General features: G+C 43.2%; 3 protein-coding genes and 1 non-coding gene across 6 annotated transcripts in view; 3 read left to right on the top strand and 1 right to left on the bottom strand.

Annotated features, from left to right (window-relative positions):
- LOC143037531 (fucose-1-phosphate guanylyltransferase-like) overlaps nt 1-13,873 on the top strand; it is a 26,390-nt gene extending 12,517 nt beyond the window's left edge. For both annotated transcript variants that reach the window (XM_076205912.1, XM_076205911.1), the window contains exons 5-8: nt 897-965; nt 7,881-8,027; nt 8,285-8,485; nt 10,319-13,873. In XM_076205912.1, the coding sequence (XP_076062027.1) occupies nt 897-965; nt 7,881-8,027; nt 8,285-8,485; nt 10,319-11,313 (1,412 nt within the window). In that variant the 3' untranslated portion in view covers nt 11,314-13,873. The remainder of the gene's footprint in view (nt 1-896; nt 966-7,880; nt 8,028-8,284; nt 8,486-10,318) is intronic.
- A 7,140-nt stretch (nt 13,874-21,013) lies between these two features.
- LOC143037529 (uncharacterized) lies at nt 21,014-57,930 on the top strand. Of its 2 annotated transcripts, XM_076205908.1 has the most exons (18): nt 21,015-21,480; nt 23,511-24,691; nt 24,914-25,723; nt 28,126-28,243; nt 30,075-30,226; nt 30,766-30,857; nt 31,596-31,796; nt 37,659-37,785; nt 39,796-39,930; nt 40,255-40,374; nt 40,503-41,972; nt 43,872-44,012; nt 46,481-46,629; nt 47,056-47,292; nt 47,540-47,654; nt 48,524-48,664; nt 49,639-49,836; nt 55,287-57,930. In XM_076205908.1, exons 2-18 carry the CDS (start codon nt 23,627-23,629, stop codon nt 55,686-55,688), a joined length of 5,673 nt encoding a protein of 1,890 aa, XP_076062023.1. In that variant the 5' UTR covers nt 21,015-21,480; nt 23,511-23,626; the 3' UTR covers nt 55,689-57,930. The 2 variants fall into 2 exon arrangements, with proteins under 2 accessions (XP_076062024.1, XP_076062023.1); XM_076205909.1 differs by lacking the exon at nt 49,639-49,836 and having other exon boundaries at nt 21,014-21,480.
- Nucleotides 38,007-38,110, top strand: LOC143037636 (U6 spliceosomal RNA). Its single transcript, XR_012967497.1, has one exon. It is a non-coding gene; the product is annotated as a U6 spliceosomal RNA (small nuclear RNA).
- A 2,640-nt stretch (nt 57,931-60,570) lies between the features above and the next one.
- On the bottom strand, nt 60,571-84,345 carry LOC143037530 (venom protease-like). The gene is made up of 9 exons (XM_076205910.1): nt 84,198-84,345; nt 70,902-71,081; nt 68,714-68,878; nt 67,466-67,554; nt 65,533-65,639; nt 64,465-64,630; nt 64,114-64,207; nt 61,449-61,621; nt 60,571-61,018 (listed from the first exon to the last, which is right to left on the bottom strand). Exons 1-9 carry the CDS (start codon nt 84,277-84,279, stop codon nt 60,854-60,856), a joined length of 1,221 nt encoding a protein of 406 aa, XP_076062025.1. The 5' UTR covers nt 84,280-84,345; the 3' UTR covers nt 60,571-60,853.
- Nucleotides 84,346-141,773: the final 57,428 nt, after the last annotated feature.

Below are 141,773 nucleotides of genomic sequence, written 5' to 3'. Positions count from 1 at the left end.
ATCATCTGCGTTACTTGAGCTGTGCAGAAAGTCCATCGGCTGGCTAGGCCTGTCGTGGCATATCGCTGTCGTTAGTTGCCCAGCGAGCAGTACGTGGAAGTGACAGTCGGATTTTACCCCCCATATATATATATATATATATATATATATATATATATATATATATATATATATATATATATATATATATATATATATATATATATATTTATGGCTGCTGCCATATAATGAAGTGGTGAGGGTAGATCTCCTCTGGCTGTTCAGCCCTGCTGTGGAAGGGCTGTGTCTCACTGCAGTGCCTCTGACCCAAGTGGTGTGACAAGGGACAGGGATGACCCTTCATCTACAAGGTGATAAAATGGGAGGGTCGGCAATATTCATTGGTTGAACTGAGCATCTGTTAGGTAATTAGATAACATCAGTTATGCTGCTATTACCACTGCTAAAATATTGCCTGTAGACAAAGCCTTTGATACATAGAGGAGACTTTTTAGTATTTTCTGAAATTAGTAAGTGTTGGGTAATATGAAATAACATTTTTTTTGTATGGTGATCCAAATTGGAAAATATGGTGGCTGACACCAAGCCAGTTTTGGGTTGGTATTGTTTTAGTGTTGGGTAATGACCTGACATAGGTAGGCTTGTGTCTTGGGAGGGCTTCTGGATTTATGTGTGGGAGTACCAGATTTGATTGATGTTTAACCACTTACCTAATCCTATATAGAGTCCAAGGAACTGCACAGCTAAATTAAATGGTGTAGTTAGATTTAGAAAACAATTATCTCACCTGGCAAAGGGCTAGAATATTATGATGGAATGGTGGAATTTCTAAGTTTCATTAATCACCAGTGTTTCACCATAATTCAAACAACATTTTATCTTCATTATTTTTTCAGGTGGCAGCAGTAAGAGACTTCCAAGCTACTCGGTTGTAGGGAAAATTTTCTCTCCAGTGCCTGCCAAAGGTATGTATTAAACATAGATCAGGAAATGATTTTGGCTTTGCTTACATATACCAAGGGCTCCCCTTACAAGGGAGGTAGCCAAAGTCAAAAGGCATAGATCTACTCCCACCTATTTCATCCTCACACACTCCACTCCCATTCACCACCCCTCCCTCCCTCTTTTCTTGGCTTCTCCTGGATGATGGGTCATCCCTGCATCTCACCCACTGCTCTGGGTCAGAAGCATTGCAGCAAGACACAGCACATCCACAGTAAGGCAGTTTCATTTAATTGATGACCTACCCCCTCTCCATCTCCTTGTGTAGAAAAAGAGAAGATGGGGGAGAAATCCCTTTGGACTGTGTCAAAATATCATTCACATATAGTGCAAGAAAGAAATGGATGGGCTGATTGTGCCTTTCTAGACTTGCAAAAAGCTTTTGACAAAGTACCACACAGAAAATTACTAAAAAAAACTGGAACACATAGGAGGAATACAAGGGAACCTACTAAAATGGATGGAGGACTTCCTGACTGGTAGAAAGATGAGAGTAGTGCTCAGAGAAAAATATTCATATTGGAAAGAGGTGATCAGTGGAGTACCGCAAGGATCTGTATTGGCATCAGTAATACATACATATCATACATATACCAAAGGCTTTTTCCCCCTTACACAGGGGGTAGCCAAAAAGAAAAAGGCATAGAAATCACTCCCACCCATTTCATTTCCCATATATTCCACTCCCCTCCACCCTCCTCCCTCCCTCCTATCTTGGCACCTCCTGGATGACGGGTCATCCCTGCATCCTGTCCATTGCCCTGGGTCAGAAGCAGTGTCGCAAGACACAGCACATCCACAGCAAGGCCGCTTCATAAATTCGGTGACCCCCCCTCTCCGTCCCCTCATGCAGAAAAGGAGAAGACGGGGAGAAATCCCTTCGGGCTGCGTCAAATTTTTTCTCATACATACTTCCTCACCCCCCATCCCCCACCCACTCCCCCTCATGCATCACAGCCTCATCTATACACAACCCTTCTCCATTCACCCCTTTCTTCTGTCCTCTCCCGTCCTTCCTCCACAGACATTCCTCTCTTTTGTAAAGCCCCTTTCACCCCATCCATCCATCTCATCCTAGGACGCCCCCTCATATTCCTTCCTTCCACCTCTGCCTTCCATACTTCTTTCACTAATCTTTCTTCACTCATTCTTTCCATGTGTCCAAACCATCCTAATACTCTTTCATCAACCCTATCTCCCAACTCCTTTTCCACCCCTTTTCTCCTCCTCACCTCCTCATTTCTCACTCTATCTAGCCTAGTAACCCCTATCATACTTCTCAGACATTTCATCTCAAACACATTCAAACTCCTTCTCTCTTCCTCTCTCATGTTCCATGTTTCTGCCCCATACATTGCTGTTGGCACAATCACTCCTTCATATAACCTCCTCTTAGCATCCATCCCCAGATGTCTATTTCTCATTACACTTTTTAATCCACCAAGGCATTTACTCGCTTCTCTCAATCTACATTCTACCTCCACCCCCACTCCTCCCTTTCCTGTCACATTCGCACCCAAGTATCTAAAACTATCCACTTCCTCCAGTTTCTCACCCTTAATGCTCACTTCCAGCCTACTGTCACTCTCTCCCCTTGTACATCTCATCACCTTACTTTTGCCCACATTTATCTTCAGCTTCCTTCTTTCACACACCTTCTCAAACTCTGTCACTAACTTCCTCAATCTCTCCTCTGATCCTGCTACAAGCGCAGTGTCGTCAGCAAACAACAGCTGGCTCACCTCCCACTTTTCTCCATTTTCTTTAATCATCTCCAACCCCTGACCCACTACCCTTGCATTTACCTCTCACACCACCCCATCCATGTAAAGATTGAACAGCCAGGGCGACATAACACACCCCTGACGAAGTCCCACCTTTACCTCAAACCATTCACTCTCTCCATTTCTAATCCTAATGCAAGCTCTACTACTCTCATAAAAACTCTTGACTGCTCTTAACAGCTTTCCTCTTATCCCATATATCTGCAGTACCTCCCACAGTGCCTTCCTGTCTACCCTGTTGTAAGCCTTTTCCAGATCCATAAATGCCCAAAAAACATCCTTACCTTTTCCTATAGCTTTCTCACATATCTGCCATACCACAAAAATCTGATCTACACATCCCCTACCTGTCCTAAAACCACACTGTTCCTCACCAATTACTCCCTCTGTTCCTCTCCTAATCCTCTCAATCAAGACCCTCCCATAAGCCTTCCCAACTACACTCAACAAGCTGATCCCTCTGTAACTACTACATTCACACTTGTCCCCCTTTCCTTTGTAAAGCGGAACTATACAGGCACTCCTCCAGTCCTCCGGCACTCTACCCTCTCTTACCAATAATGTTTGCTATTTATGTGACTGACATGGACGAGGGTGTGAAATGTTACATGAGCTTCTTTGCAGACGATGCCAAACTGTTAAGGAAAGTAGAAACTGATAAGGACTGTGAAGCACTGCAGGAAGACCTGAATAAGCTATGGAACTGGAGTCAGAAATGGAAAGTGGACTTTAATACAAAGAAGTGTAGCATATTGGAGTTTGGAAAAAGCAAAAACAGAATATCAGGAAAATATACAATTGGAACCAAGGAGGTAAAGAAGGTAGGATCTGAAAAAGATTTGGGGGTAATTATCACAAACGACTTGTCCTATGATAAACAGATTAACAAAATTGTTGGGGAGGCTTACAACTTGCTAAGATCAATAAAAGTGGCATTTGCATACTTGGACGAAGACATGATAAAAAAAATATTGGTTACATTGATAAGGCCTAGACTAGAGTATGTGGTGACATTGTGGTCACCCAGTACCAAAAAGAATATAAAGAAAATAGAAAGAATCCAGAGAGCAGCAACAAAAATGGCACCTGCACTTGCAAACCTATCATATGAGGAGAGATTGGCTAAACTGGAGTTACCAATGCTTGAGCAAAGAAGAGAGAGAGGTGACCTATTGACCATCTACAGAATCATGAAAGACACAGAGATACTCGATAGAGAGGACTTACTAAACTGGGACGAGGGAAACACAAGAGGACATGAAAAGAAAATAAAAAAACATAGCTACAGAAGAGAAATGAAGAAAAACAGTTTTCCACATAGATTAGTGGACACTTGGAACAATATGGACAATGAAATAGTATGCACAAAAACCATTAATGAGTTTAAAAGCAAACTAGACACTGCAAGATACAAAGGTGGGACATCAAGAGCATAGCTCCCCTTCCTGCAAAATACAACTAGGTAAATACATACTCCCTAACCCCCCACATCCCCCACCCACTCCCTCCCATACATCACAGCACCATCCATACACAACCATTCTCCACTCACCCCAATCTTCTGTCTTCTCCCTTCCTTCCTATCTTCTGTCTTCTCCCTTCCTTCCTGAACAGACATCCCCCTCTTGCTTAATGCCCCTTTTACTCTATCTGCCCATTTCATCCTCTCCCTTGTACATCTCATCACCTTATTTCCTTCTTTCGCATGCCTTCCTAAACTCCATCACTAAGCTCCTTAATCCCTCTTCTGATCCTGCTTCAAGCACAGTGTCATCAGCAAACAACAACTGGCTTATCTCCCATTTTTCTCTATTTTCTTTAACCATCTCCAATCCCTGACCCATTACCCTTGCATTTACCTCTACACCACCCATACTTTATTTGACTTACCATTTAATGAATTTATTTCTCCACAATATTGTGGACTTGTGCTTACTATCTATTTATCCACAATATAGTTCATTCATGTAGTATTCAGTTTTGTGGGAGAATTTTGATATTTAATTCACCCACTAGCAATGGAGCTTAGTTCCCATGAATTAGTCCTTGAATGTCTTGGAGGCACCAACAATGGGAGTCTTCATGTTGTGGTCCTAAGAGATGGATGTCTAACATTTACCTTGCTTACCTTGCTTTCCTTCTTTACTACTCTCACACAAACTTTACACCCATCATAAAAGCTCTTCACTGCCTCAAGATTTCTCCCCTCAACTCCATTCAGTGTCATTGTCTTTCATAATAATTTCTTATAATGTATTTCATCATATGCATTTCCCTAGATCCACTAAATACATGTATAGTTACTTCCTTTTCTCACATAATTTCCCACTGAATAATAATAATTGCTGCATAGTACACTACTGGCTACAAATAAGTTTACCAACTGATGTGTGGGATTTGAAGAGTAATACTCTTATAGTATATAAATTTTAACTTGAACCTTTAGGCACTGCTCAGTGAGACTGTGCTGCTGCCGCATCACTCTTTCATTTTCCTCAGAGAAGCTTGCTACCTCTCTCTCTCTCTCTCTCTCTCTATATATATATATATATATATATATATATATATATATATATATAAATATATATATATATATAGATAGATATATACATATATATGTAGAACTAGGAGTGGAGGAGGAGTGGGATGGTTCAAGGAGGGAGTCATAAGGTGTGCAAATATGTTGTGTGGAACAAGGAGGATGGGAGGAAATAGAAGGAAGGATAGTGAGTGGTGGGATGAGGAAGCAAAGAAGGTTGTAGAAAAGCAGAAGCAACCTTTCACAGATTGGTTACAAAATAGGACAAGGGAATCATATGAGAGGTACAAAGAGAAGAGAAGTAAAGCATAAGATAAAGGAGGCAAAGTGGAGAGCAGATGTAAAATGAGGTAAGAGTATGACAGAAAATTTTGAAAGTAATAAAAAATGTTTTGGAAAGAAATTAAGAGAAGGAGGCGAACCAAGTAGAGAAAAAAAAAGGTAAAAGGTGCAGATGGAGAGATGATAATGGAAGAAGGCAGTAAGAGGAAGATGGGCAGAGTATTTTAGGGAGTTGGTAAATGTGAAGGAGGATAGGGAGGGAAAGGTAGTTGCAGTGGGAAGTGCTAAGAAAATGACCATGATGAGTGAGAAAAATGGGGGAGAAATAAGGAAGGATGAAGTGAAGGCAGTTGTTAAGATGATCAGAGCAGGTAAGGCACCTAGGTTGGATAGATGTCATGCAGAATGTCTGAAAAAAAGAGGTACAGTGATGGTGGAATGGCTGGTGAGGTTATTTAATGTTTGTTTATGAGAGGGTAGAGTGGTGGAGGACTGGAGGAGTGCCTGCATAGGCCCTGTATTTGAGTTGGTACATCAAATCATAAGCTATGACTTGAGTAGTTCCTGCAACCCAGGTCCCCGTAAAACACTTAGCCTTTTATGATCAATTTAACTTCACTGGGATCAAGAAAATAGTGGAGTGCAATCACTTGATTTAATACATGATTTGATTACAATATGCCTTGTACTTACAGTTAAGTCGGTGTGAACAGAGTGCGAGCGCGGTAATCAGGAGAGCTCAAAAGTGCCCATACACCTTTATCATACTACAGCTGTACAACACCAGTACCATTGCACAGGTGCCAATGTATGCTACTGTAACCTATCCTATTTCTACAATGTACTCACACATTTATTTTTGTGTCACTAATACTTATCTAAAACATATGGGGTATAGAAGTGAGGGTCCTACTTTGATTTGTCATTTGATTTACGTGCCCTCTGACCTCTGATGACAGGAGGCCCTGATTTTGTAGTCCTCCACTTCCGGCTTCCAAGCCCTCCATGTCATCTGTGTGTGCAGTGTCCTTGTCCATTGTCAGTAACATGTCATGTAACATGGCAAACCATAGCCCAGATAGTTGTCCTGAAGAAATCTGGCAGGCAAACTAAGGAAATTGCCAAACAGGTTGGCATGTTTACTCATACTGTCTGCTGCTGGGTTGCCAGATTTGCCTGCGAGGAAGGCAGCCAGACTACTACCATTGTTGATAAGTCTGGGAGGCCTAGAAAGACTGGGAATCAGGCTAAAACTATTATGAAACATGAACTAGAGTCTAATCCACATGCGAGAGCTAGACAAGTGAAGGAAAAGAACCCAGAACTGTTCAGTGTTCAGTAAGAACCATCAACTGCTGTATTGCTGATTTGGGGTACATGAGCCACCTGCTGGTGAAAAAGCCTCTTTTGACCCTTAAGCAAAGGCTATTTCCTTTGTTTTCTGGCCAGATTTCTTGAGGGCAGTTATCTGGGTTATGGTCACTTCTGTATCCTGCCCACTACCCTGGGTCAGATACAGTGCAGCAAGGCTGCTTCACTTAATTGACGACCACACACAACCCACCCCTGTCCATCCCCTCATGCAGAAAGAGAAGGGGGAGAAATCCCTTCAGGGTGCATCAAAATATTCATACATAACCACTCCCCCCCATTCCTCACCTCCTCCCTTCCTTGCATCACAGTATCTTCTCTACCAGGACCCTCATACCGGGGGGATAGGGGTGCATATGCCTGGGGGCGGCAGTTCTAGCCTAGACTTGCTGCCACAAAGCTGACAAAATGATTATGATAAAAAGGTCAAAGAAGTCCTGAATATTTTACTATAATTGATGATTTTTGTATTATTATAAACAAAATATGAAGTATTTTCTCATACTTTCTGTAATTGGGACATTAAATACAAAATTTAGAATCTGTTAAATTATTTTGCAAACCAATAGCTAAAATGTCTACATGAAAAAATAATTAGATTTGACTCAAAATATCTACATTTTCTTTTTCATTCCATGTTCAATTGATTTGCATTTGTAGTGAAGGTGGGAAGTGGTGATTAGGGGGTCACTAAGAACTTTGGCCCAGGGTGGCACTTACACAATGAAGGGCTCCAATCTATACACAGCCATCCTAAAAAATAATTTCCACAATTATTCATAATCAGTAGCCAATTTTAACCATGTAATTATGTATAATGTAGAAATATTTTAAATATTTTACATGTGTTTATTAACATTTTGAGATGTAAACTTAGACATTTATATTTTCTTCATTTACAGGGTTGATTGAGGAAGGAAAGCCAATTCCTCAAATGTTGGACCTCAAATTGGCTATGTACCTTCCCTTTGGGCAACTGCTTGGGCCAGGAGTCTTTATCACCTGTGCAGATGATATTGAAACTTACGTGCTTGATTTAACTGATATTGGTAATGTAGAGCATAGTTGATTCTATAGTATGTATGGGAACTTCAATTTTATTATCATTCAGACCTTATTGACTACAGCATTTCTTCCCACTCCATCAGTTGGTATGAATTATGTTTTATCTGTTATAATTGCAAGGCCTAGAGGAGTACTGTATTGTGACAATATCTGTTTCAGAGAGACATGCTGTTTTATTAAAAGAAACCAAGGTTTTGATCTTAAATTTACTATATCAATCCTTGATTCTTTTCTTCCTTAGATGAACAGTCTTTGTCAGAAGGTGACGTTATTGCTTTGGGTCATCCATCAAGCCTTGACATTGGGACAACACATGGAGTGTATGTATTAGAAGAATCAGCGATAAAACATTGCACTAGTTCCTGTGTCCTTGATTGTCAACTGGTCCTCCAAAAGCCAAGCATACAGCTTATGAGAGAAAGTGGAGCTCTGATTAAGAAGGGTAAGTTTCCCTGTTGGCAACTTGGTAACTTCCTGCAGTCTTGTTTTGTGCAGTCGAGTATTTACAAGAGTAGTAGAGCTTGCATTAGGATTGGAAAAGGAGAGAGTGAGTGATTTGAGGTAAAGGTAGGGATGCATCAGGGCTGTGTCATGTCACAATGGCTGTTCAGTGTGTAAATGAATAGGGTGGTACAGGAGGTAAATGTGAGGGTGATGGGCAGGGGATTGGAAATTGTTAAAAATAGTGGAGAGAAATGGAAGATGAGCCATTTGTTTGTGGACAACACTGCATTTGAGGTGGAGCCAGAAGAGAGATTAAGACAGTTAATGATAGAGTTTGGGAAGGTATGCGATAGGAGAAAGTTGAAGTTAAATGTGGGTAAAAGTAAGGTTATGAGATGTGTAGACAACACTTCTTAAAATGTCCCCTGAGTATACTTGAGTGTTTTCTAAGTGTACCTGAATGTCACAAGCTTTTATCTGTTGTAATCACCCCTTAACACAAGAATTAAATGTACAGGGGGAGAGGATGGCAGCAGGTTGGAAGTAAGTTTCAAAGGAGAGAGGCTGGAGGAAGTGGACAGTTTTAAGTATTTGGAGTCACATATGGCAGGAAATGGAGGAGTCAGGGTGGAGGTAAACTGTAGATTGAAGAGTGTAATGAGAAATAGACTTTTGGGAACAAATGCAAAGAGAAGATAATTGTGCCCATGACACTGTAAGGGGTAGAGAAATTTAAGAGAGAAAGGATAATTTTAAATGTGTTTGAGATGAATTGTCTGAGAAGTATGGTAGGGGTTACAAGGTTGGATAGAGTGAGAAATGAGGAGGTGAGGAGGAGAGCGGGGATGGAAAAGGAGATGGCAGTTAGGGCTGATGAAAGAGCATTGGGATGGTTTGGACATAGAAAAAATAAGTGAAGAAAGATTAGTAATAAAGGTGTGGAAGTTGGAGGTGGATGGAGTGAACTTGAGGGGATGACTAAGGATGAGATGGATGGATGGAGTGAAACAGGGTTTGAGCAAGATGGGAATGTCTATATAGCAAGGAAGGAAGAAGGTAGGGGATAGGGATGAGTGGATAATGGTGGTGTATGGATCATAATTTGATGCAGCCCAAAGGGATATCTCCCAGTATTCTCTATTTTCTGCATGAGGGAATGAGGAGGGAAGGTCACTGTAAATGAAGTGGTCCTGCTGTGGATGTGCTGTGTCTTGCTGCATTGCTTCTGACCTGGGCCATGGGCAGGAGATAGCAATGACCCTTCATCCATGAGGAGCTAAGATGAGGTGGGAACAAGAGTGGTGGATGGGAGTGGGTACATGCCTTGACTGGTTACCACTCTTAACCCCTTCCATACGGTGCCGCACACGTAGGCGTCATGGGGAGCGAGTGTATTCGCGAGGCTGCCATATCGGCGTCTTGATTATATTTATTGTAGTTGCCCCTCCATAATGACATTCTTTCTAATTCTTTTGTAATCGCATTTTCTATGGTTATCAAAATTCACGGGTGAAGAGAGAACGATTGATATAAGCGGTGACTATATTTTATGATGCGAGTATTATTACGACACGTCGTACGGCTGGCATTGGCTGCTGCCACCGAGATCTAAGTCCATGACGCCTACGTGTGCAGCACCGTATGGAAGGGGTTAAAAGGGGGAAGAAGCCCTTGTTATATAGATAGATGCATAGATATTTTTTACTTGTAGTTTGATAGGCAACAGGAATTTGCCTTGAAATATTCACATAAATAGATTATTTTTGCGTGATAGAATGGCATTTGTTGGATGAGTCACTTAATTTGGACATATTATCTCTAATTAACACAGATGGAGAAGAGATGGTGTATACTGACAGTGCATTTTGGATGAATTGCCCAACATATACCAAGCTGTTACACTGGTACAAAAGCACAACATTATCAAAAGAGTTGGATGCCTATGGTCATATTCTCCCATGTCTGGGCTCACAAACTCAAGAAGGAAAGAACTTGCCCACAGATTACTCTCAAGAGTTGTTCCCAATTCTGAAAGAAACAAAACTGAAAGTTATCCTCTTGAATGAGTCCAAATTTTATCATCTTGGGACTATGGTAGAATATATTGATCACTTTTGCCTTAGGAAAGACTTCCCAATGGAATTAGATATTTTGAAGGAAGCTGGACGTGGTGTCTGGGGCAACAGGAAATTCCCACAAGGAGTAGTTATAGAAAGTTACATACCAAAGGAAAATCTCATATCAAAAGAGAGTAGACAATATGTTATTGAATATTCATCCATCAAGTTTCCTATTTCTCTTTATAACTGTGTTGTTAGCAATTGTATTATAGGTGAGTGTGAAACCATTAGAATCAAGACTGGAATTGTTTCTTTAGGGAGCAGCATATTATACCATACTGTACCTGTCAAACACATGGGGAAAGATCTTTTTGTTACAGTCGCTTTTGATGTCACATCAGACATGAAAAAAGAAACCACAGCTCAAGATATACACTCCATTATATTTGGAGGCTATCCTCTGGATATTGCTCTGAAGAATCTTAATGAAAAGTCTGAAAATGTGATACCAAATGGTGAGCTTATCAGTCTTTGGAACTTGAGGGTTTTTCCTGGTAGTGGTTCAGCTGAGGAAAGTTTTTGGAGGACATACCATATGATGTGTTGCATAAAATTTGGTTATTCATCACCAGAGGTTCCTGTAGAAATCAATCAGACCAAAGACATTCCAACATTTAGTATGACTGACATTTTGATCAAAAAGGACTTAGATAGAATATTGTTGAATCGCTGGTCATTGTTCAAGAGTATTCTTGAAAAACAATAAATATATACATATAAATACGGTATGTGGCATTATGTCCAAGTTTATTAGGGCATCAATATCTGGAATTGGATGGTACTTCAAAACCTGCTAGACCCTACTTTAGTTTACCACTGTATTTCCTTACCACAGGTACATATTAAACAGTCTCACCAGCCATTCCACTATAACTACTATTCCCTTTGTAAGACACTTCATATGACAGCCATTACATCTGGTGTCTTACCAGCTTTATCTCTTTCAATGACAGTAATTTTCCTGGTGTCTCTCACTGCCACAATGAAAACCTTATTCTCATCGACATTCATAATTTCTCTTAAATATGCTTCCCATCTTTCCCTTGCTGTCACTTCCATAAGTATGATGGGAATAAATGGGATGAAGATTTTCATTTCTCAAATCTAGCTGCCTCACTTTGTATATGAAAAAGTTCTTTTCCACAATTTCATTAAGGTTTCTCTGTGTACTGTATGTATCATGTAGGAAGGCAGAGACAGTGTAGATGTTCTTTTATTTTGCATAAATGCAGTAGACAAAGTGTTTTCCAAGGTTTTTGCAAATATATTTGGTAAAAGTTTAAATGAAAATCAGCCAAGAGAACAGGCAAGCTTTAGGAGTGGATACTCCATCTCAGACCTGCAGACAATCAATAAACATCAACAAAATAACAGGAATACAATAAACCTTTGTGCTTAGGTTTTGTAGATTACAAAAAATCTTTTACATGGTAGGCCTAGAAGAAATGTGGATACTAAAGTCAATACAGAAACAGGATGGAAATGAGCACACTGTATAGGATCTACAATTTATGTGAAAGGTGCTGTTAATTTAACTACATGAGAATACAGAAAAAGTCTAAAAAGTAGTATGGCATAGCAATACAATATTTTTAGGGAGCCAAATTGAGAAGAGAAGGGTTTGAAAGTTAATTAGGAATACTTTAAATGGAATTTGTAGATGACATTATTTTCATTGTAGAAATAGTGGAAGACTTACAAGATATTCTAAGTGATCTGAACAAGGTGGATTGATAAAAGTGAAATTAAAGTAATATTAACTCAAAAATTTAAAGTAAAGCAGTTACTGTCAATAATGAGAATAATGAAGTTGAAGAATATAATAATTTGAGTCAGATGCTAAAATTGACTAAAGATCACCAAAATAATATAAAAAGACATCACAAATGGTGGTAAGTATAGCAACATCATTAAAAGCTATTTAGATTTATGTCTTGAAATGCTAAGTTTACAATTGCTGTATGACCCCAGATATTACCTAGAGATATGAGACTTGGAAGTTGGTGAAGACAGTGGAAACAAAGCTAAGGAATGGAGAGAATAGTGGTGAAAGACAAGTGGGATAAGACAATAGTCTTTAGTGAAAAATATTGTTGAGGCAATAGAGGAATGAAATTGGGCAAGGAAGGAAACCAGAAAAGATGGTGGAAGATGGAGCAAGTTATCGACTGGATTCCATAGCAAGGAAAACAGAAGAAAGCAGACAAAGTGAAGAGATGAGACAGAAGTTTGCAGGAGCTATGTGGCAGAGACTGGGACAGTTGTGCAACTCATTGAAGAAATTTGGAAAGACCTTTGTTCAGTAATGGACTTAAAAGTGGTTAATTGATTGTTATAGTTAAAGTTGTGGCTTCCCTTTGCATGATTTATTTATAAATGATATGATAACTAGTCAAAAGCTATTTGTACCATTGGTCATTGTTCAAGTAATACAATTTATTAACGCTATTGTTTTGTGAATGTATTGAGCACTACATATATTATTGCTGTGGTGTGTATGGTATAGGTTTCAGTGTGATACAGATAGGTAACTATGTGTATGTATTTACCTAGTTACCTAGTGTTTCCATGCATTCAGGGTGGCAAATAAAAGAGTTCACACATGATATTAATATAATTTAAAGCAAAATCTACACATGAGACAGAGTGCGTACATTTACAACCAATGCAAAGACAAGACTGCCTACTCTGCGTGCATTAGGTCCAATGTGTATTTACAATTCCTTCTAGTGCAATTCTGCTAGGTGCTTACATACAAATATAAATATACATAGATAAATATACATATAGATAAATGTACATATTCATTATAATTTGTACATACACAGCCTCCCATAACACTAGTTGTATTTACTTAATTGTATTTACCTAATTGTATTATACGGGAAGGGGAGCTATGCTTGTGGTGTCCTGTCTTTGTATCTTGTATCATCTAATTTGTTCTTAAATTCATGTATGGTGTTTGCACACCATCCAGTTTATTTCCTGTGTATGGAAAGCTGTTTTTTTCCAGATCTCTTCTAAAACTGTCCTTTTTGAGTTTCTTTTCATGTCCCCTTGTTTTTCTTCTATCCCAGTTTAAGTCTTCTCTGTCAAGGACTTCCATGCCTTTCATAATTCTGTAAATGGCCAACAGATTACCTCTTTCTCTTCTTTGTTTCAGGGTTGGTAGTTCCAGTTTAGATAATCTTTGCTCATACTTATGTCAGTTTTAACCCATTCAACTCCGATGACAAGATGTCTTGTCATTTGGTCAAATAAAACAAAAAATCATAAAACACCAAAATGTTTGATCAAACACCAGAAAAATATGACGTCAATCCTCGCTTCGCTCGCAGCGAAGCGAGGACTGACGTCATATTTTTCTGGTGTTTGATCAAACATTTTGGTGTTTTATGATTTTTTGTTTTATTTGACCAAATGACAAGAATCTTGTCATCGGAGTTGAATGGGTTAAAAGTGTTGGAGCCATCTTTGTCATTGCTCTTTGTATTCTTTTTATTTTCCTTATATTCTTTTTTGTACTGGGTGTCCATAGTGTCACTGTGTACTCCAATCTTGGTCTTATCAGTGTGACTAGTATTTTCTTTACCATTACCTCATCCAAGTAATTAAAAGCCACCATTATTGATCTTGATAAATCGTAGGTTTCTCTGACTGTTTTGTTTATCTGTTGTCTGGGGACATGTCTCTGGTGATGATTTTTCCCAGGTCCTTTTCAGAACCAACTTTCTTTATTTCCTTTGCACCGATTTTATATGGTCCTTATATTCTTTTTTACTTTTTCCAAATTCCATTATACTACATTTCTTAATGTTGAAGTCCACTTTCCACTTCTGACTCCATTCCCAGACCTTGTTCAGATCTCTCTAGCAATTCACAATCGTCTTCTGTACTTACTTTCTTTAGTAGTTTTGCATCATCTGCAAAGAAGTTCATGTAACATTCTATACCCTCATCCATGTCATTTACATATATAGCAAACATTATCGGAGCCAGTACTGAACCCTGTGGGACTCCACTTATTATTGCTTCCCAAGTAGAGTTTTTATCTCTGAACATCACTCATTTTTCTTCCATGCATGAAATCCTCCATCCATTTCAATAGTTTTCCTTGTATACCTCCAGTTGTTTCGAGTTTTCTTGATAATTTTTTGTTTGTGCATGTATGTGTGAGTGAATATTATATATTTATGTTTTGTTAAGTTTAGAGAATAAAGTGATTTGCTACTAATGTAGTTTTCTTGTGCCATATCTGCTTGTAGTTTAACTTAAATGTAAGTGGCCAAGGGTTTATGTGGATTAAAGGCAATTGCAAGGTCTAATATCATGTCACAGTTGGTTCTTTATTATCGGTTTTATATGGTCTCCATATTAAACCAAACCACCAGAAAAACCAGTATCCTACAGACCAAGCTTACCACTACCCACTATATCCAAGCTGAAGGACAAATTAAATAAGCTAAACCAATCAAACTTCTAGGACTTAAAAACAGTAAAAAGGAATTCCCCAAAGGAGGAACACTCTTGCTTGTATTATTTGACCTTTCACAAATGATCCCTAATACACAACATCAAAGCATTCACATATGCACATGACATAATGATAGGAATCAGTATACAAAATAGCTGCTAAGCACTGTAATACTACTCACACCAGGCAACCATGAATAAAATCCTTACATAAGAAAATAAACCCTAAATTCTGTGCCTCATTTTTTATATTTGCATGTCCTTCAGCTTGCATCAAGAACCTAACATTGGAAATCAATAAGAAAGTAAAACTGCTAAGGTCAGTGGTAAGCATAGGCTTTGGTCAGCAGAAGAAAACTCTAATCATATTCTACAAACAGCTCTTGTGAACCACATTGAACTATGTCTCCACAGTATGGTTCCCAACAATCAGGAAAACATAAGACACCTTACAAATTAAACAAAATAAAGCAATAACAAAGTGCACCAAAACAACTCTAATAGAACATCTGCCCACAGAAACTAAAATTCTCCCTGCAGTATATAGCATGAAAATGATAGGTACAAAGTTCTATACAAGAACACTCGGACTACCCACCTATCTTATTACATCACACAAATGCAACCAACTGAAAAAACTACTACTCAAACATCCACAACACACCACAAAACACATCCATGCAAAAATACATTCACACTGAGATCACAATACAGGTACATCATGGTAAACAACTAAAGTCCCTACCCAATTAAACTTCTCAAAACATTAGCCCATAGTCAATGTTCATCACTTAAACAATTTCAATGTAGAATAGGCCTTGCCACAGAAACAAACTGCTCCAGATACAATCATCATGCAAAACACTAAACACCACATCCTACACTGCCCCACCCTAGCAATATCCAATAAATATTATATTTCTTCCTGTAGGGACTTGGGCCAATCCAGTAGCTATTAATGCTTGTAATAGATTTTAGTAGGTTTATCTTTTTTTTTTTCACTGTCAAATCTTTGATGTTCTAACTGAAAGTATTTTTTTCCAATTGAAGGATTTGCCCCTACAGTAAAACTGAAAGGTGGAAAAGTCACGAGATATAGCACAGGTCTTTGAGGTGGCTCACCCTACCAATGACTGGGTTCCTGAACACTTGCTGGAAAGGAGCGTAGAGTATCTGGACCAAGAACTGGCACCATGGTTGGTGAAGCTGCTGTGTCCATACGCCTGGACTTTGGATGCACCAGATTCGTCAAGCATCATGTTGCCTCCATCAAGCAGCTACCGTGGAGGTGTTGCCTGGTTAACTGATAAGGCTTGCTTCAGCCCAAGGACAAAAGATGGAAACAGCAGTGGGCGAACTTATCCAACAAGGTGTGGTGGAGAGGATGTTGCACCTTGGCCCCAGAGATTTTGCAGCATTCATGATTGTCTCATCTAGCTCGTAGCACTTGCCACTCACAGTAATATCCTAGGTAGATGCTGTGGACAGTAAATTCTGCCCTTCTACCCAGCGGCAGTTGGACTTCCTCATACCTAGTGAGAAGGTAGTGCCACAGCATTGATTTTGAAGTATGAAGTTTGTTGCTGTGGTTGGCCCTGGCCATTAATCTGGCCTTCTTAATACTGATGTCCTTGATCTGTGTGATTGTGGGTACCAGTAGCAGTATGATTTTGCTGAACCTTGTCACAGCCTTGGCAGCAGCATCTGCAATATTGTTCCCTGGAATCCAGACGTGAATGGGTATCCAGTGAAATGTTGCAGACCTTTCATGCTAGTCCAAAAGGTGCAGCGAGTGCTGGATTGATGTCATTAAGTAAATGTCATATGTTGTCTTCGCGGACCGAATAATGTCAAAAACACCTCTTGAGTCTGTGTGCATCACAACTGCCCCCACCCAGCAGAGAGAGCATGGTCCAGGGCCTTGGAGATGGCATAAACCTCCATCTAAAGAGTAGAGCTTCCATCACACTCCATAACACGATCACCCCATCAGTGGTTGTAAAAGTCACGCCAGACCTTATGGTTTCAAGGACCATGGGTCACAACCGTGTCGGGTCGCAGTCAGCCTTCCTTCCGTTGAGGAAGCTGGTGCAGAGAGATTGCTACAGGGGAGGGACGAGAGTGTAATCTGGATGAAGGCCATCTAGAGCACGTCGCCAGATCAATTCACAGTGTTCAAAGACGAGGATTGTATTCACCTCCAGAAATGACTGGTGGGGGTCTCCTTTGGCTTCTAGGGCACTCAGGAGGAAGTTCTTCACTTAGCTCTCCCTTGGGGTGGTCAAAAGTCAGACAAGAAGACAGGAAGAAAGCTTCTCCGCTCGTAGGTTAAGGGAGGTAGGTTCTGCCTCCTAAGATTAACCACAGTGGCCCATGGAGGGTCGTAGTGATATTGCGGAGAGTCTGGTTTTGGAGAACTTAAAACTTGTCCCACAAGCTGAACTGGAGGGAGATGAGATCCACAGTGGCATAGTCCACCACCGAATGTACTGTTTGAATATAGAACACCCAGAGGACCTTGTGCCTGTCACCTAGCTGGGGTCTCGTCATGGCTTTGAGGAGATTTAATTTTGTCTTCATGGCCTCACGGAGGTACCTCACCTCCAGAGCGAAGGAGCCTGGCATCAATCCTGATGCCCAAGTATTGATAGATGGATACCCAGAGGAGGGCGTCACCTTGCAGAATAAGATAGGGGAGTTGCTTCCATGTCTTCAGACCCATTGTTCTGGTCTTGACTGTCAAAATCTTTAGTCCCAGCCCTTTACCTTACTGGGAGAGGTGACTGATTGCCCTCAGAGCCCTGCAAAGGAGACAGTTGCCACCAGTATCCACCAACGCAAGGTCATCCGCATAGCAGAGGAGGCGAGCATCCTCCCCAAGATCAAGGAGAGCATGTTGAAGAGGGTAGGGATAAGAATACTCCCCTGCAGGGTCCCATTTCCCATCCTGTGGTACAAGGATAGGTGTCTCTGAAAGTGTGCGCTCGCTACTCTGCCCGTGAGGTATTCTACAACCCAGGTCAGAAATCTGCCTTGGACTCCCTTAGTGGACAAGGATGCAAGAATGGCAGAAGCATTTGCTAGCTCAAATGCAGGCTGACTACCAACAAATACAAGAAGGGTTGCTATACAGTCAATTGCTGCCACTCCTTTTATAAAAACCATACATATTGTGATGGAAAGGTTCTATCCACCACAGGAGGCTATTGAGGACCATCTGCTCAGCGGTCTTGCCTATGCAGGATGTGAGGGATACAGGCCTGTAGCCGTGGGTCCCTGGGCCTGGGAATCGGCATGATATCCGCTTTTTTCCACTTTGCAAGGAGTCGCCCCATCTTCCAGGTGGCAGTGATAAGTGACAGCTCCCCAGTTGCCCCAGGAAGGATTAAGGTATCCCGTCACTACCTGGAGCAGTATATTTACTTGTCTTGCAAGCCCATCGAAATTCCTCAAGTGTAAAGGGACAGTATGCCAGAGCAACCGTGGCCATGGTAGTGTGGAGCACATCCTTTCTACTCTGTCAGAGGAGGTACATTTTTGTCAGTCGTGGTCCTAATAAAAAATGAAGACAGTACTATGAGGTGCTGTGCAGACTTCTGGGTGTTGCATGGCACGACTGTAAAAGACTCATAACCTTTTACCTCATGTCGATGACACCCTGGACCCTTTGGTAGGAGCAAATTAGAGAAGACGGGGAAAAAATCTCTTCAGGTTGCGTCAAAACATCATCCATACACAACCATCCTCCACTCACCCCTACCCCTACCTTCTCCCTTCCCTGTTTAACAGACATTACCCTCTTGCTCAAAGCCTCTTTCAACCCATTCATCCATCTCATCCTCGATCATCCCCTCAAGTTCACTCCATCTATCTGTTTTCCACACTTCTTTTACTAATTTTTCTTCATTCATTCTTTCCATGTGTCCAGACCATCACCAATAATCTTTCATCAGCCCTATCTGCCAGCTCCCTTTCCACCCCCACTTTCCTCCTCATTTCTCACTCCATCCAACCTTGTAACCCCTATCATACTTCTCAGACACTTCATTTCAAACACATTTAATTTTTTCCTCTTTCCCTCTCTTAAATTCCAAGTCTCTGCCCCATACAATGTCGTTGGCACGATCACCCTAGACAGTGCAAGATACAAAGGCAGGACACCACGAGCGTAGCACTCCTTCCCGCAAAATACAACTAGGTAAATATAATCTCCTCTTTGCATCCATTCCCATATGCATATTTCTCATGACACTTTTCAATCCCCCAAGGCATTTACCTGTTACTCTTAATGTACATTTTACCTCCATCCACTCTCCACCATTTCCTGCGACATGTGACCCCAGATACTTAAAAATATCCACATCCTCCAACCTCTCTCCTTTGAGACTTACTTCCAACCTTTCCCCTTATACATCTCATAGCCTTGCTTTTACAAACATTTACCTTCAACTTTCTCCTATTGCATGCCTTCCCAATCTCCGTCACTAACTGCCTTAAATCCTCCTTTGATCCTGTCACAAGTGTAGTATCTCCTGCAAACAGCATCTGGCTCACCTCCCACTTCTCTCCACTGTCTCTATTTCCAATCCCCTGCCCATCACCCTCTCATTTACCTCCTATACCACCCCCATCCATGTACACGCTGAAGTACCATGGCAACATGACCCCTGACGCAGCTCCACCTCTTCCTCAAACCTTTCGCTTTCTCTGTTTCCAATTCTAACATAGGCTATACTATTGTAAAAATTCTTGACCTGCCTTAATGGCTTTCCTCCAATCCTTTACATCTGCAATACCTCACACAGTGCCCTCCTGTCTACCCTGTCATAAGCTTTCTCCAAATTCATAAAGGCCCTAAAAGCATTCTTACTTTTTGACAAAGCCTTGCTACAAAAATCTGATCCATGCATCATTTGCCTTCCCAAACCCACACTGGGGTATTGACTGCATGTTACTGTATTTACCTAATTGTTGTATACAGGAAAGGAGCAAAGCTCGTTGGATCCCGTCTCCTATGGTCTAATTTTCAAACAGTATTAATTGTACAGTAGCATGCATCCAATTTTTATGGATTCTTTTTGGGACCTCTATGGATTAGAGTCACATATAATTTTGTCTATGTTAGAGTAAAATCACTATTCCTAAAGGAATGATGCTACTTTTGTAATGTGGCAATACCTTCATTATGCTGTTCCCTAGTGAAATTCTCCTGTACCACCTGTTTGAGTAAAGTTTTTATTATCACATCTGTCCTCTGTGGTAGGGCGAGGAAACAATTCTGCCACCGTGTTTCCCATGCAAATCGTAAAAGTTGGTCAAGTGAGACGGAGTGATGGGACTAGGTATCCTGCTCTGTAAGATTATCCTACGATGATTGATTGATTAATTAAATAAATAGATACATACACAAATAAATAAATAAATAAATGAAAATATAAATAAAAATAGATAAACAAACATATATATATATATATGTATATATATATATATGTATATATATTTAAATTATATATATATATATATATGTATATATATTATAAATATATATATATGTATATGAGGTAGTGGCAGTACAATGTATATATATATTATATATATATATATATATATATATATATATATATCTATATATATATATTCATAGATATCGAATATATATGTGTGTGTGTATATGTATATATAAATATATATCTATATGTATATATATATATATTAAAAAAAATTATATATATATATATATATATATATATATATATATATATATATATATATATATATATATATATATATATATATATATATATATATATATATATATATATATATATATATATATATATATATATCAACAAACAAACAACACACATATATATTAGATGTATGCCTCACGAAATAAATGTTCCCACTTTTTAGTTTAGTACGGAACGTGTATTTTGCTCGTCACATGTTGGCAACACTGATACGGAGTATCACAAGGTCCACGAGTGTAAACATAAGAGAAATGGACCACAACAGCTTTACAACAATGACATGATGTTGAAGGAGATCACGTCAGAATGAAAACGAGTTCCTTAAAGCTGGTAAAATATGGAAACTGTGTCAAGATGGGTTATTAAAACAGAGTAGAACGAGTTTCTTTTAGTAGAAATACACCAGGAAAGTAATGATGTGCTTACAAATAAGTCAAGATGAAAATCGACGTTCGTGAAAACGAAGCTGTGACTTAGGATTTTCCTAATAGGAATATTTTCGCGCTATGACACTTAGATACTCGACCAGTTAGACAATTTCAAGTGAAAATGTTCTTGGCAAATCAGAGTTACATGTAAACAAAGTCGCCAAAATGAGTGCATTACATTCGAAGGCAATACTTGACCAGAGAACGTAGCCGAGGTGAAGTGTAAGTATATGATCATTCATTTGTCTAGTCTCTTTATTCTACTATAGTAACTTCAGGTCTATAAGTTGCATTCTACCTAAACTAGGCTGTAATCACATTAGTAACCCCGTAATGCTAGGATGCTTGTCATATTTTCACATTCAGATTCGAGTGCTAATGTTAAATGTTACTGTACTACAAAAATGAAAAGTTTTCAATTACTGAATCCTTTCTTACACTATGAACACTAATTCAGTTCGATTAGAAACTTAACTTTTAACCTATACAAGACTATCTCAGCTGAATTAAATAACTTGGAAGCAGCCATAACAAGGCATTGCCATTGGTATAACTAAGTAGTGAATTGGTTAACATTTTTTTAAACAGTTCCAACACTACATAGCCATAGGAAAACTTCCCTTTACTTAGTAAAATTTAACCCTTTTTCCACTATGAACACCAGTTAAGTTTGATTAGAAACTGAACTTTTAACCTATACAATGCTATCCCACAGGTGAGTTAAATAATTTGGAAGCAGCCATAACAAGGCATTGGTAGTAGTGAATTGGTTGATAAAATTTTTGAAACATTTAGTTCCAACACTACATAAGGAAACTTCCCCTTACCTAGTAAAATTGCCCAGCGATAGTCAGAACACAAGTCATCATTAGCAGGGAAGGTTGATATTCAGAAAATATTCTGGAGCTTGAATAGCAAAGAATGAAGAAAATTACAATGGAAATGAAAATAATGGGTGGCCCCTCCTGTAGGAATGCTGGTCATTTTGAGCGAGTTGTGTTTTGAGTGGGGCCAGTTCAAGTGGGCATTAGTTACAAAATCCCCATGAACTGTGCTGTCAGTACTGTTTTTGGGTTGTGGAGTAGGTAAAGCAGTGTTGATGTAGGGATTATAATAGAATATAAGTGGAATTAGGCTTTAAGTTGGTGTGTTCAGTAACATAAATAAATGAACCTAATTGCTTGCTCAAAATGATAACTGCTTGAATTGACACTTGCTTGAGCTGATGCCCACTTGAAATAGTGCTCACTCAAATCAATCAACTCTCTCCTATAGTAATGTTGGATGGCTAGGTCCTTACAATTAAGGGGAGCCTTGAAATTCTGGGCCTTGTATTTGATGCTCACATGTTTTTTGGCCCTCGTATCAAAGACATGGCAGTGGGGGTCATTGAAAGGATGGGCCTGTTTGGGTCTATCATGGGCACTAGCTTTGGACAATAGAAATAAACTAATATCTATTTGCAAGCAATTTACGAGAACTACCCTTGCCTGCATCTCCACAGCATGGTTTCCATCAATCAGGAAAATGTACACAAGCAATTTACAGACTTAACATAATAGAGCAATGAGAGTGGTAACAGGATACACTAAAGCCACCCCAATTGGAGTTCTGCATGCAGAAGCCAAAAATCTTCCCCATGGAACACCACATGAAAATAATGAGCACAATTCTGTGCCAGGGCCATGGGTACTACAAGCACTTCAAAAACCTACACCAGCAGGATGTTGCTCAAACATCAATAACAACCTACCAGCTGTACCACGGTGATAAGAACCACACCGACATGCTTGTGCTCTAACCACCATCCAGTATTAAGACTGTACCAACACAGAATATGCCTGGCCACAGAGCAGTTGCTACAATAAAATCTGAATAGCTAGTCTCTATCTCTCTCTTTATCTCTCTCTCTCTCTCTCTCTCTCTCTCTCTCTCTCTCTCTCTCTTTTCATATATTTGCTATATTATATTGATAGTTAACAGATATTGATAAATAATATTTTAGTGTGATTGTAGGTAAGTTGTATCATAACAGTGTGTTGTGCAAACTTAGGAATGGGTAGATATTCAAGTATATATCCCATTGTTTATAATTTTTTTTATAAACATTCAGTGTTTTCCATATAATGAGACCTTTAGTGAGGTTAATTATACAAATGTGCTCATTTGCAAAGCAAGTGCTCACTTGGAAATGCAATTAATATTCATTATTGTTGGCAAAAGGAGTAAAGTTTAATTTCTTTGTATTTCAGATTGGATGTCATGGACCGAGGGATGAATTCACACATATTTACAAGGAATTGCTCCAGTCAAACAAACACTCAAAATATGGATTGTTCTGTATGATTTCATTTGAAAGGGAAACAATATGGCTGATCCTGGTTTACTTCAGTTATCAGATCAGTCATGCAGCATCTCCCCAGTGGATGAAGGTCATGGACATCCAGCATATGTGGCAGCTCTGGCATGTAGCACTCCTGCTGTTGATCAAGTGCATGGGCAACCAGATTTTGAAGTAGCAGCCTGTAACAGTACAGGAAAGCTACAAATTCAAACAGAAGATCATGACCCACTCAGGCCTTTTGTGACAGGAAATTGTCAAGAGGAGTCCTATGTTTCAACTATTGATTCACACCCAAATATGGACTTGACTGAAAAGCATTTGAAAGCCACAGACTCAATCATGTTACACAATGATGTATTACAAGGTGAGATTCTGGGACCGGTCCATGAAGAACACCTGTCCACAATTACTCCTGAATCAGAATTGAATGTTGATTCATGTAAAGATGGTTTTGTTGAAATGAGCATTGATTTTTGTGGTGATAGTGGCACACCCATGAGGGAGACTGTATCTAGTTCAGTTGAAGAAACAATAAGTGCATTAGGACTGGATGGAAGTTCAACACCTTTCCTACTAGAGGATGGAATGGTTCTGCAGCTAGGGAGCTCTGATAAAGATGTCCTTATTTTAAACTTTGGAGAAGACTCCCTCTTAGTTGATGATACTGCAGAAGATGGTGTTCCTCACAGTCATAACTTGGAAGATAGTTTTGTTGTAAGAAAACAAGGCCATGTAAGTGGAGGAAAAGATATTGATAAGCCACAGTGTGAAAATGACTTGGAAGAAATCCACTCAAACAGTGTCTCATTGACTGACTCGGAACAACCAAAACAAAATATTTTTGATGAAATTGAGCCTAGAGGGGATTTTGAAGTAGAGCATAATGAAGCCTCAGAGAAAGAAACTCAAGTTACTCATGTGAAAATATTGAGAAGATCAAAACCATGTCCCCCAATTCCATTTGAGAAATGTATTCAAGATGCTGAACAATACATTTGTGAACACTGCTCGTCTAGTTTCCAATCTATTGGGTGCTTAAGATACCATATGGTTACAATTCACAATTTCAAAAATATATCCTTGCATCCTGTAAGTACTCTATGATTTTATTTGCTTGAACATTTAAGAATAATGACATAACCTATAGATGTACAGATAAATAGTATCTTATTTCTAGTTAAGTTTTATAATAATTCATATACTGGAATAATCTTGATTTATATTGTATTATATGTCATAATTGTTTTTGATTTGTCATAACTATTTGTATATTCTAATGATATACTTTAACTCAGAAATACTTTATTTCAGTGTTTTCATTGTGGAAAAGAATTACTGAGTGAGAAGATGCTCCATCATCATTTGCACACAGAGCATAATGTGCGATGTCCACTTTTAGCATGTCAGGTGTGTGGCCTTGAGCTCAGCACAAGACTTGAGCTGAAAGCTCACTTCAGGAAGCACCCTGAAATACATGCATGTTCATCGTGTTACAAAAAGTTTGCTTCGCGTATTCTTCTTAATCAACATATACGTGAACATCTTTCCAAGTTGAAGCCCTTTATGTGTTTCCTGTGCGGTGCAACATTCAAGAACAAGATTGCACTTGAAGTTCATCAGCATCGACATAAACCTCAAATGTGCTCCGAAGAGGGATGTTGTGAATCATTTGAAGATGAAAGTTTCCTAATTCTTCATCTAGAAAATGAACATCATTTATCAAGCAAGCAAATGAAACATATTAATGAAGGAAAAGAGAATACTGAAAATCAGTTTGATTCCTTGCTCACCCTATATAATAAGTTCAATACACAAAGAATAGAGTCTATATTATGTTCTCAGAATAGAAAATACATGGATTTATTGAATTATGAGTGTTCTGATTGGTCAAACAAGTATGGTAAACCAGATGATAGTGACCTAGTTGTCAATGATGTGAGGTCAGTGTTAGATGACATTGTCTCCACTGTGGAAGCTCTTTGCAAAGGGAAGAAGGGAGGTGTAGAAGAAAGCCTAGAAGAAGCACTCCGAGGTCCACAGGTTCTTTATCGCTGTGGAATATGCAATATCTACTGTGCATCAGAAGAAGATTTAGTAAATCACAAATCAACCCACGACAAGGTGAGCTCCAAACTGATTGTTCTTAGGTACACAGCAGCTTTTCTCACCTCTAGGCCTGTCACTACTGTCACTGTCATTTTCTTCATCACTGCTGCTATTTTTATGTTCATTACCATTTTCATTAACACTGTTTTCACCAGCAAAATGACCATAGAGTTGTTTTGCCTTTTAGTGAATGAATTTGGAGTTGAGCTGTACATATTAGTAGGTTAAGTCTTCTATCTAAACGTATTAAGCTTTTCCTATTTTCATCAAGGCATCATCTCTCACATGCATAGTCATTTTTACTGATCCTGGTGTGGATAAAGCTGGAGCATCTTTAACCACTTCAGTATGAGTCAAATTCTTGCTCGCAGCATTGGCTGGCATATGTATGTTTCATCACACTACTTGCATTTTAAAATATAAAGTCACTTCTGTATTACTTGTTCTCTTTTACTTTGAGTAATAATAAACACAGAAAACTTGATCAAACCAGTTCACAGATTCCGGGTGTAACTTGTGTACAACTACAAAAAAATATGTATATAATCAAGACTGATGCCAGCATCCTTGTATACCCACTCTTGCCTCATGACGCTTACGTAGGCATCGTCATACCAAAATGGTTAATGACTTTTTCCTGTTGTTTTATGCCGCAAACACTTTATCTATTCATGCCATAAGCACTTATAGTTGTTGCAGAGCTCATTTCACTTTTAATTTTTATCAAAATTTTGTGCTTCACCTCTAACAAAAGCAATTTTTTTCCCTTTTAGCTGGCTTAACATCACTTGAACTTGATGTAGCACTTTGGAGTCATGATGATTAGTACATATACCATACGTATACTAAGGACTTTTTCCCCCTTACAAGGGAGGTAGCCAAATTTAAAGGCATAAATCCACTGCCACGCATTTCATCCCCACTTACTCCACTTCCATTCACCACCCCTCCCTCTTTTCTTTTCTTGGCTCCTGGATATTGGGTCATACCTGCATCTCACTGCCCTGGGGTGAGAAGCAATGCAGAAAGACACAGCATATCCACAGCAAGGCTTCTTCATTTAACTGGTGACTCCCTCCCCCCCACACACACACCTCTCTTTGTCCCCTCATGCAAAAAAAAAGATGGGAGAAATCCCTTTGGGCTGCCTCAAAATATTCACACATACTCCCTCACTTCCCTATCTCCTTCTCATTCCCTTCTATGCATCACGGCATCATCCATACACAACCATTCTCCACTCACCCCTATCTTCTGTCTTCTCCCTTCCTTCCACAACATACATTCCCCTCTTTCCCAATGCCCCTTTTACCCCATCCATCCATCTCATCCTTGGTTGCCCCCCTCATGTTCACTCCTTCCATCTCTGCCTTCCATACCTCTTTTACTAATCTTTCCTCACTCATTCTTTCCATGTGTCCAAACCATCCCAATACTCTTTCATCAACCCTATCTCCCTACTCCCTTTTCACCCCCACTCTACTCCTTACCTCCATGTTTCTCACTGTCCAACCTAGTAACCACTATCATACTTCTCAGGCATTTCATCTCAAACATAATTAAACTCTTCCTCTCTTATGTTCCATGTTTCTGTCCCATACAGTGCTGATGGTACAATCAGCCTTTCATACAATCTCCTCTTATCATCCATTCCCAGATTTCTATTGCTCATTACACTTTTTAATCTCCCAAGGCATTTACTTACTTCTCTCAATCTACATTCTACCTCCACTCCTCCCTTTTCCGCCACATTCTCCCCTAAGTATCAAAACCTATCCACTTACTCCAGTCTTTCTCCCTTAATACTCACTTCCAATTTGCTGCCGTTCTCTCCCCTTGTACATCTGAACACCTTACTTTCACCCACATTTATCTTCAACTTGCTTCTTTCACACACCTTCCCAAACTCTGTTACTAACTTCCATAATCCCTCCTCTGATCCTGCTATAAGTGTAGTGTCATCGGCAAACAACTAGCTGGAGATACACTCCTAATGGTCTTATTCTCATCTCAGTCTTTGGACTGGGCCTGTGAACATTCTTTATCAGCTGTCTGTATTTCCTCCACCTTTAAACACAAGGAGAACTGACAACTGGCAACTGCTCTCCTCCTGCTACTATCAGCTAGTGACAAACAGTACCACATTAATACAATGCAGACATTAATCCAGTTTTTTCCCAGAGAGATATGTGGGAGAGCCTGAGAACAACTGCCAGCTATTGTAGGATACAGGTTTTCAGTCAGTGAAACTCCAGGCAATTATTGAATTAATTTATATTGCTGTCTTCACAGATGCCTGATAATTTGTTTAAAATTTAACTTATTTTAATTGATTTCCCTGTATTCTTAGTAACATTATGTTAAATGTTTATTATTGTTGGTACTGATGATTTTTTTTATAATAACTACTTTTACAGACTTTAGAGTGTAAAGACTGTGGACGAATGTTTGCCAGTACCAAGCAGTTACGACGGCACCTTGTGTCACACACACAGCATAGCGCCCATCATACAAAAGCTGCAGTGGCTTCCAGAGGTACTGGTGAATTATAACTTGTGTATGGACAAGTTTCAGATCTGCAACATCAGAAAATAAGAAGATATTTAGAAATATGTAAACTAAAACTAGACACAGATGTCACAGTGACATTGGAAAAGAAAAAAAAAAAACTCCCATAAAGAAAACTCTGATAAGATTTTGAACATCCATCTGAAATGCAATGAAATTTTTGTTTCTGTATGTAGAATTTAGAGACATTCATGAACATTGCTGAATAATGTTTGAGTGGGGTAAGAGTTTAGTAATTAGGGAAGCTAATTTTTTATGAAAGGGAATTAATAAAAGGAAAGAAAATGGGAATATATTAGTATTATATGTTTATCTATCTATATATTAAGGGCTTTTTCACCCTTACCAGGGGGGTAGTCAAAGTCAAAAGGTATATACCCACTCCCACTCATTTCATCTCCACTCATTCCACCCCCATCCACCACTACCCCCATCCCCCACCCACTGTCTTCCTTGCATCACAGTATCATACATACACAGCCATTCACCACTCACCCCTATCTCCCACCTTCTCCCTTCCCTGCTCAACAGACATCACCCCCTCATGTTCACTCCATCCACCTCTGGCTTCTACACCTCTTTTACTCATTCTTTTCATGTATCCAAACCATCCCAATACTTTTTCATCAACCCTATATCCTGTCTCCTTTGCCACCCCCACTTTCCTCCTCACCTCTTTGTTTCTCACTTTGTCCAACCTTGTAACCCCTACCATACTTCTCAGACATTTCATCTCAAACTTGTTCCGACAGCATTGCATGGGGCAGAGACATGGAAATTAAGAGAGGCAGAGAGAAAAAGTTTAAATGTGTTTGAGATGAAATGTCTGAGAAGTATGATAGGTGTTACAAGAAATGAGAAATGAAGTAAGGAGGAGAGCGAGGGTGGCGAAAGAGGGGGGAGAAAATGTGTTTGTGAAATCAGAATTTTGTTTAATAAGAAAAAAAAAATAACTTTATACATTAGATATATGAATGATTTTGTTTTGTAGGGTGTAATAAGTTTTAAAGATAGATGAAAAATAGAAATAAAGATTGTTATCAATTTTTAGTAAAGAACTGTGGAGAATTAGGAACAAGATATATTTATACAGTCCATGGATATTAAATATAGGATTGCTGTGTAAATCAGTGTTTGCAGAACCAACAATAGATACATGCTTGTGGTGATCCTGTGAATTATCTCCACATTGCTTATTTTCAGATACCATTCAAACCCCTACCTCCATTTGGAGGCTCAGCCTCTGCATGTGAATTCCAATATCTCTCTCTCTATTAACTGACTATCTCTCCTCTACTTTCTCATATGAGGGCTTAGAGCCAACAGCTGATTTCCTCCTCTTCCACCTTTTACTAGCTGGCTGGTGACATAGAAGCAGCCCCATACTGATACAACACAAACTTGAGTCCAGTGTTTCTTTTTAGAAATTTATGGGAGGAACCAAGAATTACTGCTATTATGAGGTTGTGGGTTTACAGTCAGTGAAATACAAAAGAACGTTTTTCATTACTACCAGTGTTTGGGAATGTCACTATTGTGAATTATATGGCAGTAAACAAAGTGGCAGTCACAGAAAAATCATGAAAAGAAGACAGAATTTGCATGGCTTTGTGATGTCAACTCCACAGTCATTAATAATATTAAGACTATTTACAGTATGAGCAAGCAACATTGAAATAATCAAAGTATCTGTTTGACTGTATCAAAACATGTGGTTTGTTGTACTGCTCAATTCTTTGTAGCATAGCTTATTTCTAAAGATAAATAAATACTAACACCTTCTGGATTTGCACATCAGGTGGCAAACCTTGCTTGGATTATGGAAAGGGGAAGGCATCCTCCAAGGCAGGACGTGGGGGCTGCACTTCTGGACGCTTAAAATGTCAGCTTTGCAACAAACCTCTAAACAACAAAGCACAACATAATGAACACCTTGCCCAACTTGAGAAGGTTAAGGATATACCTTTCTATTAGTTCTTTGTTCATGAATAAGTATATTTGTAGTATTATTTTAGATTTTGAATTAGCTAAAGAGTTTCAAAGGTAATTTTGCTCTCTCCCATTTTTAGTCCAGTTACTGTACCTTTGATATCTGCAGTTTCACAGAACACTGAATATACAGTATTATCAAATGATTTTTGTTGATTTCTGAAAATAGAACACTTACAGTACACTGAATGCACTGTAGTATCAGGTATTTTCTGTTGAAGCCTGGTTAAATAGGATCATATGCAGTGTTTCATAAAATATACAAATTTTCAAACTTCAGTAGTTAGGAAAAGAACTCAGCAGCTTGTATACATGTTAGTGGTATATATTCTAAAGTGAATCTTTAAGGGTGATTGTTTAATGCAGTAAGTAATATACCGAGCATTCCTACACCTTTCCAGATCTCAGTAGAGGTAATGCTCATTTGTCTATATCAATAAGAATTGTGGATTACTCTAGAGTAATTGGTTCTAGAGAATTTAAACTTTCTTCATTTACAGGAACACCTACATCCAGAGGAAGCTCAAGAAAACTGGCAGTTTAAGTGTAACAAATGTGATAGAAAATTTGCATCTCAAAATAATTTAAACATGTGAGTTTATTGAATACATTCATTCATACTTTATTAATGATAGGTATTTGGGGTAAATGTTGGGGATGGGGGGATAGGGAGTAGTTATGCAGGAATGATATTTTTACACAGCCCGAAGAAATTTCTACCCATCTTCTCTTTCTGCATGAGAGGATGGAGAGTGGGGGTAACTGATTGAGTGAAGTGGCCTTGCTGTGTCTTGCTGCATTGCTTCTGACCCAGGGCAGTGGGCAGGATACAGGGATGACTTCTCATCCATGAGGAGCTAAGATAAGAGGGAAGAAAGGGTGGTGGATGGGAGTGGGTATATGCCTTTTGAACTAGCTACCTCCCTTGTAATTGAAAAAAAAATTGGCATATAAATAGAATTTACTTTGACCATTTCTTGAAGGAATAATATTTATATCATATCAAGAATTCTTGCAAGATTTTTCTTTTGTGTATTGAAGGGTCAAGTAAAGATTAACTAGATTCATTGGTCATAGTCATGTTGTAAGTACAAGCTATAAATGTGGCAAGAAATATTTGTTTAGAGTTGATTAAAGATGCACAAATTTGTCTTGTAAGAGCAGTGGAATGTTAGGTTAAAAGGAAAGCCTGTTGGCCAGTTTCTCTCAGTTTTCCATCTTGATGTTGGAAACAGCTGGGGATAATGTACAATGCTTGGAATTCTCCTTTTTGTAGATTTAGTCTATGTTTCTTGAAGAATCTTACTTTAAACACTTATTTTTCATATAGACATTTGAGCACACATGGTGATCCCAAGCCTGTATTACAATGTAACAAATGCACCAAGGATCTTGAGAAACCCATGAACACTGAAAGTCATCCTGCAAGTAATGGAAAAGAACACACTTGTAGTAAATGTGGCAAGAGATACAAGTCTGCAAGTAGTTTGGTGGTCCACCTCAAGAGCCATGATGAGGCACATCTCTCCAGGTAAGAAATTGCCAGATTGAGTTATTTATTGCTATTACTAATGTAAGGTTATTATTTTTGTATTGTCTTACATACACACAATACATACAGTACATTATAACATTTTATTCATGAGGGATTTATGTGAAAACTTGGGAGTTGTTGCCAGCCACCACAAGGCTGAAGATTTCAGCCTTTGTGGAAAGAGAAACTTGAAGAAGTAAAGTAAGGCAATTTTTGGTCTGATGCATAATAACATCTGGTGGGAGAAGAGAATATTGTTTTTACAATAAGAACTTGGGGTCTTAACCCCTTCCATACGGTGCCGCATACGTAGGCGGCATGAGGAGCAAGTGGATACGCGAGGCTGCCATATCGGCGTCTTGATTATATTTATTGTAGTTGCCCCTCCGTAATGACATACTCTCTAAACCAGTGGTTCCCAAACTTTTTTCTGTCATTTACCCCTGCACCCAGGTCAACTATCCAGATTTCCCCCTTCATGTGTAGCAGGGAAAGAGTAGTTGAAATACACTGTGACTATTTACTAATTTATTTTTCAAATGTACAAATATACTGATAAACAGGCATTCTCTCTCTCTCTCTCAGACATGAGAAAATCCATCAGAGATTTTTTTTAGTTAGTAGGTAGTTTAATTATTTCCCCCTGGTAGCTTCAAATTTCCCCCAGTTTGGGAACCACTGCTCTAAACTGTCTTCATCACATTTTCTATGGTTATCAATATTCACGGGTGAAAGAGAGAACAATCGATATAAGCGGTGACTATACTTTATGATGTGAGTATTATTAAGACACTCTCCCTCTGGGGTAAGTTTGGGCCAAACAAATTTGGCTGGTCGCCACAACCTCGCCCTTGGGTCCAGGTTCCCCACGTCTACCTCGCTGTGCCCTGTGGATGACTCTCTCCCTCTGGAGTAAGTTTGGGCCAAATCGGAGACGTGACGGTTTTTGTCCAAAACCCTTTGGTAATTTTGAGAGTCATGAGGGTCATTTTGGCCACTTGTCCCGATTGGGTCACCACCTCAGCTACAGGTCGAGGGCCACCAGGGCTCTTGCGGATCGCACTTAGATACTGCTGAGGCTAAAAGTACGGGCGCCAACAGGCGGAAATGAGAGGGGAAAATTACACAAACACAAACAAATTTGGGTGGCTGCCACAACCTCGCCCATGGGTCAAGGTTCCCCACGTCTACCTCGCTGTGCCCTGTGGACGACTCTCTCCCTCTGGAGTAAGTTTGGGCCAAATCGGAGACATGACGGTTTTTGTCCAAATCCCTTTGGTAATTTTGAGGGTCATTTTGGCCACTTGTCCCGATTGGGTCACCACCTCAGCTACAGGTCGAGGGCCACCAGGGCTCTTGCGGATCGCACTTAGATACTGCTGAGGCTAAAAGTACGGGCGCCACAGGCGGAAATGAGAGGGGAAAATGATACAAACACAAACAAATTTGGCTGGTCGCCACAACCTCGCCCTTGGGTCCAGGTTCCCCACGTCTACCTCGCTGTGCCCTGTGGACGACTCTCTCCCTCTGGAGTAAGTTTGGACCAAATCGGAGACATGACGGTTTTTGGCCAAATCCGTGGGTTCCCTTTGGTAATTTTGAGGGTCATTTTGGCCACTTGTCCCGATTGGGTCACCACCTCAGCTACAGGTCGAGGGCCACCAGGGCTCTTGCGGATCGCACTTAGATACTGCTGAGGCTAAAAGTACGGGCGCCAACAGGCGGAAATGAGAGGGGAAAATGATACAAACACAAACAAATTTGGCTGGTCGCCACAACCTCGCCCTTGGGTCCAGGTTCCCCACGTCTACCTCGCTGTGCCCTGTGGACGACTCTCTCCCTCTGGAGTAAGTTTGGACCAAATCGGAGACATGACGGTTTTTGGCCAAATCCGTGGGTAATTTTGAGGGTCATTTTGGCCACTTGTCCCGATTGGGTCACCACCTCAGCTACAGGTCGAGGGCCACCAGGGCTCTTGCGGATCGCACTTAGATACTGCTGAGGCTAAAAGTACGGGCGCCAACAGGCGGAAATGAGAGGGGAAAATTACACAAACACAAACAAATTTGGCTGGTCGCCACAACCTCGCCCTTGGGTCAAGGTTCCCCACGTCTACCTCGCTGTGCCCTGTGGACGACTCTCTCCCTCTGGAGTAAGTTTGGGCCAAATCGGAGACATGACGGTTTTTGGCCAAATCCGTGGGTGGTAATTTTGAGGGTCATTTTGGCCACTTGTCCCGATTGGGTCACCACCTCAGCTACAGGTCGAGGGCCACCAGGGCTCTTGCGGATCGCACTTAGATACTGCTGAGGCTAAAAGTACGGGCGCCACAGGCGGAAATGAGAGGGGAAAATGATACAAACACAAACAAATTTGGCTGGTCGCCACAACCTCTCCCTTGGGTCCAGGTTCCCCACGTCTACCTCGCTGTGCCCTGTGGACGACTCTCTCCCTCTGGAGTAAGTTTGGACCAAATCGGAGACATGACGGTTTTTGGCCAAATCCGTGGGTTACCCTTTGGTAATTTTGAGGGTCATTTTGGCCACTTGTCCCGATTGGGTCACCACCTCAGCTACAGGTTGAGGGCCACCAGGGCTCTTGCGGATCTCACTTACATACTGCTGAGGCTAAAAGTACGGGCGCCAACAGGCGGAAATGAGAGGGGAAAATGATACAAACACAAACAAATTTTGCTGGTCGCCACAACCTCGCCCTTGGGTCCAGGTTCCCCACGTCTACCTCGCTGTGCCCTGTGGATGACTCTCTCCCTCTGGAGTAAGTTTGGGCCAAATCGGAGACATGACGGTTTTTGTCCAAATCCGTGGTAATTTTGAGGGTCATTTTGGCCACTTGTTCCGATTGGGTCACCACCTCAGCTACAGGTCGAGGGCTACCAGGGCTCTTGCAGATCGCACTTACATACTGCTGAGGCTAAAAGTACGGGTGCCAACAGGCGGAAATGAGAGGGGAAAATTACACAAACACAAACAAATTTGGCTGGTCGCCACAACCTCGCCCTTGGGTCAAGGTTCCCCACGTCTACCTCGCTGTGCCCTGTGGACGACTCTCTCCCTCTGGTGGCCCTCGACCTGTAGCTGAGGTGGTTACCCCATCGGGACAAGTGGCCAAAATGATTTGGACAAAAACCGTCATGTCTCCGATTTGGCCCAAACCTACTCCAGAGGGAGAGAGTCGTCCACAGGGCACAGCGAGGTAGACGTGGGGAACCTTGACCCAAGGGTGAGGTTGTGGCGACCAGCCAAATTTGTTTGTGTTTGTGTAATTTTCCCCTCTCATTTCCGCCTGTTGGCGCCTGTACTTTTAGCATGAGCAGTATATAAATGCGATCCGCAAGAGCCCTGGTGGCCCTCGACCTGTAGCTGAGGTGGTGACCCAATCGGAAAAGTGGCCAAAATGACCCTCAAAATTACCAAAGGGCCAAAAACCGTCATGTCTCCGATTTGGCCCAAACATACTCCAGAGGGAGAGAGTGTCGTAATAATACTCGATCGTTTTCTCTTTCACCCGTGAATATTGATAACCATAGAAAATGTGATGAAGACAGTTTAGAGCAGTGGTTCCCAAACTGGGGGAAATAATTACACTACCTACTAAAAAAAATCTCTGATGGATTTTCTCATGTCTGAGAGAGAGAGAATGCCTGTTTATCAGTATATTTGTACATTTGAAAAATAAATTAGTAAATAGTCACAGTGTATTTCAACTGTTCTTTCCCTGCTACACATGAAGGGGGAAATCTGGATAGTTGACCTGGGTGCAGGGGGAAATGACAGAAAAAAAGTTTGGAAACCACTGGTTTAGAGAGAATGTCATTACGCAGGGGCAACTACAATAAATATAATCAAGACGCCGATATGGCAGCCTCGCGTATCCACTTGCTCCTCATGCCGCCTACGTATGCGGCACCGTATGGAAGGGGTTAATGGCCACTTGGTTTTTTGACCACCCAGCTTTGGGGAATGTCATGTGGTTTATACATGGGCTGTCATTTTTGTCTGGTGGTGTAGGAATCTTAACCAAGGTGTACTCCAGGAGACTGCGCTGATATCAGATGTAGTACCAAGTTGCATTTCATATTGGTCCCATTAGCTGGCATAGTAGGTGTTTTCTGTAGTCACTGGTATTCTCTTTAGTCTTATTTGAATCAAAGGAATATTAGAAGTGTATTTATTGGTTTAACTTGTAGACCTCTGAAGTTGGGACTTACCTTGCTTCTGTCTGCCAAACAAAAATCTATAGGAAGGCAATTTATTGAAGAGATGTGAAAACCTAATGACAGGGTTTTTAGATGGTACTGTACTTCTGATTTATGAAATATGTACAAGACAGACGTACATAACCATTGTTTGAGAGTAGGGAAATTTACTTAACCATATTTAACCATATGTATAAAATACTATACGTGAACACTTTCACAGGGCATATCTATATACTAAGGGCTTTTTTCTCCATATAAGGAAGATAATCAAGTCAAAAGGCATGTACCCCACTCCCACCCATTCCAATCCTATCCACCTCCCTCTTATCTTAGCTCCTGGTGGATGACGGGTCATCCTTGTATCCTGCCCACTTCCCTGGGTCAGAAGCAATGCAGTATGACACAGTACATCCACAGCAAGGTCATTTCACTTAATCAGTGACCTTCCCCCCCTCTCTCCATCCCCTCATATGGAAAATAAAGGTGGGGAGACATGTCTTCAGGCTGTATCAAAATATCATTTACACATAACCACTCCCTACCCCCCATCCCCTGCCACCTCCCTTGCATCACAGTGTCTTTATACACACTCAATCCCCACTCACCCCTATCTCTTGCCCTCTTCCTTTCTTGCTCAACAGATATTCACCCTCTTGCTCAAAACACCATTCACCCCATCCATCCACCTCATCCTTGGTTGTCACCTCCAGTTCACTCCATCCACCTCCTTCCACACCTCTTTTACTAATCTTTCTTAGCTCATTCTTTCCATGTGTCAAAACCATCCTGATACTCTTTCATTAGCCCTATCTGCCATCTCCTTTTCCACCTGAGCTCTCCTCCTCACTTCCTCATTTCTTACTTTTATCTAACCTTGTAACCCCTACCATACATCTCAGACATACCTCTCAAACACATTTAAACTTTTACTCTGTGCTTCTCTTAAATTCCAAGTCTCCTTATACATTGTCATTGGCACAATCTATTCCCAAATGGGTTTACTTTTGTCAATCTACAGTCTACCTCCACCTCCTCACTTTTGTGCCACATGTGGCCCAAGTACCTAAAACTATCCACAGCATCCAGTCTCTCTCCTATAAGACTTGCTTCCAGATCCCTGCCATCCTCTCCCCTTGTACATCTCATCATCTTACTGTTACCCACATTTACCTTCAACTTTCTCCTATTGCATACCTTCCCAAACTCTATCACTGCATGAATCCCCCTTCTGACCCTGCCACAAGCACAATATTGATTGGCTTGCCTCCAACTTATCTCCATTTTCTTTAACCATTTTCAGCCCTTTGTTCATTGCCCTTGCATTTACCTCCCACACCACCCCATTCATGTAAACATTGAACAGCTATGGCAACATCCCTGACACAGCCCCACCATTATCTCAAACCACTCGCTCTCTCCATTTCCAGTTCTAACACAGGCTCTACTACTCTTGTAAAAATTCTTGACTGGACATATACCTTTTAGAAAAAGAATTTCAGTTACACATACATATGTATACATCTTGTAAGCCATGATTTGTCTCATTATTGGCTTATACTTAAAAAAAGTGTAATGTTTATAAGATGTTATTATAGTAAAGTTTTGTATTCATTGATAAATGTAGTGGAATTTTTCATCAGGTTTGGATGTACTGAGTGCAGCCTTAAGTTCCCATACAAGAGTATGTTGGAGATACATAGACGTAGACACACAGGTGAACGCCCATATCCATGCCCCAAGTGTGGCAAGAAATTTAAGAGAATGCAAGTAAGACTTTTTTTCCTGAAGGCTTTTTCTTTTCTTGTCTTGTGAATACTAAATCTGTTTATGTGTGTATTTATCTGGTTGTTTTACCTCATATATTAACTGCCATAAATGTATGTTATCAGCGTATACTATTTCTTCTAAGTTGTCTCACAAATTTACACATCTGTTTGGAAAACTATCAACATGTTCTAGACAATCTGCAACCTTTTTGTTCAATGTTTTGTACCTCCTTTAACAGTACATTAGAATTGGAACAATACAAAGAAGATTAGCATGGGCCCTGTACAAGGATGAGATGCAAAATCATGACATATTCCACATTTTTGGGTGGTTGCTGGCTGAGTGGGCTAGGGTGTTGATGCTTGCAGTGGAGGTAAAAATGGCAGTGGTTTGAATGCTGCCACTGGCAAGCTGGACCAAAGGCATGGTTTATTAAATTCCACTCTACTAAGTCCTCTATAAGGGGCCCTGTCCTAGCCTTCCAATAGGGGTAGTTTGCAAAATTAAACCAAATCATACTAATAGATCCTTTTCATCAGTTTTTTATTTTATTTATTTATTTAATTTTTTTCAACCTCCTTATCTGTTCTGAAGATATCAACCTTATCACCTGTCTCTTTGTTTTTCCAATTTGGGTAGTTGCTGTTATTCCAGTATCTCCTTGTATGTCTTATCAGCTGGGCTGGGGGTCATTTTGGTGGCTACACTATATATTCTCTAAATTTTTCTTTTATTATCCTTTTCATGTGGTTACTAGATCACTGATGCTTATTCCAGTATTTGTGGATCAGATTTTCTTCCTATCATGTCCATAGGATGCATGAAAACCATCCCAGTAGAACACCTGCACATAGACACCAAGTTTCTCCCCATAGAACATCACATGAAAATAATAGGTACACAGTTCTATACAAGACCTCTCAAATGTACTCACATATCTCATTATGTCACACAGGCACAGCAAAAAAACTACACCAACAGGATACTACTCAAACATCTACAACAATCACATACCTTCATACATACATACATATACCAAGGATTTTTCCCCCTTACAAGGGAGGTAGCCAAAAAGAAAAAGGCATAAAACCATTCCCACCTATTCCATCCCTAAATACATTCCACTCCCCTCCACCCTCCCTCTTATCTTAGCACCTCCTGGATGACAGGTCATCCCTGCACCTTGTCCAGGAGCAGGGATGACCCATCATCCAGGAGGTCACCTTGTAAGGGGGAAAAAGCCTTGGTATATGTATGTATGTATGTATGAAAGTATGAGATTGTTGTAGATGTCTGAGTAGTATCCTGTTGGAGTAGTTTTTTTGCATACCTTCACCATACCTTCTCATACCTTCACCATACAAAAACACATTCACACTCAGGTCACAAAACAAGCACTCCAAGACCAACCACTGAACTCCACAGTTCATCAAACCTCTCCAGATATAAGCTGCACATAATATTCCCTCCCTAGAAAAACAAGAACAACATTGCCATGGCTGCATTCAGGTTACTATCTATTCTATACATAGAGAGCTTTTTTTCCCCTTATAAGGGAGGTAGTCAAGTCATTGTATGCCTTTCTTTTCATTAGATTCCATTTTCTACTTAGAAAATTCTTCCTAGTTGGAAGCACTGTCAGTAGGAATTCTCCCATTCCCAGAATGGAGAACGTGTTTGGAAAAAGGGGCTGTAATTTTTGGGCAACTGATAGATTTACAGCTGTTAAGAAATTGACCCAAAGAGTAGTTTCCTGAATCTTTCAAAATCTGGAGAACAGTTTCTGACATTAGATCTACCAAAGTGGATGAAGTGAACTTGAAGGAAAAACAAAGAATTGGATAATTGGATGGGTTATGAGGCAACAACATTTGAGGCAGTAGTTTTTATTAAAATTTACTTGACAACAGCAGATAATACTTGACCAGTAGATAGCACTTGGCATGTAGGGGTTAAAGAGAAATGTCATAGTTTTGATGGAAATATTTTATAATAATTTTTTTGTTTCAGCAATGCCGAACTCATGAGAAGACTATGCATGGCAATGTTCATAAACTAGTTTGTTTAATTTGTGGGAAATCCTTTCTGAACAAATGTGGCCTCACTAGGCATCGTCTTATGGTTCATGAGCAGCTGAAGCGTTGGGTAATGACCACATGAACTATAGTTCTTTGAATTAAAATTTTTCTAGTTTGTAGTCTTCCTATAAACACAAATTACTCTCAGTGTATACTGTTACTCTGTTATATCATAGCAAAGAAATGCATTTCATGATAATTGTTGTTTATATGGAGTTCATGTCTATAGATAGTTGATAATGTTTTAATTTATGTGGAAGTTCTTTATTTTCAAATACAATTCTTGTGTTTTAGCTCAAGTATATAATAATACAACTCTGACAAAGAATTCAGTGATGCATGCCCTTAATTTTATTATTATTATTATTTTATTTTATCTTTTCTTGCACAGGTATGTGGTGTCTGTGCACAAAGCTATGCTTACTCGGAAGATTTAAGAAGTCATCTTAACAACAAGCATGACTTCAGTTTGTCACGCATGGAGGGCAGCAACAAGAAGTCCATGCATGAGGTATGTCTTAATCTTTCATTTCCTTTTTTTTAATAACTGGAAATTTATGTTTATTTAAATATGTAGAACATGAATTGTATTTGATTTTTTTTGTAATTGGTCTTCATTTCTTTTTTGTAATCTATTAGGTCAATGTTATACCAGAGACACCTCCAGAAGATGTTCCAGAAAATGTTGTTGCTCTTATAGAAAAAGTATGTGCAGAAGAAAGACAAAAACTAGAAAGATATAAGAACAGTGTTATGATGGGAGACTTAACTACTGGGCAACCTGAACTTGTTGGACAACTAAAACAGGCTCCTGATAACTCAGTTGCTCTCAAGGATTCAGCACCCAGTTGCATCACAGTTCCTTCTGGTCACATAATCTTAGCTCCTAAGCCTGTAGTACAAACTCAGTTGTTACCAAATCTACCAATCGGAACTAAAGTGATGATCAGTCAGAAGAACCCTCAGGAGGGAGGTGAGTTTGCTACTGTTACTCAAGTGATCACTGCACAGGAAGATGGACAGCATCAAAGTCAAAGCATCATGGCAACTCCTTGTGCCGTGTGTGAGGTACTTGTGCTTGGAGAAAGCAGACAACAGTGTGGAATATGTGGGATTGTTGTATGTTCACCTCTTCACCTGGAACAGCACACAGCCACATCCCATCCCCTTATGTTCCAGTGCAGCATTTGTGGCCTTCACTATCAGAACCAAGAGGCATGTACTGCACACATTGCCTCAGCTCATCCCTCACAGCTGATGGCCATGCAGGGCATGGTTCTTCTTTCTTTGCCCTTTGCTCCTCCTGCCGTGTCTGATATGGGGAATGTTGGCTCAGGTGTCTCGAATGTTTCTGTAGCAAGTGATCCTAGTGTATTGGCTGCTGGATTTGGATCATTGCCCCCTTCTGGTTTACAATCACAAACAGAGGTTTCTGCTGGTTTTGTTCAACCACATCCTGTCATGCAAATGAGTCAGCCTGAAGGGGCTGCAGCCTTAACACTTGTGCCTTCAAGCACCTCAGTTGATTTACAGCATCCACAGGTCCTTAATGTCTCAGCACCGCCCATTGTACCTGCTCAAACCATAAACCTAGTGAAAAATCCTGTTACTCCATATGTCTCCTCACCAGTAAAAGTGCCCAACCAGACTGTTGTTGACCAGAATGGAAAACCAGTAACATATATGCTTGATTGTACTGGAGTGAATGAAGGACTAGATAAAGAAAATGAACAGTCCATGTTATCTGATGTTGGAGTGTTGATGCAGTACTCCAATAAGACTGATATCCAACAAGTGTCTACTGTCCAGGAAATGTCAACCCTACAACCCAAGGTACAACAGGTCCTGCCCCAAACTTTAATTCCTCAGCAGACCATGCTAACTCTAATGCCTTCAGCAGATATGACAACAAATGTTCCTCAGCAGCAAATGGTTGCAGTCCATCCAACTGTCTTGACATCAACAGACATGTTACAGACAGCTCCAACTACTTCCTTCCCCATGGTAACTCAACAAGATGTCAGCACTCTTACCCTGAGCCAAAGTCCAGTACTTGAAGCAGGCCAAGTCATGATGGAAGGTGAACCACCACCAAATGTACTTACAGATGTAAGTTTGTTTATTCACTCAAACTGTTTATGATTATTAGGGGCTAAAATAAAATGGAAATAATTGATGGATGGGAGTGGGATGGGTGGGTGTGGGTGCATGCCTTGGCTGGTTACCTCCCTTACAAGGGGGAAGAAACCTGTTGGTGTGTGGTAAGTAGACAGAATTATTTTGATTAGGACCAATGATGGTAGTGCTGCAATGTGAATCTTGGAGTCAGCTTTTTGCTGTCCATCTTCAAAACTCATCAACACTTGCCTCCATTTGGAGGTGCAGCCCAAGTAGATGACACTAGATCTCCATGGAGACTGGGTCCAAGATATCTCTCCACTATATGGAGTATTGATTGTATAACTTTTATGCAGACACTATTTTAGGGACTCCAGTGAAATTCCTATGGATCAGTGTCATGCAGGCTTCTTTCATAATGGAGACAAATCTCCACTCACAAAAGAATGCTGACCATTTTTTTTTTACCAGTGCTATCTCCCCATTCTGCTTCTCTATCTCTTATGTATCACCTCCATAACTACCCCTTCACTGCACTGTTATTGCCAACAAGATATCACTAGTTCTTTTCACATATGAACAACTGACAACTAGCAACTGCTTTCCTACTACTACTATAAGCCAGTGACATAGTCCCACAGTAATACAACATAGAGAGTAGTCCAAGATTTCTTGCCAGAAAGAGCCAGAGGACCAACTGTTGTGAGGATGTGGGCTTTAAGTTAGTGAAACTTGAGGTACATTCATAATACATATATCAACAGGCCCGTTTCCCCTTATAAGGGGGTGGCCAAAACAAACGTACAACTACCGTACACCTGTCCAAAAACTCATTCATTGTTCTTCCTATTATAGCTCCTCGTGGGTGAATGGTCATTTTTGTTTCTCACCACACTGGAGAGATGGGAGAGGACAAGAAATATGTGTGAGTGAAGAGTGGTTTTGAATGAATGGTGAATTAATGTGGCCTGAAGGGATTTCTTCTTTTCTGCTCTGTAGATTTTTGAGTGCATAAGAGGGGAGGGTCACCATGTAATGAAGCTGTAGGAGTAAACCAGCTTTGGTTGTGGTGGTGTTTGTTGCCTTGAGTTTCACAAAGTGGAGAACTCACAGCACCACATTGGCTGACAATGGTCCTCAGACTTTCCAATTCTCAGATTTCTTTATGCGATATTGTGGAAGAAATATAGTTGAAGTTTATAAAGGGAGATCATAGGCTTGGTCCATAGACTATCAACCCCCTAGGGTTTCACCTGTAGATGAATTAGATGGGGTTCATGAGCTTTGAAAATGGGCAGCAGATATTATTCTCTATGCCATCCATCTTTCAGGACCACCAGTAGTAGTTACCCATCATTGGTCCTAGGGAGAACTATTAATGTATGAAAAACGACAGGTATTGGTTTTATTTTTGTTTTATATTTTTCATATCAATATGTGTTGTGCATGTTTGTATATTATGTATGCTCCATGAGGAACTAGGATAAGAGGGAAACAAGGGTAGTGGATGAGAGTGGAATGGGTGGAAGTGGGTTAATGTCTTGATTTATGTACCTCCCTTACAAGGAGAAAGAAGCCTTTGGCATATAGATTTTTTTTTTTTTCTTTTCTTTTCTTTTTTCATAATATGCTGGAATGTAAGTTTGTAGTATCAGCTGTTATAGGTACTATGGTACAGTTTTCTATTATCCAAATCATGTTAACTATTCTTATATATTTTGTAGATATAAATTTTGCTTATGTTTTGTAAGGAACCAAGAGTAAGATAACTTGGTATTGAATTGAATTTTAGACTTGATCACATTTGTAATATTAATTTTAGAATGTTTACAAGGTTCTTTTTTAGTTATTACAAGTATATATTTAGTCATCTTAATTTCTTATATTCAGGTTCAGCAGAGAAGTCTGCAGAACAGTGATAGTTTAAACTCTGGGATTACCATAGCAGCAGTTGCAGCATCAGAAAAGCAGAAGTTAGGGGAAGAAGATTGTCCAAAAGTTTTATCTGAAAAAGTAGACCCATCCATTAAAGTAAGTTGTGTATTCCTATCTACCAGGTCCATTTCCACCCCCACTCTCCAACTCACCACACCTCATTTCTCACTCTTCATCTTCATAACCCCCATCATACTTCTAAAATACATTTAAATTTCTCTTTTCTGCTTTTCTTAAATTCCAATTCTCTGCCCCATGCAGTGCACATTCTGCCCCAGGCACAATCTCCACTTCAGATATATATTTCTCATAACGCTTCATTCTCCCAAGAGATTTGATAATTACCCGCACTCTACAATTTACCTTCACCTGACATATTAGGTTAATGGTAGAGTGTCAGGAATTGAGAAAAGGATCAACAGACATTCCTCTTACATTCAGCAACCCACTACATGCCCATCCACCTCATTCTTAGTCTTCCACACATCTTCCTTGTCTCTCCTCATTAATTCTTTCCATATGCCCAAATCATCTCAGTACTCTGTCATCTCTGTGCCAGATTTCTTTCCACCCCTGCTCTCTGTCTCTCCACATTTCTCACTCTGTCCCAAAAGCATCAAGACTTCCTTTCTGTATGTAATTGGCAGTTGCCAACAGGTCTATCTAAAGAAACACCATGAAAGGACAAAACCTTTATTAGTAAGACATTTTACTTGTTTCAGCTTTATCAAAAATATCAAGTATCATATACTTGATAAAGCTGTAACAAGTGAAATGTCTTACAAATAAAGGCTCCATCCTCACATGGTGTTTCTTTAGATAGACTCTTCCTTTCTGCCACATACAAATTTAATCTCTACTTCCCTCAGTGCTGTGGGCACAATCACTCACTCAAACAGTCTTTTCTTTGTATTTATCCCTAGATAGCTGTTTTATATAGCCCTTTTCATTTCCAGATATTTACTTGGTTCCATTCCATAGAAATCAAAGGGTAATAATAATTCAGGTGCTTCATGCCAGACAAGTGAAAATGCCAAAACCATCAAATGAGTTATCACTGTCCAAAGTTTGACCAAATTAGGTCATCAAAGAACATATATTTTTGAGGTACTGGCATCTTCACCTGTCTGGCATGGAGTGCCTCAAAAGTAGCAGGTATAGGATTTCAACAGCAGAAACACTAATCACTGTACTCCAACAACTCAAGAACTGCTTTTAACTATGTTTCCACAGCAAGGTGTTCAGCAATTAGGAAAACAGCCTAAAGACCTTGCAAACTAAAGCATTAAGAATAATAATTCCCTGTACTAAAACAACCTTAATAGAGCAGTACATGAAAATAATAGGCACACAGTTCTGCTCAAGTCCTCTTGAACCATGCCACTTCTCATATCACACAAGCACAGTCCACTAAATACAATAAAAAATAATAACCTCAACAAAGTACTATTCAAGCATGAACAGTTTCCTGCTCCCAGCACCCCACAACACATCATTAAAAAAACATATACACTATGATCACAAAACAAGTACATACATACATACATATACCAAGGCTTTTTCCCCCTTTCAAGGGAGGCAGCCAAAAAGAAAAAGGCTTGAAATCATTCCCACCCATTCCATCCCTAAATACACTCCACCCCTCCACCCTCCCTCTTATCTTAGCACTAACAAGTACTTTATATTAAATTTCCAAATCATATATTTCACTAAGGTTCCTCAAACATCAGTCCAGAAGAAGAATCACTTCTATGAGAAGTAAGAACTATATTGGCACAATTGTATTTAGGTTGTCACCTTGCATTTAAAGAGTAGTAATACAGAATTGACCTGGCTACAGATTCCAAGTGCTCCAGATGCAACCATCACACAGAAGACACTGAATATTTCATTATACACTGCTCTACTCATTACAGAATACCTGCAGCCTTCAGGTAACTGGTAACAACCTCCAGGTGGAACCATAAGTCATTTAGAGAATATACATTATATTGTTGTCTAGGAATTGTTAATGTGGGGCAGTGGTCAGCAACTTGCAGCTCAGGAGCCGCATGTGGCTCTTTCAGGCCACTTGTGTAGCTCCAGAAGCTTTTCATAAAATAATTATTCCATCAAAATGAAGACATCATATACCGTAAATTTGTAAAACATTCCAGGCAAAGTGATATATATTTTTATTCAACTTCATTTTGTTAGTATAAGTAAATTGAACAATATAACTATAATTAGAATTTTTTTTAAAGTAGGGCATATTCTCATTCTCATATTATGGAGGTTCTGTAGATTTAGGTTTATGAGACTGTATTGTGGCTCCAACAGTACAATTTTTTTTCTATCAAACTTTAAAAAATGGCTCTTCTAGCTATATGGGATGCTGACCACTGGTGTGGGGCTATGTAGTATCCAGACAACAAAATAAAACAAAATCTCCTCTCTGAGTGACATATGGCTCAGACCAGTGCCTGTGGCCAGTTACTTGGGGGGGCTTCAGTTGGATAGAAATGTCCAGCACTTTTCTGTTCATGTCATAGGTTTTAATATATTGATCTGCTTTTCTTGGGTAGGTTGAAGTTGTGCCAGAAGACAGAGAATCAGCAAAGAAAGTTACAGTAGAAATTTTACAAGCAGAAAGTCTTACAAGGACCCCAGTTAATTCAGTAAAGAATACTAAAAAACGAAAAAGAAAGGCAGGAACCAAGGACAAAGAAGAGAGGTATTGATATTCAGCTTTTGTCTTTACTCATGTACATTTTGGTATATTGGTGTATTTTAGTAAAACTGATTTGTTAATTCTGAGAAGTATGGTAGGGGTTACAGTGGGTGGGGATGAAATAGGTGGGAGTGGAATTATGCTTTTTGAATTTGACTACCTCCCTTGTAAGGGAGAAAAAGCCCTTGGTATATGTATGTGTGTATGCATGATGTAATTGAAAATCAAAGATATAGATAAAGTTGGAACTGTACATGAAGTTGAGGTTAGGTATGATAAATTGGAAGGTAGGAGATAGGACCCAAAGAGCATTGATCCTCTTCCTTTATACTACAATTGGGTAAGCACACACACACACAGAATGATGAAAGGAGCTTTTTTTGCACTGTATGTGTTGGAATAATAAGTTATTATTTTCTTTTATTGCAGAGAAAATATAATGGACACAGTTATAGTAAAGACTAAATATGAGTGTTCAGATTGTCAAAAAGTTTTTTATAATTCAACTAAACTGGAAAGGCATCGTAAAGTGCACACAGGCATTCGACCCCATAAGTGTCATTTGTGTCAAGCTGCATTTGTAGAGAAGTGCAACCTGAAGATTCACCTCTTGACACATTCTCAGGACAAACCACATCAGTGTGACCACTGCTCCAAAACTTTCAGGTAAAACTGTATATGGCTGGAAAGTATTGTCTGCCAGTATCTAGAATAATATGTGCAGAATATCTAATCATAATTGAGGGATTAATTGATAGTATACTATTTACCTGTTTACTGTAGTGTAGACCATAGGAAGCATTAGGCAATAGCCAGGTTAAAATGTATACAGTTTACTAATGTAGCTAATAGGCTAGCTAAAAGAAGAAAAAATCATGATAAAGTATTATAGTATTTTATTGCAACATTATAGATATGTTCGAGATCTGAGTGAACATAGACGTATCCATCAAGGATCCCGCCCATGTGTATGTACTCACTGTAAAGCAACATTTGTGAGACAGCGTGATCTTAAAAGACATACAAAGGTATGTTGCTTTTGATTTAATGTTACATTTGGATATGGTTTGGACACATGGAAAGAATGAGTGAAGAAAGATTAGTAAAAAGTGTGGAAGGCAGATGTGGATGAAGTGAACTTGAGGGGATGACTGAGGATGAGATGGATGGATGTGGTGAAAGGGGCTTTGAGCAAGAAGGAAGTGTCTGCTGAGCAAGAAATGAAGAAGTCAGGAGATAGGGTTGAGTGGAGAATGTCTTGCTGTGTCTTGCAGGTGGGCAGGAGACAGGGATGACCCTTCATCTATGAGGAGCTATGATGAGAGGGAGGAAATGGTGTAGGATGGGAATGGAATGGGTGGGAGTGGGAGCATGCTTTCTGACTTGGCTACCTCCCTTATAAGGGGGAAAAAGCACTTTGTATATAGATGGATATAAACCAAGAGATAGAATAGTAATGAGTGTCTATCCATCTATATACAAAATGCTTTTTCCCCTTTACAAGGGAGATAGCCAAGTTAGAAAGCATGCACCCACTCCCACCCATTCCAATCCGATCCAACATCCTTTCCTTCTTCAGGGTCATCCCTGTCTCTTGTCCACTGCCCTGGTTCAAAAGCAATGCAGCAAGACACAGTACATCCACAGCAAGGCTGCTTCATATATTTGGCAAATGAAATATAAGTTATCAGATGGTTGTTCTTCATGAACTTGCCATATGATTATCTTTGAAGTTGGAATTTGTTAATCATACTTTTCATGCAGGTTGTATTTAATTAGAATCTCTTTTGGTTCAGTAATATTTTGTTTAGTATTTTGTGGAAATTCATTACACTTGTTACATATACATATTTTCTATCTGTATTAATTATGTATGTTTTCAAATTTGATTTCTTAGGAACAACATAGTAATGAGAAATATGAATGTAAGATCTGTGGAGCAACATTTAAGAGAAAGCAGTACCTGGATATGAATCACATGCCTAGTCATCATCCAACACCTGACCAGAATCGTCACCCATGTTCTCATTGTGGCAAAGTAGGAAAAATAATATAAGGATATTTGGTTTCATGTTGTCAATGTAGGATATGTACTCAAGCATACAAATGCATATACTTACCTAATTGTATTTAAGAATTTTTTTTCCTAAAAGAAATCTAGTTAGTATCTGTTATAGTAATTTTAATCAGTTTGCTACAATTTTCACTGAATTAGTGTATATTTAGAGCTCACACTAGAGTAGTAGGATTCTATTCCAGATCATTAGCATGCTACCTTTCCATAGTACCCCTGTTTAAAGTGGCATGCATGCCAGGGACTAAATGACTAATAGTATAGTTTCTATAACTTTTGGGACCAGTGATGGTTACCTAGAAGGTGGCAAAATTATAGTGAAGGAATTCCTATTTTATTTATAAAAAAAATTTCTGTCTTTGGTGTGTAGTGGGGTTGTATCTTTTTTCTATAACCTTTAGAGATTTATTTCTTACTTGTTGCATGGTGTATATGTTCCTTTCTATGGCTTTATCTATGGATGAATATTGAGTTAAGTCAGAGTTTGCTAAGTCCTTTTCTACTTCTTCAGTGTACTCCAGCCATTTTGTTTTCTTGTACTTTATATTTATATATATTTATATATATATATATATATATTTTATGGGTGAGCTCAGTTTTTTTCTTTTACTTCTATGGTGACTGGAAACCTGCAACTGCAAAGCAAATAATGGTAGTTTTCGAGCCCTCCCTTAGATACCTATGGGAAGAAACATTGGACTGATGTCTATTGTATAAATGTGCAACTGTTTCTATATCACTAACAGAAAGTAGTACAAGGAGGGGAGCAGTCACTAGTTGTGTTTAAAGTTTTCTCAAAATCCTTTTTTGAAATCCAGATAGTTCAGTTGGTGGTTAGTGCATGAGTCCCTATAATAGAAACTAGATTGAATCAGTACTGTAGAAAGGAGTCATTTGTTAAAATGTAGGAAGTAAGCTGTGTTATTTCACCATTTCAGGTATTTCTTACCCGTTCAGCCCTCAACAGTCATACTCCTGTCCATGAGTCAAAGCCATACCATCTTTGTAAAGTGTGTGGTCGAACTTTTGCCCTTGTTAAGTACCTGAATGCTCATTTGAAAACACACAAGCAGAGGAGGTATTATGTCAAATGTATACAGTGCCCTAGAATGTTTGCATCAGTTGACACACTTAAGGTAGGTCATGATGTACTTGAGATTGGTTAAGTGTTCTCTTATGCTCTCTCTCTTCCTCTTCCTCTCTATATCTCTCTCTCTCACACACACGCACACACATTAACACACTTCCATGGCTTGATGGTATAGTGGTACCACTCTGGACTGCTGATTCAGTGATCTGAGTTTGAGTACCCCCAGGGCTGAAAATTTCAGCATAGTTGCACTGCCAGCTGGCACTCTAACTCTGGTTGGCAAGAGTTGGTATAGGGGAGGGTACAGTCACAGTATTACCATTAGATTTAGCCATATATAGTCTCTGAGCTCTCATCCAGGAGGATAATATTTGAATCACAATTCCCATCTGTGATCCAAGACTGGTGAATCACACTTGGTGCAGAGCTGCTTGGTGGTGTAGTGGTACTATCTTGGACTGCTAACTCAGTGTATGCAAAGAGCAGTGAAAGAAGAGATGGTGAGTTGGAAAAAGATGACTTGTGGGGTACCACAAGGCTCAGTTCTGGCACCACTAATGTTCTTCTGTATATCAGTGATGTTATGAATAGTTTAGGCAGCTATACAAACTTATTTGGAGATGATACCAAGATCATGAAGAAAGTGAAAGGTACATACATACATATACCAAGGCTTTTTCCCCCTTCCAAGGGAGGTAGCCAAAAAGGGAAAGGCATAAAAACACTCCCACCCATTTCATCCCTAAATACACTCCACACCCCTCCCACCCTTCCTCTCATCTGAGCACCTCCTGGATGACGGGTCATCCCTGCACCCTGCCCACCGCCCTGGGTCAGAAGCAGTGTCACAAGACACAGTACATCCACAGCAAGGCCGCTTCATTTAATCGGCGACCCCCCCTCTCCGTCCCCCTTTGCATATAAGGAGAGGACGGGGAGAAATCCCTTCGGGCTGCGTCAAAATTTACTCACACATACTACCCCACCCCCCACCCCCCCGACCATTCCTCCTCATGCAGTGACAACATCATCCATATACAACCATTCTCCACTCACCTCTGTCTTCCGTCCTCTCCCTTCCTTCCTCAACAGACATTCCCCTCTTCCCCAAAGCCCCCTTCACCCCATCCATCCACCTCATCCTAGGACGTCCCCTCATGTTCACTCCCTCCACATCTGCCTTCCACACCTCTTTTACTAGTCTTTCTTCACTCATTCTTTCCATGTGTCCAAACCATCCTAATATTCTTTCATCAACCCTATCTCCCAAATCCTTTTTACCCCTGTTCTCCTCCTCACCTCCTCATTTCTCACTCTATCTAGCCTAGTAACCCCCACCATACTTCTCAGACACCTCATCTCAAACACATTCAAACTCCTTCTCTCTTCTTCTCTTATGTTCCACGTTTCTGCCCCATACAGTGCTGTTGGCACAATCACTCCTTCATACAGTCTCCTCTTCGCATCCATTCCCAAATGTCTATTTCTCATTACACTCTTTAAACCACCAAGGCATTTACTCGCTTCTCTCAATCTACATTCTACCTCCACCTTCACTCCACCTTTTCCTGCTACACTTGCACCCAAGTATCTAAAACTATCCACTTCCTCCAGTCGCTCTCCCTTAATGTTCACTTCCAGTCTACTGCCACTTTCACCCCTTGTACATCTCATCACCTTACTTTTACCCACATTTATCTTTAGCTTTCTTCTATCACATACTCTCCCAAACTCTGCCACCAGCTTCCTCAATCCCTCCTCTGACCCTGCCACAAGCGCAGTGTCGTCCGCAAACAACAGCTGGCTCACCTCCCACTTTTCTCCATTTTCTTTAACCATCTCCAATCCCTGACTCACTACCCTAGCATTCACCTCTCGCACCACCCCATCCATGTATAAGTTGAACAGCCAGGGCGACATAACGCATCCTTGACGAAGTCCCACCTTTACTTCAAACCACTCACTCTCTCCATTTCCAATCCTAACACATGCTCTACTACTCACATAAAAACTCTTGACAGCTCCCAAAAGCTTTCCTCCTATCCCATAAATCTGCATAACCTCCCACAGTGCCTTTCTGTCTACCCTATCATAAGCCTTTTCCAGATCCATAAAAGCCCAAAAAACATCCTTCCCCTTTCCTATAGCTTTCTCACATATCTGTCTTACCACAAAGATCTGATCTACACAACCTCTACCCGTCCTAAATCCACACTGTTCCTCACCAATTACTCCTTCTGTTCCTCTCCTAATCCTCTCAATTAAGATTCTCCCATAAGCCTTCCCTACTACACTCAACAGGCTAATCCCTCTGAAATTACTACATTCACACTTGTCCCCTTTTCCCTTGTAAAGAGGAACTATACAGGCACTACTCCAGTCCTCCGGTACTCTACCCTCTCTCCAGCAAACATTAAATAATCTCACCAACCAGTCCACCATCACTGAACCTCCCTTTTTCAGACATTCTGCATGACATCCATCCAGACCAGGTGCCTTACCTGCTTTCATCATCTTTACAACTGCCTTCACCTCATCCTTCCTTATTTCTCCTCCATTCTCCTCACTCATCACTCTCATTTTCTTCGTATTTCCCACTGCAGCTATCTTTCCTTCCCTATCCTCCTTCACATTCAGCAACTCCCTAAAATATTCTGCCCATCTTCCCCTCACTGCCATCTCTTCCATTATCAACTCTCCATCTGTACCTTTTACCTTTTCTTCCCTACTTGATTCGCCTCCTCTTCCTCTCTTAATTTCTTTCCAAAACATCTTTTTATTACTTTCAAAATTTTCTGTCATACTCCTACCCCATTTCACATCTGCTCTCCTCTTTGCCTCCTTTACCTTCTGCTTTACTTCTCTTTTCTTTTCTTTGTACATCTCATATGACTCCCCTGTCCTCTTTTGTAACCAATCTGTGAATGCTCGCTTCTTCTCTTCTACAACCTTCTTTGTTTCCTCATCCCACCATTCACTACCCTTTCTTCTATTTCCCCCTGTCCTTCTTGTTCCACACACCATCCTTGCACACTTTAAGACTCCCTCCTTGAACCATCCCCATTCCTCCTCCACACCCATCTCTGCTCTATCCTTTACTCCCTCCCACTCCTCCTTCAGCTTCTTTTCGTACTCCTTCTCCTTTTCCTTTTCATTCAAGGAGTTCACTCTAAGAACCTCCCTACCTTTTGTCCCTTTCCTCTTTCTCCATCTATCCTCCACTCTCAACTTACCTTCCACCAAAAAATGATCTGATATTCCCCCACCCTCTCCCCTTAGCACATGTACATCCTTAACTCTTCCTATCATAATCCCATTCACCACTACACAATCCATCAGCGCTCTATCCACCACCCTTCCCTCCACCACCCTCTCCCATGTGTACTTATGCTTGACTTTCCTCCGAAACACCGCACCTGCTATCATCAACTCTCCCTCCAGACACACCTCCACCATCAACTCTCCACCACGATTCCCTCCTGGAACTCCACACTTCCCAACCACTCCATCGATTGAACCATTTCCCACTCTAGCATTAAGGTCTCCCAGTACTATTACATTGACATTTCTTCCTAAACCCTCTATGCACTCATTTAAATCTATCCAAAAGGCCTCCCTTTCTTCCATGCTCTTCTCACTGCCAGGCCCATATGCACTTACAAAGACCCACATCTCCTTTCCCAGTTTCACCTTCATCCACATTATCCTTGAGGAAACCTCCTTCCACTCCACTACCCCTTTACCTATCTCCTCACTTACAAGAATAGCCACCCCTTCCCTCCCTCGCCCTCTCTTCACTCCTGATAACCTCCCACTTACACTCCCAAACATACACTCACCCTTCCCTTTCAACTTAGTTTCACTCAAAGCCAACACATCCAACTTTCTTCTCACAAACATACTACCTATCTCTTCCCTTTTACTCTCATCTGTACCACATCCACGCACATTAAAAGACCCAAACCTTAGGGTGCTGGCCCGAGGCCCACCAGCACCCCTTATGCCTTTTCTTTTCATTTTAGGTAATTGCCCCTTGGGGCTACAGGGAGAAGGATGCCTAGTCCCTCTCCCCGTCCCTTTCTTCTCGCCTCTTACGATCCAAGTGGGAAAACTTGGTGGCAGTATTCTTTTCCCCCACCACAGGGAATTCCCCCAATCAGAAAGAGAATACTCAGAGAAATGGTACAGGACAGCAACAAGGGGTTGGGGGACAGCATAACGGAGGGACAGTCGTAGTATAAAAGTGTCATCATTTCTCTATGAACAGAATTTCTTCTATCATAGACAAAATGATGTGTGGCTCTGGTCCGTAGGGGCGCCCCATATAGACCCTAAAGTATCGACAATTGCTACTTTGCCACAATAACAAGCAGCCAATACCCCAGACGGAGAAGTGAAAGGTGAAGAGGATTTAAATTGTTACAAGAAGAACTTGATGAGGTTTTTGAATCGAGCCAGAAGTAGAAGATAAAATTCAATGTAAAGAAATGCAAAATCTTGGAAATGAATCAAAGCAAAAAAGAGATTGTCAAGAAGTTACAAAATGGAAGATGAATAATGATAATGATTCAGTTTAACATTGTGAATGCACCCTATTAGGAGGCTAGGATGGTGCTCCTTACAGAGTAATTTGTAGCATGGAATTTAATGGATCATACCCTTGGTCCAACTTGCTGGTGGCAGGGTTCAAAACACTATCACTTAGACCTCCACTGCAAGTAGTGACGCTCTGATCTGTTTGGCCAGCGAGCATCCATTATAAAATGGAAGATGAGTAATAATAATGAAAAATAATAATGATGACAGTAATAATAATTGTTGGTTTGTGTTTCACAGATTGGAAACCAATAACCACACAGTGGCTGGCAATGGTCCTTGGGGCCTCTCACAGATCACTCTGGGAAGAAACTGTACTATTGTCTGTATTGCATTAGTGTGGAAAAAAAATGAAGTAAGACATATTGCTTAAAAGATGATGGAAAGCACAGCTTTCCACATAGATGTGTCAATTTGTTGAACAAGTTGGAAGAAGGTATAATGTAGTCCAACAACATCAATGAATTCTTTAAGTCAGAGTTTGATAAATGGAGATATTGATATGGGACCCCATGAGCATAGCTCCAGCTGTTTACTAACTTGGTGAATGCATACATACACATATACATACATACATACATATAAACATACATGCACAATTGTGAATCCTATCTTACTGTGCCTATCCACCATGCAGTCACAAGCTTACATATGAGAAATTTAGGAAATATTGGTTATAGCAATTTAGGCTCTAAGCATGGAAAATTACTTTTTATTCACAAGGAGCTAAGTTAGGAGGGAAACAGATGGGTGATGGATGGGATTGGGATGGGTCGGGGTGGTGTATGCCATGGATGGGTACCTCCCTTATAAGGGGAAAGAAGCCTTTTGATGTATATATATTATTAAAGAATGGAAGGATTTTAACCAATATTCATTGAATTCTCTTATGTTTTGTAGATACATCAGGAAGCCTTTCACCAGAGGCAAAATCACTCCAAAGGCCAAAACAAAAAGCAGCCAAAAGCACAACAGGAGCAAGAGCCACCTGTGCTCACAAATCTTCCAGAACAAGAACTAGCACCAGCTTCCATGAATGTACTTCCAGGTGCTCCTACTTTAGACATGGCACTTGTGACTGATATACAACAACCAGACAAGGCCATGGTTCCTCAGCATGCTACAACCTTGTACCAAATTCAGGAGGATGGGACCCAACTTTGTCAGGAGGCTGGTTTGGATCAGAATAGTTTAGTACATATGGCACCCCAACAGCAAGGAGTTGCTGACGGTAGTGGTGTTGTACACTTCGAAATTCGTTTAGAGCCCATGGCTTGCCTAGAGAACAACTTCTCAACATGATTACCAAACACAAAGAAACATTTTCAAAGTATTATTTGGAATGAAAATCCTATTGATTTTAAGAGTTCTACATGTATTCAGAAGAATGTATTAGAAAATGAAAGCCTTATTTTGGGAGAGATGTTTCAGGTAGCTGTGTTAAAGAGAGACTGAATTTCTTATTATTGTACAGGCTATGTACTTGTTATGTACTTATTTACTTGTTGGTTTAGGAAAGTGTGTTGCAGTTTTTGTAAGGCAGTTAGTAATTCAGTATTCTCCCTTGTCCAAACAGTATCCTCAACAATTTATTTAATAACAGCATAATTATAAAAAGAGCATTATGGTACAGTTGTTATACTATGTATATGAAAGTTATGTTCACACAATCCAGGAGAATATGTGAGAGCAGTTCATTGTTGAAGTTCTTTTAGAGTTATTTGTTATAAATGTTTGGATGAACATTTTCATTTGAATGGAAATCATCTCCAATTATAAGACACTGATCATCAGAATGATTTTGGGAAGTGGTTATATCAGCATCATACAGTAATATCTTGTATATACTCCAGATCATCAAGTAAGATTCTTGTTAAAACATTATCCATAGCTCTGAAGTGTCATATTTTTTATGGTTAAAAGGAAGTTGTTGAAATTGAAAATATTTCCTACCCTCCCTCCCTACCACCCACCCACTGTACCTGCCCCAGTGCAAAAGCAAAAGCTCTATAGCTAATGCCAAGCTCCTCCACACTGGGGTATTGGCTGTACAGTTATGTTTAATTAGGACATTAGTAACACCTCTATGGACCAAAATCATGCTGTATTCTTTCATGTATGGAGACCAATAACCATGTATAGAAGAATACTGAGACACTTTTTATCTTCTACTATCCCTTGTCTTTGCTCTTAAATCTTCTTTATCACTCTTCTTGCCTAATGTTTCTGTATTGGGGCAATAAGAATGTTAGCACCATGTTCCTATGCATGTCATAAAAGACAACTAAATGGAAGAGAGTTAAGGTACTGGGAATTCACCTCCATGTATTTTTCCCCATGGGTTGAAGCCAATCAGCCTTGCATTGGTATATAAATATATATACATACATACATACATATACCAAGACTTTTTCCCCCTTATAAGGGAGGTAGCCAAAAACAAAAAGACATAAAACCATTCCCACCCATTTCATCCCTAAATACACTCCAAGGGCTAATTTCCCCCATATAAAGAGGGTGGCCAAGTCAAAGACATTAAAATTCATTTTGATCTCCTCCCATCTCAACACTTTGAGGATGGATGTTCATCCTTGTCTCTTTAAAACACACACACACAACCACATGCAGAAAGATACAAAGACGGATCACCATGAGCATAGTTCCCTTCCTGTATAATACAACAGGTAGATACATACTCCAAAAACTATTTCCCCCATATAAGGAAGGTAACCAAGGCAAAGCACATACCCATTTATACACATTAAAACCCATTTTAATCCCCTCCCATCTCAACATGATGGATGTTCATCCATCCCCCCCCACACACACACACATATACAACTAGGTAAATACATACTGGGAATCTGCAGCCCCACAGTGGCTGGCAATGGTCTTCAGAAAGAGTTTGAACTATTGTTGTGTTACATGTAAGACAGTGTCTGTGTCACTGACTTATATTATTAAAAGGGGAGCAGTTACAGGTTGTCAGTTCTCTATGTAAAAAGATGGAGGAAACACAGTTGAAATTGATATAAAGGTCCTGGTTCCAATCCAGAGATGAAGTGCCAGTCCCCTTGTAGCGGAATCTCCAAATGAAGGTGTGAAGGGGTTAAGCTTTGAAGATGGGCAGCATGAAGATGATTCTCTGACATCAGTCTTGCAGGACCACTACTAGTGGGAACCCATTGTTGTTCCTGTACCTGAAGTACTGTACACTCTGACGTATCATCACTTATTTATGTTATAAATTTATGCATTTCAAATATCCATTGTACCAGTAAATCATGATCATGTGAATGTTCTGTATATCTTTAAAAAGAGTCAAAGATCTTGTAACTACAGTGAAGGTGTACCTATAAAAGTCAAAGATCTTATAACTAAAGTAAAGGTGTACCTGAAGGTGTGTGATGGAGGAGCATTGTTGTGGAATATTTTTGTGATATGGGTATCCATTTTGTCATTGGCCCCACTTATTATATATTTCTATGTATGTTATGTGTAGTCATACAGCAAGACTGGCACAAATAAATTCACTTTTAACATACATGAGCTTTTCTTTTATCCCTGTCAGGTTTCCAATGCACTGGGAGTATAATTGGAAGCATTCTGATCTTGCATTTATTTGGTTATGAGTTCGAATCCCGCACACCTCTCCAATTCGTAGCAGTCCAAGCTCATAAGGGCAAAGGTGCTACACACCTGATGTAGGCTCTTCACCTGTCATCTTCATGTAATGATATATACATACATACATATACCAAAGGCTTTTTCCCCCTTACACAGGGGGTAGCCAAAAAGAAAAAAGCATAGAAATCACTCCCACCCATTTCATTTCCCATATATTCCACTCCCCTCCACCCTCCTCCCTCCCTCCTATCTTGGCACCTCCTGGATGACGGGTCATCCCTGCATCCTGTCCACTGCCCTGGGTCAGAAGCAGTGTCGCAAGACACAGCACATCCACAGCAAGGCCGCTTCATAAATTCGGCGACCCCCCCCTCTCCGTCCCCTCATGCAGGAAAGGAGAAGACGGGGAGAAATCCCTTCGGGCTGCGTCAAATTTTTTCTCATACATACTTCCTCATCCCCCACCCACTCCCCCTCATGCATCACAGCCTCATCTATACACAACCCTTCTCCATTCACCCCTATCTTCTGTCCTCTCCCGTCCTTCCTCTACAGACATTCCTCTCTTTTGTAAAGCCCCTTTCACCCCATCCATCCATCTCATCCTAGGACGCCCCCTCATATTCACTCCTTCCACCTCCGCCTTCCACACTTCTTTTACTAATCTTTCTTCACTCATTCTTTCCATGTGTCCAAACCATCCTAATACTCTTCCATCAACCCTATCTCCCAGCTCCCTTTCCACCCCTGTTCTCCTCCTCACCTCCTTATTTCTCACTCTATCTAGCCTAGTAACCCCTATCATACTTCTCAGACATATCATCTCAAACACATTCAAACTCCTCTCTTTCTCTTTCATGTTCGGCATTTTTATTTTACCAAAACGAGTCATCTGCTACAAAAGTTGGGAATAGGGGTCGCCATCTTGATTATATTATGTATATCGATGAATCTAAACACAAAGCTGCCATTGTTTTTTGGATAGGACGTGCATAACTGTGCAGTGAATTGCAATTTTCTCGATTTTCCATCGTTTTGATCATGTCCAAATGGTCGATGTCATGTGATAAAATAAATCCTTGTTACAGATTCGTAAAGAACGAAATTTAGTATCTTTCGTTTATACGCATTGATGAGCACACTTTTTTTTTTGGGGGGGGGATTCGATATAGAAAAATAAATGGAAATTTTACCTTTATCTTAGCACACCACTGCTTGTATCACAGAATTGCACAACAAGAACATGTTTTGTGAATAACTTGAATAAGTAAAATTCCCTATGCTATAAATGCAAAAGACTATCCATATATTTCTCATATCAGTAATAAAATTAAATTTGATGCAGAATGTATAGGCTAGTACCAGGGCATTAAACTTTGCCCCATGTTCTATATAAATAATGTGGCGAAAGAGCATGAATGGATGTTGCATAGTGTGCCTGGATGGTTAGTATGGACGTGACGTGATTTTGCATGTGTGAGTGATGCGTGATTTGGAGAGAAAGCAATGGGGTATGTAGCGAGGGTATGCATGGGGGTACACCAAGGTGGGGGGGTCCCGGCGTCGCTCGCCATATCTCGCATAGCAGCAGAGTAAGCCTAGTACTGGTGTTGAACACACGTGTAAAGTCCTCATATTCGTTAGTTAGAATAAAGTGAAGAAAGTGACATTCCTGCCTTTCCCTAACCCGGACAATTGTATGCGTGATCTTATGTTCATCACTCGTGGCATAAGTGGTCACACCTACGTGCAGGAGAAAAAGGTGAGTTAATGTACAGCTACACAGAAAACTATCGTTATTAGTGGTGTCGAAACATTCGCTAATGAACATAACCTTATGATACCGAAGGGTTTGTATTTCTGGGGTTCGAATTGTTCGAATTCCTTCTGAATGAATATGAATCGAATAATAGTTCCGGAGTTCATATGGATTCACTATGACATGATAATCTTATTTCCGATGGAGACTTCAACTTGTCTCAAATAGTTTCGTTGTTTTGTGTCAAAATGATTAGCGTGATTTACTAACGATAGTTTTCTGTGCAGCTGTACATGCGTACGTAACAATAATATACCCTGTAGTTTAAAACTACGAATAACAGAATTGTATTTTCCCAATTATATCACCACAAAGTTCGGTAGCATCTACATACAGTGTATGCTTTTTAATTAAATACAATGTACTTTTTTATACTTGAATTTCAACTCGCCCAACATGTTTGTTTCTTTGACAGTTCGAGCAGTTTATTACTCCACATGTTGATTTTTTTGTTGCAATTTCTACTTACAAGAAGATAAAATAGTGCGCGTACATTGCATAACAGCCAAATAATTATATTTGAAAAAAATATGTTTAAGAAGAATTGGTGAAGTAGAGGAGGTGAGTTGATCTAGAGTAGGAAAGACGACAAGGCATGTGGTAGACCTCTGCGGAAATAATACCAACTTGAGGTCTGAAGTTCCATAACATAAATCTCACTCAGATCCCTCTGCACTGATATTGAAGAGTAAACATAACTGCGAATGGACAAGTAAAAATTTGAATGAAACTAATTTAGCTATTGCGTTGTAAGTTATAATTGCATTTACACACGATCGTTAGAACTCATGCCTGCGTGTTTATAAATATTTGTATACGAGTATACATTCATACAAGAAAAAAATAACGTATACGTTTAGATATGTTGTGTGACGTTGAACAGTATCTTTGCATCAGCTTTGGTTGTTCAAAAACAATTCGCGTCGTGACGTCAGCACCGTAACGGGCAGTACCCAAAGGCAGACGACAGGTCCTTATTGTATGGTGGGCGACGGCTGAAAGGAGACAGGTTGGCGTGTCCCTACGAGAAAGCCACTTGTTTGACCCAGGCCAGGTCCGGTGCGTAGTGCAGCGAGGCGTAGATACCTGGGAAATCAGGGTCTCCACAACCGAAGCCAGTGGACACGATTCCCGCCAGGGTTCCGTGTTTGTGTTCGGCGTAGACCACAGGACCCCCCGAATCACCCTGTTGGATGTCAGGGAGAAACACTCAAGGGTGACGTTCACGGGGATGGGGGTGGGGGGCAAGAGAGTCGAAGACAACATGGTGGGACAGTTTGCATTGAATTCCAAGTTCTTAAATAAAGATAATTTGTATAATCATTAATAATTTCATAGTCATAACTGCCTATCTGAGAGCTGACACTTTGACGTTGCTGGGTAAGCATGGTTATCTTAATGACTACAAGAATTATATTGATTTAGAGATGATAACCCCAGCAAGGCCATCCATATCGAACAGGTCTTTTGCGAAAGACGAAACGATAACTCGCGAACAGGGAAATTCCTCAAAGTAGATTGGGCAACATCATAATGTCGAAGTGGATGGCCTCCTTATGAATTTAGGTCTCAACCGAATGTATTGAATAAAGTGGCCTTCTGGCTTACTGACTGACCTGGCAGGCATCTCGGCCCAACCCCTGGGGGTCTCCAATGCAGAGGAGTTCCGTCCCAATGCCCCGGGGGAAGTTGGTTTCGTAGTCGCTGAGTCTGGAGTAGGATTGCTGGCAGCGCTGCACATCGAACACCGTCAGGTTCGCCTCCTGGAGGGTGACGCTCTGGTCGCCTCCTGTGGGAAAGAAGTTTTTATGGTGGAATATTTCTTCGGTACACACACGAACGCGCACGAGCCGCACTCTTGCTGCTGATATGGATAAACTTTTAGGCTGCTAACTCGGGGGTACCGAGGATCGGGCCCCACCCATGGGTTCAAAAGCATTACAACATTACGAACCGTTAACCTTTCCCTTGGGCAAGGAGTTGTGTGTGTGTGTGTTCCCTATAGATCAGGCCATATGAGCCAGGGAGATCATATCGGAGGGTATTAACCACTGATCACAAGTCCAGCACGTGACCCAATGCTATTGTGAATCTCGCGCGCACACACACATACATACGCACACACACACACACACACACACACACAAAATTAATTGGAGGTCCATTGCTTATGGTGTGCATTGCAAGAAGCGTTTTAACATGGATGCTCTGAACAAAACAAAGTGCATAAAAATGATTTCAGTTATTACCTCTGATAAGCATGATATTGGTTATGAAGGTTTTTCAAACAACCATATGTCTAAAAATGTAAAATTGTAATAGTGATTATAATAATAATAATAATAATATTAATAATAATAATAATAATAGTAATAATAATAATAATAATAATAAATAGAAATTAATCCATATAGGTGCATCAATATTTTTATGCAGAGCGAGGAAAAAAGAATGGAAGTAGAATTAGCAAGTCTGGAGGAGAGACGACCTAACGGATAATGTCGCCTTCGACATTGTCGACGGACTGTTTGCTTATCCATTTTTTTTTTTTTTTTAACAAAATCAATTGAACAGATGAAAAATATTTGTTATAGAGTTCGAACTAACCTTCATTGTTGACATAAGTACGTCACACGAAAATGACCTAAAGTCAGTTTCCTTCGGAGTAAGACTTTGAACAGGCTTCGGACACTGATAGAAGTGAAAAATGCCTCTTCAAAGTGACATCGCTCCCAAAGATATAACGTTGGATATTGGCAATGAAATGTAATTTGTCTGTTTATCTAAACTTGCCTAAGGTTTATTATATAAAAAGTCCCCATTCGTCATATAAGAAATGATGGCATATTGCACATTAGCATGAGATAAATGAAATTAATAAAATAATTCAGAGATAATGTAAAATGGCAAAAGTACTGCCCAGCAGCATCTGTCCAGGAAATCTCCGCGATGTTCAAATAAACAAAATAACTTGCCCAGACGCTCAGCTGTTGCTCTCAGCACGACTGATGGACTCCGACCATCCCGCTCAAGGTCATTTGAGGAACAGGTTGTTGCAGAGGTCAGAGTTACCTTGGATTGGCGACGCTCGCTTTGCTGTGCACTGCACACAAACATGACCAGGAAATGACCAGGTGTTCTTATGATCAATCATACATCGCGTGGTTTCGATTCAAATTGACTCAACTGAACGAAATTCTAAGGATTAGATATATATGGAAAGCTGTGAGTTAATCTTATGAAACATTAGAAACGGCTGAAAGCCAAAAGAAATAACCACAGAATTGCAAGAACTAGTGGTAAAGCATCAAATGATCTCACCCAAATCAGACCAAAAAGTAAATAAATGAATAAATAAATAAAAAAGGAAGATGCAAAAAAAAAAAAAAAAAATGGAGTATTTTGAATGAAGGTATGTCAAATATAACCAGCTTTTCAGGGCACAGTATTGTACCGAAGAGCTTGACTCATGCGGGTGGCAAAGGAGAGATTCAAAACAGGTGGAGGGATAGTAAAACCAAAGAATACTGAGTGGTTTGGATCACAGGAACGTCACTAAAGTCCCTAAAATATTGGCTGCATAAAACGTACACTCTCAAATAAAGAAAACCTCTGACGCATATGGAGGGATGGACCACCAAATAGAAAAGAAACTTCTGATTTGCCAAGCTCGAGGCAAACCAGGCATTGGAAGATGAAGACATGAGCCAGATAAAGTTCTAGTCTAGATTTGAAAAAAAAAATGTCAAGAAAATGATATATTGTAGGATTTGCTCAGCAAGATATATCAGAATAAGAAGAAGAACAAGAAAATTAATTTGGGACGTATAGAAAAAGATAACTACATGTGATCGATATTACACCATTATTTGGATGAAAGTGAAAGTAAATGATATTCACTAAGAACATTAATGTCTGTTCCAAGTCTGGGGAAAATGTTGATAAAGATAGCTGCAAATCTGAAGTCAAGCACGAAATTCACAAGGCAAGGAGAATGTCATACTCTGTAACGTCATGTCGTCTCAATACATAGCAGTGGCGCTCACAATATTCAAGTGCAGTAAGTGAGGGAGATGACAGAATTACGATGCTAGATAATTTTGTGGAGAACTGCTGATGGAAGTGTGGTGTATACTGACACATGTCTAATGTGTATGCTAATGTCTGCCAAGAGATTACAGACCTAAAGGGTTAATCAAGATATGTCTATACCATTAGTGTCTAAGTTGAATAGAATAGCCTAGCGGCTGCCCAAATAAACACACATGAAGGTTAACTCACCGAAGTTGAGGGCGCCCCATCCGACCACGGTGACGTTGGCCCCCGGGATTCCAACGGTGTTGTTCCACGGGAGGCAGACGGGTTGGATGGCTCGCTTTGGAAGGAAATGAATAGATAAATGAATGTGCAAATAAGTGAATAAATGAATATATATATATGCGTGTGTGTGTGTGTGCAGTGCCTCTGGCCATAGTATTGTGGGATGGGTGTAGGGTGAATGTATATTTTGACTGCCTCCCCCTCATAAGGGGTAAACGGCTTTTTGGCATATGCATGTACATATAGTATGAATATGTGTGTGCGTGCGTGTGTGCCTCGCAGATACACAAAACTGTTTCTGTGGTGACTAACCTTAAACTCGACCCTCCTCTCGAGCTTGAGGAGGGTGAGGTCGTGGTAGTTCTCGGGGACGACGTATCGAGGGTTGAAGATCGTCTCGACCACGCGCAGGTCCTCCGAGGGTGACTCCGTGGTCTTGACGAGGTCGTGCTCGCCAAGGCGGACCACGTCAGCCATCCTGTAGGTAGGACGAGACGAAGTGGTGAGTCAAAGGCCGTGAGTGAATCGCGTAAAAGGGTTATCGCACTGGTCTTTTTTTCCTCCGATTTGCAGCCCGGAGTTTTCGGAAAGGAATATGATATTCTGGAAGAAAACCATTTCCTCCAAGTATACCAAATAACATTCTATGTAAACTGTTCAGAAAACAACATAGTTTGCCAAGGGGATTTTACTGCGGAAAAGATTCTGGAGGTGGGTGATACCGTCGATGATTTGGAGGTTGGAGGAAAAATAGCCCAGTGTGATAAGGTCATAATTCCTGAGAAGGGGACAGGGGTCTTCCTCATGTAAGGTGACTTATAGGTTTTTGTGGCTGGCCACTTTACCTGAATGAGACCACCTGTCGACTACCATAAATACACAATCCTGCTCCTGTCCTTTGAGGGCTGAGGTCAGATTTTATAAACTGTTAGAATACTTTAGAAGGTTTGCCCTATGTGTCTTCTGTAGCGAATTGGTAATAAATTAAAAAGAATTTTGTTATGTCTAACGACAGATGATTTTATTCAGTCTAAAGGAACCTCCCACCAATCAAGTTAAAGGGTTAATACCTTCGGTAGTTCCTTGTCATTCTATTCTGGCTGCCGCCAGACGATTTTATTCAGCTATGTGGTGCGAATGTATTTTTTTAAACTGGGCTATTTTCTTTAAAAGGGGTCCTATTTGATTTGAGGCCCCTATGCTTCGAAAGGGCAAAACCTAACCTAACCACTTCTAATCTGTATTTCTTTATTTCATTTTTTTTACATGGTACCATTATTCTTCAAAGGGGCAAAACTGGGACCGTTATTGTTCAAAAAGGGGCAACTGGTGGCCCTGTTCTTTAAAAGTTCCGAGAACGGGATGAGATAGGTTACTTACCTGGTGTCGACGCAGTGAGCCGCCGTCAGGACCCACTGGCGGTTGATGAGGACTCCGTCGCAGAACCACGTGATTCCGTCCTCGTCGTCGTCGTAACCCAAGATGGCCTTCGGGAGGGAGAGAGAAGGAAGAGGGGGGTTATTTTTCACCGGGAGAGGGTGATGTTATTTTGCTGGTGGGGGATTAGGATTGAGCTGGAGGTTAGTTCGGGAATGGGGGATTAGGTCTGTGTTGGGGAATTTGGGGTTAGGGATGAATTTGGGATTAGAGGATTAGTCTAAGATTGGTTCGTTTGGGGCTGGGGAATTGGGGAGTAGTTCGTGTTTCGGGGATTAGCTTGGGAATGGGGGTTTCGTTTCAGGTTAGGGAATTTGTTCGATGCTGGGGATTGGTTTGGGGGTTATTGTCACTGGATATTAGGGGGATTAACACAGGATTAAATGATTAGTTTGAGAGGATTTAGTGACAATGGGTTTTTTGGTGGATGCTGGAATGGGGGGAGGTGGGGTTTCGAATGGGCTTCAAATGAATGTATGGGGGAGTTTTAGAGTAGGGGGGGCCTGTGGGACTCCTGTCAGTAATGATTGATTCAGTTTAACGTTGCGAACTCCCCACCATCATGGGGCTAGGACGGTGCCAAATACAGAGGACTTTGTACCGTAAAATTTAATGAACTATACCCTTGGTCCAACTCGCTAACGTCATGGTTCGAACTACCTTCACCTTAACCTCCGCCGCAAGTAGCGACGCTCTAACTCGCATCGTGTCGGTAGTGAAAGGGTTAAACTAGTTCGATTAACTCCTTAGTGTGACTGCCGTCTAGCTCCTTTATTAGGTCGCAAGTGACCCTCTCGGTAGGACTCGCAGTAATGGGTTTAAGCTGGACAAATTTAGATTTAAGAAGGAAATAGGTAAGAATTGGTTTACTAATGGGGTGATCGACGAATGGAATAGACATAGTAACCATGTAGTAAGCACTGAAACTATCAGTTGTTTTAAGAAACGATTAGACAACTTTATGGATGGGGATGACAGGTGGTGATGGACACGGAGCTGCCTAGTATAGGCCTTATGGTCTCTTGCAGTCTCCTTCATTCTTATGTTCTTATGGTCTTATGTAGGGAATGTAAATGCCAAGAAGTTAAGCTTTATGGCAAGGGGACATAAGGTTGAATTTGTGGTCATAAGCTGTTGTTGACATTGGGTATAGGTTAGTTAGACCGTTAGGAGATTGAGCCCGCGCGACTTTTCGCATAATTTACAAAGCACAACCGACTCTTGATGACCGAGACTTTCAGACCGCTCTCGTGTCAGTTGGAGAGATCGAGACCCAGTACGAGTTTAGTCTTAATGGTCCACTTCGGGATCTAACTATCCCCTGTGGTGTGGTACAGCCTCTGCACTTGACCATGAAGGAAATCCAACTGAGAAGGTAGTAAGGAGCCTACGTCAGGAGGTGCTGAGTAGCTGCGGCCCGAGCCGTCACCTTTGCTCTATTGTGTACCTGAACTTTTGGGTCAGTTAACAGTTACTGTTGGGAATCGGAAACAAGTGAGGGGCTCGAACCCACAACTAAGCGAATGGTGGACTAAAGACCCATAGCAGGGGTGGGCAACCCTTGGCACGCGTGCAAAATCTGGCACGCGAAACCCAGAGCTCACCTTAAAAAAGATAACTCATAAATCTCCAACTTCCTCTGTGTGACCATTCGTAACCGCTTGCTGCGCTTGGTGGCGTATTGGAGGCTTAGGAAGTTAAGGCAAGGGGTCCATACTCGTATGTAGGCCTACATGATTTTACTTCGTTGGCACACAAGAAAGTTTTGTAACAAAGCTCTGGAGGAACAAGGAGGGTCCTTTGCGTCACGACGGAGACGGGTACCCTTGGCCATCACCCAAGGGGTTCTGACTTGGAGGATTAGTTTCGAACTCACCGCCCAGGGCCACTGGTGGAGGAGGGCCTCGACGCCGTTGCGCACCTTAGGGAAGATGATGGGGTTCACGGGGTCCGCCTTGCCGCACTCTGGAAAACAACAGTCGCAAGGTATCACGTCACAGACCTCTCGTTCGCACACTATTGCAGTCTTCGTCTCGTACAGTTGGAAGAATAAGTTCGTGATACGTTACAAGGTGTGGGGATGTTAGAGTAGATGTTTAGTGAAAGAAATAGTCGTCTTTTGTCATGTATTTTTTTTGTAGTTTTCAGGGATGCCACTGATTAACCCTCTTTCACTGATTAAGGTATGTTAAGACAAGATAAAATAAGGTAAATTAAGATGAATTAAGTACTAATGTACTCAAACAATGTCGGTGAACGCGTCTCACCAATTGCACCTAACATATTTCCGCGACAATCTACAAAACTTCCAGAACAGTTACGAAATGATTTGTCGATTGCATGTGACGTATTGTATGGAGAAGCTCAAAATGTCAGCGTAGTTTTTGAATGACTTGGGGAGTAACCAATAAGATAAAGGGAAGGGATGTGAAAAAAGATTATAATTATAAGTGTCAGTCCTGTAAAATGTCCCTGTATCCTGAAGGGACGATCAAAGTCCCAAAGGTTATGTTATGAGGATGGTGACAGAATTGGCCACGCCCCTTTTTCCTGTAATTGCTATTGATTGGCTGTCATGATTTAGGCAGTATAGGCAGATGATAGAAACAAACGAGCGAACTACTACGTCTGCTTATTTATTAATTCATTTATACATCTGTCGATCTATTTGCTCATCTATTCTATGTTTATTGTATTTGTCCTATTTACCTATTAATTAATTAATTTATTTATTTACTTATCTACTTATTTGTTATTTACTTATTTTTCATACGACGTCACTGTGGACCAAAAGGTCTCCTTTCATCTTCCTTTGTCATTGTAATCAACTGTAACCCATTACAATCCATTGAATGGCATGGATGATGGAGAGGAATCTGGATTATCATGAAAGCCTAATTTAGAACGAAGAAATGTGGAGGAGGATTTGTGAGGTAGAAATGATGACTACCGTGAATTAAAAATGTATGTATGTATATATATATATATATATATATATATATATATATATATATATACATATATATATATATATATATATATATATATATATATATATATATATGTGTGTGTGTGTGTGTGTGTGTGTATGTGTGTAATTAATTCAATCACTAAATGTTCTTACCGAAATCAAGATCCGGGTGCGAGATGTCCATGATGGGAGTAGATGGCAAGGTGATGGGGCCTAACGTAAGTGGCGGCGGCGGCGGCGGTTTTTCCGTCGTCGTGTCCTTTTCAGCCGAGTCCGGTGGATTGGTCGTTCCTCCCACGAGGAAAGTGTCCACAGGCTCTGTAACGAAAGACGATGACGATGATGATGATTTTATGTTTTTATCACCAGCGATTCTGACCTTGAGTAGGGTAACAGGAGTAGTTTTAGTTAAATGTGATCATCATCATCATTTAATCAGTGGGGGATATTGGTCTCAAATTATAAAAGAATGATGTGTGACTGGGCCGTAGGGGTGTCACCAAAGGTCCCTAATGTATTGACTGGATAAGACTTATGTAGACAATACCTCTCATATGGGGAGAGGGAGGAAGAAGAGGGAGGAGGAGAGGCTTCATCACTGAGTGTCTGTGTTATTTGAATTGACATGATGGGAAGCTTAAGGAATGTGAGGCTCAGTTATTAGTTCGATTTTGTCTGATTTACGTATTTATTCATAATTTTATTCTAATTCTGTTTCCACTTTATTTAAAATATTCATTGAGTTATTCATTTATTTAATCATTTATTCAGCATTTCATTCATTTATTCATAGATAGATTAATTTATCTAATTGTTTACGTGTATTTATTTATTGATGTAATCATTTACTCGCTTATCTACTTGTCTATCATTTAACCTATATAAATATATAATTACATATATGTATATGCACACATGTATACATATATGTATGTATATATATATATATGTGTGTGTGTACGTGTGTGTGTTTGTGTGTGTGTCTGTGTCTGTGTGTGTTGGAAAGGAGGAAGCGTGACCTTGACACCATTGGGGGGGGGGGGCAGTGAGGGAGACGGGCAGTCTAGTCTAGCTTCGGGTTTTTTAGATCATCGTTATAACCTGAACCGGTCCAAGTTTGCTCCAAATTTGCTCTCGCTGAACTTGAACGTAAGAAAAATGGGAAACTGAAGGAAGTAGGAGGGAATGAAGATGATTGTTAGGTGGATGAGAAAGGAAGGAAGGAAGGGAACGAGGAAGGGAGGGGAGAGGAGGGTCTCAGAGAAACAGGTAGAACTTCGGACGTTCCAACGCGACAGGAAGGACGAGGGACGGGATGTTGGAGTCAAGAGATTTTGTTTGTTTACTAATCTGTTTGTTTATTTATCTATATGTGTGTTCATATTTTGTTTTTTCATTTATATGTTTGAATATATGTTTTAAGTATTTTGTTTTATTTTATGTTATTTTGTTTGATATAATTTGAATTTTCTTTTCTTTTGTTTTATTATTTTTCATTCTTATTTATCCTTTTTAATTGAGCTCCAAAGGAGAATAAAAGATCTATGGAGGAGATTTCTCAGGCGAAATTATCTTCCGTCTCTGGGTGTCATTTTTTTTTTCCACCAGATTATTTCATTTATCTCTGTGGTTCCCTTTGTGATTCCACCGACCCCGTCCATACCTGGTGATACATTTCCCCCTTCATTATGGCTGCCGTCAGGTGATTCTATTCCCTCTGTCGCCTAGCAATCTCATTCAACAGAGGGGAGGTTCACGACGTGGAGAGGGTGGTGGTGGTGTTGTCTTGTGGGGGAGAGGAGGGTGGGAGTAGATGTCGCAGGGGGGGGGAGGGCTCTACTCTCCTGTTGTATTCGGTTGGAGTGAGAGAAAGTCACTAAGGGCTGGCTTTTCTCGTAAGGAATAACGATTTTTTTTAAGCAATAACGTGAATCCGGTTGTTGTTGTTTTTCTTGGCTGTAGTTTACCGGCGCTTCTATCCTGTCGTGGATCCGGGTTCGAATTCATCGGCTACCGATGACAGATGTTTGTTTTGGCAGTCTGAACACATAGGGCAAAGGTGACATTTTTGGCCACAGGTAGGCGCCTCTTTTGTATGTGCGTGCGCGAGTACGCGTGTGAATGTGTGCGTGTGTGCATGTGTGCGTGTGCCTCTCTCTGTGTGTGTGTGTGTGTGTGTGTGTGTGTGTGTGTGTGTGTGCGTGTGTGTATGTGCAGTATGTTTAAGTAAACCTGGCCCATAACAGAGAAGAAGAGATCGTCCAGCAACCCATAATCTCACACTCGAACTTGCGTCTCTGAACTTCGAAGACCCTTCCCGCCGTCCCTGGGGGTTCCTTACCTGGGTCCAAGGGGCAACACACGAAGGGCACGACGCCCCTGAAGTAACAGATGGTGGGCCTGTGCCTCCGGTAGCTCTCCTGGACGGAGGGGCACTTCTTGATGTTGACGCATCGTCCGGGACTGTTGGTGCCCGCCACTCGGCACTGCTTGCGGGCTGGTCCGGGTCCGAAGTTGATGCCTGGGTGCCAGAAGGAGACGGGAGGTTTAGATTAAAGTATGTGGACAAGGCTTCACATACGCGCACACACACACACACACACACACACACACACACACACACACACACGCACGCACACGCACATTCATCTGTTTAGGTAGCGCAGGATATATAAACATTTCCACACGGGAAATGACCTAAATTGATACTGAGCAAGAAAACAATCCTCCGTACGTGATAGCTGTGGGTAATTATCATGTTATAAACTAATGTATGTCGTTGGGATTTAGGTTATAGATATGAAATACGTTGGTAACTCTGGACACACACACACACACACACATTCACTCACACACACACACACACACACACACACACAGCTACACACACATACGCACATGCAAGCACGAGCGCACATATATCATACATTATATATATGTATGTATATACATATATATATATATATATATATATATGTATATTATATATATATATGCATTACACAGTGTATATGAGTGTGTACGTCGCATTCATAGTTACAGAGAATCACACGTTTAGATACAAGATTTAAAGGAATGAACAAAATCAGACAATCTAGTCGTTGATATAATTGAGAATCTTTGACCTCTCGTAGGATACAGAGTATGCAGAGAGTAGGATCCCTAATCCCATCACTCCGTCCCACGATGTCGCTTTTTATGACTCGCATGGGAATCTCCGGAGGCAGAATTCTTTCACTACCACGAGGAGCTGAGATGAAGAGGATACAATGGCTGATGGGTGGGAGTGGGTGCGTGCCCTTGATGGCTATAGCCTTTATAAGGGGGGAAAAGCCCTTGGTAGATAGATAGAATAACATTTAATAAAAAAAAAAAGGAATACTCGTACAGCAACGAATTCATTGGAAGTTTTGAATCCGTAAATGTTTACCACGTCCTTACAAGGCAGTACTTGTACTGTTTTTTCCTGTCTGCCTTCAGGCTATGCTACTTAGCAGTGTGTGTTTGTGTGTGTGACGCCATCGATATTTCAAATGCTAAACATGTTTCGTTTGATCACTGACCTACCTGCAAGTACCCGTCCTTTCGTTCGCGCTGTCGTTTAGTTATTTTATTCAGGTGTTGAGAATGTCTCGGAAGTACAAGGGAGATCGTCTAATACTATTCATGCATTTACTTAATCATTTGTGTATTTGTTTGTTTTATTTATCTTTATTTCTTATTTTCCTCGTTTGTTTTTATTATTCATGTATCTATTCATTTGAATACTTATATCTTTTTAGTTTATTTACCTATTCATTATTTATCAATATAACTTTGCTTTATCATTCTATTTATTTACTTGATCTTATTATTGTTAATTAGTGTTTATTTATTAGTTAATTAATTTATTTATTAATTCGTTAAGTTATTCATTTAAGTTATTCATTCATTCATTTATTTATTTATTTATTTATTTGAGAAAATCGTTGTTGTCACTGATGAGTCTTGAAGTTAGTGTCCTTTTTCTCTTTGGTTGTTATGCGGAGTCGCCATTAAAGGGTAACAACTTTGTTAATAAAAATTGTCTAACTTCACCGGAATTAGTTTTTGGTGCTTCTCAGAGTCAATAATAGCTAAATAGATTACACAAAAACTTTCGTTATTTATTCATTGCAATTTGAAGCCATTGATCCTATCCCCAAAACATCGTCTGCTTCAGCCGTTCTCCCAAAACCTACCCGTAGCATCGTCTGCTCCGCAGTGACGTCATCAGTTGTATTCATTCTTCATGCATTATCATTGTGTTTGAAGAGTGGTGATCGTTTCTAGTACCGCAGGATATTTTATATCAATTTTGAGAATTACGAAAATGAAGAAAGAACTACTGTAGAAAATAGATTGGGATGAAAAGAACGAGAAAACAGGCGGAGATTGATAATTATATCAGTAACATAGAGAACTTTAGCAATATACTAAATGACATTTTTTTAAGTATGCATACTAAATGATAAGAGACATTGTTTTTGGAAACTTAGATAAGATATTTGTTTGAAAAATTTCTCGTGAAAATAGATAACACTACAAAAGAGAAAATGCAAAGTTGTACCTTGTTTTGGCTGTCCCCAAACAACTATGTACGGTCCAGAAAAACAATTTGCACCGTCAATGAGTTAAACTCGCCTTAATTAATCCTTTTCCTTGTATTAACGATTTGTATATTTTGTTCCTGCTGTCGCCAGGTGACTTTATAAAACCAAGAAAAAGATTTGGACACACACACGTACACACACACACAGACACACACACATGCACACACACACACATGCACACGCACACACAGTGCAACCACAACAACAGTATATTGAGATTGAACTTCATGTTAATATTGCTCCGACAACCTCCTCCTCCAGACTCCTCCGTCCCTTCAGGGGTACGTCGAACCTGCGGGAAAATCCCTCTTGGTGGATGTGTCGTCCTCCTTGGGAAGTTTGTGATGAGTCATTTCGAGTGATAACTGAGGAGGCTTTCTCATGCTTTAAGCCGACGCAGCCGCAACCTCCCCCCACCCTCCCGGTGTTAAGGCCACCACAGATGCGGCAGATGCTTATTTGAGGGATCAGCCACAGCCGCTGTCGTCCTGTTGAGGTCACAGCTCCCCCGGCTCTTTACTAAAGTCACCATAATGAACGTCGCTGCTTTTGAAGCAAACCGGCCGCTACTAGAGACCCCCATTTTTAGAGGGGGAGGGGGGCATTCACTTCCTAAGACAAGAGCATATTTGTGGCCGGACTGGATCCGATCGTAAGCTTCTGAAGGAAATTTACTCATTCTTCCGTATGTGTGTGTGTGTGTGTGTGTGTGTGTGTGTGTGTGTGTGTGTGTGTATTTGTGTGTGTGTGTGTGTGTTTGTTCGACTTTTTCCGCAAATTGATGCATCTGTACGGGGAGCTGCATTTATGTTGTTATATTCACCTAGTTGTAGTATACATGAAGGGAGATACGCTCGTGTGGCCCTTTCTTTTGATATCCAGAAATCATGCCTCGTTCGGCCAGGGTTCCAGCTTGTATTATATTTTCCTAGGGACTTTTTCATACACATCTGTATGAAAAAATGCATATTTTTACATCCTTCAGACAATGTCTATTTTAATTTTTTTCATTTTCATTTATCTATTTATTCTTTTATTTGTTTACTTATTTATTTATTTGTTTATCTTTATCATCTAAGATTGTGACCATGAACTGGATGTCCCACTAACCCAGATTAGGAGATCCTCTCTGTTACCTTCAGTGCTTTCAACACCACAAAACAAAATCTCACATTCTTTTCGATCCTTTAATGTTGGCAAGTCGCCTCCAGTTTCTCCTCATACCATTTACGGCTGGGAAGTAATTTTGGTTGATGTTCTTTCCATTTTGCTTATGTCTTTCACTTTGTATTAGGGCTTGCTGTATATGATTTTCTTCCTTGTATTGATGATTGTGTGTGTGTATATGTGTGTGTATGTGTGTGAGATTCACCATTCACCATGGTCTTGAATCACGTGTTAGACTCATGATCGACAGCTATTACCCTCCCGGAAGAGAGCTCAGAGCTCATATATGACCGATCTATGGGTAATGCTGTGACCTTACACGCACACACACATCCCTCCCCGTCCACAAGAGTTGGAATAACGACCCGCAGCGCAACGATAGTGAAATTATTTCAGCCCTGGGTGGGATTCGAACCCGGACCGCCGTAGTGGCGGCTGCAATCGCTATCACTGCGCCACGAGACGCTGTGGTAGCGTGTGTGTGTGTGCGTGTTAGATGAACCGAATAAAGTCCAGAAAAGTTCGTCTTGAGTATAATTTTTTCACTTAATATAAAATAGTAATCACTGATTAATCGAAATCCATACCTTCACAATTTAATTCAGAAAAGTCGAAAGGATTAAGCGATACCTGTGCAACATAACTGCGACAACTGTACGGTAGGATGGGGCCTTGAAACTCAGTTCATTGCTAAGGAACAAGGTACAACGAGCTATGCCACCATACCTCAGTGATAGAAGAACGTCTTTTGATCACAACACTGTCGGCCTATGCCGGACTGAATCGGACTTCCCCACGGATCCAGCTGCCCGTGGTGGGGCAGGAGGAGGGGGGGGGGGTCACTTCGGGATGACAACTTTGAATGCCCCCCTCCCCCCTATCCTGTCTTCAATAGGTTATTTTATTTCATTCAAGTTTTTCTTTCCTATTCTTTTCTTTTATTTCATTTGTTGTATTTTTTTCTATTTACTACCCTCCCTTTTCTCTCTCTTTCTGTCAGTCTATCACTCGTGTGGACTGTGAAAAGAACCTACACTGGAAAACATCCAAGATATCTCCAACAATTCCTGATCAGTCTGCGCAACTCTCTTATGCTTTACACGAATACAGTACAAAGCTTCTCTCGTTCCATTATTCATTGTTTTATTAATTTGCCCACCTGTGGATGCTCTCCCTCACTCCCTCACTTCCTCTCTTCGTCCCCCTGCCTTCCTTTCCCTGTTCTCTCTTCTTCCTTCTCTTCCTCCGTGCCTCTCTTCTTCCCTCCTCCCTCCTCTTCACGTATTTACCCAGACTCATCCACATACCACATTCAATAGAATTTTACTCTTTAATGCATTTCATTTAACATAATTTATGGGTATTCCTCAATGGAGAGGGGGTTGGGGTTACCCGGGGACTCCCTCGAGTGTTCCTTTGGAATGTGGGAAGTAAAGTCTGGATGGCTGGGGAAAAAAAAAAGACAGCTTGTGACCGTCGTCTTTACAATTTAATTACCACTCTATTGCGAGGTGTAAAAACAAGTAACTGGCATCTGTTGAAGTCATATTGCCACCTAGTAGGACTGGTGGTGATGATGATGATGATGGTGATGATGTGGTGGTGGTGATGATGATGGTGATGATGATGTGGTGGTGATGATGATGTGGTGGTGATGATGATGATGATGTGGTGGTGATGATGATGTGGTGGTGGTGATGATGATGATGTGGTGGTGATGATGATGATGATGTGGTGGTGGTGGTGATGATGATGACGATGATGATGGCGGTGGTGGTGATTGTTATAGTAAATTGGTCGCTAGTTGTCGCATTGGTCGTTAAAGTCTTGCATTGGTCGTTAGCTGTCGCACCGATCGTTAGCATTGAGCGAGTAGTCTACGACGTCACCTTCCGACGTCATAACCGAAAGTTATCATCTAGGTGAAGATCACGTACCCCCATTCCTAGACTGTCAATCCACCGGAACAGGTGTGTACAGTACAAGTGTGTATTCTTTCTGTTGGTTTTCATTCCCGTATTATCTAGTATGTAAATTCAGTGCCTGTTTATACTATGAACTTGTGTATATTATGAAAATTAATCTTGTGAGCATACAAATTATGCTTGTTAAAACTTGTTTAACTGTGTATGATTTATTTGTGTAAAATTAGTTTGTCTTGTTTTGTTAGAGGGTATTGTTTTAGTGTTTGATAACAGTCTAACAAAAAGGTTATTGTGTCTGAACGAAACACTACAATGATGATGATGACGATGATGATGACTATGACATATGATGACAATGATGACGATGGCGATGATAACTATGACGATGATGTTGACTGGTGGCGATGACTGTGGTGACGATGACTGTGATGACGATGTCGATCACTGTGATGACAATGACTGATGACTGACTGTGATGATGACGATGACTGTGACGATGACTGTGGTGACGATGATGATGATGAGTGTGGTGACGACGATGATGATGACAAGGATGATAACGATGATGACGACGATGATGACGGCGACAATAATGACGACGACGGCGACGATGATGACGACAGCGACAATAATGACGACGATGATGACGGTGACAATGACGATGATGATGACGGTGACTATGACAATGACGATGATGATGATTTGGTGAGCTAATGGGAGACATGGTATGGGGGCACTCCATTTGGAATCTGGACTTACAAAAGAGCCGAGAACTCTTGGCTTAGTCCATCCTAGGACCCCTAAAGTGAACCTCGGACACCCCCCCCCCCTGCTTAGGCTAAGAACCACTGTGAACAGGATTCCATGTGCCTTCATGACGCTTAGAGACTTTCGCTCGCCCACATCCGCTTATTTCAGGCACCTTTTTTTTTCGAAAGGTGCCACGGAGATTAATTAAATCGCCTGGCGGCAGGCCGTACGGGAGGAAAAGGTTGGGTAGGAATGTATAACCAGTACGCCTTGTCTAACACTTCCTCGTTAACCTGGCGAAACCTACTAAAAATCTATAAAGTACATCGGCTTTACGAAGGTGTTAAACACCTTTCATGCTTACTGATCTCTTTCCTTTCATCGCCGGCAGACTATTTCATTCAGTGGAAACTACTTCCTCAATGAAAAGGAGGTTCGCGGGTTTCCCTACACCCTCACCCCACCCACACTCACGCACGCACGTTTTCCGTCCAGGAGTGGAAGGAAAATACACAATTTTTCTTGGAAATTCCTAGATCGTCTAATTAAACACCCACCCCGACTCCGTGCCAAGGGGTACTTTGTCCTATCACCTCTCTGGCGTCAATCTATTCTATTCATCTTCATGGACATCCGAACCTGATTCAGTGTAATTATGCAAATTATTTCTTGGCGTCGAGTGTTAAATGCATTTCTGTATGTAGTAGTTCCTTCATAATTCTTTGAAATTATTGTATTGCTGACACTGGAAATGAAGACTACAGTACATACATATGCTTCCTTGGCGCACTGGTTCGATCCCTTCGCACCGACCTGGGTTCGAATCCAGATGCAATCGGTGAGTGACTGCCACCTGCCCTGGCAGTTAAAGCTCACGTGGCAAAGGTGACTGTTTTGGTCGCAATTATGTGTCTCTTGGCATAAGTTTCTAACCGATTTACGGTAAATGTTGGTACATATGATAATCGAACCCCACACGCACACGCACGCTTACGCACGGAACATCTGAAAACTGTGCCCCAAGATAATCTAACTATTGAGGGTGGTCCTAGCAGAACTTAAATATTTTCCGGTAACCAAATAACAAGAAATGCAAAAGATATTTCTATTTGAGAATATCAAGAGCAGAACTGAAATATTTTCCGGTAACCAAACAACAAGAAATGCTAAAAATATTTCTATTTGAGAATACCAAGAACTAGCAGTTATGAATGATGCATATCAACTATGAAATAAGGACAGTAATAAAGTGATGGAAGATGAAATGATTGAACAAAGCACGCTAGAGGAGAACATTTTGATTCTTGTTGGAGGGCGGAAAATTAACTACAAGAGTAAGAGGATTATTTTTTTTTGTCAATGTACGGGACTCCTGTGCGCATGTGCCTACACACAATTATTTCCATCTTTAGGGTGCAAAAAGACGTAATAATATATATATATATATATATATATATATATACATACTGTGTGTGTGTGTATATGTGTATATATATGAAGTGTGTGTGTGTGTGTGTGTGTGTTTACGTACACATGACCATAACTACAACGCATTTATAAGTAAGACCCGCAGGTATACATGTCCAACAACTTTTCCTGTTTTTTCTTCTTCCTTTGAAGACATATCGCCTTTAGGGAATTTCCTTTGTTTTTCTCTCGACTTGTTGGGAAATTTGTCAGAGGTGCAGGATCACCTGGGGGCCCAATCCAAAGGTGTAAATGTCACGACGGCGGATTCGCTCGAAGAAGTATTTCCGGTTGAGGACCACGAAGTCGAAAAGACCTTTGGCCTTGACCTTCGGCGAAGAGCTTCTTCGCGAGGGTTTTCCCCGGGTCGTACCACCCGGTACGGAAACGCGGGAGGCGGCATCCCAGAAGCCGTTGCGTGATCGGTCCAGTTAACGCAAATTGCTTTCCGTGTTTTCTTGTGCTAACCACGTGATCTTCGCTTGGCAAGCAATTTTGTTATTCAGAATCCGACCCTCAGTTGTTTAAAAGAATTGCCCATCGCCTTCTTCCACAGCAGGTAATTGATGTATTCAATTGATTGAATGGTTGAATTGAAGTGATTTACAAATAAAAATATTTTATTCCAGTTCAATTATTAACTAGCCACAAGTCCAGATAATTGTTTCTTTGCAACAGAAAACCAGTTATCATTATTATTATTAGGCAGCCTAAAGCCCAAAGAATTTAAATCTGTGGATTAATAAAGATGTGTATCATTGAGGTATTGCGCACTACAGCTGTTTATCATAAAATTGTTGGAAACTTGTCGCTTTCAATAGTTTTGAAACTCTATTTTATGTTTCCTAATTCTGTATTTTAATTCGATTCACTGGAATTATTACAAAATAATGAAGACACATATTGCATTGTCTGTTCACATCAGTCCCTCTTATTTCATGCAAGTTCATTAATATGTACTCAGTTTGGTTGATTTAATTCTTTAGAATAATTTTTCAGTTCCAACTCGTTTCACTGTACTTAATGTTCACTTCGTATTTTCCAATTCCTAGCCAAATCAAATTCCTAGAATTTGTCGACAAATTCCAGTTCAGCTCACGATTGACGTCACATCCGGTCTAATGGACTGCCTTTTACTAGCTCTTCTATCCTTGCGGGCAATCTTGCGCGCTGTTATGTGAGTGGTCGGTTGTCCCAGACAAAGAGAATCGTCTGGAGAGGGAAGTAGGACAATATTGGTAAGAAAGAAGTTGACCCGCTCTGTAGCGTGTGGAACTTACCCTTATCCTCTGACTGCCGCCAGGCAGGAAGTAAAGGGCAATAGGGAATGCAATAAATAGGTGTTTCTCAACTAGGGGTCCGGAGGCCGAAGAATTCGACATGTTTTATTTAATACTGAAATGGTTCGATTTCATTTTTATAATTCATGATGACACAATGTGTTTTAATCAAGATGTCCATTTTTTCAAGTGAGTATACAAATCATCGCCACCTTTTGAATGTGGCGATGATTTGTATAATATGTGTCTATCACTAAATGCTTAGAAAACGTGCCTGTATACTATCTAATCCCGTATCAAGGGGTCCCCAGAATACACAAGTCGGTATAAGGGGATCCACAAAGCATGAAAGGTTGAGAAACACCGGTGTAGACGGTAAAAAACAAAACGAAACAAAACGCAAAAACGTCTGCAACACCGCGGTCGGCGTTTTCTTCTGTTGAATAAAGATCACCTAACGGAAACTATGATGGTGTTCGACACTGACTGTGAAAGAGATTCTCCTAATGAAAACGTCTAACATAAAAAAACAACTGCGCGTGACACAGAAAACAGCTATGGTGCGCATGGCATCGACTTCGCCTTGTAGACTCGAATCCTGTGTTCGAGCTCCAATGGCTACCAATGTCTGCTAACTTATTTTGGATGACCAAACACACAGGGAAAAGGTGGCATATTCGGTTGTGTCGTAGTCGCCTGGCGTAAACTCTTCATCTCCGTGCTTAGCTTTAGAATGTAATCGCTGATCGTGTATCTATATATTTGTTGGTATATATAGTCTGTATGTATACATGTGGGTCTCCATGTATATATGTGGGTCTATATGTATATACGTGGGTCTCAATGTGTATACGTGGGTCTGTATGTATATATATGGGTCTCTATGTATATATGAGTCTATATGTATATATATGTGGGTCTGTGTGTATGTGTGTGTATATATGTGGGTCTATATGTAGGTGTGTGGCTCTATATGTAGGTGTGTGGGCCTATATGTAGGTGTGTATATACATATGTGGGTCTGTATGCATATGTGTGGGTCTGTATGCATGTGTGTGGGTATATATGTATATAGGTGGGTATATATGTATATAGGTGAGTATATATGTGGGTACATATACATATGTATATATAGATAAATAGATTTAGAGGAATTTAAATGAACAATAAATCTCCTGGTGAGTGATTAATTAAAATAATCAAATAGAGAAGTGTCATGATATAAATGAATGATGACAGATTTTTGTGTCTGTTAATACTCCTTGAAAATGTTATTGTATTTCATACTGTAGTTTATCACGAGAACCAACAGATGATTCGGGTACAAGATTGAGATGGTGGTGGGGACCCCTTTCTGGAGGGATTCTTTTTCAATCGAGACCCCTCTCAGAGTCCCTCCAAGCTGAATAAGATCGTCTGACGTCAACAACAGAAAAATCTGAAATTGACAGTTTGGCTGAACATCAGCTTACACCAGGAGAAGCTGAGATTGGAAATAAAGTTTTAGATTTGGTGTTCACGAGCCGGGGGAGGGAGGGGGAGGGGTGGTTAGAGCCGCAACAAATCGACATCGAGAGTACAGTGGAGAAAACGAATTCGTCTTTAGTGGTTTGTTTTGATGACATTTCTGGCACCTTCTCGCTACGATGAAGAAAATTGTAATAATTGCCGTGAAAGAATAAATTTAAATAAAAAAGTATCTAAATGAATATTTCATTAGGCTATGAGAAGTTATAATAATAAGCAAGCATATGACAGTGTCCACCGGCAGGCCTTGTGGGAAAGTACTAAAAGATTTGAACATTCCAACAAAGCTAGTAAAGCTAATGAAGGCGGCATATGAGGACTCAAGAGCAATGGTAAGAATCGGTAATAAGTACACTGACTCGTTTGAAATAATAAGTGGACTGAGGCAGGGATGTATATTATCACCCCTGCTCTTCAACCTGATACTAGAGAGGGCTATTAGAGGGATTCCAAGGGAGAATCATGGAGTGGTGCTTGAAACCGAAAGGGTAAATGTCTTGGCGTACGCTGACGATATAGACCTAGTAGACAGAACCTTAGAAGGGTTAAAAGAGATTTTCACGGCCTTTAAAGAGAGAGCAAATAGAATGGGATTACAGGTGAACAATGCAAAAACAGAGCTAATACGAATGGAAAAGGACGTTAATAGAGGGGAACAATTAGGAATAGATAATATCAGGTATGGGGTGTGCAGAAGATTTAAATACCTTGGACCTATAGTTGATGATAATAATATGGAAACAGAAATAAAAAGCAGAATAGCATCAGCTGATTGATGTTTCTACAGTCTCCAAAAAGTCCTGGGAAGAGCGAACATATCTAAAAAGACAAAACTGAAGATCTACAACACCATTATCAAACCAGTTTTGCTATATGGATGTGAAACATGGAGTCTCGCAAAAAGAATGGAGCACTCTTTATCTGTCTTTGAAAATAAAGTCCTTAGGAAGATATTTGGCCCAGTGTATGATGTAGATGAACAAGCATGGAGGCGGTGACACAACCATGAACTGAGAGAGTTGGCAGATCAAGGAAGTATCGCAAATACAATAAAGGTAAGACGAATGCAATGGGCTGGTTATGTCGCCCGAATGAAAATGGATAGAATTCCAAGAAAGGTCATGACGGAAAGAATTATCGGTGGAAGAAGATCAGTAGAAAGACCCAGAAGAAGACGGATGGATAACATCAAACAAGACCTAAGAAGTGTTGGGATGGAGAATACGGAAGACTGGATGACAAGTGCGCAAAACCGACGACAATGGAGGCAGATAGTATCGCCGGTGAGGGGTCGGCAAGCGGCCCAAACACCAACAGAGTAAGTAAGAAGTTATGATTAATGAATATCGTAAAAACCAAATACTTTACTTCTATTATCAGTTCCATCAATAGGGGGCTTTCTTCTTTCAGAATTGTGAAATTAGATTAATTCGATAATTAATCACTCGTATATAAGCGCAAACCGTCGAGGACACTCATTTGTTTGTAGAATCTCACTTTGTATTGGTAAAACATTGACCCCCACATATTTGAACAGTTTTATATTCTGCTACACAACTGAATGAAATTGCTTGGAGGCAGCATACCAGGAAGTTAGTGTCACTCAATACGGAAATAATTCGACAAATATTTGAATCTAAATGTGGTTTTGTCACTTGTCATTTGCAGGTTTGAAAAAAGTTTGTCTGCACATGTAGCTACAATAAAGTACTCTTTAAGCCAGAGACAGATACGAATGCAAGAGGCAGTTAAAGATGAAATAGACAAAGATAGAGGAATCCATATGAAGATAACGTCAAACAGACAAATGTTAAGACAAAATTGGAAAGACAAACAGATAAAGATGAAAAAAGACAGAGGTAAAAGAAGGAATATAATGATAGTAATAAAGAGACAAATACAAGGAGACAGACAGGGAGGTAAAGATGGAATACAGACATAACGTAAGACATACGAAGATAACGACAAGCAGACAAATACAAAGACAAAGGCGGAGAAACAGACATATTGAAACAGACAACTGACAAAGACAGGCAGAAAGACAGACAGACAGACAAACAGAGGGACTCAGGGAGATACAGTGACAAACAAACCGTTGGACAACAAACAGGCTGAACATACAGAATGAAAGAAAAATCCCTGACCGGGCCCAAGGACAGACTACGGGAAGACCAGAGGTTGATGCATAGGTGCAGTGCTGCGCTTGGGGAGAGAGGTAGATAGAGGTAGAGGTAGGTAAAGGTAGAGAGAACCCAGGCAGTAGAGGGCTTAACATACAGTATATGAATATGACTGGTTTGTGTGTATATCATTAATGTGTGTGCTTTGTGGATTTGTTTGCCAGTACCCGCCTCTGAATGCTTGCTGGGTTTTTTCTTCATTGTGTTTGTGTGCACGCGTGGGGGAGGTTTGTGTGTGTGTGTGTGTGTCTCTGTGTGTGTGTGTATGTGTGTGCGCGTGCGAGCGTGCGTGCGCGCGTTTTCTGAATTTTATTTCAGGATTGTGTCGGAACATTGCGTTTTTTTTTTAATTTCATATCTAAGCATTGATTTGTTTTAATTTCTGAAGACTCAAGTTATAATCGAAGCTTCCGATGGCTATGTGGCCAACCATCCTAGTACACAGCAACGACTGTAGATCAAAGTTGTATTCAGTTAACCGATAGTTTAAATCCCGTTTGAATCAAATTTTGATCAGGTAGGTCAGTACCATTTACCATCACGTCCAGAGAGAACTCTGTGCAAGCTATTGTGGGGGGAAAGTAGACGTATTATTGCATTGGAAGAACAGCTTGGAGGAGACAATAACATACAGGCTATAAGGCCTGGGGACCCCATCCTTGCCCTCAGGGGCCAAAGACTGTCGAAATGAAAACGGGTTGAGAACTCACCTTGTGGGAAAACACTCGATATGACCGCGAGGAACTGCAGCACTGTGAACACGAGCCTCTCACTTGGTCGCACGCACACCATCTTGCTCTTCCTTTCCCTCGACTGATCCCGAGTTGGCTTGACCGCTGATCTTATACCTCGGTTGCCAGTGCGTGTATTTGCTCGCACGAGTGCACGCCTACATGCAACTGTTTTGGTGCGTTTTCTTTTTTCCCCCATTTCATCGTGTTTCACGCCAGCACCCACGCATTATCTCTGATTTGGGTGATGTGTCGAAAGTTGTAGATATTATGATGTAAATTGATGTAGTTAGGCGAGTATTTATGATTGTATGTATGTAAATGATCTTTTATTTTCAGTTTGTTTATATAATGATTGCGTACGCATGGGCACGCACGGGCACGCGTACACGCACACACATCACACGCGCGCGTGGGTGCTCATGCAAACACGCACGGAATAATCCTGATTTAGATAATGAAATATTAGATTACTTAATTACTTTAGTATATTCCCTCCCCCATGGCATCATGTGGGAACTCCTGAAAAGTGCTCCGAAAATTTTCTATATTTCAGTGTGTGTGTATATATATATATATATACACACATATAAGATATAGATATATACATATATATATATATGATATATACATATATATATATGATATATAGATATATACATATATATATATATAGATATATACATATATATATATGATATATAGATATATACATATATATATATATAGATATATACATATATATATATATATATAATATATATATATATATATATATACACTGTATAATGTGTATGTATAATAATGATAAACCAATGAGCACTTTTTTTAATGTGCTGAACTACGATTCAGATGCACCTTTGCCTTATGTACTAGGACCTCCCGGGCAAGTAGAGGTCACCGACGACTCTGTGCGACACGGCTGGATTTCCTTTTTTTTTTTTTTTTTTTTTTTTTTTTTTTTTTTTAGATGATCCTGAGACCAGAACGGGAAAATAAACAATTTTCCGCCACATCCCATGCACGCAAGTTGGAGATCTATCCCTGGTTATTTGTTCATTCCTTTATGTACTTGTTCATTTACTTGTTTACTAACCATGTATCTATTCATGTTTTTATTATATAGTCTTTCATATAGTTTCTTCCTATTCTTTTACATATTCTAATTATTCATGTGTCTGCCTGTTTATCTATTTATTCAGTTATGTACTTGTTTCGTTTTACTGTAAGGTTGCACCCACAGTGTTCCAGTCTCAGATGTTTTATAATTACCACAACGATTGCCCGTGAGCAGAAGCACAAGTATGTGCAGGACCTGAAGATCAAATCTGAACCTTGGGACAAGGCGACTTGGAGTCTATTTTCCTATTGTTGGGGTTGGATTGAGGTGTGATTAGAATGTCAAACGTAGATACCATCCCTCTAGGGTCATTACGGTGCTTGTATCAGCTTAGGCTTCGTCCGCTGCAATGGTTCGCTATCGTCCTAACCAGGAACTGTGAAATCGAAGTAGTGTTACGATGGGTTTCTGCGAGTTATCGCGTCTCCGTAGGAAAGAAGACTGCCAAACACCACAACCAAAACACGGAGATCAAGAACTAAGGCTAGATAATAGTGTCTAGTAAATGTATAACCACCAAAATGCTGAGGGAAGGGAAGGGATTTTCCTGGATTCTCCTTTTCGGTTGATTGAAGTATTCTGGAAATTCTTTGTTATATTCTTGCGATCGAAAACTCTTGCGCAAGAAGGAAAAATCCAAGTACACCTGACTCGCCTTACATCATAAAGTTCAACATTTCTTTATCAGAAAAAATCTAGATTACTTTTGAAAGAATTTCTCCTTTCTTTTCAAACGTTTGTCCTAAAGTAAGAAGATAACTAACTCGCTGCAGAGGTTTAGCTGTTATTATGTATTAAGCTGATAACGAGTTGTCTTTGACACGTTTTCTTTTCTTGTGAGCAAACAAAAACGGGCACACTTGGATGCTCAGGGGCGTTTGTTTACGTAAAATAATCCCTGGATATCCCGGGATGGTCACTGATTTCCCTTTTCAATAAAAAACAATCTGTAATTAGTCATAACGTTAGAAAAATCACCATTATCTTTTTTAGACGCAAAATCGTCAGTACATGGTATGACATTCATTCATAGCAAGAGCGTTTTTTTTTTTTTCCAAGGAAACATGTATATTGTAATTCATGGTTGATTTTCTGGGTTAATAGACCTTGATTTTTAGTAATCTATTTATATTATTCGTTATGTGTTTACTCGTGAAGTATTTCGTATAGCCTTCTTACAACAATTCCATCACTGAAGAATCACAATGAAACAACTCGTAGGGTTTATTCTTATCTTGATCCGGAGTTGCATGCGGCGCTGTCTGGAAGGAGAGTAAACACAGGAATGCAAGAATGACCGTTCTATTACATTGTTCACTGTGCCAGGTAGAGCACAATTTGCTCCCATTTACGAAATTTTAGATGTCTGAGCAAAGACGGTGACTACTAAATACAAGGCCGATGAAGCTGACTAAGCTCTTCCATCCAGATAATCTGGAGGCATAAAAAAGCCCACTACGAAAGGAAAGCGCGTATCATAGTTGCATAAACATTATAATGAAAAAATTAATGATTTAATGAATATGTATAAGAGATAAATTGATAAGTAATTAGAAAATGAATAGATGCTAAATAAACATGATAAAAAATCAACAAGTCGATAACATGAGTACAGCCATCGCTCAAAGGTCTTCGCTATTCAATTGATTTTCCTCGTATCACCAATGGAAAGTTCCCTCTTATTATAAAAGAAAATACATTGTGGTGCGGGGTAGTATTGGATAGAAAGCATATTACAAACATAACGACAAATGTTATAATTGCACAGCAAAGTGTGGCTCTATATTTTTGCCAACAGCTGTACATCACCAAATCTACTCAGATTTCATGCAACGTGAAGGAGCTCGCGAGTCGTATACGTAAGATCACTACTTGTTGTTCAATGACATCATCAAATGGTGGGGAAGGGAGGGAATACAGCGGTAGTGCTTCCGGCTGGCAACATCTAAAGAGGTGAAACACCCTGGTTCGAATCCCTACGGAACTCGGGACCTCTTTTATTTGTTTATCTTTGCTTGCACATCGTCTAAAGTTGATAAAAAAAATCATGTTCGAATATACATCCCGAATTTCATCGCTCTCTTAGGTGCCTGTGGAATACTGACGAATTCTTTCAAACTCTTCTCTATGAGCATCCATCGAGCTTCTATGAGCAATCATTTGTTTATGTAATCCCTTGAATTTATATATTATTTTCCTAAATTTGGCCGACTTGATCTCGGAAAACCTCCTGGTGGTAGTCGACATGACTTCATCGCGATAGGATGGACAAGAACGCCATTGTGGACTAGCTAAGATAGACCACCCGCTCGCGTGGGATCGATAGTTGTAGGAGGGGGAGTGATGTCTGTATGAAAGTGAAAAGATAGTTGTGTATAAAAGAGGGCTTTCTATTTCGTGGTGTCGTGGCTTTGGAGGTGTGGACAGGAGACTTGGGGTTGGAGCCTATTACTATTATTATATTATCGTTATCTCCATTATTATTATTATCATTATTATCAATATTATCAATATCATTATCATGATTGATTATTATCATGATTGATTATTGTCATGACTGATTATTGTCATGATTGATTATTGTCATGATTGATTATTATCATTATTGTCATTATCACCAGTCAAAACTGGTGAAGGGATACATTATTAATATGCGCGGCTATACACGACTTATCGTGTACACCGCACGTGGGAGAGGCACAGCTGACAGATAGTCTGTACGGATGTGGTCTAGTTGTGTTGTGTTGTATTATGTGTTTGTGTCTGTCATGCAGTTTTTTCTAGGTGTCTCATGTGAAGTTTGTGTTTGTGTTGGTTGAATGGATGGATGTTGGAAACTCGGTGTAGGGACTCGGCGGTTCTAAAGTATCTCCATTGCGAACCCGTGATGAACTTGACAGCGGCATTCTGAACCCTCTGATGTTCGTAGTTGTTAGTGGAACATGTCAGCTGGCTCAGTCCCGGGGACTGGCACAGAATCGGTCTGACAAGGGCTAGGTACAATCGACGTTTGGTGGACAGTGTTGCAGTTTTGAAGCGTCTTAGCCTTCCCAGCACAGCCTTAGCCTTCGCTCCCTGTCTGCGGAAGTGTGGGGTCCAGGTAAGGCCACTATCCAGTGTGCTACCCAGCACACAGGCATGGTCTTTCACTGGGACGTTTGTGTTGTTTATTTTAAGAGGAGTGTTCATGATTGTTCTGTTGGTTCGCTTGCAGCTTTGCATTTCGACGCATTGGTCTTAATGCGCCACTGTTGCTCCCACACGTGTGCCATGTCTAGGATGTTTTGCATTACGTGTAACGCTCCCTGCAGCGTTTTGTGTCTGCTAATGTGATTTGTGTCGTCCGCATACGAAAGAGTAATAGTTCGGTTGCGCGGATAAGCCGGCTCTGCCAGGCCATTCGTATATAGATTGTACAGAGCGGGGGCAAGGACTGACCCTTGCGGTACTCCAGCCTTAGGCACAAAAGGTTGGGACAGATAGCCCCGCCATTTTATTCTTATTGTCCTGTCGTCAAGGTAGTTGCAGAGTAACCTTGTGAACGGCAGGGCAAAGTCGAAATTGTGGTACAATTTGTACTTAAGGCCTTCATGCCAGACAGTATCGAATGCCTTCTCCACATCCTTACAAACCAAAATGGCCTTACCAGGGCGACCGTCTGGCGGTCTTTGAACCCATTGAGTGATCATGGAAAAGACGTCTGCACCGCGCCCCGGTCGAAAACCAAACTGGCAATAACTCAGCACATTCTCCGTCTCCAGGTACACGGTCAGGCGGCGGCAGAGGACGTGCTCAAACACCTTACCAAAGTACTCCAGAAGGGAGATCAGCCGGTATGAAAGGGGGGTGGAGACGGGTTTCTGGGGTTTGGGAATGAGAATGGTATGGGAGGCCTTGAAAAGTTGTGGGAAGTACCCAGAGGCTAGTGAGCTATTGTATAGTGTCGTCATGTGTGCGATTATGTTGTCTTGCATACGTTTGAGTAGGTGTGCATCGATGCCTGAAGGGCCAGGGGATTTTGATTTTAACCCCTTCCATACGGTGCAGCATACGTAGGCGGCATGAGGAGCAAGTGGATACGCGAGGCTGCCACATCGGCGTCTTGATTATATTTATTGTAGTTGCCCCTGCGTAATGACATTCTCTCTAAACCAGTGGTTCCCAAACTTTTTTCTGTCATTTCCCCCTGCACCCAGGTCAACTATCCAGATTTCCCCCTTCATGTGTAGCAGGGAAAGAGTAGTTGAAATACACTGTGACTACTTACTAATTTATTTTTCAAATGTACAAATATACTGATAAACAGGCATTCTCTCTCTCTCAGACATGAGAAAATCCATCAGAGATTTTTTTTAGTAGGTAGTGTAATTATTTCCCCCTGGTAGCTTCAAATTTCCCCCCAGGGGGAAATTTCCCCCAGTTTGGGAACCACTGCTCTAAACTGTCTTCATCACATTTTCTATGGTTATCAATATTCACGGGTGAAAGAGAAAACGATCGATATAAGCGGTGACTATACTTTATGATGCGAGTATTATTACGACACTCCCTCTGGAGTAAGTTTGGGCCAAATCGGAGACATGACGGTTTTTGAGGGTCATTTTAGCCACTTGTCCCGATTGGGTCACCACCTCAGCTACAGGTCGAGGGCCACCAGGGCTCTTGCGGATCGCACTTAGATACTGCTCAGGCTAAAAGTACGGGCGCCACAGGCGGAAATGAGAGGGGAAAATTATACAAACACAAACAAATTTGGCTGGGCACAGCGAGGAAGACGTGGGGAACCTGGACCCAAGGGCGAGTTTGTGGCGACCAGCCAAATTTGTTTGTGTTTGCGTAATTTTCCCCTTTCATTTCCGCCTGTTGGCGCCCGTACTTTTAGCCTGAGCAGTATCTAAGTGCGATCCGCAAGAGCCCTGGTGGCCCTCGACTTGTAGCTGAGGTGGTGACCCAATCGGGACAAATAGCCAAAATGACCCTCAAAATTACCAAAGGATTTGGCCAAAAACCGTCATGTCTCCGATTTGGCCCAAACTTACTCCAGAGGGAGAGAGTCGTCCACAGGGCACAGCGAGGAAGACGTGGGGAACCTGGACCCAAGGGCGAGGTTGTGGCGACCAGCCAAATTTGTTTGTGTTTGCGTAATTTTCCCCTCTCATTTCCGCCTGTGGCGCCCGTACTTTTAGCCTGAGCAGTATCTAAGTGCGATCCGCAAGAGCCCTGGTGGCCCTCGACCTGTAGCTGAGGTGGTGACCCAATCGGGACAAGTGGCCAAAATGACCCTCAAAATTACCAAAGGATTTGGCCAAAAACCGTCATGTCGCTGATTTGGTCCAAACTTACTCCAGAGGGAGAGAGTCGTCCACAGGGCACAGCGAGGTAGACGTGGGGAACCTGGACCCAAGGGCGAGGTTGTGGCGACCAGCCAAATTTGTTTGTGTTTGTGTAATTTTCCCCTCTCATTTCCGCCTGTGGCGCCCGTACTTTTAGCCTGAGCAGTATCTAAGTGCGATCCGCAAGAGCCCTGGTGGCCCTCGACCTGTAGCTGAGGTGGTGACCCAATCGGGACAAGTGGCCAAAATGACCCTCAAAAATTACCAAAGGAACCCACGGATTTGGACAAAAACCGTCATGTCTCCAATTTGGCCCAAACTTACTCCAGAGGGAGAGAGTCGTCCACAGGGCACAGCGAGGTAGACGTGGGGAACCTGGACCCAAGGGCGAGGTTGTGGCGACCAGCCAAATTTGTTTGTGTTTGTGTAATTTTCCCCTCTCATTTCCGCCTGTTGGCGCTCGTACTTTTAGCCTGAGCAGTATAAGTGAGATCCGTAAGAGCCCTGGTGGCCCTCGACCTGTAGCTGAGGTGGTTACCCCATCGGGACAAGTGGCCAAAATGACCCTCAAAATTACCAAAGAGACAAAAACCGTCATGTCTCCGATTTGGCCCAAACTTACTCCAGAGGGAGAGAGTCGTCCACAGGGCACAGCGAGGTAGATGTGGGGAATCTGGACCCAAGGGCGAGGTTGTGGCGACCAGCCAAATTTGTTTGTGTTTGTGTAATTTTCCCCTCTCATTTCCGCCTGTTGGCGCACGTACTTTTAGCCTGAGCAGTATCTAACTGCGATCCGCAAGAGCCCTGGTGGCCCTCGACCTGTAGCTGAGGTGGTGACCCAATCGGGACAAGTGGCCAAAATGACCCTCAAAATTACCAAAGGATATGGACAAAAACCGTCATGTCTCCGATTTGGCCCAAACTTACTCCAGAGGGAGAGAGTCGTCCACAGGGCACAGCGAGGTAGACGTGGGGAACCTGGACCCAAGGGCGAGGTTGTGGCGACCAGCCAAATTTGTTTGTGTTTGCGTAATTTTCCCCTCTTATTTCCGCCTGTTGGCGCCCGTATTTTTAGCCTGAGCAGTATCTAAGTGCGATCCGCGAGTGCCCTGGTGGCCCTCGACCTATAGCTGAGGTGTTGACCCAATCGGGACAAGTGGCCAAAATGACCCTCAAAAATTACCAAAGGGACCGACGGATTTGGCCAAAAACCGTCATGTCTCCGATTTGGTCCAAACTTACTCCAGAGGGAGAGAGTCGTCCACAGGGCACAGCGAGGTAGACGTGGGGAACCTGGACCCAAGGGCGAGGTTGTGGCGACCAGCCAAATTTGTTTGTGTTTGTATAATTTTCCCCTCTCATTTCCGCCTGTTGGCTCCCGTACTTTTAGCCTGAGCAGTATCTAAGTGCGATCCGCAAGAGCCCTGGTGGCCCTCGACCTGTAGCTGAGGTGGTGACCCAATCGTGATAAGTGGCCAAAATGACCCTCAAAATTACCAAAGGATTTGGCCAAAAACCGTCATGTCTACGATTTGGCCCAAACTTACTCCAGAGGGAGAGAGTGTCGTAATAATACTCGCATCATAAAGTATAGTCACCGCTTATATCGATCGTTTTCTCTTTCACCCGTGAATATTGATAACCATAGAAAATGTGATGAAGACAGTGTAGAGCAGTGGTTCCCAAACTGGGGGAAATTTCTCCCTGGGGGGAAATTTGAAGCTACCAGGGGGAAATAATTAAACTACCTACTAACTAAAAATAATCTCTGATGGATTTTCTCATGTCTGAGAGAGAGAGAGAATGCCTGTTTATCAGTATATTTGTACATTTGAAAAATAAATTAGTAAGTAGTCACAGTGTATTTCAACTACTCTTTCCCTGCTACACATGAAGGGGGAAATCTGGATAGTTGACCTGGGTGCAGGGGGAAATGACAGAAAAAAGTTTGGGAACCACTGGTTTAGAGACGCCGATATGGCAGCCTCGCGTATCCACTTGCTCCTCATGCCGCCTACGTATGCTGCACCGTATGGAAGGGGTTAAAGCCGAGATAACCCCCTTTACCTCCTCCAAAACGATGGGGGGTAGATAAGAGGATCATCTTCATTTAACTGAGAGAGATCAACAGTCTCGTCGGGAATGAGGTCACTACACCTATTCATAAAAGAGTTAACACTGTGCAAGATGCTAAAGCAATGTGGTCCTTGCACAGGATAGGACTTAAAGATCTCACTCCATGATGACGCCAGGTCATCTTGGTGTTGGGGGGAGTGTGCAGAGTGGTTCAGATGGTTGACCTTGGGTGAAGGCACAGAACACCCCTCCAGCTGTCGTTTGACGGTCCTCCAGAACTTGGAAGGGTCCGTCGCCCAGGCGCCGGAGAGCGAAGCCACCAGTTGCTCCTCACGATGTGAATCGATATAGAGGGACTTCCTCGGGCTCATCTGTAGCCAGTGCATGTCTTGTAGGATAGCGTCACGGGCCTCTAGATGTGCTTGTAATAGGTCTGTGAGTCTGTTCTGTAGTACAATGCGTAGTCTGTTAGTGCGCATAGAAGCGGTGAACGTGGCAGCCTTGCGGTGCTTTGTTCTAGGAATGTGCTTTTTTACCGCGTTTTTGACAAACTTTGTAAGTGAGCGCCATTCCTGCTCTATCGCTGCATGTGGAGCGTTGTTCATGTTTGTGTTGGTGTATGTCATAAGAGTGTTTTTGAAGCCTTCCCAGTCGGCCTAACTGTAGAGTAACCGAGGCTCACTGGGGATAAGGATGGGTGAGCTGGAGATACGAAGGATTAAGGGTATGTGGTCGGAGAGGTTGGGGGCACCGGGTGAGATAGTTGAGTTGAGGAAGAAAGCTCAGCTGTTGGAGAACACTAGGTCGGGCTTACCCTGGAATCCATGTCCTATGAATGTGGGAAAGTCCGGACCTAGGAACTTCAGCCGGTGAAGTACAGTGAGAGAGTGCAGTTGTCGACTCAATGAGCTGTTGCTGTGCGTTCCAGGGCTCCAGTCAGCATGTCTGCAGTTGAAGTCGCCAATGAAGAAGGTTGGGACTTTGTATGACATCACCTTGCCAATGTCAACAAAGGGGAGGGAGGGGATACGGGGATGGCGGTAGAGGGTACACAGGAGGATGGGACCGCGATTAGTGCTCAACTTGATCGCAAGCATCTGCTCATAGTGAAATTGATCAAGTATTGTTGCCTGAAGGGACGTCCTGGCTAGAATACAGACGCCCGAGTGCAAAGCAAGACCCCGAATCCACGTGTTGAAACCTTGAACGCCATTGAGAAACAAGATCTGGCAGTACGAGACGTCATATCCTGGTACATCAATGGCCACCAGCTGAGTCTATTGCCTCTCGTCCCATTACGCTGGGTTTGTAGCGATATACAACGTGTTGGCGTGGTGATGTTCATGCAATTTTGTATTTTATTTCTTGTTACTATTCTTTTTTGTTGCGTTTGTATACTCCGAAGCGCGGTTCACACGAACAATGTTTTAGCACCAATTTCCCGTTTTGTCCCCTGATATGGGAATTAATATGGACTCGCAATCCGATTTTCTTTTCCAGAACACAATATTATCAATTCTACAGTAGTTGACTATAGGCCATCTACAGGAAAACTTATGCTCCAAGCAAATTATCATGGTCGAATTTCATTTGTTTATGTTGTAGTTTGATAATCTTCACAATATTCTGTGGCTAACAGCTCTTAGTATAAGTATGGACATATCTAACGGACCTGGAATGAAACAAGGTATATTTTTGTTGCTCCTATTTTTCTTTGGAAGTGAAATTTGCGATTTTCTTCTTTATTTTTGTGTTTTGGAAAAATCTGGTTGAGATTGTTTGAATAATGGTGGTGATTGTAATTGGGATGGAAATGATGATGGCGATGGTAATAGTAATATTGATGGTAATGGTAATAGTGGTATTGATGGGGATTGTAGTAGTAAGGATGATTGCGATAGTGATCACTATAGTAATAATAATAGTAATAATGGCGTTGGTAATAGTGATGGTAATAATTATGGCGACAGGAATGATTATGCCGATAGGAATGATGATAGTGATGAAGGTGGTGATGGCGATGGCAAAGGTGATGCTGATGGCGGTGGTAATTGCAATGTCGATGGTAATGGCGACGGGAATGAAGCTTGCTTACGATTTAGATCCTAAGCTGCAGAAGAGTCACGGTGGACAAGGCACTTTAACATGTAAAAGTAGTGATACGATGGGTCACTGTGACCGAGTTCAAAATGAAGCTGACTTACGATATAGAACGTAAAGTGCAGCACAGTCCCGGTAGGCAAGGCACTTTAGCATGGTAAACTACGGATACAACTTGTCACCGTGACCGAGTTCAAAATGAACTTACGATATAGAACGTAAGCTGCAGGACAGTTCCAGTGGGCAAAGCACTTTAGCTTGTTAAAGTACTGATACGACGGGTTACCGTGGATGAGTTCAAAATAAAGCTGATTTACGATGTAGAACGTAATGTGAAGAACAGTCATGGTAGTGGAAGAACTTTAGCATGTGACTGAGTTCGAAATGAAGCTGAATTACGATATAGAACGTAAGTTGCAGCACAGTCATGGTGGAGAAAGCACTTTAGCATGTTAACTTTGTGATACGATGGTTTACCGTGACTAAGTTCAAAATGAAGCTGACTTACGATATAGAACGTAAGGTGCAGTAGATAGTGGGGAGAGCACTTTAGCATATTAAAATGCTGATACAACATGCAGCAGTCATGGTGGGCAAAACATTTTAGCTTGTTAAAATGCTGATAGGACGGGTCAACGTGACCGAGTTCAAATTGAAGCTGATATACGATATAGAATGTAAGGTCAGCACAGTCTCGGTGGGAAGAACACTTTAGCATGTTAAAGTAATGATAGAATGATTCACCGTGACAGAGTTCAAAATGAAGCTGATTTACGAAATAGAACGTGATGTGCAGAACAGTAATGATGAGCAAAACATTTTAGTAGTGATTCAATGGGTCACCGTGACTTCAGTTCAAAATGAAGCTGACATACTGCTACGATATAAAGTGTAAGGTCAGCAGATTCTCGGCTCACCGTGACTGAGTTCAAAATGAAGCTGATTTACGATAAAGAACATAAGGTGTAGCACAATCCCGGCGGACAAGGCACTTTAGCTTGTTTAAAATAGTGGCACGACGGGTCACTGTGACTGAGTTCAAAATGAAGCTGACTTGCGATATAGAGCGTAAGCTCCAGCAGAGTCATAGTCTCGGTGGGGAAAGCATTTAAACATGTTAAAGTAGTGACACGATGGGTCACTGTGACTGAGTTCAAAATGAAGCTGACTTACGACATAGAACGTAAGCTGCAGCAGAGTCATAGTCTCGGTGGGGAAAGCATTTAAATATGTTAAAGTAGTGACACGATGGGTCACTGTGACTGAGTTCAAAATGAAGCTGACTTACGACATAGATCGTAAGCTGCAGCAGAGTCATAGTGGGGAAAGCACTTTACCATATTAAAGTAGTGATACGGGTCAGCGTGACTGAGTTCAAAATGAAGCCGACTTACGATATAGAAAGTAAGGTACAGCAAAGTCATGGTGGGGAAAGCACTTTAGCATGTTAAAGTAGTGATATGATGGGTCACCGTAACTGAATTGAAAATAAAGCTGACTTACGATAAAGACTTAACCACAGTCATGGTGGGGAAAGCACTTTAGCATGTTTAAGTAGTGATACAACGGGTCACCGTGACTGAGTTCAAAATGAATCTGACTTGCGATAAAGAACGTAAGGTGCAGCAGATTCCCGATTGAGAACGCACTTTAGCATATTAAAGTACTAATACGATGGGTCACTGTGACTGAATTGAAAATGAAGGTGACTTACGATATAGAGTGTAAGGTGCAGCACAGTACCGGTGGGCAAAGCACTTTAGCATGTTAAAGTAGTGATACGGGTCACCGTGACTGAGTTCAAAATGAAGCTGACTTACGATATAAAACGTAAGCTGGAGCATGGTCATGGTGGGGAATGGACTTTAGCATGATAGAAAAATTATACGACGGGACACCGTGAATGAGTTGAATGAAGCTGACTTGTAAGTCGTGGTTGTATGTGGTGGTTGTAGGTCGTGGTTGCAAGTGGTGGTTGTAGGTCATTAGGTTTTTAGGTTAAGTTAGATAGGTTAGCTTTGGTTAGGTTGGGTTAGGGTTGGTTTGGTTAGGTTTTGGTTAAGTTAGGTTTGGTTTGGTGGTTGTAGGTCATGGTTGTTGGTCGTGGTTGTAAGTTTTTAGGTTTGGTTAGATATTTAGTTAGGGGTTAAGTTAGATTAGGGGTTTGGTTAGGTTAGGGGTCAGGTTAGGTTTGGGTAGGTTAAGGTTATGTAAGGGGTTAGGTTGGTTAGGTAGGTTAGGTTTGGATAGGTTAGGTTATTTTAGGTTAGGTAGGTTAGGTGGTTAAAGGTAGTGGTTGAAGGTGGTGGTTGTAAGTGTTGGCTAGAAGTAGTGGTTGTAAATTTCAACTTACAACTTGTAGGTTGTAAGTGGCGGCTGTAAGCGGTGGTTGTAGGTGGAAGTTGTATGTCGTGATTGTAAGTGGCAGTTGTAAGTCGTAAAACGTGGTTGTAGGTGGCGGTTGCAAGTCGTGATTATAAGCGGCGGTTGCAAGTCGTGATTGTAAGTGGCGGTTGCAAGTCGTGGCTATAAGTGGCGGTTGCAAGTCGTGGCTATAAGTGGCGGTTGCAAGTCGTGGCTATAAGTGGCGGTTGCAAGTCGTGGCTATAAGTGGCGGTTGCAAGTCGTGGCTATAAGTGGCGGTTGCAAGTCGTGGCTATAAGTGGCGGTTGCAAGTCGTGGCTATAAGTGGCGGTTGCAAGTCGTGGCTATAAGTGGCGGTTGCAAGTCGTGGCTATAAGTGGCGGTTGCAAGTCGTGGCTATAAGTGGCGGTTGCAAGTCGTGGCTATAAGTGGCGGTTGCAAGTCGTGGCTATAAGTGGCGGTTGCAAGTCGTGGCTATAAGTGGCGGTTGCAAGTCGTGGCTATAAGTGGCGGTTGCAAGTCGTGGCTATAAGTGGCGGTTGCAAGTCGTGGCTATAAGTGGCGGTTGCAAGTCGTGGCTATAAGTGGCGGTTGCAAGTCGTGGCTATAAGTGGCGGTTGCAAGTCGTAGCTATAAGTGGCGGTTGCAAATCGTGGTTGTTGTCGTTCCCTAGACTGTCTGTCCGAGCAGTCCCGTCTCCCCAAGGAATGCCACAGCCGAAACTGGGTTTTCCCACAAATCCTTTGTAGAGTGTATGTTGTGTTGTTTGCGTGCATGGTTGTGTATAATGCAGTCTTCCATTATGTGTTGTATGGGGTGAAGTGTTACATCCTGGGCAGCTGTTCACAATGCGGTCATCCAGCCTCTTCTGGTAGCTTAGAAGTGCTGGGTGGTGGCCGCACCGCAGTCTGGCCAGGTGGACGTCCTTTCGTGGGAGAGAGGATTCAGAAGGGTGGATATCAGGGGGTCTGACATGCAGCAGCGTGTTGTCTTTCAGTGTGTTAATGGAGCGGTGAGTGATATGATTATGAAGCAATATGTAAATAGTGGTAAGTGGCGGTTTTATGTTGCGGTTGTAAGTGGCGGTTTTATGTTGAGGTTGTAAGTGGTTATTGTAGGTCGCGGTTATATGTCGTGGTTGTAAATGGCGTTTGTAAGTTGTGGTTGTAAGTCTTGGTTGTAGGTGGTGGTTGTAAGTCTTGGTTGTAGGTGGTGGTTGTAAGTCTTGGTTGTAGGTGGTGGTTGTAAGTCTTGGTTGTAGGTGGTGGTTGTAAGTCTTGGTTGTAGGTGGTGGTTGTAAGTCTTGGTAGTAGGTTGTGGTTGTAAGTCTTGGTTGTAGGTGGTTGTAAGTCTTGGTTGTAGGTGGTTGTAAGTCTTGGTTGTAGGTGGTTGTAAGTCTTGGTTGTAGGTGGTTGTAAGTCTTGGTTGTAGGTGGTTGTAAGTCTTGGTTGTAGGTGGTTGTAAGTCTTGGTTGTAGGTGGTTGTAAGTCTTGGTTGTAGGTGGTTGTAAGTCTTGGTTGTAGGTGGTTGTAAGTCTTGGTTGTAGGTGGTTGTGAGTCTTGGTTGTAGGTGGTTGTGAGTCTTGGTTGTAGGTGGTTGTGAGTCTTGGTTGTAGGTGGTTGTGAGTCTTGGTTGTAGGTGGTTGTGAGTCTTGGTTGTAGGTGGTTGTGAGTCTTCGTTGTAAGTGTTGGTTGTAGGTGGTTGTAAGGTTGTACATGGTTGTAAGTTGTAAGTGTTGGTTGTATGTGGTGGTTGTATGTGGTGGTTGTACGTCTCGGTTGTAGGTGGTAGTTGTACGTCTCGGTTGTAGGTGGTGGTTGTATGTCTCGGTTGTAGGTCGTGGTTGTATGTCTCGGTTGTAAGTCTTATTTGTAGGTGGTGATTGTAAGTGGTTGTAAGTCTCGGTTGTAAGTCTTATTTGTAGGTGGTGATTGTAAGTTGTGGTTGTAAGTCTTGAATGTAGATGGTGGTTATAAGTTGTGGTTGTAAGTCTTGAATGTAGATGGTTGTGAGTGTTGGTTGTAGTTGGTTTTAAGTGTTGGTTGTAAGGTTGTACATGGTTGTAAGTTGTAAGTGTTGGTTGTATGTGGTGGTTGTACGTCTCGGTTGTAGGTGGTAGTTGTACGTCTCGGTTGTAGGTGGTGGTTGTATGTCTCGGTTGTAGGTGGTGGTTGTATGTATCGGTTGTAAGTCTTATTTGTAGGTGGTGATTGTAAGTTGTGGTAAATCTTGAATGTAGATGGTGGTTATAAGTTGTGGTTGTAAGTCTTAGTTGTAGGTGGTGGTTGTAAGTTGTGGTTGTAGGCGTTGGTTGTAAGTGTTGGTTGTAGGTGGTGGTAGCAAGTGTTGGTTGTAGGTGGTGGTAGCAAGTGTTGGTTGTAGGTGGTGGTTGTACGTTTGGTTGTATTGGTTGTAAGTCTTGGGTGTAGGTGGTGGAAGTAAGTCTTGGTTGTAGGTGGTGGTTGTAAGTGTGTTATAGGTGGTGGTTGTAACTGGTTTTTAAGTGGTTGTAAGTCTTGGTTGTAGGTGGTGGTTGTAAGTCTTGGTTGTATGTCTTGGTAGTAAGTCTTGGTTGTAGGTGGTGGTTATAAGTCTCGGTTGTAGATGGTGGTTATAAGTCTCGGTTGTAGATGGTGGTTATAAGTCGGTTGTAGATGGTGGTTGTAAGTCTCGGTTGTAGGTGGTGGTTATAAGTCTCTGTTGTAGATGGTGGTTATAAGTCTCTGTTGTAGATGGTGGTTATAAGTCTCTGTTGTAGATGGTGGTTATAAGTCTCTGTTGTAGATGGTGGTTATAAGTCTCTGTTGTAGATGGTGGTTATAAGTCTCTGTTGTAGATGGTGGTTATAAGTCTCTGTTGTAGATGGTGGTTATAAGTCTCTGTTGTAGATGGTGGTTATAAGTCTCTGTTGTAGATGGTGGTTATAAGTCTCTGTTGTAGATGGTGGTTATAAGTCTCTGTTGTAGATGGTGGTTATAAGTCTCTGTTGTAGATGGTGGTTATAAGTCTCTGTTGTAGATGGTGGTTATAAGTCTCTGTTGTAGATGGTGGTTATAAGTCTCTGTTGTAGATGGTGGTTATAAGTCTCTGTTGTAGATGGTGGTTATAAGTCTCTGTTGTAGATGGTGGTTATAAGTCTCTGTTGTAGGTGGTGGTTGTAAGTCTCTGTTGTAGGTGGTGGTTATAAGTCTCGGTTGTAGATGGTGGTTATAAGTCTCGGTTGTAGATGGTGGTTATAAGTCTCGGTTGTAGGTGGTAGTTCTAAGTGTCGGTTGTAGGTGGTGGTTGTAGGTGGTGGTTGTAGGTGTCGGTTGTAGGTGGTGGTTGTGTCGGTTGTAGGTGGTGGTGTCGGTTGTAGGTGGTGGGTGTGTCGGTTGTAGGTGGTGGTTGCAAGTGTCGGTTGTAGGTGGTGGTTGTAAGTGTCCGTTGTAAGTGTCCGTTGTAGGTTGGGGTTGTAAGTGTCGGTTGTAGGTTGGGGTTGTAAGTGTCGGTTGTAGGTGGTGGTTGTAAGTGTCGGTTGTAGGTGGTGGTTGTAAGTGTCGGTGGTGGTTGTAAGTGTCGGTTGTAGGTGGTGGTTGTAAGTGTCGGTTGTAGGTGGTGGTTGTAAGTGTCGGTTGTAGGTGGTGGTTGTAAGTGTCGGTTGTAGGTGGTGGTTGTAAGTGTCGGTTGTAGGTGGTGGTTGTAAGTGTCGGTTGTAGGTGGTGGTTGTAAGTGTCGGTTGTAGGTGGTGGTTGTAAGTGTCGGTAGTAGGTGGTGGTTGTAAGTCTTGGTTGTAGGTGGTGGTTGTAAGTGTCGGTTGTAGGCGTTGGTTGTAGGTGGTGGTAGCAAGTATTGGTTGTAGGTGGTGGTAGCAAATGTTGGTTGTAGGTGGTGGTTGTACGTTTGGTTGTATTGGTTGTAAGTCTTGGGTGTAGGTGGTGGAAGTTAGTCTTGGTTGTAGGTGGTGGTTGTAAGTGTGTTATAGGTGGTGCTTGTAAGTCTGGGTTTTAAGTGGTGGTTGTAGGTGGTGGTTGTAAGTCTTGGTTGTATGTCTTGGTTGTAGGTGGTGGTTGTAAGTCTCTGTTGTAGATGGTTATAAGTCTGTTGTTCATGGTGGTTATAAGTCGGTTGTAGATGGTGGTTGTAAGTCTCGGTTGTAGGTGGTGGTTGTAAGTGTCGGTTGTAGGTGGTGGTTGTAAGTGTCGATAGTAGGTGGTGGTTGTAAGTGTCGGTTGTAGGTGGTAGTTCTAAGTCTCTGTTGTAGATGGTGGTTATAAGTCTCTGTTGTAGATGGTGGTTATAAGTCTCTGTTGTAGATGGTGGTTATAAGTCTCTGTTGTAGATGGTGGTTATATAAGTCTCTGTTGTAGATGGTGGTTATAAGTCTCTGTTGTAGATGGTGGTTGTAAGTCTTGGTTGTATGTCTTGGTAGTAAGGCTTGGTTGTAGGTGGTGGTTATAAGTCTCGGTTGTAGATGGTGGTTATAAGTCTCGGTTGTAGATGGTGGTTATAAGTCTCGGTTGTAGGTGGTGGTTGTAAGTGTCGGTTGTAGGTGGTGGTTGTAAGTGTCGATAGTAGGTGGTGGTTGTAAGTGTCCATAGTAGGTGTCGGTTGTAGGTGGGGGTTCTAGGTTCGGTTGTAGGTGGTGGTTGTATCGGTTGTAGGTGGTTTTGTGGGTTGTAGGTGTTGATTGTAAGTGTTGGTTGTAAGTGTGGTTGTAAGTGTCGGTTGTAGGTGGTGGTTGTAAGTGTCGGTTGTAGGTGGTGGTTGTAAGTGTCGGTTGTAGGTGGTGGTTGTAAGTGTCGGTTGTAGGTGGTGGTTGTAAGTGTCGGTTGTAGGTGGTGGTTGTAAGTGTCGGTTGTAGGTGGTGGTTGTAAGTGTCGGTTGTAGGTGGTGGTTGTAAGTGTCGGTTGTAGGTGGTGGTTGTAAGTGTCGGTTGTAGGTGGTGGTTGTAAGTGTCGGTTGTAGGTGGTGGTTGTAAGTGTCGGTTGTAGGTGGTGGTTGTAAGTGTCGGTTGTAGGTGGTGGTTGTAAGTGTCGGTTGTAGGTGGTGGTTGTAAGTGTCGGTTGTAGGTGGTGGTTGTAAGTGTCGGTTGTAGGTGGTGGTTGTAAGTGTCGGTTGTAGGTGGCGGTTGTAAGTGTCGGTTGTAGGTGGTGGTTGTAAGTGTCGGTAGATGGTGGTTGTAAGTGTCGGTAGATGGTGTTTGTAAGTGTCGGTTGTAGGTGGTGGTTGTAAGTGTCGTTTGCAGGTGGTGGTTGTAAGTGTCGGTTTAGGTGGAGGTTGTAAGTCGGTTTAGGTGGTGGTTGTAAGTGTCGGTTTAGGTGGTGGTTGTAAGTCGGTTGTACGTGGTGGTTGTAAGTCGGTTGTAGGTGGTGGTTGTAAGTGTCGGTTGTAGGTGGTGGTTGTAAGTGTCGGTGGTGGTTGTAAGTGTAGGTGGTGGTTGTAAGTGTAGGTGGTGGTTGTAAGTGTAGGTGGTGGTTGTAAGTGTCGGTTGTAGGTGGTGGTTGTAAGTGTCGGTGGTGGTTGTAAGTGTCGGTGGTGGTTGTAAGTGTCGGTTGTAGGTGGTGGTTGTAAGTGTCGGTTTTAGGTGGTTGTAAGTGTCGGTTTAGGTGGTGGTTGTAAGTGTCGGTTTAGGTGGTGGTTGTAAGTGTAGGTGGTGGTTGTAAGTGTAGGTGGTGGTTGTAAGTGTAGGTGGTGGTTGTAAGTGTAGGTGGTGGTTGTAAGTGTAGGTGGTGGTTGTAAGTGTCGGTTGTAGGTGGTGGTTGTAAGTGTCGGTGGTGGTTGTAAGTGTCGGTGGTGGTTGTAAGTGTCGGTTGTAGGTGGTGGTTGCAAGTCTCGGTTGTAGGTGGTGGTTTTAAGTGTCGGTTGTAGGTGGTTGTAAGTATCGGTTGTAGGTGTTGGTTAAAAGTGTCGGTTGTAGGTGGTGGTTGTAAGTGTCGGCTGTTAGGTGGTGGTTGTAAGTGTCAGTTGTAGGTGGTGGTTGTATGTCTCGGTTGTAGGTGGTGGTTGTAAGTGTCGGTTGTAGGTGGTGGTTGTAAGTGTCGGTTGTAGGTGGTGGTTGTAAGTGTCGGTTGTAGGTGGTGGTTGTAAGTGTCGGTTGTAGGTGGTGGTTGTAAGTGTCGGTTGTAGGTGGTGGTTGTAAGTGTCGGTAGTAGGTGGTGGTTGTAAGTCTTGGTAGTAGGTGGTGGTTGTAAGTGTCGGTTGTAGGTGGTGGTTGTAAGTGTCGGTTGTACGTCTTGGTTGTCGGTGGTGGTTGTAAGGCTTTGGTTGTAGGTCTTGGGTGTGGGTGGTGGTTGTAGGTCTTGGGTGTGGGTGGTGGTTGTAGGTCTTGGGTGTAAGTGGTGGTTGTAGGTCTTGGGTGTGGGTGGTGGTTGTAGGTCTTGGGTGTGGGTGGTGGTTGTAAGTCTTGGGTGTGGGTGGTGGTTGTAAGTCTTGGGTGTGGGTGGTGGTTGTAAGTCTTGGGTTTAGGTGGTGGTTGTAAGTCTTGGGTGTAGGTGGTGGTTGTAAGTCTTGGGTGTAGGTGGTGGTTGTAAGTCTTGGGTGTAGGTGGTGGTTGTAAGTCTTGGGTGTGGGTGGTGGTTGTAAGTCTTGGGTTTAGGTGGTTGTAAGTCTTGGGTTTAGGTGGTGGTTGTAAGTCTTGGGTGTAGGTGGTGGTTGTAAGTCTTGGGTGTAGGTGGTGGTTGTAAGTCTTGGGTGTAGGTGGTGGTTGTAAGTCTTGGGTGTAGGTGGTGGTTGTAAGTCTTGGGTGTAGGTGGTGGTTGTAAGTCTTGGGTGTAGGTGGTGGTTGTAAGTCTTGGGTGTAGGTGGTGGTTGTAAGTCTTGGGTGTAGGTGGTGGTTGTAAGTCTTGGTTGTAGGTGGTGGTTGTAAGTCTTGGTTGTAGGTGGTGGTTGTAAGTCTTGGTAGTAGGTTGTGGTTGTAAGTCTTGGTTGTAGGTGGTTGTAAGTCTTGGGTGTAGGTGGTTGTAGGTCTTGGTTGTAGGTGGTTGTAAGTCTTGGTTGTAGGTGGTTGTAAGTCTTGGTTGTAGGTGGTTGTAAGTCTTGGTTGTAGGTGGTTGTAAGTCTTGGTTGTAGGTGGTTGTAAGTCTTGGTTGTAGGTGGTTGTAAGTCTTGGTTGTAGGTGGTTGTAAGTCTTGGTTGTAGGTGGTTGTAAGTCTTGGTTGTAGGTGGTTGTAAGTCTTGGTTGTAGGTGGTTGTAAGTCTTGGTTGTAGGTGGTTGTAAGTCTTGGTTGTAGGTGGTTGTAAGTCTTGGTTGTAGGTGGTTGTAAGTCTTGGTTGTAGGTGGTTGTAAGTCTTGGTTGTAGGTGGTTGTAAGTCTTGGTTGTAGGTGGTTGTAAGTCTTGGTTGTAGGGGGTTGTAAGTCTTGGTTGTAGGGGGTTGTAAGTCTTGGTTGTAGGGGGTTGTAAGTCTTGGTTGTAGGGGGTTGTAAGTCTTGGTTGTAAGGTTGTACATGGTTGTAAGTGTTGGTTGTATGTGGTGGTTGTACGTCTCTGTTGTAGGTGGTAGTTGTACGTCTCGGTTGTAGGTGGTGGTTGTATGTCTCGGTTGTAGGTCGTGGTTGTATGTCTCGGTTGTAAGTCTTATTTGTAGGTGGTGATTGTAAGTGGTTGTAAGTCTCGGTTGTAAGTCTTATTTGTAGGTGGTGATTGTAAGTTGTGGTTGTAAGTCTTGGTTGTAAGGTTGTACATGGTTGTAAGTGTTGGTTGTAAGGTTGTACATGGTTGTAAGTTGTAAGTGTTGGTTGTAAGGTTGTACATGGTTGTAAGTTGTAAGTGTTGGTTGTATGTGGTGGTTGTACGTCTCTGTTGTAGGTGGTAGTTGTACGTCTCGGTTGTAGGTGGTGGTTGTATGTCTCGGTTGTAGGTCGTGGTTGTATGTATCGGTTGTAAGTCTTGAATGTAGATGGTGGTTATAAGTTGTGGTTGTAAGTCTTGAATGTAGATGGTGGTTATAAGTTGTGGTTGTAAGTCTTAGTTGTAGGTGGTGGTTGTAAGTTGTGGTTGTAGGCGTTGGTTGTAGGTGGTGGTAGCAAGTATTGGTTGTAGGTGGTGGTAGCAAATGTTGGTTGTAGGTGGTGGTTGTATTGGTTGTAAGTCTTGGGTGTAGGTGGTGGAAGTTAGTCTTGGTTGTAGGTGGTGGTTGTAAGTGTGTTATAGGTGGTGCTTGTAAGTCTGGGTTTTAAGTGGTGGTTGTAAGTCTTGGTTGTAGGTGGTGGTTGTAAGTCTTGGTTGTATGTCTTGGTAGTAAGTCTTGGTTGTAGGTGGTGGTTATAAGTCTCGGTTGTAGATGGTGGTTATAAGTCTCGGTTGTAGATGGTGGTTATAAGTCTCGGTTGTAGGTGGTGGTTGTAAGTCTCGGTTGGAGATGGTGGTTATGTTGGAGATGGTGGTTATGTTGGAGATGGTGGTTATGTTGGAGATGGTGGTTATGTTGGAGATGGTGGTTATGTTGGAGATGGTGGTTATGTTGGAGATGGTGGTTATGTTGGAGATGGTGGTTATAAGTCTGTTGTTCATGGTGGTTATAAGTCTCGGTTGTAGATGGTGGTTATAAGTCTCGGTTGTAGATGGTGGTTATAAGTCTCGGTTGTAGGTGGTGGTTGTAAGTGTCGGTTGTAGGTGGTGGTTGTAAGTGTCGATAGTAGGTGGTGGTTGTAAGTGTCGGTTGTAGGTGGTGGTTGTAGGTGTCGGTTGTAGGTGGTCGTTGTAGGTTCGGTTGTAGGTGGTGGTTGTGTCGTTTGTAGGTGGTGGTGTCGTTTGTAGGTGGTGGTTGTGTCGGTTGTAGGTGGTGGTTGTAAGTGTCGGTTGTAGGTGGTGGTTGTAAGTGGCGGTTGTAGGTGGCGGTTGTAAGTGTGTTGTAGGTGGTGGTTGTAAGTATCGGTTGTAGGTGGTGGTTGTAAGTGTCGGTTGTAGGTGGTGGTTGTAAGTGTCGGTTGTAGGTGGTGGTTGTAAGTGTCGGTTGTAGGTGGTGGTTGTAAGTGTCGGTTGTAGGTGGTGGTTGTAAGTGTCGGTTTTAGGTGGTGGTTGTAAGTGTCGGTTGTAGGTGGGGGTTGTAAGTGTCGGTTTAGGTGGTGGTTGTAAGTGTCGGTTTAGGTGGTGGTTGTAAGTGTCGGTTTAGGTGGTGGTTGTAAGTGTCGGTTTAGGTGGTGGTTGTAAGTGTCGGTTTAGGTGGTGGTTGTAAGCATCGGTTTAGGTGGAGGTTGTAAGTCGGTTTAGGTGGTGGTTGTAAGTGTCGGTTTAGGTGGTGGTTGTAAGTCGGTTGTAGGTGGTGGTTGTAGGTGGTGGTTGTAAGTGTCGGTTGTAGGTGGTGGTTGTAAGTGTCGGTTGTAGGTGGTGGTTGTAAGTGTCGGTTGTAGGTGGTGGTTGTAAGTGTCGGTTGTAGGTGGTGGTTGTAAGTGTCGGTTGTAGGTGGTGGTTGTAAGTGTCGGTTGTAGGTGGTGGTTGTAAGTGTCGGTTGTAGGTGGTGGTTGTAAGTGTCGGTTGTAGGTGGTGGTTGTAAGTGTCGGTAGATGGTGTTTGTAAGTGTCGGTTGTAGGTGGTGGTTGTAAGTGTCGTTTGCAGGTGGTGGTTGTAAGTGTCGGTAGTAGGTGGTGGTTGTAAGTCTTGGTAGTAGGTGGTGGTTGTAAGTGTCGGTTGTAGGTGGTGGTTGTAAGTGTCGGTTGTACGTCTTGGTTGTCGGTGGTGGTTGTAGGTCTTGGGTGTAAGTGGTGGTTGTAGGTCTTGGGTGTGGGTGGTGGTTGTAGGTCTTGGGTGTGGGTGGTGGTTGTAAGTCTTGGGTGTGGGTGGTGGTTGTAAGTCTTGGGTGTGGGTGGTGGTTGTAAGTCTTGGGTTTAGGTGGTGGTTGTAAGTCTTGGGTGTAGGTGGTGGTTGTAAGTGTCGGTTGTAGGTGGTGGTTGTAAGTGTCGGTTGTAGGTGGTTGTAAGTGTCGGTTGTACGTGGTGGTTGTAAGTCGTTTGTAGGTGATGGTTGTAAGTGTCGGTTGCAGGTGGTGGTTGTAAGTCTCGGTTGTAGGTGGTTGTAAGTCTCGGTTGTAGGTGTTTTTGTAAGTCTCGGTTGTAGGTGGTGGTTGTAAGTCTTGGTAGTAGGTGGTGGTTGTAAGTGTCGGTTGTACGTCTTGGTTGTAAGGCTTTGGTTGTAGGTCTTGGGTGTGGGTGGTGGTTGTAGGTCTTGGGTGTGGGTGGTGGTTGTAAGTCTTGGGTGTGGGTGGTGGTTGTAAGTCTTGGGTTTAGGTGGTTGTAAGTCTTGGGTTTAGGTGGTGGTTGTAAGTCTCGGGTGTAGGTGGTGGTTGTAAGTCTTGGGTGTAGGTGGTGGTTGTAAGTCTTGGGTGTAGGTGGTGGTTGTAAGTCTTGGGTGTAGGTGGTGGTTGTAATCGGGTGTAGGTGGTGGTTGTAAGTCGGGTGTAGTTGGTGGTTGTAAGTCTTGGGTGTAGGTGGTGGTTGTAAGTCTTGGGTGTAGGTGGTGGTTGTAGGTCTCGGGTGTAGGTGGTGGTTGTAGGTCTCGGGTGTAGGTGGTGGTTGTAGGTCTCGGGTGTAGGTGGTGGTTGTAGGTCTCGGGTGTAGGTGGTGGTTGTAGGTCTCGGGTGTAGGTGGTGGTTGTAGGTCTCGGGTGTAGGTGGTGGTTGTAGGCCTCGGGTGTAGGTGGTGGTTGTAGGCCTCGGGTGTAGGTGGTGGTTGTAGGCCTCGGGTGTAGGTGGTGGTTGTAGGCCTTGGGTGTAGGTGGTGGTTGTAGGCCTTGGGTGTAGGTGGTGGTTGTAGGCCTTGGGTGTAGGTGGTGGTTGTAGGCCTTGGGTGTAGGTGGTGGTTGTAAGTCTTGGGTGTAGGTGGTGGTTGTAAGTCTTGGGTGTAGGTAGTGGCTGTAAGTTTTGGTTGTAGGTGGTGGTTGTAAGTCTTGGTTGTAGGTGGTGGTTGTAAGTCTTGGGTGTAGGTGGTGGTTGTAAGTCTTGGGTGTAGGTGGTGGTTGTAATCGGGTGTAGGTGGTGGTTGTAAGTCGGGTGTAGTTGGTGGTTGTAAGTCTTGGGTGTAGGTGGTGGTTGTAGGTCTCGGGTGTAGGTGGTGGTTGTAGGTCTCGGGTGTAGGTGGTGGTTGTAGGTCTCGGGTTGTAGTTGGTGGTTGTAGGTCTCGGGTGTAGGTGGTGGTTGTAGGTCTCGGGTGTAGGTGGTGGTTGTAGGTCTCGGGTGTAGGTGGTGGTTGTAGGTCTCGGGTGTAGGTGGTGGTTGTAGGTCTCGGGTGTAGGTGGTGGTTGTAGGTCTCGGGTGTAGGTGGTGGTTGTAGGTCTCGGGTGTAGGTGGTGGTTGTAGGTCTCGGGTGTAGGTGGTGGTTGTAGGGCTCGGGTGTAGGTGGTGGTTGTAGGCCTCGGGTGTAGGTGGTGGTTGTAGGCCTCGGGTGTAGGTGGTGGTTGTAGGCCTCGGGTGAAGGTGGTGGTTGTAAGTCTTGGGTGTAGGTGGTGGTTGTAAGTGTTGGTTGTAGTTGGTGGTTGTAAGTCTTGGTTGTAGGTGGTGGTTGTAAGTCTTGGGTGTAGGTGGTTGTAAGTCTTGCTTGTAGGTGGTGGTTGTAGATCTTGTGTGTGGGTGGTGGTTGTAAGTCTTGGGTGTGGGTAGTGGCTGTAAGTGTTGGTTGTAGGTGGTGGTTGTTAGTTTTGGTTGTAGGTGGTGGTTATAAGTTTTGGTCTTAGGTGGTGGTTGTAAGGGTTGGTCGTAGGTGGTGGTTGTAAGTCTTGGGTGTAGATGATGGTTGTAGGTCCTGGGTGCAGGTGGTGGTTGTAGGTCTCGGGTGTAGGTGGTGGTTGTAGGTCTCGGGTGTAGGTGGTGGTTGTAGGTCTCGGGTGTAGGTGGTGGTTGTAGGTCTCGGGTGTAGGTGGTGGTTGTAGATCTCGGGTGTAGGTGGTGATTGTAGGACTCGGGTGTTGGTGGTGGTTGTAAGTGTGGGGTGTAGGTGGTGGTTGTAGGTCTCGGGTGTAGGTGGTGGTTGTAGGTCTCGGGTGTAGGTGGTGGTTGTAGGTCTCGGGTGTAGGTGGTGGTTGTAGGTCTCCGTTGTAGGTGGTGGTTGTAGGCCTCGGGTGTAGGTGGTGGTTGTAAGTCTTGGGTGTAGGTGGTGGTTGTAAGTCTCGGTTGTAGGTGGTGGTTGTAAGTCTTGGGTGTAGGTAGTGGCTGTAAGTTTTGGTTGTAGGGGGTGGTTGTAAGTCTTCGTTGTAGGTGGTTGTAAGTCTTGGGTGTAGGTTGTAGGTGGTTGTAAGTCTTGGGTGTAGGTGGTTGTAAGTCTTGGGTGTAGGTGGTTGTAAGTCTTGGTTGTGGGTGGTTGTAAGTCTTGGTTGTAGGTGGTTGTAAGTCTTGGTTGTAGGTGGTTGTAAGTCTTGGTTGTAGGTGGTTGTAAGTCTTGGTTGTAGGTGGTTGTAAGTCTTGGTTGTAGGTGGTTGTAAGTCTTGGTTGTAGGTGGTTGTAAGTCTTGGTTGTAGAAGGTTATAAGTCTTGGTTGTAGGTGGTTGTAAGTCTTGGTTGTAGGTGGTTGTAAGTCTTGGGTGTAGGTGTCGGTTTTAGGTGGTGGTTGTAGGTGGTTTTAAGTGTCGGGTGTAGATGGTTGTAAGTGTCGGTTGTAGGTGGTTGTAAGTGTCGGTTGTAGGTGGTTGTAAGTGTCGGTTGTAGGTGGTTGTAAGTGTCGGTTGTAGGTGGTTGTAAGTGTCGGTTGTAGGTGGTTGTAAGTGTCGGTTGTAGGTGGTTGTAAGTGTCGGTTGTAGGTGGTTGTAAGTGTAGGTTGTAGAAGGTTGTGTCGGTCGTAGGTGGTTGTAAGGTTGTGGTTGTAAGTTGTATGTGGTGGTTGTATGTTTTGGTTGTAGGTGGTGGTTGTAAGTGTCGGTTGTAGGTGGTGGTTGTAAGTGCCGGTTGTAGGTGGTTGTAAGGGTCGGTTGTAGGTGGTGGTTGTAAATGTCGGTTGTAAGTCATATTTGTAGGTGGTGGTTGTAAGTTGTGGTTGTAAGTCTTGAATGTGGGTGGTGGTTGTAAGTTGTGATTGTAGGTGGTGGTTAAAAGTTGTGGTTGTAGGTGGTGGTTGTAAGTTGTGGTTGTAGGTGGTGGTAGTAAGTCTTGGTTGTAGTTGGTGGTAAAAAGTCTTGGTTGTAGGTGGTGGTTGTAAGTTTGGTTGTATGTGGTTGTAAGTCTTGGGTGTAGGTGGTGGAAGTTAGTCTTGGTTGTAGGTGGTGGTTGTAAGTGTGTTATAGGTGGTGCTTGTAAGTCTGGGTTTTAAGTGGTGGTTGTAGGTGGTGGTTGTAAGTCTTGGTTGTATGTCTTGGTTGTAAGTCTTGGTTGTAGGTGGTGGTTGTAAGTCTCGGTTGTAGATGGTGGTTATAAGTCTCGGTTGTAGATGGTGGTATAAGTATGTTGTTCATGGTGGTTATAAGTCGGTTGTAGATTGTGGTTGTAAGTCTCGGTTGTAGGTGGTGGTTATAAGTCGGTTGTAGATGGTGGTTGTAAGTCTCGGTTGTAGGTGGTGGTTGTAAGTGTCGGTTGTAGGTGGTGGTTGTAAGTGTCGATAGTAGGTGGTGGTTGTAAGTGTCGGTTGTAGGTGGTAGTTCTAAGTGTCGGTTGTAGGTGGTGGTTGTGTCGGTTGTAGGTGGTGGTGTCGGTTGTAGGTGGTGGTTGTGGTGGTTGTAAGTGTCGGTTGTAGGTGGTGGTTGTAAGTGTCGGTTGTAGGTGGTGGTTGTAAGTGTCGGTTGTAGGTGGTGGTTGTAAGTCGGTTGTAGGTGGTGGTTGTAAGTGTCGGTTGTAGGTGGTGGTTGTAAGTGTCGGTTGTAGGTGGTGGTTGTAAGTGTCGGTTGTAGGTGGTGGTTGTAAGTGTCGGTTGTAGGTGGTGGTTGTAAGTGTCGGTTGTAGGTGGTGGTTGTAAGTGTCGGTTGTAGGTGGTGGTTGTAAGTGTCGGTTTAGGTGGTGGTTGTAAGTGTCGGTTGTAGGTGGTGGTTGTAAGTGTCGGTTGTAGGTGGTGGCTGTAAGTGTAGGTTGTAGGTGGTGGTTTTAAGTGTAGGTTGTAGGTGGTGGTTGTAAGTGGTGGTTGCAATTGTCGGTTGTTGGTGGTGGTTGTAAGCTTTGGTTGTAGGTGGTGGTTGTAAGTTTTGGTTGTACGTGGTGGTTGTAAGTCTTGGTTTTATGTAGTGGTTGTAAGTTGCTGTTGTAGGTGGTTGTAAGTCTCGGTTGTAGGTGGTAGTTGTCACTCGGTTGTAGGTGGTGGTTGTAAGTCTCGGGTTTAGGTCGGGGTTGTAAGTCTCGGGTTTAGGTGGCGGTTGTAAGTCTCGAGTGTAGGTGGCGGTTGTAAGTGTCGATAGTAGGTGGTGGTTGTAAGTGTCGGTTGTAGGTGGTGGTTGTAGGTGGTAGTTCTAAGTGGGGGTTGTAGGTTCGGGTGTAGGTGGTGGTTGCACGTGTCGGTTGTAGGTGGGGGTTGTATGTGTCCGTTGTAAGTGTCGGTTGTAGGTGGTGGTTTTAAGTGTCGGTTGTAGGTGGTTGTAAGTATCGGTTGTAGGTGGTGGTTAAAAGTGTCGGTTGTAGGTGGTGGTTGTAAGTGTCGGCTGTTAGGTGGTGGTTGTAAGTGTCAGTTGTAGGTGGTGGTTGTATGTCTCGGTTGTAGGTGGTGGTTGTAAGTGTAGAGTTTAGGTATTATTTTTAAGTGTCGGTTGTAGGTGGTGGTTGTAAGTGTCGGTTGTAGGTGGTGGTTGTAGGTGTCGGTTGTAGGTGTCGGTTGGAGGTGATGGTTGTACATGGGGGTTGTAGGTGGTCGTTGTAGGTTCGGTTGTAGGTGGTGGTTGTGTCGTTTTCAGGTGGTTGTAAGTGTCGGTTGTAGGTGGTGGTTGTAAGTGTCGGTTGTAGGTGGTGGTTGAAAGTGTCGGTTGTAGGTGGTGGTTGTAAGTGTCGGTTGTAGGTGGTGGTTGTAAGTGTCGGTTGTAGGTGGTGGTTGTAAGTGTCGGTTGTAGGTGGTGGTTGTAAGTGTCGGTTGTAGGTGGTGGTTGTAAGTGTCGATAGTAGGTGGTGGTTGTAAATGTCGGTTGTAGGTTGTGGTTGTAGGTGGTAGTTCTAAGTGTAGGTGGTCGTTGTAGGTGGTGGTGTCGGTTGTAGGTGGTGGTTGTGTCGGTTGTAGGTGGTGGTTGTAAGTGTCGGTTGTAGGTGGTGGTTGTAAGTGTCGGTTGTAGGTTGGGGTTGTAAGTGTCGGTTGTAGGTGGTGGTTGTAAGTGTCGGTTGTAGGTGGTGGTTGTAAGTGGTGGTTGTAAGCATCGGTTTAGGTGGAGGTTGTAAGTCGATTTAGGTGGTGGTTGTAAGTGTCGGTTTAGGTGGTGGTTGTAAGTCGGTTGTAGGTGGTGGTTGTAAGTGTCGGTTGTAGGTGGTGGTTGTAAGTGTCGGTTGTAGGTGGTGGTTGTAAGTGTCGGTTGTAGGTGGTGGTTGTAAGTGTCGGTTGTAGGTGGTGGTTGTAAGTGTCGGTTGTAGGTGGTGGTTGTAAGTGTCGGTTGTAGGTGGTGGTTGTAAGTGTCGGTTGTAGGTGGTGGTTGTAAGTGTCGGTTGTAGGTGGTGGTTGTAAGTGTCGGTTGTAGGTGGTGGTTGTAAGTGTCGGTTGTAGGTGGTGGTTGTAAGTGTCGGTTGTAGGTGGTGGTTGTAGGTGGTGGTTGTAAGTGTCGGTTGTAGGTGGTGGTTGTAAGTGTCGGTTGTAGGTGGTGGTTGTAAGTGTCGGTTGTAGGTGGTGGTTGTAAGTGTCGGTTGTAGGTGGTGGTTGTAAGTGTCGGTTGTAGGTGGTGGTTGTAAGTGTCGGTTGTAGGTGGTGGTTGTAAGTGTCGGTTGTAGGTGGTGGTTGTAAGTGTCGGTTGTAGGTGGTGGTTGTAAGTGTCGGTTGTAAGTGGTGGTTGTAAGTGTCGGTTGTAGGTGGTGGTTGTAAGTGTCGGTTGTAGGTGGTGGTTGTAAGTGTCGGTTGTAGGTGGTGGTTGTAAGTGTCGGTTGTAGGTGGTGGTTGTAAGTGTCGGTTGTAGGTGGTGGTTGTAAGTGTCGGTTGTAGGTGGTGGTTGTAAGTGTCGGTTGTAGGTGGTGGTTGTAAGTGTCGGTTGTAGGTGGTGGTTGTAAGTGTCGGTTGTAGGTGGTGGTTGTAAGTGTCGGTTGTAGGTGGTGGTTGTAAGTGTCGGTTGTAGGTGGTGGTTGTAAGTGTCGGTTGTAGGTGGTGGTTGTAAGTGTCGGTTGTAGGTGGTGGTTGTAAGTCTTCGTTGTAGGTGGTGGTTGTAAGTCGGGTGTAGGTGGTGGTTGTAAGTCTTGGGTGTAGGTGGTGGTTGTAAGTCTTGGGTGTAGGTGGTGGTTGTAAGTCTTGGGTTTAGGTGGTGGTTGTAAGTCTTGGGTGTAGGTGGTGGTTGTAAGTCTTGGGTGTAGGTGGTGGTTGTAAGTCTTGGGTGTAGGTGGTGGTTGTAAGTCTTGGGTGTAGGTGGTGGTTGTAAGTCTTGGGTGTAGGTGGTGGTTGTAGGCCTTGGGTGTAGGTGGTGGTTGTAGGCCTTGGGTGTAGGTGGTGGTTGTAGGCCTTGGGTGTAGGTGGTGGTTGTAGGTCTTGGGTGTAGGTGGTGGTTGTAGGTGGTGGTTGTAGGCCTTGGGTGTAGGTGGTGGTTGTAAGTCTTGGGTGTAGGTGGTGGTTGTAAGTCTTGGGTGTAGGTGGTGGCTGTAAGTCTTGGGTGTAGGTAGTGGCTGTAAGTTTTGGTTGTAGGTGGTGGTTGTAAGTCTTGGTTGTAGGTGGTGGTTGTAAGTCTTGGGTGTAGGTGGTGGTTGTAAGTCTTGGGTGTAGGTGGTGGTTGTAAGTCTTGGGTGTAGGTGGTGGTTGTAATCGGGTGTAGGTGGTGGTTGTAAGTCGGGTGTAGTTGGTGGTTGTAAGTCTTGGGTGTAGGTGGTGGTTGTAGGTCTCGGGTGTAGGTGGTGGTTGTAGGTCTCGGGTGTAGGTGGTGGTTGTAGGCCTCGGGTGTAGGTGGTATTTGTAGGTCTCGGGTGTAGGTGGTGGTTGTAGGTCTCGGGTGTAGGTGGTGGTTGTAGGTCTCGGGTGTAGGTGGTGGTTGTAGGTCTCGGGTGTAGGTGGTGGTTGTAGGTCTCGGGTGTAGGTGGTGGTTGTAGGTCTCGGGTGTAGGTGGTGGTTGTAGATCTCGGGTGTAGGTGGTGGTTGTAGGTCTCGGGTGTAGGTGGTGGTTGTAGGGCGCGGGTGTAGGGTGTGGTTGTAGGTCTCGGGTGTAGGTTGTGGTTGTAGGGCTCGGGTGTAGGTGGTGGTTGTAGGGCTCGGGTGTAGGTGGTGGTTGTAGGCCTCGGGTGTAGGTGGTGGTTGTAGGCCTCGGGTGTAGGTGGTGGTTGTAGGCCTCGGGTGTAGGTGGTGGTTGTAGGCCTCGGGTGTAGGTGGTGGTTGTAGGCCTCGGGTGTAGGTGGTGGTTATAGGCCTTGGGTGTAGGTGGTGGTTGTAAGTCTTGGGTGTAGGTGGTTGTAAGTCTTGGGTGTAGGTGGTTGTAAGTCTTGCGTGTAGGTGGTGGTTGTAGATCTTGTGTGTGGGTGGTGGTTGTAAATCTTGGGTGTGGGTAGTGGCTGTAAGTGTTGGTTGTAAGTCTTCGTTGTAGGTGGTGGTTGTAAGTTTTGGTTGTAGGTGGTGGTTGTAAGTTTTGGTCTTAGGTGGTGGTTGTAAGGGTTGGTCGTAGGTGGTGGTTGTAAGTCTTGGGTGTAGATGGTGGTTGTAGGTCCTGGGTGCAGGTGGTGGTTGTAAGTCCTGGGTGCAGGTGGTGGTTGTAAGTCTTGGGTGTAGATGGTGGTTGTAGGTCCTGGGTGCAGGTGGTGGTTGTAAGTCCTGGGTGCAGGTGGTTGTAAGTTTCTGTTGTAGGTGGTAGTTGTAAGTGTCGGTTGTAGGTGTTGGTTGTAAGCGTCGGTTGTAGGTGGCGGTTGTAAGTGTTGTAGGTGGTGGTTGTAAGGGTTGGTCGTAGGTGGTGGTTGTAAGGGTTGGTCGTAGGTGGTGCTTGTAAGTCTTGGTTGTAGGTGGTGGTTGTAAGTCGTGGTTGGAGGTGGTGGTTGTAAGTCGTGGTTGAAGGTGGTTGTAAGTCTCGGTTGTAGGTGGTGGTTGTAAGTCTTGGTTGTATGTGGTGGTTGTAAGTGTCGGTTGTAGGTGGTGGTTGTAAGTCTCAGTTGTAGGTGTTATTGTAAGTCTCGGTTGTAGGTGATATTGTAAGTCTCGGTTGTAGGTGTTATTGTAAGTCTCGGTTGTAGGTGTTATTGTAAGTCTCGGTTGTATGTGGTGGTTGTAAGTCTCGGTTGTATGTGGTGGTTGTGTCTGTTGTAGGTGGTGGTTGTAAGTGTCGGTTGTAGGTGGTGGTTGTAAGCCTCGGTTGTAGGTGGTGGTTATAAGTGTCGGTTGTAGATGGTTGTAAATCTCGGTTGTATGTTGTGGTTGTAAGTGTCGGTTGTAGGTGGTGGTTGTAAGTGTTGGTTGTAGGTGGTGGTTGTAAGTGTCGGTTGTAGGTGGTGGTTGTAAGTGTCGGTTGTAGGTGGTGGTTGTAAGTCGTTTGTAAGTGGTGGTTGTAAGTGTCGGTTGTAGGTGGTGGTTTTAAGTGTTGGTTGTAGGTGGTTGTAAGTGTCGGTTGTAGGTGGTTGTAAGTGTCGGTTGTAGGTGGTGGTTGTAAGTGTCGGTTGTAGGTGGTGGTTTTAAGTGTCAGTTGTAGGTGGTGGTTGTAAGTCTCGGTTGTAGGTGGTGGTTGTAAGTGTCGGTTGTAGGTGGTGGTTGCAAGTGTCGGTTGTAGGTGGTGGTTGTAAGTGTCGGTTGTAGGTGGTGGTTGTAAGTGTAGGTTGTAAGTTTTGGTTGTATGTGGTGGTTGTAAGTGTCGGTTGTAGGTGGTGGTTGTAAGTGTCGGTAGTAGGTGGTGGTTGTAAGTGTCGGTTGTAGGTGGTGGTTGTAAGTGTCGGTTATAGGTGGTGGTTGTAGGTGGTGGTTGTAAGTGTCGGTTGTAGATGGTGGTTGTAAGTGTCGGTTGTAGGTGATGGTTGTAAGTGTCGGTTGTAGGTGGTGGTTGTAAGTGTCGGTTGCAGGTTGTGGTTGTAAGTTTTGGTTGTAGGTGGTAGTTCTAAGTGTCGGTTGTAGGTGGTGGTTGTAGGTGTCGGTTGTACGTGGGGGTTGTAGGTGGTCGTTGTAGTTTCGGTTGTAGGTGGTGGTTGTGTCGGTTGTAGGTGGTGGTTGTGTCGGTTGTAGGTGGTGGTTGTGTCGGTTGTAGGTGGTGGTTGTGTCGGTTTCAGGTGGTGGTTGTAAGTGTCGGTTGTAGGTGGTGGTTGTAAGTGTCGGTTGTAGGTGGTGGTTGTAAGTCGGTTGTAGGTGGTGGTTGTGTCGGTTGTAGGTGGTGGTTGTAAGTGTCGGTTGTAGGTGGTGGTTGTAAGTGTCGGTTTAGGTGGTGGTTGTAAGTGTCGGTTTAGGTGGTGGTTGTAAGTGTCGGTTGTAGGTGGTGGTTGTAAGTGTCGGTTGTAGGTGGTGGTTGTAAGTGTCGGTTGTAGGTGGTGGTTGTAAGTCGGTTGTAGGTGGTGGTTGTAAGTGTCGGTTGTAGGTGGTGGTTGTAAGTGTCGGTTGTAGGTGGTGGTTGTAAGAGTCGGTTGAAGGTGGTGGTGTTAAGTGTCGGTTGTAGGTGGTGGTTGTAAGTCTTGGTTCTATGTGGTGGTTGTAAGTGTCGGTTGTAGGTGGTGGTTGCAAGTGTCGGTTGTACGTCTTGGTTGTCGGTGGTGGTTGTAAGGCTTTGGTTGTAGGTCTTGGGTGTAGGTGGTGGTTGTAGATATTGGGTGTGGGTGGTGGTTGTAGGTCTTGGGTGTGGGTGGTGGTTGTAAGTCTTGGGTGTGGGTGGTGGTTGTAAGTCTTGGGTGTGGGTGGTGGTTGTAAGTCTTGGGTGTAGGTGGTGGTTGTAAGTCTTGGGTGTAGTTGGTGGTTGTAAGTCTTGGGTGTAGGTGGTGGTTGTAAGTCTTGGGTGTAGGTGGTTGTAAGTCTGGGTTGTAGGTGGTGGGGGTGAGTGTTGGGTGTAGGTGGTGGTTGTAAGTCGGGTGTAGGTGGTGGTTGTAGGTTTTGGGTGTAGATGGTGGTTGTAAGTCTTGGGTGTAGGTGGTGGTTGTAGGTCTCGGGTGTAGGTCGTGGTTGTAGGTCTCGGGTGTAGGTGGTGGTTGTAGGTCTCGGGTGTAGGTGGTGGTTGTAGGTCTCGGGTGTAGGTGGTGGTTGTAGGTCTCGGGTGTAGGTGGTGGTTGTAGGTCTCGGGTGTAGGTGGTGGTTGTAGGCCTTGGGTGTAGGTGGTGGTTGTAGGCCTTGGGTGTAGGTGGTGGTTGTAGGCCTTGGGTGTAGGTGGTGGTTGTAAATCTTGGGTGTAGGTGGTGGTTGTAGGTCTTGGGTGTAGGTAGTGGCTGTAAGTTTTGGTTGTAGGTGGTGGTTGTAAGTCTTGGTTGTAGATGGTGGTTGTAAGTCTTGGGTGTAGGTGGTGGTTGTAATCGGGTGTAGGTGGTGGTTGTAAGTCTTGGGTGTAGGTGGTGGTTGTAAGTCTTGGGTGTAGGTGGTGGTTGTAAGTCTTGGGTGTAGGTGGTGGTTGTAGGTCTCGGGTGTAGGTGGTGGTTGTAGGTCTCGGGTGTAGGTGGTGGTTGTAGGTCTCGGGTGTAGGTGGTGGTTGTAGGTCTCGGGTGTAGGTGGTGGTTGTAGGTCTCGGGTGTAGGTGGTGGTTGTAGGTCTCGGGTGTAGGTGGTGGTTGTAGGTCTCGGGTGTAGGTGGTGGTTGTAGGTCTCGGGTGTAGGTGGTGGTTGTAGGTCTCGGGTGTAGGTGGTGGTTGTAGGTCTCGGGTGTAGGTGGTGGTTGTAGGTCTCGGGTGTAGGTGGTGGTTGTAGGTCTCGGGTGTAGGTGGTGGTTGTAGGCCTCGGGTGTAGGTGGTGGTTGTAGGCCTCGGGTGTAGGTGGTGGTTGTAGGCCTCGGGTGTAGGTGGTGGTTGTAGGCCTCGGGTGTAGGTGGTGGTTGTAAGTCTTGTGTGTAGGTGGTGGTTGTAAGTCTTGGGTGTAGGTAGTGGCTGTAAGTTTTGGTTGTAGGTGGTGGTTGTAAGTCTTGGTTGTAGATGGTGGTTGTAGGTGGTTGTAAGTCTTGGGTGTAGGTGGTTGTAAGTCTTGGGTGTAGGTGGTGGTTGTAGATCTTGTGTGTGGGTGGTGGTTGTAAGTCTTGGGTGTGGGTAGTGGCTGTAAGTGTTGGTTGTAAGTCTTCGTTGTAGGTGGTGGTTGTAAGTTTTGGTCTTAGGTGGTGGTTGTAAGGGTTGGTCGTAGGTGGTGGTTGTAAGTCTTGGGTGTAGATGGTGGTTGTAGGTCCTGGGTGCAGGTGGTGGTTGTAAGTCCTGGGTGCAGGTGGTGGTTGTAAGTCTTGGGTGTAGGTGGTGGTTGTAAGTCTCGGTTGTAGATGGTGGTTGTAAGTGTCGGTTGTAGGTGGTGGTTGTAGGTGGTGGTTGTAAGTGGCGGTTGTAGGTGGTGGTTGTAAGTGTCGGTTGTAGGTGGTGGTTGTAAGTGTCGGTTGTAGGTGGTGGTTGTAAGTGTCGGTTGTAGGTGGTGGTTGTAAGTCTTGGTTGTAGGTGGTGGTTGTAAGTGTCGGTTGTAGGCGTTGGTTGTAGGTGGTGGTTGTAAGTATTGGTTGTAGGTGGTGGTTGTAAGTCTTGGTTGTAGGTGGTGGTTGTAAGTCTTGGGTGTAGGTGGTGGTTGTAAGTCTTGGGTGTAGGTGGTGGTTGTAAGTCTTGGGTGTAGGTGGTGGTTGTAAGTCTTGGGTGTAGGTGGTGGTTGTAAGTCTTGGTTGTAGGTGGTGGTTGTAAGTCTTGGGTGTAGGTGGTGGTTGTAAGTCTTGGGTGTAGGTGGTGGTTGTAAGTCGGGTGTAGGTGGTGGTTGTAAGTCTTGGGTGTAGGTGGTGGTTGTAAGTCGGGTGTAGGTGGTGGTTGTATGCCTAGGGTGTAGGTGGTGGTTGTAGGACTTGGGGGTCTGTGGTGGTTGTATGGGTTGGGTGTAGGGGGTGGTTGTAGGCCTTTGGTGTAGGTGGTGGTTGTAGGTGGTTGTAAGTCTTGGGTGTAGGTGGTTGTAAGTCTTGGTGTAGGTGGTGGTTGTAAGTCTTGATTGTAGGTGGTTGTTGTAAGTCTTGGTTGTAGGTGGTGGTTGTAGTAGGTAGTTGTAAATCTTGGTTTTAGGTGGTTGTAAGTATTGGTTGTAGGTGGTGGTTGTAAGTCTTGGGTGTAGGTGGTGGTTGTAAGTCTTGGGTGTAGGTGGTGGTTGTAAGTCTTGGGTGTAGGTGGTGGTTGTAAGTCTTGGGTGTAGGTGGTGGTTGTAAGTCTTGGGTGTAGGTGGTGGTTGTAAGTCTTGGGTGTAGGTGGTGGTTGTAAGTCTCGGTTGTAGGTGGTGGTTGTAAGTGTCGGTTTTAGGTGGTTGTAAGTGTCGGTTTAGGTGGTGGTTGTAAGTGTCGGTTTAGGTGGTGGTTGTAAGTGTCGGCTGTTAGGTGGTGGTTGTAAGTGTCGGTTGTAGGTGGTGGTTGTAAGTCGGTTGTAGGTGGTGGTTGTAAGTGTCGGTTGTAGGTGGTGGTTGTAAGTGTCGGTTGTAGGTGGTGGTTGTAAGTGTCGGTTGTAGGTGGTGGTTGTAAGTGTCGGTTGTTCGTCTTGGTTGTAGGTGGTGGTTGTAAGGCTTGGTGTAGGTGATGGTTGTAATCGGGTGTAGGTGGTGGTTGTAAGTCGGGTGTAGGTGGTGGTTGTATGTCTCGGGTGTAGGTGGTGGTTGTAGGTCTCGGGTGTAGGTGGTGGTTGTAGGTCTCGGGTGTAGGTGGTGGTAGTAAATCTCGGGTGTAGGTGGTGGTTGTAGGTCTCGGGTGTAGGTGGTGGTTGTAGGGCTCGGGTGTAGGTTGTGGTTGTAGGTCTCGGGTGTAGGTGGTGGTTGTAGGGCTCGGGTGTAGGTGGTGGTTGTAGGCCTCGGGTGTAGGTGGTTGTAAGTCTTGGGTGTAGGTGGTTTTAAGTCTTGGGTGTAGGTGGTGGTTGTAGATCTTGTGTGTGGGTGGTGGTTGTAAGTCTTGGGTGTGGGTAGTGGCTGTAAGTGTTGGTTGTAAGTCTTCGTTGTAGGTGGTGGTTGTAAGTTTTGGTTGTAAGATTTGGTCTTAGGTGGTGGTTGTAAGGGTTGGTCGTAGGTGGTGGTTGTAAGTCTTGGGTGTAGATGGTGGTTGTAGGTCCTGGGTGCAGGTGGTGGTTGTAAGTCCTGGGTGCAGGTGGTGGTTGTAAGTCTTGGGTGTAGGTGGTGGTTGTAAGTCTCGGTTGTAGATGGTGGTTGTAAGTGTCGGTTGTAGGTGGTGGTTGTAAGTGGCGGTTGTAGGTGGCGGTTGTAAGTGTGTTGTAGGTGGTGGTTGTAAGTATCGGTTGTAGGTGGTGGTTGTAAGTTTTGGTCTTAGGTGGTGGTTGTAAGGGTTGGTCGTAGGTGGTGGTTGTAAGTCTTGGGTGTAGATGGTGGTTGTAAGTCCTGGGTGCAGGTGGTGGTTGTAAGTCTTGGGTGTAGGTGGTTGTAAGTCTCGGTTGTAGATGGTGGTTGTAAGTGTAGGTTGTAGGTGGTTGTAAGTTTCGGTTGTAGATGGTTGTAAGTTTCGGTTGTAGGTGGTTGTAAGTCTCGGTTGTGGGTGGTGGTTGTAAGTGTAGGTTGTAGGTGGTTGTAAGTTTCGGTTGTAGATGGTTGTAAGTTTCGGTTGTAGGTGGTTGTAAGTCTCGGTTGTGGGTGGTGGTTGTAAGTCGGTTGTAGGTGTTATTGTAAGTCTCGGTTGTAAGTGTTATTGTAAGTCTCGGTTGTAGGTGTTATTGTAAGTCTCGGTTGTATGTGGTGGTTGTAAGTCTCGGTTGTATGTGGTGGTTGTGTCTGTTGTAGGTGGTGGTTGTAAGTGTCGGTTGTAGGTGGTGGTTGTAAGCCTCGGTTGTAGGTGGTGGTTATAAGTGTCGGTTGTAGATGGTTGTAAATCTCGGTTGTATGTTGTGGTTGTAAGTGTCGGTTGTACGTGGTGGTTGTAAGTGTCGGTTGTACGTGGTGGTTGTAAGTGTCGGTTGTAGGTGGTGGTTGTAAGTGTCGGTTGCAGGTTGTGGTTGTAAGTTTTGGTTGTAGGTGGTGGTTGTAAGTCTTGGGTGTAGGTGGTGGTTGTAGGTCTTGCGTGTAGGAAGTGGTTGTAAGTCTTGGGTGTAAGTAGTGGTTGTAAGTGTTGGTTGTAAGTCTTCGTTGTAGGTGGTGGTTGTAAGTTTTGGTTGTAGGTTTTGGTTGTAGGTGGTGGTTGTAAGTGTTGGTCCTAGGTGGTGGTTGTAAGTGTCGGTTGTAGGTGGTGGTTGTAAGTGTCGGTTGTAGGTGGTGGTTGTAAGTGTCGGTTGTAGGTGGTGGTTGTAAGTGTCGGTTGTAGGTGGTGGTTGTAAGTGTCGATAGTAGGTGGTGGTTGTAAGTGTCGGTTGTAGGTTGTAGTTCTAAGTGTCGGTTGTAGGTGGTGGTTGTAGGTGTCGGTTGTAGGTGTCGGTTGGAGGTGATGGTTGTACATGGGGGTTGTAGGTGGTCGTTGTAGGTTCGGTTGTAGGTGGTGGTTGTGTCGGTTGTAGGTGGTGGTTGTGTCGGTTGTAGGTGGTGGTTGTAAGTGTCGGTTGTAGGTGGTGGTTGTAAGTGTCGGTTGTAGGTGGTTGTAAGTGTCGGTTGTAGGTGGTGGTTGTAAGTGTCGGTTGTAGGTGGTGGTTGTAAGTGTCGGTTGTAGGTGGTGGTTGTAAGTGTCGGTTGTAGGTGGTTGTAGGTGGTGGTTGTAAGTGTCGGTTGTAGGTGGTGGTTGTAAGTGTCGGTGGTGGTTGTAAGTGTCGGTTGTAGGTGGTGGTTGTAAGTCAGTTGTAGGTGGTGGTTGTAATTGGCGGTTGTAGGTGGTGGTTGTAAGTGGCGGTTGTAAGTTTTGGTTGTATGTGGTGGTTGTAAGTGTCGGTTGTAGGTGGTGGTTGTAAGTGTCGGTTGTACGTCTTGGTTGTCGGTGGTGGTTGTAAGGCTTTGGTTGTAGGTCTTGGGTGTAGGTGGTGGTTGTAGGTCTTGGGTGTGGGTGGTGGTTGTAGGTCTTGGGTGTGGGTGGTGGTTGTAAGTCTTGGGTGTGGGTGGTGGTTGTAAGTCTTGGGTGTGGGTGGTGGTTGTAAGTCTTGGGTGTGGGTGGTGGTTGTAAGTCTTGGGTGTAGGTGGTGGTTGTAAGTCTTGGGTGTAGGTGGTGGTTGTAAGTCTTGGGTGTAGGTGGTGGTTGTAAGTCTTGGGTGTAGGTGGTGGTTGTAAGTCTTGGGTGTAGGTGGTGGTTGTAAGTCTTGGGTGTAGGTGGTGGTTGTAAGTCGGGTGTAGGTGGTGGTTGTAGGTCTTGGGTGTAGGTGGTGGGTGTAGGTCTCGGGTGTAGGTGGTGGTTGTAGGTCTCGGGTGTAGGTGGTGGTTGTAGGTCTCGGGTGTAGGTGGTGGTTGTAGGTCTCGGGTGTAGGTGGTGGTTGTAGGTCTCGGGTGTAGGTGGTGGTTGTAGGTCTCGGGTGTAGGTGGTGGTTGTAGGCCTCGGGTGTAGGTGGTGGTTGTATGCCTCGTGTGTTGGTGGGTGTTGTTTGCCTCGGGTGTAGGTGGTGGTTTTATGCCTTGGGTGTAGGTGGTGGTTGTAAGTCTTGGGTGTAGGTGGTGGTTGTAAGTCTTGGGTGTAGGTAGTGGCTGTAAGTGTTGGTTGTAGTTGGTGGTTGTAAGTCTTGGTTGTAGGTGGTGGTTGTAAGTCTTGGGTGTAGGTGGTTGTAAGTCGGTGTAGGTGGTGGTTGTAGGACTTGGGTGTAGGTGGTGGTTGTACATCTTGGGTGTAGGTGGTGGTTGTAGGTCTCGGGTGTAGGTCGTGGTTGTATGACTCGGGTGTTGGTGGTGGTTGTAGGTCTCGGGTGTAGGTGGTGGTTGTAGGTCTCGGGTGTAGGTGGTGGTTGTAGGTCTCGGGTGTAGGTGGTGGTTGTAGGTCTAGGGTGTAGGTGGTGGTTGTAGGTCTCGGGTGTAGGTGGTGGTTGTAGGTCTAGGGTATAGGTGGTGTTTGTAGGTCTCGTGTGTTTGTGGTGTTTTTATGTCTCGGGTGTTGGTGGTGGTTGTTGGTCTCTGGTGTAGGTGGTGGTTGTAGGTCTCCGGTGTAGGTGGTGGTTGTAGGCCTCGGGTGTAGGTGGTGGTTGTAGGCCTCGGGTGTAGGTGGTGGTTGTAGGCCTCGGGTGTAGGTGGTGGTTGTAGGCCTCGGGTGTAGGTGGTGGTTGTAAGTCTTGTGTGTAGGTGGTGGTTGTAAGTCTTGGGTGTAGGTAGTGGCTGTAAGTTTTGGTTGTAGGTGGTGGTTGTAAGTCTTGGTTGTAGATGGTGGTTGTAGGTGGTTGTAAGTCTTGGGTGTAGGTGGTTGTAAGTCTTGGGTGTAGGTGGTGGTTGTAGATCTTGTGTGTGGGTGGTGGTTGTAAGTCTTGGGTGTGGGTAGTGGCTGTAAGTGTTGGTTGTAAGTCTTCGTTGTAGGTGGTGGTTGTAAGTTTTGGTCTTAGGTGGTGGTTGTAAGGGTTGGTCGTAGGTGGTGGTTGTAGGCCTCGGGTGTAGGTGGTGGTTGTAGGCCTCGGGTGTAGGTGGTGGTTGTAGGCTTCGGGTGAAGGTGGTTGTAAATCTTGGGTGTAGGTGGTGGTTGTAAGTCTCGGTTGTAGATGGTGGTTGTAAGTCTCGGTTGTAGGTGGTTGTAAGTTTCGGTTGTAGGTGGTAGTTGTAAGTGTCGGTTGTAGGTGGTGGTTGTAAGTGGCGGTTGTAAGTGTGTTGTAGGTGGTGGTTGTAAGTGTCGGTTGTAGGTGGTGGTTGTAAGTGTCGGTTGTAGGTGGTGGTTGTAAGTGTCGGTTGTAGGTGGTGGTTGTAAGTGTCGGTTGTAGGTGGTGGTTGTAAGTGTCGGTTGTAGGTGGTGGTTGTAAGTGTCGGTTGTACGTCTTGGTTGTCGGTGGTGGTTGTAAGTCTTGGGTGTAGGTGGTGGTTGTAAGTCTTGGGTGTAGGTGGTGGTTGTAAGTCTTGGGTGTAGGTGGTGGTTGTAAGTCTTGGGTGTAGGTGGTGGTTGTAAGTCTTGGGTGTAGGTGGTGGTTGTAAGTCTTGGGTGTAGGTGGTGGTTGTAAGTCTTGGTTGTAGGTCTTGGATGTAGGTGGTGGTTGTAGGTCTTGGATGTAGGTGGTGGTTGTAAGTCTTGGATGTAGGTGGTGGTTGTAAGTGGTTTTAAGTCTTGGGTGTAGGTGGTTGTAAGTCTTGGGTGTAGGTGGTGGTTGTAAGTCTTGGGTGTAGGTGGTGGTTGTAAGTCTTGGTTGTAGGTGGTGGTTGTAGGTGGTTGTAAGACTTGGATGTAGGTGGTTGTAAGTCTTGGGTGTAGGTGGTGGTTGTAAGTCCTGGTTGTAGGTGGTGGTTGTAAGTCTTGATTGTAGGTGGTGGTTGTAAGTCTTGGGTGTAGGTTGTGGTTGTAAGTGTCGGTTGTAGGTGGTGGTTGTAAGTCTGTTGTAGGTGGTGGTAAGTGTCTGTTGTAGGTGGTGGTTGCAAGTGTAGGTTGTAGGTGGTGGTTGTAAGTGTAGGTTGTAGGTGGTGGTTGTGTTTTGTAGGTGGTGGTTGTAAGTAGGTTGTAGTTGGTGGTTGTAAGTGTCGGTTGTAGGTGGTGGTTGTAAGTGTTGGCTGTAGGTGGTGGTTGTAAGTGTCTGTTGTAAGTCTTGGGTGTAGGTGGTGGTTGGAAGTCTTGGGTGTAGGTGATGGTTGTAATCGGGTGTAGGTGGTGGTTGTAAGTCGGGTGTAGTTGGTGGTTGTAAGTCTTGGGTGTAGGTGGTGGTTGTAGGTCTCGGGTGTAGGTGGTGGTTGTAGGTCTCGGGTGTAGGTGGTGGTTGTAGGTCTCGGGTGTAGGTGGTGGTTGTAGGTCTCGGGTGTAGGTGGTGGTTGTAGGTCTCGGGTGTAGGTGGTGGTTGTAGGTCTCGGGTGTAGGTGGTGGTTGTAGGCCTCGGGTGTAGGTGGTATTTGTAGGCTTCGGGTGAAGGTGGTTGTAAATCTTGGGTGTAGGTGGTGGTTGTAAGTCTCGGTTGTAGGTGGTGGTTGTAGATCTTGTGTGTGGGTGGTGGTTGTAAGTCTTGGGTGTGGGTAGTGGCTGTAAGTGTTGGTTGTAAGTCTTCGTTGTAGGTGGTGGTTGTAAGTTTTGGTTGTAAGATTTGGTCTTAGGTGGTGGTTGTAAGGGTTGGTCGTAGGTGGTGGTTGTAAGTCTTGGGTGTAGATGGTGGTTGTAGGTCCTGGGTGCAGGTGGTGGTTGTAAGTCCTGGGTGCAGGTGGTTGTAAGTTTCTGTTGTAGGTGGTAGTTGTAAGTGTCGGTTGTAGGTGTTGGTTGTAAGTTTCTGTTGTAGGTGGTAGTTGTAAGTGTCGGTTGTAGGTGTTGGTTGTAAGCGTCGGTTGTAGGTGGCGGTTGTAAGTGTTGTAGGTGGTGGTTGTAAGGGTTGGTCGTAGGTGGTGGTTGTAAGTCTTGGGTGTAGATGGTGGTTGTAAGTCCTGGGTGCAGGTGGTGGTTGTAAGTCTTGGGTGTAGGTGGTTGTAAGTCTCGGTTGTAGATGGTGGTTGTAAGTGTAGGTTGTAGGTGGTTGTAAGTTTCGGTTGTAGATGGTTGTAGGTGGTGGTTGTAAGTCTCGGTTGTAGATGGTGGTTGTAAGTGTAGGTTGTAGGTGGTTGTAAGTTTCGGTTGTAGATGGTTGTAAGTTTCGGTTGTAGGTGGTTGTAAGTCTCGGTTGTGGGTGGTGGTTGTAAGTCGGTTGTAGGTGTTATTGTAAGTCTCGGTTGTAAGTGTTATTGTAAGTCTCGGTTGTAGGTGTTATTGTAAGTCTCGGTTGTATGTGGTGGTTGTAAGTCTCGGTTGTATGTGGTGGTTGTGTCTGTTGTAGGTGGTGGTTGTAAGTGTCGGTTGTAGGTGGTGGTTGTAAGCCTCGGTTGTAGGTGGTGGTTATAAGTGTCGGTTGTAGATGGTTGTAAATATAGGTTGTATGTTGTAAGTGTCGGTTGTACTTGGTGGTTGTAAGTGTCGTTTGTAGGTGATGGTTGTGTCGGTTGCAGGTGGTGGTTGTAAGTCTCGGTTGTAGGAGGTGGTTGTAAGTCTCGGTTGTAGGTGTTTTTGTAAGTCTCGGTTGTAGGTGGTTGTAAGTGTCGGTTGTAGGTGGTGGTTGTAAGTGGCGGTTGTAAGTTTTGGTTGTATGTGGTGGTTGTAAGTGTCGGTTGTAGGTGGTGGTTGTAAGTGTCGGTTGTAGGTGGTGGTTGTAAGTGTCGGTTGTAGGTGGTGGTTGTAAGTGTCGGTTGTAGGTGGTTGTAAGTGTCGGTTGTAGGTGGTGGTTGTAAGTGTCGGTTGTAGGTGGTGGTTGTAAGTGTCGGTTGTAGGTGGTGGTTGTAAGTGTCGGTTGTAGGTGGTGGTTGTAAGTGTCGGTTGTAGGTGGTGGTTGTAAGTGTCGGTTGTAGGTGGTGGTTGTAAGTGTCGGTTGCAGGTTGTGGTTGTAAGTTTTGGTTGTAGGTGGTGGTTGTAAGTCTTGGGTGTAGGTGGTGGTTGTAGGTCTTGCGTGTAGGTGGTGGTTGTAAGTCTTGGGTGTAGGGAGTGGTTGTAAGTCTTCGTTGTAGGTGGTGGTTTTAAGTTTTGGTTGTAGGTGGTGGTTGTAAATTTTGGTTGTAAGTGTTGGTCCTAGGTGGTGGTTGTAAGCTTTGGTTGTAAATGTCGGTTGTAGGTGGTGGTTGTAAGTGTCGGTTGTAGGTGGTGGTTGTAAGTGTCGGTTGTAGGTGGTGGTTGTAAGTGTCGGTTGTACGTGGTGGTTGTAAGTGTCGGTTGTAGGTGGTGGTTGTAAGTGTCGGTTGTAGGTGGTAGTTCTAAGTGTCGGTTGTAGGTGGTGGTTGTAGGTGTCGGTTGTACGTGGGGGTTGTAGGTGGTGGTTGTGTCGGTTGTAGGTGGTGGTTGTGTCGGTTTCAGGTGGTGGTTGTAAGTCGGTTGTAGGTGGTGGTTGTAAGTGTTGGTTGTAGGTGGTTGTTGTAAGTGTCGGTTGTAGATGGTGGTTGTAGGTGGTGGTTGTGTGTTGTATGTGGTGGTTGTAAGTGTCGGTTGTAGGTGGTGGTTGTAAGTGTCGGCTGTAGGTGGTTGTTGTAAGTGTCGGTTGTAGGTGGTGGTTGTAAGTGTCGGTTGTAGGTGGTGGTTGTAAGTGTCGGTTGTAGGTGTAGGTTGTAGGTGGTGGTTGTCGGTGTCGGTTGTAGGTGTCGGTTTTAGGTGGTGGTTGTAGGTGTCGGTTTTAGGTGGTGGTTGTAAGTCTTAGTTGTAGGTGGTGGTTGTAAGTTGTGGTTGTAGGTGGTGGCTTTAAGTCCCGGTTGTAAGTCTTGGTTGTATGTGGTGGTTGTAAGTGTCGGTTGTAGGTGGTGGTTGTAAGTGTCGGTTGTACGTCTTGGTTGTCGGTGGTGGTTGTAAGGCTTTGGTTGTAGGTCTTGGGTGTAGGTGGTGGTTGTAGGTCTTGGGTGTGGGTGGTGGTTGTAGGTCTTGGGTGTGGGTGGTGGTTGTAAGTCTTGGGTGTGGGTGGTGGTTGTAAGTCTTGGTTGTGGGTGGTGGTTGTAAGTCTTGGGTGTGGGTGGTGGTTGTAAGTCTTGGGTGTAGGTGGTGGTTGTAAGTCTTGGGTTTAGGTGGTGGTTGTAAGTCTTGGGTTAAGGTGGTGGTTGTAAGTTTTGGGTTTATATGGTGGTTGTAAGTCTTGGGTTAAGGTGGTGGTTGTAAGTGTTGGGTGTAGGTGGTGGTTGTAAGTCTTGGGTGTAGGTGGTGGTTGTAAGTGTTGGGTGTAGGTGGTGGTTGTAAGTCTTGGGTGTAGGTGGTGGTTGTAAGTCTTGGGTGTAGGTGGTGGTTGTAAGTCTTGGGTGTGGGTGGTGGTTGTAAGTCTTGGGTGTGGGTGGTGGTTGTAAGTCGGGTGTAGGTGGTGGTTGTAAGTCGGGTGTAGGTGGTGGTTGTAAGTCGGGTGTAGGTGGTGGTTGTAGGCCTCGGGTGTAGGTGGTGGTTGTAGGCCTCGGGTGTAGGTGGTGGTTGTAGGCCTTGGGTGTAGGTGGTGGTTGTAGGCCTTGGGTGTAGGTGGTGGTTGTAGGCCTTGGGTGTAGGTGGTGGTTGTAGGCCTTGGGTGTAGGTGGTGGTTGTAGGTCTTGGGTGTAGGTGGTGGTTGTAGGCCTTGGGTGTAGGTGGTGGTTGTAGGCCTTGGGTGTAGGTGGTGGTTGTAAGTCTTGGGTGTAGGTGGTGGTTGTAAGTCTTGGGTGTAGGTGGTGGCTGTAAGTCTTGGGTGTAGGTAGTGGCTGTAAGTTTTGGTTGTAGGTGGTGGTTGTAAGTCTTGGGTGTAGGTGGTGGTTGTAAGTCTTGGGTGTAGGTAGTGGCTGTAAGTGTTGGTTTTAGGTGGTGGTTGTAAGTCTTGGTTGTAGGTGGTGGTTGTAAGTCTTGGGTGTAGGTGGTTGTAAGTCTTGCGTGTAGGTGGTGGTTGTAGATCTTGTGTGTGGGTGGTGGTTGTAAATCTTGGGTGTGGGTAGTGGCTGTAAGTGTTGGTTGTAAGTCTTCGTTGTAGGTGGTGGTTGTAAGTTTTGGTTGTAGGTGGTGGTTGTAAGTTTTGGTCTTAGGTGGTGGTTGTAAGGGTTGGTCGTAGGTGGTGGTTGTAAGTCTTGGGTGTAGATGATGGTTGTAGGTCCTGGGTGCAGGTGGTGGTTGTAAGTCCTGGGTGCAGGTGGTGGTTGTAAGTCTTGGGTGTAGGTTGTGGTTGTAAGTCTCGGTTGTAGATGGTGGTTGTAAGTCTCGGTTGTAGGTTGTAAGTTTCGGTTGTAGGTGGTAGTTGTAAGTGTTGGTTGTAGGTGGTGGTTTTAAGTGTCGGTTGTAGGTGGTGTTGTAAGTGTCTGTTGTAGGTGGTGGTTGTAAGTCTCGGTTGTAGGTGGTGGTTGTAAGTCTCGGTTCTGGGTGGTGGTTGTAAGTCTCGGTTGTAGGTGTTATTGTAAGTCTCGGTTGTAGGTGTTATTGTAAGTCTCGGTTGTAGGTGTTATTGTAAGTCTCGGTTGTAGGTGTTATTGTAAGTCTCGGTTGTAGGTGTTATTGTAAGTCTCGGTTGTAGGTGGTGGTTGTAAGTCTCGGTTGTATGTGGTGGTTGTAAGTCTCGGTTGTATGTGGTGGTTGTAAGTGTCGGTTGTAGGTGGTGGTTGTAAGCCTCGGTTGTAGGTGGTGGTTATAAGTGTCGGTTGTACATGGTTGTAAATCTCGGTTGTATGTTGTGGTTCTAAGTGTCGGTTGTAGGTGGTGGTTGTAAGTGTTGGTTGTAGGTGGTGGTTGTAAGTGTCGGTTTCAGGTTGTACATGGTTGTAAATCTCGGTTGTATGTTGTGGTTGTAAGTGTCGGTTGTAGGTGGTGGTTGTAAGTCGTTTGTAGGTGGTGGTGTTAAGTTGTTTCTAGGTGGTGGTTGTAAGTCGTTTGTAGGTGGTGGTTGTAAGTGTCGGTTGTAGGTGGTGGTTGTAAGTGTCGGTTGTATGTGATGGTTGTAAGTGTCGGTTGTAGGTGGTGGTTGTAAGTGTCGGTTGTAGGTGGTGGTTGTAAGTGTCGGTTGTAGGTGGTGGTTGTAAGTGTCGGTTGTATGTGGTGGTTGTAAGTGTCGGTTGTATGTGGTTGTAAGTGTCGGTTGTAGGTGGTGGTTGTAAGTGTCGGTTGTAGGTGGTTGTAGGTGGTGGTTGTAAGTGTCGGTTGTAGGTGGTGGTTGTAAGTCAGTTGTAGGTGGTGGTTGTAATTGGCGGTTGTAGGTGGTGGTTGTAAATGTCGGTTGTAGGTGGTGGTTGTAAGTGTCGGTTGTAGGTGGTGGTTGTAAGTGTCGGTTGTACGTGGTGGTTGTAAGTGTCGGTTGTACGTGGTGGTTGTAAGTGTCGGTTGTACGTGGTGGTTGTAGGTGGTGGTTCTAAGTGTCGGTTGCAGGTTGTGTTTGTAAGTTTTGGTTTAGGTGGTGTTTGTAAGTCTTGGGTGTAGGTGGTGGTTGTAGGTCTTGCGTGTAGGTGGTGGTTGTAATTCTTGGGTGTAGGTAGTGGTTCTAAGTGTTGGTTGTAAGTTTTTGTTGTAGGTGGTGGTTGTAAGTTTTGGTTGTAGGTGGTGGTTGTAAGTGTTGGTCCTAGGTGGTGGTTGTAAGTCTTGGGTGTAGGTGGTGGTTGTAAGTCTTGGGTGTAGGTGGTGGTTGTAAGTCTTGGGTGTAGGTGGTGGTTGTAAGTCTTGGGTGTAGGTGGTGGTTGTAAGTCTTGGGTGTAGGTGGTGGTTGTAAGTCTTGGGTGTAGGTGGTGGCTGTAAGTCTTGGGTGTAGGTGGTGGCTGTAAGTCTTGGTTGTAGGTGGTGGTTGTAAGTCTGGGTTGGAAGTGGTGGTTGTAAGTCTGGGTTGGAAGTGGTGGTTGTAAGTCTGGGTAGTAAGTCTTGGTTGTAGGTCGTGGTCGGAAGTGGTGGTTGTAAGTCTCGGTTGTAGATGGTGGTTGTAAGTGTCGGTTGTAGGTGGTGGTTGAAAGTCTTGGTTGTATGTGGTGGTTGTAAGTGTCGGTTGTAGGTGGTGGCTGTAAGTGTCGGTTGTAGGTGGTGCTTGTCAGTGTCGGTTGTAGGTGGTGGTCGTAAGTGTCGGTTGTGGGTGGTGCTTGTAAGTCTCGGTTGTGGGTGGTGGTTGTAAGTCTCGGTTGTGGGAGGTGGTTGTAAGTCTAGATTGTAGGTGTTATTGTAAGTCTCGATTGTAGGTGTTATTGTAAGTCTCGGTTGTAGGTGTTATTGTAAGTCTCGGTTGTAGGTGTTATTGTAAGTCTCGGTTGTAGGTGGTGGTTGTAAGTCTCGGTTGTAGGTGGTGGTTGTAAGTGTCGGTTGTAGGTGGTGGTTGTAAGTGTCGGTTGTAGGTGGTGGTTGTAAGTGTCGGTTGTAGGTGGTGGTTGTAAGTGTCGGTTGTAGGTGGTGGTTGTTAGTGTCGGTTGTAGGTGGTGGTTGGACGTCTTAGTTGTACGTGGTGGTTGTAAGTCTTGGGTGTACGTGGTGGTTGTAAGTCTCGGATGTAGGTGGTGGTTGTAAGTCTTGGTTATAGGTGGTGGTTGTAAGTGTCGGTTGTAGGTGGTGGTTGTAATCCTTGGTTGTAGATGGTGGTTGTAAGTGTCGGTTGTAGGTGGTTGTTGTAAGTCTGTTGTAGGTGGTGGTTGTAAATGTCGGTTGTAGGTGGTGGTTGTAAGTGTCGGTTGTAGGTGGTGGTTGTAAGTGTCGGTTGTAGGTGATGGTTGTAAGTGTCGGTTGTAGGTGGTGGTTGTAAGTGTCGGTTTTAGGTGGTGGTTGTCGGTGTCGGTTTTAGGTGGTGGTTGTAGGTGTCGGTTTTAGGTGGTGGTTGTACGTGTCGGTTGTAGGTGTTGGTAAGTGTCGGTGTAGATGGTTGTAAGTGTCGGTTGTAGGTGGTTGTAAGTGTCGGTTGTAGGTGGTTATAAGTGTCGGTTTTATGTGCTTGTAAATGTCGGTTGTAGGTGGTTGTGTCGGTTGTAGGTGGATGTGTCGGTTGTAGGTGGTTGTGTCGGTTGTAGGTGGTTTTGTCGGTTGTAGGTGGTTGTGTCGGTTGTAGGTGGTTGTAAGTCTCGGATGTAGGTGGTTGTAACTGTTGCAGGTGGTGGTTGTAACTCGGTTGTAGGTGGTTGTAAGTCTTGGGTGTAGGTGGTGGTTGTAACTCGGGTGTAGGTGGTGGTTGTAACTCGGGTGTAGGTGGCGGTTGTAAGTCTCTGGTGTAGGTGGCGGTTGTAGGTCTCGGGTGTAGGTGGAGGTTGTAAGTCTTGGGTGTAGGTGGCGGTTGTAAGTCTTGGTTGTAGGTAGCGGTTGTTAGTCTTGGTTGTAGGTGGCGGTTGTAAGTCTTGGTTGTAGGTGGCGGTTGTAGATGGTGGTTGTGGGTGGTGGTTGTAAGTCTCGGTTGTAGGTGGTGGTTGCAGGTGGTGGTTGTAAGTTTTGGTTGCAGGTGTGGGTTGTAAGTTTTGGTTGTAGGTGGTGGTTGTAAGTGTCGGTTCTAGATGGTGGTTGTAAGTGTCGGTTCTAGGTGGTGGTTGAAGTGTCCGTTCTAGGTGGTGGTTGTAAGTGTCGGTTGTAAGTGTCGGTTATTGGTGGTGGTTGTTAGTCGGTTGTAGGTGGTGATTGTAAGTGTCGGTTGTAGGTGGTGGTTGTAAGTGTCGGTTATTGGTGGTGGTTGTAAGTGTCGATTGTAGGTGGTGGTTGGTAGTCGGTTGTAGGTGGTGATTGTAAGTGTCGGTTGTATGTGGTGGTTGTAAGTGTCGGTTATAGGTGGTGGTTGTAAGTGTCGGTTATAGGTGGTGGTTGTAGATGGTTGTAAGTCTTGGGTGTAGGCGGTGGTTGTAAGTCTTGGGTGTAGGTGGTGGTTGTAAGTCTTCGTTGTAGGTGGTGGTTGTAAGTCGGGTGTAAGTGGTGGTTGTAAGTGTTGTAGGTGGTGGTTGTAAGTCTTGGTTGTATGTGATGGTTGTAAGTCTTGGATGTAGGTGGTGGTTGTAAGTCTTGGATGTAGGTGGTTGTAAGTCTTGCATGTAGGTGGTGGTTGTAAGTCCTGGATGTAGATGGATGTATCAGTTGTAGGTGGTGGTTGTAAGTGTCAGTTGTTGGTGCTTGTTATAAGTCGGTTGTAGGTGCTGGTTGTAACTCGGTTGTAGGTGCTGGTTGTAAGTGTCGGTGTTAGGTGGTTGTAACTCGGTTGTTGGTGGTGGTTGTAGGTGTCGGTTGTATTTGGTAGTTTAAGTGTCGGTTTTAGGTGGTGGTTGCAACTCGGTTGTAGGTAGTGGTTGTAACTCGGTTGTAGGTGCTGGTTGTAACTCGGTTGTAGGTGGTGGTTGTAAGTCTCGGATGTAGGTGGTGGTTGTAAGTCTTGGGTGTAGGTGGCGATTGTAAGTCTTGGGTGTAGGTGGCGGATGTAAGCCTTGGTTGTAGTTGGCGGTTGTTAACCTTGGTTGTAGGTGGTGGTTGTATGTCTGTTTTGTAGGTGGCGGTTATAAGTCATGGTTTTAGGTGGTGGTTGTAGGTGTTGGGGGTAAGTCTTCGTTGTAGGTGGTGGTTGTATGTCTTGGTTGTAGGTGGTTGTAAGTCTTGGTTTGAGGTGGTGGTTGTAAGTATTGGTCGTAGGTGGTGGTTGTAAGTATTGGTTGTAGGTGGTGGTTGTAAGTATTGGTTTGTTGTGGTGGGTGTAAGTCTTGGGTGTAGGTGGTTGTAAGTCTGGTGTAGGTGGTGGTTGTAAGTCTTGGTTGTAGGTGTTGGTTGTAAGTCTTGGTTGTAGGTGTTGGTTGTAAGTCTTGATTGTAGGTGGTGGTTGTAAGTCTAGGGTGTAAGTGGTTGGTGTATGTCTTGGATGGAGGTGGTGGTTGTAAGTCTTGGGTGTAGGTGGTGGTTGTAAGTCTTGGTTGTAGATGGTGATTGTAAGTCTTTGATATAGGTGTTGGTTGTAGGTGGTTGTAAGTCTTGGTTGTAGGTGGTAGTTGTAAGTCTTGGTTGTAGGTGTTCGTTGTAAGTCTTGGTTGTTGGTGTTAGTTGTAATTCTTGGATGTAGGTGTTGGTTATAAGTTTTGGTTGTAGGTTTTTGTAGTAAGTCCTAATTGTAGGTGTTGGTTGTAAAACCTGGTTGTAGGTGTTGGTTGTAAATCTTGGTTGTATGTGGTTGTAGATGGTGGTTGTAAGTCTTGTTTGTAGGTGGTGATTGTAAGTCTTGGTTGTAGGTGGTGGTTGTAAGTGGGTGTTGTAAATCTTGGATGTAGGTTGTGGCTGTAAGTCTTGAGTGTAGGTGTTGGTTCCAAGTCTTGGGTGTAGGTTGTGGTTTTAAGTCTTGGTTGTAGGTGTTGGTTGAAAGTCTTGGTTGTAGGCTATGATTGTAAGTCTTGGTTTTAGGTGTTGGTTGAAAGTCTTGGTTGTAATTGGTGGTTTTTGTTGGTTGTAAGTCTTGGTTTTAGGTGTTGGTTGAAAGTCTTGGTTGTAATTGGTGGTTTTTGTTGGTTGTAAATCTTGGTTGTAGGTGTTGGTTGTAAATCTTGGTTGTAGGTGGAGGTTGTAAGTCTTGGTTGTAGGTGGAGGTTGTAAGTCATGGTTGTAGGTGGAGGTTGTAAGTCTTGGTTGTAGGTGGAGGTTGTAAGTCATGGTTGTAGGTGGATGTTGTAGGTCTTGGTTGTATGTGGTTGTAAGTTTTGGATGTAGGTTTTGGTTGTAGGTGGTGGTTGTAAGTCTTAGTTGTAGGTGGTGGTTAAATTTCTTGGTTGTATGTAGTGGTTGTGTGTTGGTTGTAGGTGGTGGTTGTAAGTCTCGGTTGTAGGTGGTGGTTGTAAGTCTCGGTTGTAGATGGTTGTAAGTCTCGGTTACAGATGGTGGTTGTATGTCGTGGTTGTAGGTGGTGGTTGTAAGTCTCGGTTGTAGGTGGTGGTTGTAAGTCCCGGTTGTAGCTGGTATCAAGTCGGTTGTAGGTGGTGGTTTAAGTCTTGGTTGTAGGTGGTGGTTGTAAGTCTCGGTTGTAGGTGGTGGTTGTCTCTGCTGTAGGTGGTAGTTGTAGGTGGTTGTTGTAAGTCTCGGTTGTATATGGTGGTTGTAAGTCTTGGTTTTAGGTGGTGGTTGTAAGTCTCGGTTGTAGGTGGTGTTGTAAGTGCCGGTTGTAGGTGGTGGTTGTAAGTGTCGGTTATAGGTGGTGGTTGTAAGTCTCGGTTGTAGGTAGTGGTTGTAAGTCTCGGTTGTAGGTGGTGGTTGTAAGTCTCGGATGTAGGTGGTGGTTGTAATTGTGTTGTAGGTGGTGGTTGTAAGTCTGAGTTGTAGTTGGTGGTTTTAAATCTGGGTGGTAGGTGGTGGTTGTAAGTGTCGGTTGTAGGTGGTGGTTGTAAGTGTCGGTTGTAGGTGGTGGTTGTAAGTGTCGGTTTTAGGTGGTTGTAAGTGTCGGTTGTAGATGGCTGTAAGTTTCGGTTGTAGGTGGTTGTGTCGGTTGTACGTGGTGGTTGTGTCGGTTGTAGGTGGTGGTTGTTGGTTGTGGTTGTAACTGTTATAGGTGGTGGTTGTAAGTGTCGGTTATAGGTGGTGGTTGTAAGTGTCGGTTGTATGTGGTGGTTGTAAGTGTCGGTTGTATGTGTTGGCTGTAGGTGGTGGTTGTAAGTGTCTGTTGTAGGTGGTGGTTGTAAGTGTCGGTTGTAGGTGGTGGTCGTAACTGGGTTGTAGGTGGTGGTTGTAAGTCTCAGGTGTAAGTGGTGGTTGTAAGTCGGGTGTGGGTGGTGGTTGTATGTCTTGTGTGTAGGTGGTGGTTGTAAGTCTTGGGTGTAGGTGGTAGTTGCAAGTGTTGGGTGTAGGTGGTGGTTGTGAGACATGGGTGTAGGTGGTGGTTTTAAGTCTTGGGTGTAGGTGATGGTTTTAAGTCTTGGGTGTAGGTGGTGGTTGTAAGTCTTTGGTGTAGGTGGTGGTTGTATGTCTTGGGTGTAGGTAGCGGTTGTAAGTGGTGTAGGTGGCGGTTGTAAGTGGTGTAGGTGGCGGTTGTAAGTGGTGTAGGTGGCGGTTGTAAGTGGTGTAGGTGGCGGTTGTAAGTGGTGTAGGTGGCGGTTGTAAGTGGTGTAGGTGGCGGTTGTAAGTGGTGTAGGTGGCGGTTGTAAGTCTTGGGTGTAGGTGGTGGTTGTATGTCTTGGTTGTAGGTGGTGGTTGTAAGTCTTGGTTGTAGGTGGTGGATGTAAGTCTTGGTTGTAGGTGGTGGTTGTAAGTCTTGGTTGTAGGTTTTGGTCGTAGGTGGTGGTTGTAAGTCTTGGTTGTAGGTGGTTGTAAGTATTGGTTGTAGGTGGTGGTTGTAAGTCTTGGTTGTAGGTGGTGGTTGTAAGTCTTTGGTGTAGGTGGTGGTTGTAGGTCTTGGGTGTAGGTGGTTGTAAGTCTTGGTTGTAGGTGGTGGTTGTAAGTCTTGGGTCTAAGTGGTGGTTGTAAGTGTTGGTTGTAGGTGGTTGTTGTAAGTCTTGGTTGTAGGTGTTGGTTGTTAGTCTTGGGTGTAGGTGGTGGTTTTAAGTCTTGGGTGTAGGTGGTTTTAAGTCTTGGGTGTAGGTGGTGGTTTTAAGTCTTGGTTGTAGGTGGTAGTTGTAAGTCTCGGTTGTAGGTGGTGGTTGTAAGTCTCGGTTGTATATGGTGGTTGTAAGTCTTGGTTTTAGGTGGTGGTTGTAAGTGCCGGTTGTAGGTGGTTGCAAGTGGTGGTTGTAAGTCTCGGTTGTAGTTAGTGGTTGTAAGTCTCGGTTTTAGGTGGTGGTTGTAAGTCTCGGATGTAGGTGTTGGTTGTAAGTCTGAGTTGTAGGTCGTGGTTGTGAGTTTTAGCTGGTGGTTGTAAATCTGGGTGATAGGTGGTGGTTGTAAGTGTCGGTTGTAGGTGATGGTTGTAAGTGTCGGTTGCAGGTGGTGGTTGTAAGTCTCGGTTGTAGGTGGTTGTAAGTCTCGGTTGTAGGTGTTTTTGTAAGTCTCGGTTGTAGGTGGTTGTAAGTGTCGGTTGTAGGTGGTGGTTGTGTCTGTTATAGGTGGTGGTTGTATCTGTTGTAGGTGGTGGTTGTGTCTGTTGTAGGTGGTGGTTGTTGGTTGTGGTTGTAAGTAATGGTTATAGGTGGTGGTTGTAAGTGTCGGTTGTAGGTGGTGGTTGTAAGTGTCGGTTGTATGTGGTGGTTGTATGTGTTGGCTGTAGGTGGTGGTTGTAAGTCTCTGTTGTAGGTGGTGGTTGTAACTCGGTTGTAGGTGGTGGTCGTAACTCGGTTGTAGGTGGTGGTTGTAAGTCTCAGGTGTAAGTGGTGGTTGTAAGTCTCGGGTGTGGGTGGTGGTTGTAAGTCTTGGGTGTAGGTGGTGGTTGTAAGTCTTGGGTGTAGGTGGTGGTTGCAAGTGTTGGGTGTAGGTGGTGGTTGTGAGACTTGGGTGTAGGTGGTGGTTGTAAGTCTTGGGTGTAGGTGGTGGTTGTAAGTCTTGGGTGTAGGTGGTGGTTGTAAGTCTTGGGTGTAGGTGATGGTTTTAAATCCTGGGTGTAGGTGGTGGTTGTAAGTCTTTGGTGTAGGTGGTGGTTGTATGTCTTGGGTGTAGGTGGCGGTTGTAAGTTTTGGGTGTAGGTGGCGGTTGTAAGTCTTGGGTGTAGGTGGCGGTTGTAAGTCTTGGGTGTAGGTGGCGGTTGTAAGTCGGGTGTAGGTGGCGGTTGTAAGTCTTGGTTGTAGGTGGCGGTTGTAAGTCTTGGGTTTAGGTGGTGGTTGTATGTCTTGGTTGTAGGTAGTGGTTGTATGTCTTGGTTGTAGGTGGTGGATGTACGTCTTGGTTGTAGGTGGTGGTTGTAAGTATTGGTTGTAGGTGGTGGTTTTAAGTCTTGGCTGTAGGTTGTGGTTGTAGGTGGTGGTTGTAAGTCTTGGGGGTAGGTGGTGGTTGTAGGTCTTGGGGGTAGGTGGTGGTTGTAAGTCTTGGGGGTAGGTGGTGGTTGTAGGTCTTGGGTGTAGGTGGTGGTTGTAAGTCTTGGTTGTAGGTGGTGGTTGTAAGTCTTGGGTCTAAGTGGTGGTTGTAAGTGTTGGGTGTAGGTGGTGGTTGTAAGTCTTGTTTGTTAGTCTTGGGTGTAGGTGGTGGTTTTAAGTCTTGGGTGTAGGTGGTTTTAAGTCTTGGGTGTAGGTGGTGGTTTTAAGTCTTGGTTGTAGGTGGTAGTTGTAAGTGGTGATTGTAAATCTTGGATGTAGGTTTTGGTTGTAAGTCTTGATTGTAGGTGGTGGTTGTAGGTGTTTGTAGGTCTAGGTTGTAGGTGTTGGTTGTAAGTCTTGGATGTAGGTGTTGGTTGTAAGTCTTGGTTGTAGCTGTTGGTTTTAAGTCTTGGTTGTAGGTGTTGGTTATAAGTGTTGGTTGTAGGTGTTGGTAGTAAGTCTTGGTTGTAGGTGTTGGTTATAAGTCTTGGTTGTAAGTCTTGGTTATAGGTGTTGGATGTAAGTCTTGGTTGTAGCTGTTGGTTGTAAGTCTTGGTTGTAGGTGTTGGTTATAAGTGTTGGTTGTAGGTGTTGGTAGTAAGTCTTGGTTGTAAATCTTGGTTGTAGGTGTTGGTTATAAGTCTTGGTTATAGGTGTTGGTTGTAAGTCATGGTTGTAGGTGTTGGTTGTAAGTCTTGGTTGTATGTTTTGGTTGTAGATGGTTGTAATTGGTAGTTGTAGGTCTTGGCTGTAGGTGGTGGTTGTAAGTGTTGGTTTTAGGTGTTGGTTGTTGGTGGTGGTTGTGTTTGTTGTATGTGGTGGTTGTAGGTGGCGGTTGTGTCTGTTGTAGGTGGTGGTTGTAAGTGTTGGTTGTAGGTGGTGGTTGTAAGTGTTTGTTGTAGGTGGTGGTTGTAAGTGTTTGTTGTATGTGGTGGTTGTAAGTGTTAGTTGTAAGTTTTGGTTGTAGGTGGTGTAAGTGTTGGTTGTAGGTGGTTGTAAGTGTTAGTTGTAGGTTGTGGTTGTAAGCCCTGGTTGTAGGTGTTGGTTGTAGGTGGTGGCTCTAGGTGTTGGTTGTAGGTGATGGTTGTAAGTGTTGGTTGTAGGTGGTGGTTGTGTGGTGTAGGTGGTGGTTGTAAGTGTCGGGTGTAGGTGGTGGTTGTAAGTGTTGGGTGCAGGTTGTGGTTTTAAGTGTTGGGTGTAGGTTTTGGTTGTAAGTGTTGGGTGTAGGTGGTGGTTGTAAGTGTTGGGTGTAGGTGGTGGTTGTAAGTGTTGGGTGTAGGTGGGTTGTAAGTGTTGGGTGTAGGTGGTGGTTGTAAGTGTTGGGTGTAGGTGGTGGTTGTAAGTGTTGGGTGTAGGTGATGGTGGTAAGTGTTGGGTGTAGGTGATGATTGTAAGTGTTGGGTGTAGGTGGTGGTTGTAAGTGTCGGGTGTAGGTGGTGGTTGTAAGTGTTGGGTGTAGGTGGTAGTTGTAAGTGTTGGGTGTAGGTGGTGGTTGTAAGTGTTGGGTGTAGGTGGTGGTTGAAAGTGTTGGGTGTAGGTGTTGGTTGTACGTCTTGGTTTTAAGTCTTGGTTATAGGTGTTGTAAGTCTTGGTTGTAGGTGTTGTTGTTAGTCTTGGTTGTAGGTGTTGGTTGTAAGTCTTGGTTGTAGGTGTTAGTTGTAAGTCTTGGTTGTAGATGGTTGTAAATGGTGGTTGTAAGTCTGTTGTAGGTGGTGGTTGTAAGTCTTGGTTGTAGTTGGTGGTTGTAAGTCTTAGCTGTAGGTGGTGGTTGTAAGTATTTGTTGTAGGTTTTGGTTGTAAGTAGTGGTTGTATGTCTGTTGTAAGTTGTGGTTATATGTCTTGGTTGTAGGTGGTGGTTGTAAGTCGTAGTTGTAGGTGGTTGTAAGTTTTGGTTGTACGTGGTTGTAGGATGTGGTTGTATATCGTGGTCGTAGAAGGTGGTTCTAAGTCGTGGTTGTAGGTGGTGGTTCTAAGTCGTGGTTGTAGGTGGTGGTTCTAAGTCGGGGTTGTAGGTGGTGGTTGTAGGTTGAGGTTGTAAGTCTTGGTTGTAGGTTGAGGTTGTATGTCGTGTTTGAAGGTGGAGGTTGTAAGTCGTGGTTGAAGGTGGACGTTGTAAGTCGTGGTTGTAGGTGGAGGTTGTTAGTCGTGGTTGTAGGTTGAGATCGTAAGTCGTGGTTGTAGGTGGAGGTTGTAAGTCGTGGTTGTAGATGGTTGTAAGTCGTGGATGTAGTTGGATAAGTTGTGGTTGCAGGTGGTGGTTGTAAGTCTTGGTCGTAAGAGGTGGTTATAAGTGGTGGTTGTAAGTCGTGGTTGTAGGTGGTGGTTGTAAGTCGTGGAAGTAGGTAGTGGATGTAAGTGTTGGTTTTAAGATGTGGTTGTAAGCGGTGGTTGTAAGTCTCGGTTGGTGGTGGTTGTAAAATCTCGGTTGTAGGTGGTGGTTGTAAGTCTTGGTTGTAGGTGGTTGTTGTAAGTCTTGGTTGTAGGTGGTGGTTGTAAGTCTTGGTTGTAGGTGGTGGTTGTAAGTCTTGGTTGTAGGTGGTGGTTGTAAGTCTGTTGTAGGTGGTGGTTGTAAGTCTTGGTTGTAGGTGTTGTATGTGTCTTGGTTGTAGGTGGTGGTTGTAAGTCTTGGTTGTAGGTGTTTGTAAGTGTTGGTTGGTGGTGGTTGTAAGTCCTGTTTGTAGGTGGTTGTAAGTTTTTTGTGTAAGTCGTGGTTGTAAGTCTTGGGTGTAGGTGGTGGTTGTAAATCTTGGGTGTAGGTTGTTTTAATTTGGGGTTGTAAATGGTGGTTGTAAGTCTTGGTTGTAGGTGGTGGTTGTAATTGGTGGTTGTATGTCTTGATTGTAAGTGGTGGTTGTAAGTCTTATTTGTAGGTGGTGATTGTAAGTGGTTGTTGTAAGTCGTGGATGTAGGTGGTGGTTGTAAGTCTTTGTTGTAGGTGGTGGTTTAAAGTCTTGGTTGTTATTGGTGGTTGTAAGTCTTGGTTGTAGGTGGTGGTTGTTAGTTTTGGTTGTAGGTGATGGCTGTAAGTCTTGGTTGTAGGTGGTGGTTGTAAGTCTTGGTTGTAGGTGGTTGTAAGTCTTGGTTGTAGGTGGTGGTTGTAAGTCTTGGTTGTAGGTGGTGGTTGTAAGTCTTGGTTGTAGAAGGTGGTTGTAAGTCTTGGTTGTAGGTGGTGGTTGGAAGTAGTGGTTTTAGGTGTTGGTTGTAGGTGGTGGTTGTAAGTGTTGGTTGTAGTTGGTGGTAAGTGTTGGTTGTAGGTGGTGGTTGTAAGTCTTCGGTGTAAGTGGTGGTTGTAAGTATTGATTGTAAGTCGTGGTTGTAGGTCTTGGGTGAAAGTGGTGGTTGTAAGTCTTGGGTGTAAGTGGTGGTTGTAAGTCTTGGGTGTAAGTGGTGGTTCTAAGTCTTGGTTGTGTGTGGTTGTAAGTCGTGGTTGTAAGTCTGATGTAGGTGTTGGTAGTAAGTTTTGGTTGTTGGTGGTGGTTGTAAGTCTTGGTTAAAGGTGGTGGTTGTAAGTCTTGGTTGAAGGTGGTGGTTATAAGTCTTGGTTGTAGGATGTAGTTTTTAGTCTTGGGTGTAAGTGGTGGTTGTAAGTCTTGGGTGTATGTGGTTCAAAGTCTTGGGTGTAAGTCGTGGTTGTAAGTCTTTGATGTAGGTGGTGGTTGTAAGTCTTTGTTGTAATTGGTGGTTGTAAGTCTTGGTTGTAGGTGGTGGTTCTAAGTCTTGGTTGTAGGTGGTGGTTGTAAGTGGTAGTTGTAAGTCTTGGTTGTAAGTGGTGGTTGTAAGTTTTGTTTGTACGTGGCTGTTGTAAGTCTTGGTTGTAGGTGGTGGTTGTAAGTCTCGGTTGGAGGTGGTGGTTGTAAGTTGTGGTTGTAAGTCTTGGATGTAAGTCTTGGTTGTAAGTGGTGGTTGTTAGTTTGTTGTAAGTGGTGGTTGTAAGACTTGGTTGTAAGTCTTGGTTGTAAGTGGTTTTAAGTCTTGGCTGTAGGTGGTGGTTGTAAGTCTTGGTTGTAGGTGGTTGCAAGTCTTGGTTGTAGGTTGGAAGTTAGAAATGAAGCTGACTTACGATATAGCAGCTGTAGCACAGTCATGGTGAGGAAAACATTTTAGCATTTTAAAGTAGTGATACGACGGGTCACCGTGACCGAGCTCAAAAT

This window comes from Oratosquilla oratoria, chromosome 22 (assembly GCF_046742065.1).
Source record: "Oratosquilla oratoria isolate Oo_2021 chromosome 22, ASM4674206v1, whole genome shotgun sequence".
In the NCBI taxonomy this organism is placed as follows: Eukaryota; Metazoa; Arthropoda; class Malacostraca; order Stomatopoda; family Squillidae; genus Oratosquilla; species Oratosquilla oratoria.
This window is presented reverse-complemented; position numbering and strand designations above follow the sequence as displayed.

Bases quoted from the DNA above. Each gene is read 5' to 3' on its own strand.
- LOC143037529 (XM_076205908.1), top strand. From the start codon at position 23,627: ATGGCTGATCCTGGTTTACTTCAGTTATCAGATCAGTCATGCAGCATC. The intron at 30,227-30,765 runs GTTAAGGATATA...CTTCATTTACAG, and splicing joins ACCTTGCCCAACTTGAGAAG to GAACACCTACATCCAGAGGA. The intron at 44,013-46,480 runs GTAAGTTGTGTA...TTTCTTGGGTAG, and splicing joins AAGTAGACCCATCCATTAAA to GTTGAAGTTGTGCCAGAAGA.
- LOC143037530 (XM_076205910.1), bottom strand. From the start codon at position 84,279: ATGGTGTGCGTGCGACCAAGTGAGAGGCTCGTGTTCACAGTGCTGCAG. The intron at 65,640-67,465 runs GTGAGTTCGAAA...TCCCTCCCGAAG, and splicing joins TCCACCAGTGGCCCTGGGCG to GCCATCTTGGGTTACGACGA. The intron at 64,631-65,532 runs GTAAGTAACCTA...TCCTACCTACAG, and splicing joins GCTCACTGCGTCGACACCAG to GATGGCTGACGTGGTCCGCC.